The sequence below is a fragment of the Gymnogyps californianus genome, chromosome 2, assembly GCF_018139145.2.
Source record: "Gymnogyps californianus isolate 813 chromosome 2, ASM1813914v2, whole genome shotgun sequence".
NCBI lineage: Eukaryota > Metazoa > Chordata > Aves > Accipitriformes > Cathartidae > Gymnogyps > Gymnogyps californianus.
Window position 1 is genome coordinate 163,229,111 of NC_059472.1, and position 144,179 is coordinate 163,373,289.

The window sequence follows — 144,179 nt, forward strand, 5'->3', positions numbered from 1 at the left end:
GAGATACAGGTGATGGAGAATATATTGCACAACTTGCTTTTTTCTTTCTGCTGCTGCAAAGGCCAATGGAGGGAAGGGGAGTGCAGAGGGACAGGGATCCAGTGTAACACCATGAGCTGAGAAGGGAGGCAATTCATCTTGCATTTAAATGCCTTCTTACTCAGATTTTATCATGAGGTTGTTCTTCTTACTGGCTCATTATCAAACAGGATTTCTTTCCCTGATCTTAGATACAAAAACACTCTCAAGATAGGTGTCGTCTTCCTTTCCAGAGTAAAGAAAATGATGCCTGGTTTTATTGAAACCAACCCAGAGTAGTGTTTATTATTGAAAATATACAGTTTTTTTGAACATCACATAAAAAGCCTAGTAGATACATCTGCTCAAGTTCAAAATGCTCAACAGATAATCTTTGTGCAGCATGTAGGACTATCCTCATAATGCAAACATCTTCTTCTCATTATTTTTTTTACAGTGTTTCCCTTTTATATTTTTTAAACCTAGAAAACATGTTCTGTTGTCCTTCCCCACCCCAATCCTCTTAGCTGAAAAAACCCAAAGACTTTCCAAAGGCTACTTACATTGTGTCAGAAGTGTGGGGCTAAGAGGAATAAGGGTATTTTATAGAGCTATCTAGAGATATTGCTGTCCTTCTCAAAATTCTGTGTATGAACAGGGCATGGATCTTGCAAGGCGAAGTGCCCTGTGTTAAACAGTCCAGCGATGCCCTGGCCAACTCCCAGTCTATCAGAGGGAGGAATGGGGAAGGTAGATAAATTTGGATTTTTCACACCAACTTTCAGATGCTCTTTTTCTTGCTGCCACATGTTCTCAAATGACAGTTCTGCAGAGAAGAAATTTTTACAAAGAAACAAGAAAGAGATGGGCTATCTATACACCAAATTGTTGAAATCATTGGGAATCAATGTACAGGGTGAGACAGGCAGTACGTTAAAAATAGTCTTTGTTCACCACAATATGGAAGGGAGAAACAAAAAAAAGAAAGGAGATAAAAATTGATTGTTCCTGCCAGTGTGCTGTTTTAGATTTTGTATTGTGAACTTCCACAAGGTGCAGTCAGTGTTGAATTTCTTTCTTCTTTGAATCTGTTTCGCCACCACCTACTCCAAGAGGCTTTTGCCCGGTTGCCTTAAAGCAGCATCACAAGTATGGGAGATGAGAGTCCACAAAAATATGATGGGCACCTCATTGCGAAAGAGAGCAGTGCAGAATAAAGGAAGAAAGACTGAAGAAAGGGGCTTGGGGAGAGTGAAGAAAGAAGAACCCTGAAGGCCACCAAGTGGTGCGTGTATGTGCGGGCATATCACACGGCTGCGGTCTGTTTGATGCTATGGAAGCTGATTCGTGTTGGAGAGGTGGGGATAGACATGGCACGTGCCACACGCACTCGGAGGGAGTGATGGTCTTGCCAGCGGTGCCATCTTTTCCTGGCAGCAGAACGGACCTGGTGGAAAAAAAAGGAAAGAACATGAACACGTAGAATACTCAGGTGTCCTCTGTAAAGGGACACTAGACAGCACTGAGACAAATGATGATATGTTGTCAAGCCACTGAAACATGCAGGGCTTGATTCAGCTGCCTAAACATGGGCATCTAGTTCACTTGATATTCTCTTGGGTACTGCACTCTGGGAAAAGCATGGGTTTCACATATCTCATGTCTCGTATCTGATGTCTTAAATACCCCAGAGCATTTCAAATGACCATAAATGCCTAAGCTTATGTAACTGAATCAAGCCCTCAAGATGGATGCACCTGATGGAGGTCCTAGAGAGACCCATCACAGGGGCTATAGTTGCCCTGGCTTCCCTTGGATATGAAGAATCACAGATCATCTAAACACTGGTGTCTACAACACAGACACACCTGACCTAATCGCTGTGAGCATCTTGTATAGGCAGTGGAGAGCTACTCTATAGTCAACAGAAGGTCATCCTCAAGCAGATGCTTACAAATAGGCCAGATGAATCTTGAACTTTAAGTGCATGGTTTTTTTCATGGACCATAAAGAGCCCAGGAACTCTAGCTCAAATATGTATATAAGCAAGAGAAAGGTGATAGGAGTCCTAGCCTCAATGGGAGGGAAGGCTTGAGATACTGTTAACATAGACTGTAACCAGTTCCTGCCAACTGACTGGCAGAGAAGACTCAAAGTCAGAACCTGGAATGAAACATTTAGACCAATTTCTGGATATTCCTGTTGATCTCTGCTTACTGTGGAGACGAGAGCAATTCAGACCCCTAACCTAGGCAGCTAGGTAAGCGTACAAAATTAGGTGAGATGAATCTGGGCCCAGCTTCTTGGACAGTTAATGGGTAATTGTACTCATGACACTTGGAAAGGATGTTGACATTCTGCTGCGAACCTGAAATCCAGTCAACTTTGAAAAAAGAGCATTTTTACACACAACCTCTATATCAAGCCAGGGCCTCCTTTGCGAAAAACACATTTGTTTAGAAGGTGGGGTTATAAATAATATAGTGTAGACATTACACCTCAGCTACTGACCCACAGCTCTCTTCCTGACCAAGAGAGAACCAGTCAGTATGGTCAAAGGGTATGATTCATCTCCTCCTAAAGCAGATGTCCAAAGTAGGCCAGATACTGTGGTCAGATGAAAAATACCTATTTCCTTTCATTAGTTATAAAGTGAGTCTAGATAACTAGCTCTGGTTTAGATGTCTGGATTATTAATTTAGCTGAATTTAAACAATATTGATATCTTATCCTGAATGTTTTTCAGTCTTTAATGTACTTATCTTCACTGCATCCCTCGAAAGTAAAGGAGTGCTCTTATCCCCATTTTACCACCGGCAGGCTAAAGCTTGGGTATTAATAGCAGTGATGTTGTTGTAGAGTAGACCTCAACGTGGATCAGCTACCATGGCAACTGTACAAGGTCTGGGATGAGCTTGCACAGCCTGTGTGAAACCCATGCTGACACAGCTTCTCAGCTATCAGCACCTGAGTGAGGTGGATCAAAGCCATCCTGGGTGTATCTACAGTCACCACTGGGACTGCAGGAAAGACGGTGTTGAAGCAAATTATCCAAAGCTGCACAGCCACTGCTTTTCTCCATTTCTTTTAAAGCTCGGGGTTTGTCTTCAGGTGCAGTGTGAAGTCTACTCAAAACACGAGCAACACACACTCCCCAACCCCACTTCAGACCAGCTCCAACATGGGTGCTCAAATGAGTTGATAAGCTCTAGTAGCAGAGGTATTTCCCACCCAAATCACACGCTGTCAGTATTAGGTGTCCTAGATGAACAGGAATGATGGCCTGATGGTTAAAACATACAACAGTTCATAAGGAGGGCATGGGAAGGGGGGATCTGCACTCCTTCTCTCAAGATGGTTTCAATCCTCCCATTTCTTGGTGAGCCTTCAGGGAGTTAGACAGACCCACAGTCTGTAGCACTACTATTTAGAAACTCTGCAGTGCTGTGGTCTGGCACTAAACAATTCCCTCTCATCACCAGCTTTGTCCATGAAATACACTCCATTTCAGGTTTGTGAGTATCAACCTGGAAAACAGTTTTGCAACTGCCCTCTTTGGTGCCTTGTCAGGGGAATCCTGAACCTGGAAATGTGGCTTTTCTATCAGAGCCCTTCTAGAAGGCACAGATTGGGAAAATCAGACCTGAGGATCTCTTTCTTTGGTTATTTTCTCAGCTATGTGTGATCTGTGTTGCTTGATCCAACATTCAAGACAAGTAGATGCAGATGTTTATAGTAAGGTGAGGAGAGTGCCACACTGGGTTTCTCTCTTTTGATTTTGAATCAATGATTTGTTTCAACATAAAATAATGTTTTTTACACTTAACAGGGGTGGGAAAGACCCTAGAAAAATAAAGGCTATGAGGCAACAGGACTCCGTGCATGTAGAATGGGAAGAGTGAACATCCAATGAAAGAAGAATTAAAATTAAAAGACAGCACAGCCAGGAGGAGCCTGATCACCATGAATGAATTTGAGACGAGAATGAGAATAATGTGGTTAAACAACAGTGCAGGGGATTTCTGAAAGAGCCTCTCATTGTGAAGTAGTAGGTACAACACGCCTCCGCTAGTTTCAAGATGGGGTTTGGTCAGTTTACAAAATGAGTTAAATGAGATGATAGTTATATGAGATAGCCAGAGTCAGGATGGGCTGACTCAGTCACATACTACTACAGTAGAAGCCAGCCTGGACTGCTGACTTTCACTGTCTCATCAAACTGACCTCACTGGCTCACTGAACCCTCCTGTCGAAACACGAGACACAGTGGAAAGATGTGTCACGGTGGCGTACTTTCCTGGATGCCCATTATTTGCAAATCTATCATGGTTCTACCTGCAGTGGCAAAGGGATACTTATTTCTGATTCTGGATTTAAGGGAGGATATGATATACACCCAAAGGCAAATACATGTGCCAGAGTACATACAAGGGGGGATGCATCTCATCTGAAAGCTTGATACCTAGTCTTGGCCAATTATTTATGCTCTCAATATAGACAATGAAGAAAGAGAGATGATCCCCCTAAGGAGGTGACTTAGATATGTGGAATGAGTAAGTCCTTGCTCCACCTTACTCCTCTGATTACAAAACCAGCTTAGCTAAATGTTGAGCACCTAAGGCAAATGGTACAAGTAACATGTCAAGTGTCAGAGGGGTAACCATTGTCGTGAGAAATTATCCCATGAAGAACATGGGGCTTGATCTGCAGAGGGATGTTGCCTCTCGAATGCTCATTTCTGCCCAGATGTCACCAAATGCTGAGATATTGTTAGAAAAAGTTTTTCCCCTTTCTGCTGGAGTGAAATTCATCCTTGTACAGGGAGCCTGTGCTCCACTTCAGTCCTTCAAAGAGGTGAATTTCTTCATCTCTGGTTCAAAAGCAGAGAGTAAATCTCTGTGTACAGCACAGTGTTGCTAAAGACGTTAATAGCAGACTGGCAGTCGTGTGAGTTCATGTATCCCAGCTGCTCCTACAGCAGCATTTCACTGGGTCATGAAAAGGGGGAGTCACCTGGCGGGATATTTGTGTTTCTGAGCAACTTGTGTGAACAGATACTTACTCAGCCAGTGAAGCCAGATTAGATTTATCATTTGTGCTTCAAACCAATCAAGTCAAAAAGAGTCACCTGGAGATAAAGACGTGAGTCTGAACAAGCAGTTGTCCGAATGGCTTTTATGATATGGTTTGTTTACAAGTTTTGAGAAAGGATAAAAAGTAGTAACAAAAATGCTGTCTTCTTGTACAGCTGGAGCCATTCCTAATGGACTGGGCACATGGAAACAGACTCTGCACTTACAGGGGTGAGTGCAAAGCATTTCTTAATGACAGAATAATTCACTGCAATTAGGATGCGACCAGAGCGCAAGCAGGAAAGGTTAAGCTCAAATTTATCTCTTACAATTGAACTCAGAAACAAAATGCTTGCTTAATTTTAGGTCAGAAAAGAAAAAAGAAAACCGGCTGTGACTGCTATAATAACATGTTAAACAAGACACCAAAAAAACTATTACACAGCAGAAGAGTAATAGCAAAAGATAAAGCAAAACAGCTACTTCAAACCTGGTTGTTAATCTCCATGAGAGCAACTACCTGTATCCATTAAGCATTTGTAGAGTCAGTACCATGTCCTAGAGTCAGCATTAGCACATCTATGACCCGAAATTAGCAGCACTTGCCTGTAACAGCCCAAAGATGCGTACAGGCTATCATCAGTGGTTAAAGCTTAACAAAGAGTCTTGGCAAGACAAATTATCAGCTTCACCTCTATGCAACTTTAGTTGCTTGAGATGACAAAGTTTATCTGTGCTGCTGAGCAAAGAGCAGTTCTCTGTGTTGATCCTTGGTCTGTCTTTTTCTTGTGAACAGTTACTCTCTCAGAATTACCCTTTTCAGCTCTTTGCACTCTGCGTACTGTGAATAATCACAGTTTCTGAACATGTGGTCAAATCAGATTTACCAACATATTTGTGCCTACAGAGTGTGGGCACTGCTCTCAGCAGGATTGCTTTAGAACAGTCAAGAGAAAGAATTCAGGTGATGGGATGGAGAGAAGTCAGTGGGTGATAGTTTTTCTTTCCTTTGGTCACCTAACTGAGGAGTTCTCAAACTTTCAGATCACATCTGAAAACCACTGAAACCCACATCTGATCATAAAAATTGTTAAAAACCTCTCCTCCTTAGAAGAAGAGGAAGAAAAACAATGAAAGAGATGGAGAGAAAGATGAAAACACGCAGAGGTGGTTTGCTTTTGATAAAATAGACATCAACTTTGTATTGCTGTTACTTATGTTAGACACTGGCTGCTGGCTAATTTCTTGCAGCCATCAATTAGAAATAAGCTGAAGAGCGAGCCTTTAGCGACATTAAAAATCAGTTTTTGGAAGAAATGTCATGTCTTATTAGCAGAGAGGAAGAAAGCTTGATCCATTTACATAGTGCTTAGAACAAAGGGGGCCATTCACTTGGGGCTTCTTGACGCAATACTAAAATATAACAGTAGTAATGTAGTTAAAAAGGAAGGGTCTGATAAGAAGAGTAGGATTAAATGAGCTGTCATGGTAATGGAAGCTGGAAGGAAGACAATTGGGAGGCTGCCGTACTCTGTCCCCAGAGAACATCCCTCACATGAAAGTGTTAACAAGTGAGGGGCAGAGGGACAACAGGTATAGAATACCTACCTCCGACTATAGAATAATCATGGTGTTTAGTAGTCTGTGACTACATAACCCTAATTAAGTTCTTGCTTTGCTCATATGCAACTTTTTACTCCCAGAAAACCTGATCCAAAGGCAAATGAAATAAATGAAAGCGGTTTATCTAGATCTCAATGGCCTTGGAAACAGACTGATTTTTGCTCTATGAAAACAGGTTTCAGTGATGAACTCATCAAGTTCCACCTACACTTAAACACCTTTGTGCCATGTTTCGGATCCTTGTGCTGCAGTTGGAGGTAACTGGAGAATAACTTTGGACTTTAAACATCTTTGGTTATGAACGGCGGTGCAAATTGTGGAAAAGTTGATGAAGATTCATTCAATCTTATTGTAAGCTACAGATGAGCAAGAGGGGCTTTCAAGCAATGTCCAGATTAGCAAAAGGGAACTGACTATGCCGACTTTAAATTTCAAGACACTGGTCTCACTGTGTCTGACTCTGCAGTGTAATCCACTTCCATGAAGTTTCTGAAGCCCCAGCCTCTCTCTGTATCCAGGAGAGACATAGGAAAGGCCATAAGGTACTGGCAACAGTTCATCAAAAAGAGACAACTAAAATAGGTCAGTTGAAATCTACCCTCATTTGGGTGAATCATTGCCTATAAATGAAGTTGAGGGTGATCAGCTCAACTGCCTATGTATATATATTAGATGTCTAATGTTAGGGGGATAAATCCCATCCATTACATAATAGAACTTAAACTAACATAAGGTGATGCCTTACGTGATACCTTGAAAGATTTCCAAAGGGTTAGGGTGTCCCTCAAGGGACGAGGGACAGTAAATGCTGGATTTAATAGTAAATGCTGTGAAGAAGCCTATGGGTCAAGCCTCTCCAGATCCTTGGAAGGATTAAGTGCAGTCCTGAATGGAAGCAAAGAAACACAACGGCCTAAGCATACAGACCTCTGGACTGACAGGCCTGGGGATCTGCAGATGAGGAATGCTAACACTCTCAGAGAGACAGGAATGAGTCTTTATCTATTTTTTGTAAATAAAGTACATCACTGAGCAACTACACTTATGTCCTACAGCCACCTCTCAGCTTATTGGTATGGCTTTACAAGGCTCCCAGTAGAGCCAACCTCTCAGGCCAAGGAGGGTCCTGTTACCATTAGGCAAAAAAATTAACCAAACATCTCTATAAAGATGCCATTATCAGTGTTTAATCCTCCTAAGGTAGGGAAGGGTTGTAGTCAAAACAATCTGCAAGGCTCAAAGGAAACAAAAATGAAGCTCAGGTGGAACTTTTTTTTTTTCCCAAATAGCCTACATCACACCTCTATTTTATGTAACATTGTTAAGTTTCTTTTTCTCCCTAAAAAAATTAGCCTGCTTAACTGGTCTGCAATTCACTTTTTTGCCGGAGTCTTTGGCCACAATTCCATACAACCCAGTAACAGGTGGATAGTTTTGCAGCACCTGCCAGACTGGGATGTTGAAGTTTTATTTCTAAGATCACAACAGTGCAATTTTGTTATCATACATAACTGTTTGAGAAGCTAGAACAGTTCTGACTAGTTATAAAGATTTGCCACACATTTTGGGGTGGAAGCAAATACTGCTCCTTTCTTCTGGGCCACAAAGGACCAGAACTAACCACAGGAGAGGGAAGTCATGAATGCCATCAGCCCACCTCAAGCCTCTGTGATTTTGTTGTGGAGTGCTCTGGAGTCATGCTCACAACAGCAGTGGTGTAGTGAAAAGGAAGATGGGGTGGGGAAGGACCCTCAGACCAGTTCCTACCTTTCACCATGCCTGGACTTCTCATTTTTCTCTCTCTGGCAGGACCCCAGTCTAAAGAGACCTACTGGAGTCACAGCAATGAAGGTGACTTTCTACCAGAACACATCTGGGTGTGGGAGATGGGTACTGAGAGGAGACTGCAGTCCTGTAATGAACTGCTGCCTGGTGGTCCCAAAGGGAAGGTCTGATCCCTTCAGTTGACTCTATATTGACCAAGCATCCTCAGGGGCATTTAGGAGTAGTACTCATACTCACACTGTTGGGCACCTTTGCTCAGAAAGCAATCTTTGTGGGAGATGGAATTAAACTTTAGCCCTCTAGTCCACCCTCATATTCATATTTATTCAGTGATTTGAAGGAATGCTTAATGCATGTCGTTTGGGTTCAGAATGATTAATGTGAAGTCTGCTTAGATTGATGGGCAGGTGGATGACTAACCATTTAGGTGGTGATTCATAGCTGGCAATTATAATGAATAGCCTCCCAAGATGATCAGATCAAAGTAAGCCACTTTGAGCTTAACAGATTTTGAGAGACAGATGGTGCCTGGGTAAAGGGTCAAAACAAAAAAAATTAAACATATTTATCCTCGCCTTGCACCTTGTTGTGAGAATAATTTACAGTGCCGTCTAACGAAGTAACCTATTCTATTCCTCTCTGGTTATGGTTTCTCTCTAAGTCAGCTAATCGCTTTCCATTTTAAATGTTAATTCATAGCTGATTATTGATATTGACCAGATAATACTAGAATCTGAGGCCTGCTTGAGCTAAGAATTCATGCTTTGCAGGATGATTTCAGACACAGGCCTTGCTAGTTATGTATTCCTCCAGGGTATGGTTAGAAATTAAGGACAGCCACCTTATTATGGACATAGGATTAATGAATTATAGAATAATTAAGGTTGGAAGGGACCTCAGAAGGCCTCTGGTCCAATGCCACGACCAAAGCAAGTCCAGCATGGAAATTTTATCCAGTTTTGAAATTATGTCAGGGCCTTATCCAGTCATTTTGAGTACATCCAAGGACAGAGATCTCAAAACACCTCTGGATCTCTCTTCTAGTGCTTAAACATCCTCACTATGATTTTTTTTCCACCATGTTTAATCAGTATTTCCCTTGTTTCCTTCATTCAGTTTGATAGCGGAGACTGCTCTTCTCTGTCTAGCCCTTCATCAAGCACTATCACTTTATAAATTTGGGTCATTTTCACACACAATCACCTTCATTCACAAGCACCCTGTTATGGTACACCTGTGTTATTATCTCCCATTATGGCTGGTAAGGTTTCCAAGGATCACAAAACTCTCTGAGGGATCAGCACTGGTAGCTACTGGAAATGACATGAAGCACCTAATAACAAGGATAGGTGTCCTCTGGAGGCAGGGATCCTTCCTCCATTATCCTCTTGTTTCCATCACGTCTTTGTTGAGATAGCAGGAGTGGAGCCAGCACTATCAGTGAAGTTCTTTTTCCTCTGGAGGTTTACCAGTGGCTGGCTGGAAGTATTTTACTTCCTTTTCTGGGAGATGCTGCAGCGTCTGAGATCTGATCTCCTCCCCTCCAGATTCCAATAAGCAGCAGCCATAAGACCAAAGCTAACGCAACCATACAGGAAGATATATTTGGAATATGAAACACTGTAAGCGCAGTCTTTCCCTCTCTCTCTGAAATACTTTATTTTCTCTTAGGAGAAAACCATCACTAGCAAGGAGGTCTGGCTGAGAAGGTAGATACCACGCTAGAAAGGGAACTGGAGGGAAGACCCATCTTCCTTTAAAGATGCTTTATCTGGAATCTGTCAAAGAGAGAACAGAAATGCTGGGAGTGCTGTACCCATCTGCCTGTAAGCAGAAGGTGCATACTAAAGAACAGAAAGAAGACACTGGAGATAAAAGTATGAAGAACCCTTAAGTGAGCTGTGAGCCTAGAGATCAACAAAGAGTGATTATAGTGCTAGTGAGTGTCACTACTGCCTTCTGTTGTCTTCCCTTGATGCTCTCCTATGAAAGGCCAAAGGTGACAACTGTCTTCATTGGCCTAATAACACTGAGCCTCTTTCAGTACTGAAACTATAATAAATATTTTTCCTGGGTTTCACATCGTGCAAACAATTATAAGGCTACCCTACACATGCCTAAAGACTATAACCTTCACTGAGCCTTTTTTCAGTTTCAGGTCTGGCTGTGACCTGGATAGGATAGTGATGTTCTTATCCAACATTCAGTTCTCAAGATCATTGTCAGAAAAATCAGAGGTACCACGTGCGATGAATCCCACACCAGATCCCCTTTTGAAAGACAGGCTTTAATTAAACACATGCTATCAAGCTCAGTTACTGGATTGAATTCATCAGCTTGTACTACAGAGGCTGAAGAGACGATTTAGTAGCTTCTATGGATCTATACTCTCATCCAAACTTACATAAGGATGAGATACCATGAAAGCATATCCCTGATTATACATTATTATCTTGTTATAAGCAAACTGATCTAGGTAGAATAAATGTCATCAACTAAAAAAACCTAAAGATTTTTTAGTGAAATGCAATAAAAATTGTCCAACAGGAGTTTTGTGGAAATGCATTCTCTTCAGCACTGTTTCAAGCCATTGTATCTACCCTTGTTCCAAAAAACTCCTTTTTAAACTTTTTTTTTTTTTTTAATCCAGTGTTATGTGAAATTAAATTCAGTCTTGTGATCTGTGAGTTGACAGAAAAAAATCTGAGGAGCATCTTGATTTTTGCAGTCATTGAAAAAGTAGTTCAAAACCTTCATTCATTCTTTTTAAGTGGCATTTAACGTGAACGCATACATATTTTTCATTATGCCATTTTTATAACATCTTAAATTCTCAGATACTTCTCATCCTCAATTTTCTTGGAAGTCCAGAGATGTCCTTTACCACTCAGATTAAATGAAATTTGCCTATTTTTGCCCTCTAGTGCTAATAGATTTTCTATGTCCAAAAAATACACCTTTTTTTCCATAAAGTCTCTAGACAAATTAATATGAGTCAAGTGCCAACGGCCTCGCATGCCCATCCATGGCACACACAGTTTGTTCAAAACAGCTTCAGAACTTGTCAGAAGCAATAAAACATAAAAAACTGTCAACTTTGTAATTAAGCTGCTGCTTCTCCTTAGGTTCACTGGAATAACTTGTGTATAACGCGTTGGCTTGGAAAGACATTCATATTCAACAGCTGAAGGATTGTATCTCCCGTAGAGGGGCCCGAATGATACACACTGTCTCAAGACCTGGCCCATCGGCTTAATTCTCACTGCAGCGAACAAAGCTAGTCTAAGATCTGTGTGAAACATTGTGTGTTGTGGAAATGAGGGAAAGGGAGATGTTTGTATTTCCAGGTCAAATGCCCACTCCAAAGCATAAGGAAATAAAATTGTCCCATTTGAAATTCTTTGCATGGACTGCAATTTAATAGCTTCACTTTCCCCTTCAGTGATCCCACTGCTGAACTGTCAGGCCAAATCACTGCAAAATCAGGACCAAGACCTTTTATGGTGATATCTTGTACTACCAAGATGCCATCTTCAGTTAGAGTGCTGGAGGTGCTGCCTTCTCCACTAGAACGTCAGATCTTTTCAAGCAGCACAGCTGTGTAACTCCTCTGATCTGGGGTAAAAGAGCTCATAGGAAGAGAAACACTCTACGTCATAAGGACACGTTCGTTTAAATCAAGGAAGCTACAAGACGTTACAGAGAAAAAACTCTTTTCTGTTTCATTTGCCAAACTTCACAGATAGAACACTGACGAAGATACAGAAACTTGGATAACTTTCATCTGCGATCCATATTGTTTGAGCTCTACTACAGACAGTTATTGGAAGTTTGTAAGTACCTAGTGGCATCTGTAGCAAATATGAAACGGTAGAGATGCAGCTGAGATCAGAGCATTATTAAAGCTTCAAATTAATGGATTTTCCAGCCTTTTTGCTTGTGTCATCATTCAGAGCAGGCCTGGCACTGTGTGGGATGAATAACCTGTTAAAGACTATTAATTACATGCATTTAAAGAACCCAACTCTGTCATAACTGGAAAAGCTAAAGTATTTAAAACCTCCTGACATAGCAAGTCATCAGCCCATCTATCACAGAGACAGGAATATCGGACTTACTGAAGAGATAATAATTCAACAAGGCTTCAGTGATATTTATAAAGATTTCAGGCTACTGAAAGACTACTACTTACAGGCTATTTTCCTCTTTTAGAGCAAAATCTGCTGTGGGTCTCACTAAGAGTGCTGGTACCTCATGTGGATTGAGTGGCATTACCTTCATGACCACTTCTAGTAGGGATGCCTCTCTGAGAGCAACCGATGTCAGGAGAACGCAAATGATATTTCGGTACTTCTGTACTTCTGATGTGATGCTGTTCACATGCACTAAGAAATACAGGCTTTTTCATAGCAGATAATTGAGGAAAACAATGTACTGCAAATCTAACTGAGCAGTACATCAGTATGGCTTTCACTGCTTAGACATGGAAGTTTACAATAAGAAAACACACTTTTGCTATGCTAACAAGCAAGGCCTTCATATATGCCTCGGCTGGCGATGTAGCCTGTACAGGCCTCTCACTTCACAAGGAGGCAAAATACAGCATTATTGCAAGCTTTTGCAATGTGATGTGATGTGGCCTTCAGAATGTGATGCAGGAAACATAAGCTCTTTTTAGAATGCTTTATGAGTATATGGAGATCTAGGGAGGATATGTACTATCACAAGGGAGAGCTTTTATAATAGTATACTCTAAGATGCAATTGTTTTTCTGGACAATATGATTACAAACCCAGAAAGCTCTGAAAATTCACTGAATTTGCTACTTGTTTCTAAGCTGTGCAAAACTGAAGCTAGAACAAAGCAGGAAATTTCACCCTTTAAAACCTTTACAATACTTCAAAAATTCCCACAGTACATTAAGATGAGTCCAAAGTCCTTTCACAGTTTTGAAACAGACAATGCTGCAATATTTGGGGGGTTTAGACTTATGTTATACCTCAAAGAAATAGTTAGGGAGTTGCGATGGTTTAGCTAGTCAAGTGGAAGTTGCACATTAGATGTAAACATACAGCTACAGGGAAGCTTTCGCTCACCAATTCAGCTATTTGTAGGTGTCTACATGTGAGCAGAGTGTCTAGGCATGCGTAATAGTCAGTGGAGAGCTAGTCCATACCGTCAGTGAAGACTAGAGTTGTTCAGGTGAGCAAACAGAGGTGTCTATTGTAGGCTAAGCTGATGAGAAAAAGATTGCATCGACTGGCTTGAATTAGTGACTTAGAGAGCCATTTGAGAAGCCCCATTGTATCCCACTTGGCTTCGCACTTCCCAGTCAGAAGGTGTGAATCCTCTATAGATCCTATATCATATCTGGTAGACCGATGTGGATGCCTCAGATAATCTACAGCCTCTCAAGCGGCACTAGATATCTACGTTTAGGGAAATGAATCAAGATCACCTACATCACGCAAGTTGGGTGTCTTAACCTTGAACTGATTCCCACAGAAATGCCCATTCCAACTGTAACAGTAGTGTGATATAGCTGGGAAAATCAGTTATGGAAATCATTCCAGATCTGCTAGTAGATTGTTACCAAGGCATAGAAGTACATGGGGTGAATCATCCTGCCTTTCAACAAACTTGATGATTGATTATCTCTGAACTCATTTAAGTTACAGGAGACAGGAAGTTGGCTCATGGCCTTGGACAGAGAACTTCAGACTGCTGTAGTGAAGGGGATATTTCTCCCACTACAAGACAGCCGAAAGAATCCCAGAACAGCCAAAAGAGTGAAAGCCTGGTATGAACAGTCAACTGGTCCTAGCCCAAGTGCACAAAATGGAAGTGCACTAGGGTGATACAAAGTCCTGACTGACTATGAAATCATATGGCCTGGGTTCCAGCCCCTGATGTTCACTGTGAACCTGTGACAAAAAAAGAAGAAAAAAAAGACAGAAAAAAAGCCTGCTGTCTACATGCAAGATTCTCCTTCTGCATTAACAGTGTAGATCTGATGAATATGCCAAGTAGTACTGAAGGGACATGCTAGACTTCCGCTGCCTTTAACCTCATCAGATTGTGCAGCACAGCGGCTCACAAAAACAACGTACGGTCATGAGCAACTCAGATATATGGCAAGGTTTTAAGGTAACTGTAGTCCCACAGTTAAGGTGCCTGTACTTTTTGGGGAAGATTTCACCTCCCTATTTATTAAGAGGCAAACGGAGTGGTCAGAATTTATTGAAGGCAAGTTGGAAAGAGAACTGAGAACACTCTGCTGCCAGTATATAAAAGTGGCATGTGCCTAACCTGAGAAAGCAGTGTTGCTTCTTGTTAACATCACCTCAGAATTAATGAAGAAGAGGGGAAATGAAGAAAAAAAACAAAACAAAACTGGTGCTTCATTGACTGAAGTATAGAAAATGTTGCAGAGCAGCTGGGTGAGAAGACACACCCATTCTTTCTCATAGCCCACAATGAAATTAAGAAGCAGCACAAACAAAATATATACCAACACAGCAGGAACAATTAAGACATGGAATTAATTTCTGCAGAGACACAAATTTTAACTGGACAAAGATGACACACTTAAATGCAGGTAAATGAGCTACTGGCAGTGTAAGTAGGGGAAAAGATACAAATCTCTCACACTTTGGAGTGTAAGTTAAACACCGAGGGATATTAGTGAAACATTTCTTGCTTGAGTAGCAGTACCTAAATTTAATTCTGAGGAACACCACCAACCCTGTCCCCAACCCTCTTTTCTGAATGCAACAGGTATTGATCACTCAGAGATAGATATCCACACAGAAAAACTCACTCAACTTAGCATGGCAGTCCCATTATAAAAATGGGTCACCTGCAGCATAACCTTAGCAAGAGCCCAGCTCAGAAGTAATGCTCATGTATGCCCAGAAATCATAGTTGTAATTAATGAGAAACTTCAAAGAAGTCTTAAAATGAAGAACAAAAATTTTGTAACCTGAGAAGACTTCTTTTCCTGTGCCCTGACCTCCCAGGTAATAACCTGAATTTGATAAAGCTTTGTGAACAAAGGACACCTACAAAGAGGGCTGGGAAATTCAGATGCACATTAACAGAAACTTCTGCACGAGCAACAGACTGATGGGACTACGACCCCATGTAAAAACATCTCATGTCTCTATAATCAGACATTCAAGTAAATTCCACCTCCCGAGAATTAATTACACTGACAGCAGGGTACACTACTTACCTCACCATTCAAGAAGCAGTAAAATACTGACACAAAGAAACCCTGGAAAGAATAGAAAGCCGTCAATTATTAGGCAAGTATTTTAACACGCAGAATTGGGGACTGAGCTTTATCCTGGGATCATCCTGAGCAAAACCATAATCTTGTTGAGATCATCCACTTCTAGACAGATGAAATCTTTACCCTACAACTTCATGAGAAAATACTAAGTGTCTTGGAGCTCACAGGTGAGACATGAGAGCTAGAATCTAGACAGCCCTTCCACTGACAGAGGGGATTGCCACTTCAGCTGTGCTAAAGCATACCTGCAGCTTCCAGCTGCCTCCCCAAAATGGCACAGACCCCCTCACAGGCGCGATGTCATGCCTGCCAGCTCTATGCGGATGTCTCAGACACTTACAGGAGGGTGTCAAATGGCCTTAGATGGTCTTGTGTGGGCAAGTGTATCATCAGGTTGCTTACATTCATCTGAGCTGAATTGCTCTGTGGAATCTATTGACAGCAGTGACTAGACCCCTGTAATGACTGCAAAGATTGTAATGGCTATAATGGAAGCTCAGACGACAACATGATGACACTTTCATCTCTAAACCTGTGAGCGGAACCCTACCCATTTTGCTTTCAGCAATGGACTGTAATTATTGTCACCATAAAGGAGAGATTCCCTGTGCTTGCTTTCTTACATATGTCTTCATAACACTAACAATAAAATAAGCAGTGTAGCATTTTTTGAGATATTAAACATCAACAAATATACAATTAATTTTAGGGAATGAAAAATGTGGATTGGTTCACTGGTAAAGGCTAAAGTTCCTTTGTTCATAGATTAAAAGGGACATTTTTCATTTTGGATATTCGGTTGCATTTTCTGGTGGGATACTCTGTGTTTTAAAGCCAAACATGCAATTAGTAAAAACAGTAATCCAAAGCTCAGAATTTTTGTAATCCATAACCCTTGATTTGGCTTGAGAGCGTGTGTGCTGTATATTTGTATTGATATCCCGGTATCAGAGTGCTTGTTCCTGCAGATATCAGAGATAAAACATTAATGTCAAACATAGTTCCACCCTAGTTCAAGAAGGTCTTTAAGCAGAGGTAAAAGCTGTAGGACGCACCTAAGCAGAAACATGTGGCTAAACACCATTCAAGGTCTTCAGTCACTTTTGGTTTTGTGCCAAATCCAGAAAGCTGGGGCAATTACTCACGTTCCACTGCCTTTTACATCCTGGCAGAACTTCTATTAAATTCAGGGGAGGGAGGAGATAGGGTATGAGTTCTCAGTTGGTACAGTCTGATGGCTGAGTGCATGCACAATTGCAGGAGAGCTGGAGTGAGAGGCTGGGCAATATAGGTAATGTCTCAAGCAAGCAAGCCCAACAGGTAGGATTTGTTTCCCTTTGTTTTAGCAACATGTAGTCTAAGACTCAGCTCACTGTGTGCTCTGTGAAGAGAGAGGTACCTTGGGAGGGTGATTCATCATCCTCTCTCAGGCAGTTTAGGATAGAATGAAACATCTCTCTCTCCATTGACCTAAGATGAAGCCCAAGTGAGGAGCTGCAGCTATAGACTGAACATAGTGCTGATGTTAAGGGAGACGAATCCCTCCAGTACGCACCTGAGAGGAGATCTCCACTCCATATGACATGCTTATATATCTATTATGTAAGCATGAACAAAGCCGAGCTATTTTCAACTAATATTTCTATCATGGAAAAGCACTGAGGATCCTTTCAGCAGTAGCTGATACCAGCTGTAAACTTGCTCTCTTACCTGAAAAGACTGCAGGAAGGAATTGAAATAGATGAAGACGATCTGGGAAATGTCATCTTCACCAGGGTTGACGAAGAAAAGCATATAGGTGATGCCTAGCAGAGGCAGAAGAACTAATGTTGCCTTGACTGCCTTCCTGTGGGCAGGAAACAGAAAACACAAGTGAACACAAAAAAGAACAATGGTGTTATCTGAACCGCTGTAGACTGACCCAATCCAAACAAATCACTCCTTTAGTGGAGAGAGGGGATGAGTCTCAGAGCAATTCAGAGGGAAGTAAAGTACCTCCATCAGCTAGAGAGGGAACTTAAGTGCCTCCTTAAGACAGGTCAGCACCTGCACATGTCAAACAGGGTGAGAAGAAAACAAAAGGACGGCCTAAGACATGGCTGCTCAGGGCTGTCCAGCATGTACAGTCACTGGAGGGAAGAAGCATTTTAAGAGAACAATTCACATGTCAACTTCTGTCCAGTGTCTAACATGAGTGACTGGAGTTAGGGAACACAAGCACGCCCTGTGGGTACCTCCATCTCTCGAGGCATGCTGCTAGAGCATTTGCTCAGGATAGGGTCCTCAGGCAATGAAGAACACAAGTTTCTTAGGGCTCGGGAGAGGATATTTGAAAGGAAGCCCATGGGATCCCATGTCCGAAAGGCTGGATTGAGTTTAGCAGAGGAGCATGGAAAGAGTGACAGCCTCCACTTTGGGTTGTGAAGCCACAGGTGAGTTTGCTAGTTAACACTTCCCGACCAGTGCCTGACCACTTGGAGAAACGTGTTCTGGGAAAGCGTTTGCCTTTAAATCCTGCTGTTCATCCCCACACCCTGAACTCCAGGGGACAAATGGAAACCTTTTTTACGTCCCTCCCTTTCTCTCTCTTCTTTCTCCAGACAGTTTCTGTCCTATCAATGAGGCTTGCATTAGGCTGAAGCTTTGAGAATCTCTGCAGCCCCAGTGAGTGATTTCTTACACCTCAGGGTGATGTGATAAGTGCACAATTTAGCTGCTGACCAGGGCAGGAATGCTGTGCCCGTGAGACCTGCTCTACTCCCATCTTTTGATTCTGTCTGGAGTATAAATGCTCGCTCTCTCTCTGCAACACTTGCACACCAAACACAATTGCTTAGGGCTGTCTTATAAATAATAAACAAGCAGATGGTGCACAATGAAGCATAAGTGATTATTAACAGAATTATTAGGGGCTAATCTTTATTATTGGTGCTATAATAGCGTCTTGGAATGTCAGCTGCAGAACAACACTCATTGTGCTAGATGCTGTACAAACACAGAAGACTGCAATTTTGCTATGTCTGTATAAATCTCTGTATAATGCCGTAACAGGTAGATAAAGACAGGCAGGTAGGCAGGCAGGGGAGCACAAAAACATTGCCGGTGTCAGGATAGAGTGACAGTCTTAACAAAGTAGCTGCTACATCATTTAATACTTGCTTAGCAAATGTTTGGACTACTCAGCTTTAGAGAAGCAAGGCTTGCCCCAGGCTTTCCTGGAATTATAAGGGTTTCTATTTAGGCTGTGAAAAAGAAGATTCCCTTACAGAGCTTGTGGTGAGGATAAGATCACTGTCACCTGTTCAAGGACGAAGGCAGTTACTTTAGATTGCCTCAGAATCTAATATCTCTAATGCTCCCTGCAAACTGCGGCAGGGAGAAAAATGTACTGAGATTTGAATCAGTGTTTTTTCATTCTAGTTTTAGTTTCATAGCATGAGGTTTGAGCACGAAAAAGGGGTATTTTTGCCCTTCATTTCTCAGGAAATGTGCAGAGAAGAGTCTGAACAAGAAAATCAGACCACTGCATTAACTTCACATTTGTCCCCAAACCCCAGACAGGACTAAAAGGAAGGAATCAGGCAAAACACAACAAAACCCCATTACTGCAGCAAAACTGCCTCTAAAGTCAAGAGCAGGCTGATTTGAGGACATCAAGATTCAAGCCTCAGCTTGATACACTGACATTTTATCTAGAAATGATTTAGAGGATTGTGACCAATCTTACTCCACAAAACCTGTGCCATTTCCCAGTGTAAGGAGCTGTCTGTCCATAAATGCTCCAAACATCTTGCAAGATACTGCAAATGGTAAGAGAGGAAGGGCACTCAGCATCTCCTGATCTCTGAGAATTTGTTTTTAGACTGTTTAGGCTGATCTAAGTTCACACTGCTGCTAGAAGGGGCCAGGCCACCTTTCTTCTGCTGCCCTGGGCTAAACATTCCTATCTTCTCCTTTCTGCCATACTAGTGCTTGTGAGGTCGCACAGTCAGCCAGCTCGGGAAACTGATCTACCTGAGAAGTCACCCCATATAAAGGTAATGATTGTTAGTTGAGGATCAGTTCTGTGACGCAACCCACTGAGCGGTTACACTAATGCTGGTACCAGCTGAAGGGAAGGGGCACAATCGCCCTTCATTCCCATCCCCTAGACTTTAAAAAGAACATTAAACCCTACTGTAATTACCTGTATGCACACAGTAATCATCAGTAATGATACTGCTATTGAGTACAGATACGATACGAGTGTTTTGGCCCAGGCTCTGTTCTTCTTTTACTTCTGGTTCTGCTAGGATATTAGTATGAAAAAGGATCTTAATATGCATACGCACGTGATTTATTGGGAAGTCTTGATACTGTATTGTTCTGCATCTGCAAAGCTAGAGACTGGGACAGAGAAGCAACCTAGTAGGGACTGAACAGTTTTTCACTGATTCTCCAGATTAGCTGAATGAATGATCTAGTCATCAGTGAAAGCAGTTATGATATATTTACATAATATAATACATATGCTGTGTACACATAGAAATTGATAAAGTTCCTATCCTCACTTGAAATCGAATCCTTCAGATTTCATCGGAAGGGGGAAATTTCACGTGTGTTGGGGCATGTGCATGTCTGAAGGAAGTAAAGAGGCTGGTGGCTGCGGCAGTGCACGTGGCTCTGTGCCTGTAAGCCTAGGCTGTTTGCGTTGTTTGGACATTGAAAGGGAGTGGACAGAAAAACATGGGGGCACGCTTTTACGGATAGCCTGCAAAAATAAATACTGTGTACCTAACCGTATGAGCTCAAGGGGCAAGAAAGACACCCTCTGACATCAACAGTGGCATCTGGAAAGACAAAGATGGGACGAGGACAGGGCAGGCAAGGCAGTTCTTTGTTAACACCAGAAACAGCAAGAAGCACCAGCTGACTTACCTGTACTGTATTGTTTCTGAAGTGGTTGAAGCTCTCAGCTTTGTCATTAAAATCCTAACTATGTTAAATAGAAATACAAAATTTATCTGGAAAAGAAGGAAGAGAGAGGTAAAAATAAGACCAGTGAGTCAAATAATGGCTTAAAGGATGTGATACACCTTAAAAGGCACATTTTGCAGTTCCAATCTGATTGAAAACAGCCTCTTGGTTTTACCATTGATTGCAACAGACTCAGAAGTTCACTAGAAATATCAGATGATGCAGCACATATCCAACAGCTATTAATGTTTTCAAAACAGCAATGAAAATGGAGTACAAAATCAATGGTCCCAGCAAGGACCTTATTTTTACTCCCTTTTACTCCTTTCCTGGGTGCCACAAGGAACTAAGGGTGGGATTTGTTTGGTTATTTGCATCTGTCTCTGGCTGAGCTCATCCAAGGCTCCCTGCACAGAGTATTTGGCAGCACTGTGCTGTGTTGATATGGCAGGCATTTGAAACCATTCTCCCATTCCACAGCAGGCTGGAACGGTTAGGTAGGGCTCCCCAGACCCAAAGTACAAGGCTGCATTGCAGAGGTCTGAATGTGAGCTAGTCACACCGGACTCCATTTGTATTCAGTGGAGGCTATACATTGCACTCCACAAGAGATATTTAAAACAGAGCAGATGAATCATGCCTGAAAAATGCCTATTTTTTTGCACTGTCTTTAAAGGTGAGATGATGGATTTACCACTTCCCTTTTTAATCTGCTGAGCTAGGTAATTATTATTTCTGTTACAATCTCACCACTGAGAATTGAGATTTGCTCTAATTACTGTTGTTGAAGCATCTGCTAGCGAGTTTCTTACATAAGTTTCCTCTCAGTGTAAACAGGAAAGAAAAAAAAAAAACCTGAAAAGATTCTGATTTGTAGACTGTGATCAGCAGAAGGATTTGGCACCTAGGAGCAAGTATTGGGTTCCTTTCAACACGTAAAGTAGGGTAGCTTACAACATACCGATCTGTCTCAAAATTGTCAACGATGTACGCTGTCAGAACTGCAGAACTGTTACCTCAGGACTGCTGAGGTCACAACCTAAGCTTGTGAGAAGATATTTATCTCACACACATTTCCAGAGTCCCAGGGTTCCTGGCATTTTACAGTCTATGAATGGAACAATTCTGTGATTGACTTCCAACTATTTATGAATGCTGTAGCAGAGCTGCCAATTTAAAGGTGTTCTCAAAATATGCTCCTTTTTTCTCTGTGCAATGTGGTATTTTTCAATGATTACAGTATCTTGGCATCCATCATATCAGTCCCTGTGGTTACTGTAACATTCTTTATAACAAATGGTGCAATAAGCACCTGAATAGACACTGGGAGACCGGCAGCGTTGGGAATCATGTACATTACACACTTATTATGTGAGATACAAAAATGCTGCTCTAGGAGTTAACGTGTGACATTTTTTGAAATTATTTTCTTAGCAGAGCAGGGCCTTAGGGAGTATAAGAAATAAATAAAACAGTGCAGTTTGTGTATTTGTTCTTGCTAAATTGTCTTTGTCATATTTAAGAGCTTGAAGTCAACTGGTTCTCACTTTATTTATCATCAGAGACAAAACCAGCTTCATATCACTGATTTGACTTGAATCTTAAACTCCTCACATCATTGGTGACTGCACCATTGCTCAATAACAGAAAGAGAAACGTTCAGGCAGTCTCTGCTGAGGGGGAAGTGGATGGGGGTGTCCTTCACCCACAGAAAGAAAACTTCTGCCTCTGAAATTCTGCTACCAAATCTTGAGGTTCCTTGTCAGCGCAGAGCCAGGTTTGGGTTACTTCTATCAAGGATGCAAAAAAGGCACCAATCCAAACCTTGCCACTTTTGCAATCATAATGGAAGGTGCTAGATGGAATTATAGACTCTTAGGCAAGGGTAAGTTCCAAAATAAGTAGGACTAATCACATGGGATTAACATGATGAACTGGACTAGAGAAAGCATTTCAAGTTTCATGAGTCCTACTTCGATGTGACAGCAGGGAACTGGAAATTCAAATTGCCACAGGCTGCATCAGAAAAATTAGGGATTTTGATCTTCTCTGAAATTAAATTGCAGAAGTGTGATTCATCAGTCCAGAAGGAGAATTGCTAGCTGAAAAGTTTGGGAGTTACTTCACTAGAAATACTCTTATTCTATATAAATCAATTTTTCATTCTCCCACTCTTTCCCCTAAGCTCCCCCTATCCAAGGGCTGCAGAAAGAAAACAATGACAACATACAGAAAGCATGCATTAATACTTCTCACCTAGATTTTCATGTATGTTTGCACTGATCCCCAGTGATAGCTGGCTTGCTCATCTGGTTGGCAGCACTAATACTGACTGTCTCAGCTGAAGCTCACTGTGTGCTGGGTACCACCAACACCTGAGCATCCCAATGGAGGCCACATTCAGGGAGACAATTCAGCTACCCAAGCACAGACCACAGATTTGAGGTACTCTTGCATAGCTAAGGCCTAGGGGTGGCACTGGTACATGGGTACATGTCACACAGGGCTGGTAAGAGACCACAGCTGTCTACAGCAGCAGCAGGAAGGCAGATGCTTTGGTGCTTACTTTTAACTAGCTGCCCAGGTGTCAGAGGAAAGCCTGCTACGGACATTATTTCTATAATATTTTCTAGGAGAGAGGAACACTGAGGCCAGAACAGGGGCATCGGCCACTCACCCCGAGTCCTCTTCCTAGTTCTTGCATTGAATATGTTGCATATCCTTAGTCACTTGGGCAGTGTTCAAGCCTGTGGGTCTGAAGACAGACACTGAAATCCACCTGAGGACGTACTCAGAAACCTCAAGTCTGCATTTCAGAGTGACTGTCACCCTGCCTCTTCCATTGACGTTTGTAGTCATATACTTGTCAACAAGGTGGATGGTCTTGCAAACATCATGTTGTTATACTGTTTTCCTTCTATCTTTCTCCCCAAGTTCTCCTTTGCTGTGCAATCTTTCAAACGCTGGAGAGGATGCTTTAGGTCTCATGCCTGCAATAAAGCTGAATAGTCTTGTAGACAGCCCTAAGGTAGATATCTACCCCTGAGCTAGTTACCACCAGCTCCTTTAATAACTGATGGAGAAAAATAGCTGCTTTCACATCATAGTTCCTCCTGTCTATTTGAGATGTTTACTTCAGCATGAGATGACTCTCCCCACTTTGAAGCGCCTCTTTATGTGACTTGCACAGACAGACCTGTTGGGAGGGCATATATTATAGGGCTGTATTACAGGGTTGCATTTAGTTGCCTAAACACAGCCACTGAGAGCCATCTTTGGTGCCATGGGGTACCCTGCCTGACCTCAAACTACTACTTCAGAACGACATGGGCTTTCTAGAGGATCTGTATCCTCTCTGCCAGACCCATGTGGGGCTGACAGAGCATCTGAAAAGGTACTATGCACCTATGTTTAGGCCAAAAGATCTCTCCTCTGAGTTAGATTAAATAAATCCTATCCTGATAGTCTTAATGTTTCCCAATGGAACGGCTGTGAATACAGTGTCACACTGATTTTTGGAAAAGCACGAAGGAACAGAAGAAGACTTCTTTGGCTAACGGTTTGCTGCCTTAACCCATTTGGCACTTTGGTGCTACAGTAGTAACTGTCATGTACAGAAAATCTGTCCCACTGCTCACCCAAGGCTCCAGAAACACTGATCCCAAATTCTACCTCACCTAAATGCAGAAACAAACTCAGACCTGGGAATTTTATCTCATGTTCTGATCCTCATAAATGGCTGCTCTGTAAATAGTAAACCTGGATCCAAACTCCTCTGGATTCTTAGGGAGGGTCCGAAGTTTAAACTGGTCCGAACTGCAGACCTGACATTTACTCACACAACTACACTTTGCTAAACATTTAATTACTGAATTTAAAACTCCCGTCAGAACGCTGGTAGTCACCTAAGGACAAATGTCAGACCTGACACCCAGTCATCTGATCACCATGCATACTCTGATGTGTAAAGAAAGAGCGTCAGCACAAATACTCAATGATGCTGCCCAAGTACAGAGTCCTAGCTTTCAGCAACAGGTAACTCTGAGGATTTTTTGAGACAGGCATTAGAGACTCATCTCTGTGCCTCAGTGAGCTTTTCCTCCCTGAATGGGTCTAACCCATTAACTCAATTTGCTCTTGGTTTCATCTTTACAACACCCAGTGTCGGTGAGTACTACACTTTAGCAGTTCATGAGGAGGAGGGAGGAAAATTTGAAAAGAAAATAAATTTGCCTGAAAAGCAAAGAGAAACCTGTTCCAAGAGAAGGAGGGTGGAAAAAGGTAACATCAAAATTTGGCCTGTCTTTCCCTGCAAACCAGAGTCTTGTTTTTTTAAAAAGGCTGGTAAATGGGACAGGGGGAAGTAGAGCATCCTGGGCTGGCTGGAAGGTACTGGAAAAACGAGTCATATATATCAGCCCAAGAGATGATGGCTGGGACGCAAAGAGGATCATCAAGTCAGGAGAATCCTATGGTCTTTTTTATGCATAAAGTAAGGTTAGAAAAAACATTCACATCTTCTGGCTTCAGAATCTATGAATAATGTATGCAGCTCTTTCAAGGCTTGGTTTTCCACTTTCTCACAGGGCTACCTTCCACAGCTGTCGCTGCACCAGGACAGGACATGAGTGCAGCTTTTGGCTTGCTACGCACAAAGCTCCTGTTACTGGCTTCATCCCACAGGCTTCTTCAGGAAGAAGAATAACTAATTCTTCCCCATTCTAGATTAGCTACCTAAAAGAGAAAAGTGAAGTCACTTGGCCTTGCCTATAAAGCGATTCCATCAGACAGTGAGGATAAGAAGAGAAAAGCATAAGGAGCTGAGTTGGATTGGCATAATTTCATTTTAGATTACTTCTAGGCAGCTGGTTATCCCAGGCCCTATTTATATTCAGTGGAGAGAAACAGGCACTTTTCAACACTGGTTCATTTGACATATTTTAAATGAATGCTTTTGGATAGTGTTTGGACTTGAACCAGTTGCCCACACAAATCATCCAGTGATCTTCAGATTGTCCAGGGGTATCCCACCTGAGCTTCAACTGAATGAATGTGGCTGTATCTACCACGGATCTGTGACATCGTATTATATGAAAGCTTAAAAAATGTTTTGAGGCACCAACATCAAGGGTTCCTTTTTGTCTCTATTAAGGTTTCTCTGGGAGATCTTTAAGACTTGAATAGGATAACCTCTCAAAGGCTGAGCTTAGCAAGCAAAAAATTCCAAGGCAAATGACGCAAATTTGGTAACATCAAAATACTTGTTTCTGGTTTTGCCTACTGGAAACACATTTCAGTGTGTTCATTTTTAATGATTTCTTTTAAAAGAACACTCCTTCATTTCAGAAAGACATTTGGCTCAGTAGGACCTTTTAGTAGCACTCAAAGAGGTCTAATCTGAAGATCAATTTTCACCGCATAATCAGATGGAAATTTATTGTCCATTTGTCCACACTGGGCCTGATACCACAGCTCATAGGGATGATAGCTTGAGTTCGTTCAGGACAGAAGACAAAATCTGGGAATCAAACAGGGAACAGGCTGCTGCATTTTTATGCAATGTGGTAAAATCCACCCCAGGATTAAGTAACTCAAATTGGCATCAGAGCAGTCATTTTAGGTGGAGCATTATATACTGTCATCCTGACCTCAAATGAATAGTCTGCCAGTTTATTAATGCCTCGTTTTAATTGTTCTGTCATGCTGTCCTGACACGATTCTCAGACAGGGCCTTTTATCACAAAAGTTTCCCTTTCAAACATCACAGGCACCACAATGACTCCTTCTGGCATACAGCAAAGTGCTGGAAAATGCTATCTGGTCAGGAATAATGAGATGTGATTAAGAAGAGCAAGGCATAAATGTGGTGGATGGTCATGATCAGGGAGACCGTGGAAGAGACTCCCTAGAGCAGCAGTGAAAGACCACCTCTTCAGGCAAGCAGAGCAGGACTATACACATCCTGAAGACTGTACGGGATGGAGTCGTGTTTTGGTGGGGAAGGGAGAGAGTCGTAAATGAGCAGACACCTTGCTTACCTAATGCCTGCGTTACACATCAGCACACAGACCCTTGCCTTTGCCCACTCTGTCATAAACTCCAGTCCTAGTTGGGATCACACCGTTTCCTCACTAGAGCCCTGCATCATGCACGAGCATGTCCACAGCCTCTTTTCCAATCTTACAACCCCATCTGTGATCCTCCTACTACTGTGCTGGTCCTTCTGTCTCTCCTGAATCATCTTGTATTCAAAAAGCTTTGTTAAAGAAACACACTGCAGGTCACTCCTCAGTCAAGTCAACTACCATGGGGTCTCTAGTCACGTGTGACTCAACAGGGCTTCTCTCCAACTATTTCACCTGACAAGCCAGGAACACACTGAATGTTGCAACACCAGTAAACACATACCCTTGCAAAAATAACAATAGCACACATCAGAGTTCTTGCCTGGAGGGAATGATAGCCCCTCGACCACCAACTCATCACACCAGCACATTGAAAATGACCAAGATGACACGACAGCCTAAAACATGGGCATACTGCTGTGAATAGTCCACCTGGCAGTTCCCCAGGCTGGGCAGGTTCAAGTTGCCATGTGTTGACAGCAAGAACCACAAAAGAAGACTCAAGAGAGAGTCTTCCTCCAAAGAGGAACCATCCAGCAACTCGCTGATGAAATGTGATTTTCTATCTGGAAAGTATTCAGAGTAAGACTTGACAGGACGAATTTTGGAGAAAGTTTTCTGGGCAACTGCTGCTGGTCATACGAGTTTCTTATTGGCTGTGGAACATCTCACAAACAGAATTAGAAATTATAGAAAGAAAGAGACATTGTAGGAGCGCACATGGTATTGGACACCTTGTTTGACACTATTGACTCTGCAGCTACAAAATGTAAACAACAGGAAGACAGTAATAGCAATGATGGCAGAATTGGAGATAAATTCTGGATGGACTGTAATCAAATTAGCATATTATCTTTACCCTATGTGCAGCTATGACAGCATGCTTGCAAACCAGCGAAAATTATGATAAATGTCTTGTAAGAAAAACTCAGGGATGTCAACAGTTTGCAGCATGAACTACAACATTGGTAGCAGTGGAAGAACTGGGAATCTGTAGAGAGAAAGAAATTTTAAAAAATCAATAGGAAAACTAAATTAATCAGCAATCCAGTGGTTGAGAAAAAACATAAGCCAGTCAGATAGGAAGGAGAAGAGAAAATGAAAAAGATGTATCAATAATAATAAAAAGAATTTCTTAGATGCTGAACAGAACAAGGCAGAAGTGGAAGCGTAAGTGTGAAGAGAGTCAGCAGAAACTAAGAAAATATTCAGAGATGCAATTATATCAGCAAGGAAGATGCTTGCACAGAACTACGGAATGCTTTTCAGAAAAAACAAAAATGAAATGCATATAGATACATACATAGGTGCAATGCTTATATATATATAAAATGGCAAGTGAACTAACTTCTATGACTTTTTTAGAAGATCAAAAGAAAGGAACTTTAGCAATGTGGACTGCAACTTTTTGAGTGGAGCATTACAGTCAAGCAAAAGGAAGTGAAGATCAAGATTAAGATGCACTACAAATTTTATCTATTGGACGATATCAGAAAGGAATGGATTCTATAAATATTGGTTAAGTTGCTTAATAAACCTATTTCCCCTACCTGCAATACCTTTAAAGATGTATTGGAAAAAGGTGTGTGTAACAGGATGGCAGAAAGACAGCTCTGCTCTTCAGAAGTGTAAATGCCTATGTGGTGTTAGGATAATCATCCAAAAGCAGAGAGCAGCACGTTTCAATAAAAAAAATTAATGTGTGAACACTGTACAGTATCATTACACTGATAAACTATGACATGGGATGGGAAGAATTATTGAGTCAAGTCCTATAGCTATTGTAAACAGTTTTATTGCAACATCCCTTACACAAGTGGACAATATTAAATAAATTGTTACTATTCCTTTACTTCTATTGGAAGACAGCTAATGAAGCCTACTTCTATGAATACTAGAAGTCTTGTTAATTTAGCTTAAATATATTAATGGTCACTTATGACAATTTCCTTTTTGTCAAAAATATTAAGAAGCTAAGTACCTCCACTCTCCTCTGTGACATACTTATAAAAACCACAGTATCTTTCCACAGTCCTGGTTTCGAAAAACTAAAAAACCTCAGATACTTACTGAAACTTTCTCCGTGATATGGTCTTCCAGAACATCAGCCAGTGATTGCTATATATAACATATTGCTATAGGTCATAACCTGAAGCTGAGCTGAAGCTGGACAAATTCTTTGCAAGCACTGTAAAGAAGAGCATTTGCAGAAATAAGGTGTAAAAGGGAAGAATTATATCGTTTGTGAAGTCCTCTGAAAGCGTCAGCATGGGGACAAGGGACATCCAGTGGGTAGTCTACTCAGGTTTCTGAAAGGAATTCCAATTTGTTTCTCGAAAGGCTCCTATAGAAATCTGGCTGTTAGAGGTTTGGAGGGAAGAGCATCATGCATAGAAATACAAGAAAGAAAAGGTAGGAATAGATATATAGAGAGTCTGTTTTCTCAATGGAGAGAGGCTACCGGTAGATCTGTGCTGTTTTACATAGACCTTAGTGATCTAGAAAAGGGAATGAAGAGCAGGCTGACAGATTTTTAGTGACACTAAGCTACTCAGGATAGCAAAAATAAAGGCTGATTACAAAGAGCTGTATAGGGACTCACAATACTAAGTGACCAGGCAATAACATGGCACATGAAATCACATGATATAAAGGTAACACAATGGGGAAGTAAAGCAATCTTAACTTTACATGAAGAGTTACGAGCTCTGGGTATTTTCATTCACAAAAGAAACGCTGGAATTACACTAGCTAGCTCCCTCAAAACCTCATTTCAGTTCCCAGCGGTACTCAAGAAAGGAAACAAAAAATGTTTGGAATTACTGAGAAAGAAAAAGAAAATAAAAGAGAGAACAGGCTGCTACTATAAAAATCAATTTGTGTGGTCACACCTTGAGTACTGGGGCAAGCTTTTATCTTGCCACCACAAAAATGCTACGTTGTTAATGCTTAGCACATCATAAAGACCACTTCAGTACACGTGTCAGATGTCTCCTGCGCAAAATTCCACACTGCAATAAGGACGAGCTCGTCTTCTTAAGGACACTTAACTCTTCTACAGCACTTGTCATCCAGGGATCTCAAAGCATCTTACAAAGGAAGGTAAGTATCATTAAGCTTGCCGTATAGCTGGGGAAACTGAGACCTAGAGCAGCAATCTAACTTGTTCAAAAGTAAATAGCTGATGAAGGCAGAGACAGAAGTGAACTCCAGGTCTTCCTATCAGCTGACATACCCACTTACGCCAGCAGTTAATTGATTGCAGTGAATTATTTTCAATGAGACCCAAAAAGCAGAGGTTAGAAAACTGTTCAGTTCTCAAGCACAAGGGAAAAAATCTATTAAAGCTGAATGTAAGGTTTGAAAAAACCTAAATATTTGGTCTGCCTGTTTGAAAAACTGAAGATTTAATACAATTTTCGCTCTGAGAAATATTGCAGAGAGGTTCATATCTGGGGTCAGTTCACAACAGTAGTTACTGAGAAAAAAAGCAGCTCAGTTAACTGCCTCCGGTGCCTATTTTCTGAGGTTCGTCCTCTGATCTTGCTGTGTTTTCGTGGTTCACCAGTTCTTTGACAGGGATTGCATTTAAAATTGCACATAAGAAATGTATTTTTCTTAACAAAATCAGGCTGAAATTCAATTCCCTGGCATGTATTTCCAACCCTTTGCCCCTTCTTTACCTTCAGAGAGGGATGTATGATTAAAACTTGGTTATGTCACTCTGAGGAAAGATACCAGAATTAAAAAAAACCACTAATTTGAAGAGAAAATACCTAACAGAGTGTATTTTTTTAGTGCTATCAGAAATTGAATTTCAAAGCATCCAATGTACTGAATGGTTAGATCTCTCCTGGGATATGTTCAAGCCAAAATCCATTCAGGAATGAAACAAAGAAGAATGAATACCTACATTTTCTCCCTCACATCTCTTGTCAATAAAAATACAGGTTTCTCACCCAATATTCAGGATCAGCATTTATACCCAGTTTCCTTTGTCTCTGAAATTGTCTCTGAAATTGTTTCCCTGTTTTCAGCCCAAGTCAATGTTCAAGTTTCTTCTAAAGACAAGTAGGAAAGCAATCAAACAAATCTCTCTACTGCATTGTTCAAAGTTTTTGTACCCTGACATATAACAGAGAATAATATCATTTAAAGATGGACTTGAAGACTGCTACCGTGATGAAAGGGCTTTATTTTTGGCCAATCTTTATTTCCCAGTGAGGCTAGAACTCCTGCATAACCTGTTTCTTGGTGGTATGCTACCTTGTGCTACAGCAGTTCAATGCATAGAGGCAAGAAAATGAGAAATCAAAACCAGTGGAAATAATTTTTGACAGACAAAATCCTCCTATCTTTTAAAGAGGCTCGGCATCTTTAGAAGCAGGTTTTATCCCCCTGGAACGAAGAATATTTACCAACAAGAGCACTCTAATCATGTTGCCACTGGCTGGTATAATGATGCCTCTTGAAGACATAATGATGCTACCTTTGTCTAACAGGTAACCAAAACTCAGCTGAGCTGTACACTGGGCATTTGGCTCTTAACTAACTAAAGTGGGTGAAACCAATTTTAAGTGCCACAGGCTAAGTGCTCACATGTAGACAGGAACTGTAATTTGACGGAGTTTTTAGACTTTTAGCTTTTAGTGTGAGCCTTCTTTTGGAAATAACATTAATTTCTTCTAGTAACATTCACGTCTCTATCTTTCCAGCAGTACGCTGGGATAGCTCTCTCACAGAATTGTCCTGTATGTTCTTTCATAAAACACGAACTTCAGTTGAACATTTCAATTCTTCATTAGTTCAAATCCAACTCATTAGATGTGACTGAAAGAGGTCACAGAGTTGTGCTATTTTTGAAATCTTTGTGCCTTGCATTTCTGGTGACCATTGCTCACTGGAGGGAAGAGGAAAGAGGAAAGCAGCACTTTGTCCCCATCTGTGTTAAGGCAGAGGCATACTGACATACTTACAGTTTTGTAAGTATGTAAGACATACAAACAAGCTTGATGTTTGACTGTGTTGCCCTGAGTACATGGCAGATATCAAACTTCAGTGCTCTTAATCCAGCATTTCTCACGGCACCCTTGAAAGGGTCAGTAACTCCAATAATCGTAAGTGATGCTTGAGTCATTATATACAATTTGATTTTATTCGCGTGAGGATCAAAAAACGAGCCTGTCAAGTTCCTTTAACACGCTGTGGAGTTGTGTGTTTTAATTATAAACACAAGACTCAGCTGTCAGTTTAAAAAAAAAAAAAGGAGAGGAGGGGGGCACATTTCAGCAATCAGAAGCGTATTGTAACAGGAGTTTTCAGATTTGCCTTTTAGATTATATTTCCAGAGAGCTCTTTTCCTCACCCAGCAGTGCTTTCTGATGGGAGTAACCATAAGGAGAGGGAAGGAAGGGCTTGCCCTTATGTTACTTCTCTAAATTGTATCAGCTGCTTTCCACCCCACAGTGCAATTACTATTATTATCTCATTAGTGTTTTAATTAGAGCTCAAGTGCAGGCCAGTGTAGAAAGGTTCAATACCTAATGTCAGTTCAGGGCAGTATAGTTATTGGCTCAGTTTAGAGGGGTCTCAAGGCTGCTCTAAATTAGAGGCAGATATAGTCACCTGTATATAAAGAGGCAGCCTCTAACTGTACCTCCATTTTCTGTGCCTCTTTGGGGTCTTTAAATAGAAAGTGCTGTTCTGGGGAGAACAAAGCTATTTTCATGACTCTAAGCTACCCGTGGTATCTGCCAGAGATGCTATCCAAGGATTTTACAGATCTTGTTGACTAAAGGGGTTACGGTAAATTCACAGATTCAGAGACTTCTAAGCAATGATGTGCAAACTAAATGCTGAGTATTGCAAACCTGCTACCTTGTGTTGTCTAAATAGGATTTGTTTGTGAGTTAGTCTCTATATCAGTGAGTCAATTTACTGTGAGGCTGTGTTTTTGGGATGGCTCCCTTGGTGACACACAATTATATTGTGTGTATCACACCAATTGTATTTCTCTCCTTAGAACATAAAGAAAAGAATTTTTACATAAAAATAGACTCCTACCGCATTTTTTTCTCTTTTCAGCTACACACAATATGATCTGTTCGCTGCATCTTAACAATTAACACAAATTAACTCTCCTGATTTCAGGTTAGGAAACATTCAGATTAGTAGTTGGCTTCCTAGGCAACAGAGAAGCTTTTTTCATGCTGAATCACATGAAAGGCACAGCACTGACAAGCTGAGAGTGCAAGGCTTCTTAGCCTTGAAAAAGCTGGTAGTGGCTGCCTGTTCTGGAGCATTTGCACCTTCTCCATGGGTGCTGGAGTGGCAAAAGGGACAGCTATACCAAGTCTTGGTTCCCTAAGAGGGGGGACCCCACTGAGCCCTGTGAATTCTCTGTTGGGACATCTGCCTTCTTCCTAGGTGGCTTTTACCGCAAAGGAGTGGAAGAGTAGAATCGGGTTTTTTAGCATTGTCCTTTCTCATAGCATTCATCTTTTCTATCCACACCCAGTATTTTCTGGGAAAGTATCACTGCACTTTAGTTGAAGGTTCAAGATGGTTTATGAATGAGCTTCCTTCTTCCTCTCCCTACTGTTCGTTGGCACAGGAGACAGAGTGTTGGGTAAACAGATAAAGAGCCTGTTAACTGTAGGCGGCACTGAAAAGGAAACTTGGAAACAGGAAAGCTAACAAACAAATACACAGCAATGACGGGGATGTAGAAGATGTAGATGACTGTACAAGGAGATGCAATTCCTTACCATGATTACTACATTTTTCTAATCAATGTGCATGACGCAACTGCCCTAGTTCTCAAGAGCCTCAAGTGGATGAGCAGGTATTGTAACGTACCTTCTGGTTTTCAGCATTTTTCCTTCCTACATCTCAAAACGTTGTACAAAGGAAGGCAAACAGCATTACAGAGGGAGGAGGAAAGAATGGCTTAAGGTCAAGGAAACAGCCAAAACCAGATCAGTACAATTCTGACTTGCAATGTTAGCTACTGTGGCAACTTCAGAGAACAGCTGAAGATGTTTGAACTTGTTTGTGTCTTATTTTACATAAAAGCAGATGTGGAACATCACAGACGCCCATCAAATTATCCCTCAATGGGAGATGGCAGTGTCCTTCCACCCACATACATGCTTACCAGAAGAACAAGAATCACTGGCCCTTGATATATGTAGTCGATATATTTCCCCGGTTCTTTTCCAAACCAGCATCTGTAAGAAACAAAACAGATAAGAAAATCATTTATAAAGGGGAATGCACTTCTTTTAGATTGTAATAACAAGGACACCATAGAGAGATGTTCCCTTATTCCCTGAGTTGTTTAATCATATATGTAATCAGCAAGTGATTGAGTTTTCTGCTACAAAGCTACCTTTTGTTTGGACACAGATCTGAGCCCCATTTTCCCCTCTCATTAGACCATTCATGTTCCCACTATGTTTTTGGCTATTGCCCATGTAAATATTTCCAAGAAATGTGAGAACCTGCTGTAAGGAGGACGCAGAAGATGTGTCCTGCTGGGTCTGAAAAAGGGATGAAAGAAATATTCTGTGCAAGGAAAAAAAAATCTGTTATCTATTGCAGTGCCCAGAGTCACTTAAATCCCATAAAGTAAGGGCTGTTACTTACAGCAAATATGTCTCAAGTTGCATGGCAATGCTGTCTAAATAAGGTACTAGATGAATAAGGAGTTCATCCCATTGGCTTTGAACCAAGCTGGTGACCACCAAATCCAGCATACAGTACAGAGACATCATTCGAAGCTAGCAAATACCTGATCCAACATCACCAAAGGGAAGTCAACTCAGGTTAAGTGAAACCACAGGTAAAGTGAAGGGCCTCAAACTAGCAGAGAGCCTGGATGTGTCATGTGTGACTCAGTGCTGGCCTGAGCTTCACTTCCACTAATTACAAGTGTTTTTCTCCCTGCTGTGTTATACAACAGACTAAGCTTGTGATTTCACAGCAACCCATACTGACGTTCACTTCATTCTCTTAACTGAAAGTAATAAATCAGTTATATTTATGTCAGTAAATGAATCAGAAACCAGGCTCAGGTCTGGACTCAATCATTTACATCATTACATTTTCCTTGGTGCAGTTTTGGCCCCGGCCAAACAACAGCCAACTATTCCTGGGGAACAAATCTGGAGCTAGCATGAGCCAGAGGACATTCCCAATAGTCTACAAACTGCAGCTACCCTGATTTGGAGGCCAAGAGGGTTTAATAATATGGATGTGAACTACTGTATGCTATTTGGACTCTAGCCCCAGGAACGATTCCAGGCCCAGCTAATTTAATATTACAAATACAGCCACATGGTCTGGATCCTGGTTCCATCAAGCAGAGACAACTTTGCTATCATAACGCCTTAAGGTTTAGGTCATTGGAGCTTCATATCCCTTAGAAAGTAGATTTTGGAGTTCAAGAGTCTGAGAGTTTTCTTCCCTTTTGTGGATACCACATAATATGTCTACACAGCAAAAATTATGCCTTCCCTGTGTTCACCTTGTCACAAAAGATAAGCTTAGTGCCTCCGGAGACACAAAAACAAGGGTAATTCCTGAGCCAAGGAGACCATGGAGACAGGTGCAGATTTGCACTTTTACAAGCATGCAAGAAATAATACTTGTTGCCTCAAAGAGGTTGCAGTCTGTAAGACATCACCTCACAAGCTCAAGGCAAATAAACCGAGATAAAGAAAGCTATGGTTCAGATGGAATTCTTTTGAATCACGTAATGCCCCCAAAGCCTTTCTGCAAAATGTGTTCCTTGCTAAAAGAGGAGCAGCTGTTTGCCCACTGCAAAATGCTCTTACTGAACTGACTGTACAGACATTTTGAGATATGCAGCAGGTATCTAGGAACACAATTCAGTATCACACAATTGTTGGCCTTTTCTTGATTCAGTTTCTACATCTTTTAAGTTCCAAATGAATGAGAGAGCTTTGAATATTTTATAAATATAAAACATGTCTCTCATTCCCTAGTGCACTGACTGCAAATTAGTGTAATTTGATAATTTTGCAACTAATCTTCCAAAACTTGGTGATGAGAGCAAGACTTGGAATAAGGTACTTCCTCCAGCCAAGTTATCATCCAAGAAGAATCCCCAGGGCAGCCTTAAATGAATGAAAATGTTTTTTTTGTTACAGAGATGGAAAGATATGAAGAAAAATGAATTACAAGATATGCCAAGACAGGAAACGCAACTCTCCAGAACTTGCAAGACCTACATTTGAGAGAGGTTTTTGAAGGGCATTTTGGGTCAACTATTATATATTGCCTGAAACTCAGAGAACCAAGAGCTATTAGAAGAGGAGTTTCTGGGAAGCCGGCTGTTCTAGCAGAGGAATCTAGCAGAGGGACTAATAAGAAGCAGACTGAGGCATGTGGCAGAACTTAGTGGGCTAGAAAAGTCAGCGGAGAATTTGGAACAGAGCTGGTAGAGCACAAATGGGGTTCCAGGGCAAAGGCTGCTCATTGCTCTTTGGAATTTAAATATTGCTTAACTGTAAGGCCATACTGAAGAGCAAAATGCTGACATTTATTATCTAAAGCACAGTATTAGATCAAGGTTGCATTGAGTGAAGCATCATGTGTATATACACACTTTCACACAATTTGAGGAAACAAGGTTGTGGCCAAAGGTAGACTTCTACAAAACAGACATCTACAAGGGAGCTTGATGCTCCAGGTTCCTTTTGTAGTTGGTAGAGAAAAAAAAGCAGCTTTTCTAGGATGGTGTTCATCTCATTAGGCTGTAAAACAGATCTGTTACATTGTAATCTAAACATTTCTAATATACCCATTAAACCAGGTGAGTAAGGGTGAGAGGACAGATATTTGCCAGTGACATTACATATATCTGCATTTGATTAGCTATATTTCATATTTACAGTGTAACTGTTCCAACTGGGATCTTAGCTGAGATATTGCAAACTTTTCTGCCTGTCATCTTAAGTCTTTAAATCCAACATAAGCCATTATTTCTGCAATAAAATCAGCACTGCATATTTCTTTAAAACCAAAAAGAGAAACCTAAACCACTGAAAATTACTTGGTGCATCAGAATTTTAATTCCATCTGTGTGAAATAAAAGCCATTTTCCTGTTTTTTTTCTTTTTTTAATCTCTGAAAGAATAAACAAACACTCCCTGAGTATTGAAGAGGACAATTTAGGAAGACAGTTCTGATTAGCCTCAGATATGTAAACACACTTCTATTGAATAGCACTAATTAATATTCTTCATGGTTCTCTGATAGTTCTTTATATAACAAAAACCACCACTGGTTTTATCATTATTGTTAATTAGATCTTACTAGTGTTCTTCCCCTTACCAACTGTCCATCAATGAAACTACTACAATAATTCTTAATCGTTTGTGTGGTTTTTTTATTGAGACTTAACAGTACTTTTTTCAGAGTTGTCAGATTTTACTAAAGAACTGCTAAACCCCAGACAGGATATTTGCCACAGTACCAATTATATTTGCCTCACTATGCAGAACACAGTCTCTAGTAAGTACAAAAATGAAAAAATTAAGGAGCTGGTTGAAGCACTTTCTTAACACTCTTCCTGTGTGCTATTTTGAGCTTTTAAACTATTATGAGCTACATAACTTGAACCCCAGTTCAACCTCCAAACAACTTAAGTTACAGTTGAAATACATACTCAGATGAAGAAGAGGAGTTTCCCATTTTGTCCTGAATTTTGGGCTGTCCACTGGGATATAACAGTCTTGGAAGCTGAGGGGAACACGTTTTCTGCATGTGTCCAGTTTGCTAGGTCTGACCTCATGGGGGAATAACACATGATTTCCCCAGTGGTCAAGATAAATGGAGCGAGCATAACAGCTAGGCTGACTGGGGAGAGCAGCCTGTTTTCACAGAATAGCTGAGGTTGGCAGGGACCTCTGGAGATTGTCTAGTCCACCCCCTGCTCAAAGCAGAGTCAGCTGAAGCAGGTTGCTCCGAGCTGTGCCCAGTTGGCTTTTGAGTAGCTCCAAGGATAAAGACTCCACAACTTCCGTGGGCAACCTCTTCCAGCGTTCTACCACCCTCACAGTAAAAAGGTGTTTCCTGATGTTCAGATGGAATTTCATGTGTTTCAGTTTGTGCCACTGCCTCTTGTCCTGTCACTGGGCACCACTGAGAAGTGGCTGGCTCCACCTTCTTTGTACCCTCCTATAAGATATTTATAAACATTGATAAGATCCCCCTGAGCCTTCTCCTCTCCAGGCTAAACACTGCCAACCCTCTCAGCCTCTCCTCACATGAGAGATGCTCCAGTATCCTGACAACAATTATTTCTCAAAGCCAGGGCTTAGTTTTCTCTCATTTGTCTACATTTGCACACACTTACAGAATTCAAATTAAAGGCATGATTTCTATATCATCCCAGCACAGAGAAAGGATTTCATAAATGCCACAAAGTTCAGTCTAAACTGTCCCAATGGCTGATGGACTGGAAAGGAGAATAGACCACAAGTAAGTTAAATACACACACGTGCACATCTCACACACATGTACCAGAGGTGCGTTCCTACATGTGCTTCAGTTGGACTGTTCGGCAGAATCTGCTTGTTTCCTCAGGCCAGGAGGCAGTGAGCAGGGGCTATCTAAAGTATCACATGCTTTAATGCTTGAGAAGATGACTGAATATTTGTGACAACTGACAGGCCCTCAACAAGTTACTGATCTCTTGTTTTGCTTCGGTTCATTTACTTTACTGAGTATCCCCTGCATATGACATTACTACAAATGTGAAAAACAGATTTCATTTAATAACCTTTGTCGTACAGCTTAATGCCCTCATCAGCTCTTCATTTACAAGAGCTCTGCCCGTCTGCCTGGGTGCATGTGCTAGATCAAAGGAATGGCACTACTGAAGCATCCAGTCTTGATTGCTCAAGCAGAGTAAAGTACATGAATCTTGGCCCCACCGCTGACAATAAGTGAGTACAACACTGAGGCTCCAGGCCATTACACCTCACACTATGGTGGGCAGAAGCCAAAAGGACTTTCTCAATGCACAATACATTTGGAGCGGCTATGATATGCAGTGAGGATGTGCGTGAATGTTTCACTCCAAGGCAAACAACAGCATTAAAGACAGAAAGGTGAAAACATCCCAAGACATCAGGTTTAATTGTTTGGGTCTACCAAGAGTAACCTGGTGCCTCCCTTATCAGTAAGCATGTGAGGCAAATGATGTATATGAGTAAGAGTGTACAGGTTTGTCCATGACACGGATTTAAAAGCACAAGCTCCATTTGATAATCCACCCAAGGCAGAGAGCTTGAGCCTAGAAACTCAACAGGAACAGCCTGGGTATTCTGCATACCAAATAAGATCATTTTGCCTTTCTTGCCCTGCTGACTGTATTTTGTATTCCCCTTCCTTTTGTTGTGCAGGATCTGGGCCAGTTACACCTTCACTGCTGAAAGGTAGCACACATACCTATATCTTCATATCTATGATACATCAAGGTGAGATTCTTTCACGTTCACTTTGCAGGTATACAATGATGGTGAAAGAAGGCACTGGTACAGATGATGCAGTGGTTTCTCCATCTAGCCGTCTTGTGTGCAGTGTGATCACAGATGTTGTGGCATGTTTCTGTCAGGGGTCCTACTTTTCATTATTTCTTTTGGCAGTGATGAGCAGTCTTCCAAAATGAGGTGTTCAAACCTTGGTGTTGAACTCACTCACAACAGGAATGTTTAATGTGCACCACCGTTATTAAAGCATGTGGTGTTTTGCCTCTCCAGGTTTCAAGACACAAGTTTTGGTTATTTTGTTTTGTGCTGTTGAAGCTGACTAGTTCCTTCAGCTCTAATTCTAGAGCTGAAAGTCCTACTTCAGCACAATGAGACAGCTGCCATGCTGCCCTGGCTTGTGTAAGGTAAAAACTACAAGGAACTTGACCATGAAGCAGACCCAGAATGTTGTGATCCTTTACCCATCCAGAAACAAGAAGGTCTGTGAGCACAGAAATTAGGGAAATCTGGTGATCTGAGGTTATCTCCCAGGCTGGATTGACTTGGACACCCAAGAAACAGGTTCCAGCTGAAATTTTTGTGGCCATTTTGAGACTACAGTATGAATTCTCCTGTACCATTACTGTAGGCAGGGATGGAATCACACAAAACTTTTCCCTCAGTGAAGGAGTGTCTGTCTGATTGCCAATATGTGTAACTCCTGGGAATTAGATTATCACCTTCAAAGTCACCATTAAAGCTACAGAAGAGTGATTGGTCAAGGGTTCAAAAGTTTTGGGGAGCAGAGAAGGGGCACTTGGTAGTACATAACAGAATTGTCCCATGAACTACAGCATGGATGCCCAAAGCTCAGCCAGTCATCCTATCCATCTCCCTTACAGTCAGGAGAAATAGTGCACGTAGGTCTAACTCATCCAACCTACTTTGGACATCTCCTTCCAGATGAGATGAAATGCACCCCAGACTGCATCTACTGTTTTGACTGATCACCGCTGATCATAAGAGACCACAGATGAGTGCAGATGCAGACACCTACAAGGCAGACACTTACATTTAATCAGATGTGCTACAGACAGACAAACAGTGTGCTCATATGAAAAACAGATTCATGGAGAAAAGAATTTTTTTAAGGTTAGGGAAGGGAGCTGTAACAGACAACAGGCATTGATCCAAACACTAGTTGAATAGTACAAGCTGAGCTATATCTAACCAGTATTGATGTTTGGTGGAAAAATTCCCAAAACACAGATGCCTCTTTACCTCCCATATTTTTCAATTTCATGGACTAACTGCTTCCAATTGGTGTTGTGGTTTGACCCCAGCCAGCAACTCAGCACCACGCAGCCACTCACCCCTCACCCCTCCCAGTGGGATGGGGAGGAGGATCGGGGGAAAAAAAAAAGTAAAACTCATGGGTTGAGATAAGAACAGTTTAATAACTAAAGTAAAATAAAATAAAATACTAAATAATAATAATAAAATAATAATAATTTTAATGAAAAGGAATATAACAAAAGAAGAGAAATAAAATCCAAGAAAAGACAAGTGATGCACAATGCAATTGCTCACCACCCGCGGACCGATGCCCCAGCAGTGATCCGCCCCTCCTGGCCAACTCCCCCCTGTTGATATACTGGGCATGACGTTCCATGGTATGGAATATCCCCTTGGCTAGTTCAGGTCAGCTGCCCCGGCTCTGCTCCCTCCCAGCTTCTTGCACACCTGCTTGCTGGCAGAGCATGGGAAACTGAAAAGTCCTTAACTTAGGATAAGCGCTACTTAGCAACAACTAAAACATCAGCGTGTTATCAACATTATTCTCACACTAAATCCAAAACACAGCACTGTACCAGCTACTAGGAAGAAAATTAACTCTATCCCAGCCGAAACCAGGACAACTGGAAAAGCCAGAAACAGAAATGAAAAAATTCCAGCCATAAGATTATTCTTGGCAGACTGTCAACTGAATTCTGCACAACCAGAGGGCTAAATCCTTAAGCACTTAACTGTAGTTTTTACCAAGGTCTTACTCAAGCAAAACTCCCATTGAAGGAGATTACCCTGACTGTAAATCACGTATAAAGCTAGCAAGTGAGAGCTTCAGGGCTTCAACAAGGATATTTGGGAAAGGTATTTTCAGGAGTTGACTCAAGTAGCGGTCTGAAATTTGAGATGGTCTGGATTTGGATGGAGGTGATTTGACCTTTCCTCTTTCCTGTCAGTCAGCCTCATTTCTAAATTACCAGTTCAGCCTGTAGGCATTTCTTAATTTATTTAGAGCTCCACATCAACACAAATGTTAACATCACTTACTGTTCATTTTCATAATATAGCTTGCCAATGGCCCAGGCAATGATGATTGGGCAAGGAATACCTGCGGGAGCAAAAAATCAGGAGTTAATCACAACCCATGTTATGGATGGTACCAAAGTAGATTCAGATTTGTGTGAGGAGAGTCTTGGTTAATGAACTGGAAGACTCTAAAGACAAGTGGTCCTATCTTGGTATCCTTGAGACATCACAATTGCTAAGACCTCTTTATGTCTAAATAAAAAAGATCATCTCAAGAAGAGAAAACTCTAGTACCAGTAAGAAAAGTTAATAAAATTATTAACAAACACACATATATACCTATACTTCTATATAAGTGTTCAGAACAATTTTGGCTGACTTAAAGGCAATTTTGGTCCCTTTTCATTTTCTTGCAGTTGATATGGCAAAATCTTAAAGACAGTACTCGGAGGTAGGTGTTTAGGTTTTTATTTCCCAGGCTGCAAGAAGCTTGTAAACTTATTGGGATCTTTGGATGAGGCACATTTTCAAAATTTTCAACAATTTTTTGAGTTGAGTCTTCCCTGTGAAACAGGATTATGAGAAAGAATCTCTTGATATCTTGCAATATCAGAATTCATTCATTTTTTGCCCTTTCTAAAGGATCCGGCTACTCTTAACTTTATATATATCATTCTACTCCCGACGATGTGCAATGTGCTCTGTGTGCGCGTATGAGTTCTTATCAAGGCCACGCATTTGCTTTACAGGGCTTGCTTTCTCAGTTGTACCCAGAAGGTGCTACAGTAGTGCTCCATGGGCACGCAACCTCAGTGCAGTAGATGAGATGTATTTGTACACTTAATGTCCCAGCAGTGCCATATCCTCTGCTTTCCAATTCTATTGTTATACCAGTCTCATGTCCAGAGACTTGCCCTTGTGCTTGTTTTGTGTTAGGCCTTCAGAGTCCAGCTGGTTTGAAGGGGATTTGCTGGAGGAGGAAACTGGAAGTGAGGAAGAGTAAGTGGAGCTCGCCTTTTGACACAGACCTCCCGGGGAAAACAGGAACTTTTTCACCCAGGCATTCCCCTGGCAAAGACTGGATTGATGCCAAAATTGGAGGAGGAGAGTTTCCCCTCTCCATTTCCCCTTTACCTTTAACCTGTCACCTCAGGCAAAACCAAACAACAAGACAAGCCTCTCCAACTCCATCTCTCATTCCAACCTCCAGGTTCACGTCCCTCTGAAATCACTGCTATTCTAAGGTGAATGCATGGACAGAGGCCCAGATTCAGTGACCCTCACTAGTATCTGCTTCTTTCCCACTGGAAGCAACATGACTTAAACCCTCATGTAGGAGTCAGCACGGTCTTGTATCTAATGCTGCCTTTTAACCTCCCATTTGTTGCCTCTTCTGTGGGAAATGGAGACTTCAAAGAGATGAAGCAGTGTGGAAAGAGAGCCACAACACAGTAGGGAAGGAACTGAATTGCTAAGTGGTCATCTTTAACCTCAGCAAGAAATATAGTGCAGCTCTGATCTCCTGCTCCACCACCCCTGGTGGCTTTTGTGTCCTGTATTGTCTTCCATCTTGTTCACCATTGACTCACAGGGCCCGGTGCACTTGTTTTCCCCATGTTCTTGCTAGGCATGAACAGACAAAATGTAGCCATGTCCTTTCTCCTAGAGGAAAACATTTTACTTTTCCTTGTGAAGCAAAGAACAGGAATTTGAGAACGAGGATGGTAAAAGATTGTGTATGGGAAGGCAAAGCAGAGCCAGAAAGCACCCAAAAGGGCGAGAGGAAAGGTATATTCAGCTCACACCACTCCTACATTAGTAATCAGAGACCCAGAGGGCTCTGAGAGAGTTAGGAAGGGAAAATACTAGGGACCAAACCAATCAGGGGGTCTGTGAGAGCTGTGTGAGCAGCTGATTTTCCAGTTTGGTGAGAGAATTGAAAAATATTGAAAAAATATTGAATCAGTTCCCCACATAAACATTTTCTTTCTACTACAACTCCTCTTTCCTCCCATTTGATTTTGGATTGAAAGACATATTCTGTTTTAAAGGCTGTTTCTGCCTTCAGAACTGCAATTCAATTACTCTTGCACAATTCTGACAGGAAGAGGCATTTCTGAACAAAATGTCATTCTACTTCCAGAAAAGAAAATATTTGTGACTTTTTTCCACCTTTCTTCTCTCAACAGAAAAGAACTGCCAAATTCACTAGTTCTGTTTGACCTCAGATTTTGCATTCAAGTGAACAAGCTGCTCGCACGGGGCTTATCTTGCCAGACCTCTCCTGGCCAAGTTCAAAAGATGGATATGTTGGTTGGAAAGGACCTCTGAAGGTATCCACTTCAATCTCCTGCTCCAAAAAGAACTATAAACACTAGCGCACCCCAGCCAGGGCTTAACCTTGCTGAATTTTCAGTACCTCCAGGGTCAGAGATTCCATAGCTTCTAAGTCATCTGTTCCAGTGTTGCACTACCTTTTGGTAAATTTTCTGTTTTCTTAATATCCAGCTGGAACCTCCCAGTCTGCAATTTGTGGCCATTGTCCCTTCTTATAACATCTGCTATCACCAAGAAGAATTTGGCTCCATCACCTTTCTAATTACCTTTCAAATCATTCTTGGTACCTAACAAATCCCTGCTTAGCTTCCTCTTTGCCAGATTAAACAAGCTCAGCTCCTTCAGCCTCACTTCACAGGTCATGTCCTCTAGATCCCTGATCATACTGACAGACTCCTATTGGATAGTCTCCAGTTTTTCCAATTACTTTTTGACCTAAGAGACCCAAAACTGACCACAGTATTCCAAAGGCAGCCTTACCAAAGCTGAGTAGAAAGTATTAGTAACTTTTCTCAATCTTTTGGCCACACTCCTGGTGCAGCTCAGTATGTGTTTTATCTTATTCATGATGAGAAGGCACTGGTGGCTTATACTCAGCCTGCATCTGTTGCAAGCCCTACATCCTTTTCAGCAGGACTGCTACTCTCCCAGTCAGTTCCCAGCCTGTACCGATGGACCAGCTTACGTTGATGCAGCTAGGGAAAAGGAGCAGCATTCGTTCTGGCCCAGGCTGACACAGTAGAAGTGAGGTAACAGGGCATGCAATGAGCTATTTTTCTGTCTTTGAGTAGCCACAAGGAGAGTACAAAGATGACACGTGACTCTTTGTTAAAGGCTGTTTTCTAGGAACAAATCCCTCAGCAGTCCAAAAGACAGCTGTAAAGTTGGACTGGCAGATAATTAGGCTGCTCTTCTAGTCAGCTCCTCACTTACAAGTGTCTCTTGAGACTGAATGGTCTCAAAGGCATGGCCAGTGCCTTTTCTGTTTCACGCTGTGTTGAGCAGCAGTGTATAAGGGGTTGTGATCACTGCTTTGCTGATCAAAGTGAAAGGGATGTGGTATGAACTCCTGCATTTCTAAAATGCTGAGCCCGGGAGTTCTCTTTCTTGCCTTAACACCAGGTGCCTTAGGATCTAAATGAAGAAGATAAATCCAGCAATAACCTATTAGCTTTATGTCATCACCACAGTGAAGAACTGAACCTGATCTCATGTTGCTCTGACAAAGTTAGGTTTGAATGTCAGATTTCACCACAGTGGGGTTTTTAAAATTTATTCTTGCTGCTCTTGTCTTTATCACTTTAATGCCAGGTACCACGTAACACCATTTTAAACACACAAGTCACTTACACCATCCTATGAAGAGAAAAACCCATTTCCGCAGCTTATCTGTGGAATAAGTCATCACTATAGCGGTGTGTAAGTAGCAGCCTTCCACAAACATCCAGAAGAAGTTGGTCACCACAAAATAATTGTAGACAGTGGTAATACATCGACACCAGGGCTGGAAAGGAAACAGAACAGAGTATTTTAAAATCATGGTGAGAACATTTAAAAGATTCTATATGTTGTTATTCGCTTAAAAAACAATGGTAGAATTCAGTCATGGGATGCAGATTTATACCTGTGACTTGGAATCACACTATCTTAGGTGCTGTTGGGCACTGACAGCTATGTCTCTGACTTTCTGCTGAGGCTTGGCTTTGACCACAACATGCAGGATCTCCTGTACCTAAGCATGTCTGGAAAGTTAACATGCCATAAGGCACGTCCACACCAGCAGTCTGCCAGCAGTTTAAGAAGCAGCCGTGTGGAAAGAAGACAAGAGGAGGCAGGTCATTTGACTACAGATGATCTTTCAGAGAGGTACAGCCATAGCCTAGGGTTGTATCCAAAGATGACATAAGAGTCTAAGCATATCTTAGGCAGTATAACCCACCTGCTGAGCAATTCAAAGAAAATGTAAGACAGAAGTTAATGTCACAGTCTTGCTTCATTTCTACTGAAGGGAAGGAGCACCACTGACAGTTAGAAAAAAGATATTTTACTTTAAAGATACGCTTTTATGAGCTACTCCATCCCCTCTATTCCTGCCATTAGTGCTTCAGTCTGTAAGTCGCATCACTACACACATCACCTCTGAATTTTGCCATAACTTCAACAGGAATTTTTGGTCAGGCTCAAGGTATCGGTAAAGGCATCTTCTCCTAACGGCTGTGCAGTGAGAGCACAGCTGTGGAATACACAATTAGCTATAGAGAGGCAGATGGTAACATCACATCAATAAATCACAAGTAACTGCTGATGGTAATTTCCATAGTGCTGCACACAGAAGTCTGGGAAAATTTCTTTCTGACCAAGCAGGCATTCAGCGTATTCCCTGAAGCATGACATTAATTACCTATGTTAGCTGGTATCATTGATGTCATTTTGGTCTCGCCATTCTCCAGCCTTTTAATTAACTCTACTAACGTATTTGAAACTTTTGACCCTCAGTTAATTTTATTTCAGACTTCATATGCATGAGGTATCGATGATCTCTAGGCAGTCAACAGAGCAGCAGATGCACTATCAAAGCCAGCAAAATTCTGTGGACTAAGAATTTATTGGACAAGAAACACAGTTACAAAAGGATAGCCCATTCACAAGTTGTGATCACTTCTGTTTATTGAGCTGAAATAAACAGAAGAAATCTTTTGGATGTGTTAAAGTTTTCATTTCCACATTATTTCATTAAGATTTGAAATATAGTTTGGCTTAATCTTTAAAATAAGATTAAAAACCAAAACAACTCAGATGAAGATGAAACATTTTGTTTTCAAAGTTTTGTTTAAACCAAATTAATTTTTTTTTTCTCCTTTTGGCCTGAGGAAAGGAAAATAAAGCCACAAACAAAAAAACCCCACCCTACTTTTGGCTAACACCAAGCAAATATTTTGGCTCCATTCCTGATTGACCCCCAAACTAGTAAGACTAGGTTTTCAAAGACTCTAAGTCTCACATTCGATTTTTTGAAGGTATGAGCATGAATTAAATCTTTCTCTGTGGCCTCAGCCTCACGTAAATTCTCTGATATAACGTCTAGACTCTTGTTCCCCTCTCTCCCTCAGCTGCAAAACTTACACAGTTTTTGTCCTCTCCACAGCTGCCCATTTTCACAAGAACTGTAAAAAATAATTACATCTGAGCCTGTTGTTCCTGTGTCAGAACTGAGTGGAATTGGCCAGTGGATTGCGAAGACACTGGGACAGATACAGAGAAATACACATAATGGTGGTGAGATCTCCCTCTGCATCGTTTCCATAGGAAACCAGAATAAAATGAATTTTGAGCAATTCCTTTCGGAATTGTGGATTTATTATTATTGAATAATAAACCCAATTAGCAGAACTCATTAATTTATACCTTTTCATTTATTTGACCGAGGGTTCTTGATCCCCACATGTATCCACCATTAGGCTCCAGATATCTTCAGCAATTCCTTCTTGATTTATTAACATAAACTATTAACATAACTATAACTTCATACAAAGTGTTCCCACGTTGAGTCCTTGATGTTTCTGTAACTGCATTGTTTAATCTCCACTGATCAGCACAGAAGAGGTCACATCATTAGCCAGCACAATGATGTGGCTCCCATTGATTTTGGTGGTGTTATTTTGACTCTGACTTACACCACAATAAGAACGTAACAAAGTTATCACGAAGCTTGTATAAAGCACGTTCCCAAAAAGACTGCAGTGTTCTGCAGAGAAAAGATGAGTTAATGAAAACTGAGGCATGTGAGGATCTGTCCTTACATTTGCAGGTTTCTATTTTCCTTGGCACTTTGTGGTCACATTTTAAAAGGCATTTGAGTGCCTGACTCCAACTGAGTTTTCCTAAATAACTGTAAAAACCTGTATTAAAATTTGCAGTATAGTCATGAGAGTAAATCACACAGCATAAAACTGTCAACAATAAAGCTCATATACTACCATCTTCTGTAGTCTGAAAATGTCAGAAACACAGACAAAGCAAACAGTGAATTAATAGAAGCATCTGATTGAATAATAATACAGAGTTATGCACAGACTTCTTCTTTATCTAGGTACTAATGACTTTTCTATTTGTTTTCCCAAGTATGGGATTGAAGTTCAGATGTCAAATCTTACATTTGAAAAGTTAACCAAGGATGATGAGTGCCCAGCTGACATTAAAATGAATGGATATCCAGGCTCCTGAGTGGTTTTCAGTTTCTACAGGACCAGTTCCTACATGAGTGGAGCCACATTGACTGATACCAGCTATGGATCCAGCTCATAATCTATAGGCACTGTAATCCACCTGCTTTCCAAAGAGAGTATGAAGGGGGTGTGTGTGTATGTGTGTTTGTAGCACACTTTCTTCTTGATTATGGAGGTAAATATCAGGGGACAGCCCTAAAAGTAAAATACTCCACTCTAAGAATATTACAAGGGAAAGAGAACAGTAAAAAACCCTGCCAAGGGACTATCAAAAAGGACTACCTGCCAAGGAAATGTAGAATTATTCCCCAAGAAAATAAAGAAAAATGCTTTTTCTTTTGGAGTGGATGCTTTTAATCCACTCTGAAATCCTTGTATTATTGGGGCTGCTGGGTGACTAAACACGAGGAGGCACTACAGTACTTACATAGCGACTGATTCAATGTCCTTGCTCAGACAAGCATCTGCAGTTGGGAGTTACTTGAGTGAACAAGAAATAACATGGAGAGTAAGAGAAATGGGAGCACGGTGCCATGCTGTATTTCTCAAGAGGGCTGAATGCCATGCAAAGAAGATGCCCCACTTCTTGCCCCCTTCAGCCTTCCCATTTTTTGTTGTGTGGATCTGTCTGGTCCCTTGAACTGTCTCTGACTTTCAATCACCCATCAGAAAGCTGACTTACTTAGATAGCTATGCCAGCACAAAACTCCTCCTTGCTTTCTTGTTGTCTAGGTTAGTTCTCCACCAGTTTAGTGAGTTCAGTCTCCAAGGGTTCAGTCCTCTCCAAGGGATCAAGAAAAGGAACAGAGCTAGTGCAAAAGAAGCAGCAGGAGCTGGAGTGAAGCGTTTGGGTCCCTGGAGGAATGAGCCATCCCTTTCAATGACAGGGAGTTGCTGCTGGATGCAGCCCATATCACAGAACTTCATCCTCAAGGCCAGCACGGTGAACAAGGGATTAGCAGAAAAATGGAATTTTGTAAAAATCCCCACAAAGATATCAACAAGGACAAATTGTACTATTTCAGGCCCTATTTCTTATTTTCTTGGAAGTCCCACCGACTCTAGGCAGCAAGGTGCCCACTGTCATCAGGCAAAGTAGCTGACTCAGAGCCTCAACAGCCAAATCAATTATTTCTGTACCCTGTTCATGGAGATGTTGTCCTCTGGAATGAATGCTTTCCCTACACAGGTGCATATCACTGTAAGATGCCCTGACCAAAATGTTCAAGAACCACCAAATTTAGTGTCTTGCACAATACTGTGTCTCACAGTATATAAATTTGGAAAGTATCTATGGTCAATGAAGATAAGAGAGAAGATTTTGGGTGGGATTTTTACTTTAAAAAACCCCTTTGATATTCAGTAATGAGGAAATAAATGAAAATTTAGCAAATCTAAGCTCATTTTCTTAATCTTTTTGAAATTACAGGAAAGTCACTCTGAGCATGTGGACAGGTGTCCTTTGTAATATTTCTATCAGTTGAACAAATTCAGCATCCCTGCCTGCCCCTAAACTACAGGGCAGAGACATGCTACCTCCAAGCACTTACTTCATTGCTTTCATGTATGTTGTGATCTATCATTTGAAGCAGAAACCACATCACGTTCCTCAGGATGAATGTGGTGATCAAGTTCCAGTGGATAATATTCCGCAGGCATCTGATACTCCTAAACAGGGAAATACATTTAAATCATCATATATAGCGAATATATACACATACACATTAATGACTATATAAAATAAACAAGCTAATTCTGTTCACTTGCAAAATTCCTCATGGTTTATCCCCCTCCATTACCTCTCTTACACTATGAAACAGGAGGTTTGTCTGTCCAGTGGGTCAGCAGTAACAGTCTATGAGGCTGGCTGTAGCTTCTACCTTTACCAGTAAGCATATCTGGGTCTGGTCCCATTCTCTGGCTCTCAGGGTAAACTGCACAGCCAGTGCCAAAGCCAAAACTTTTTTGCAGTGTAGTCACAACACAAATAAATGACATAAATATAAAACAGCAACAGGAGGATGGCAACATCTGTGCTTCTTTTTCTTGCTATATACCTTTCTTCCAGAAACCACAGCATAACTTTCGCAAAGCCATGTACAACAATTTGTCTTGAGAACATGAGCTCCCTTGGACCAGAATCAATTCAAGCAGGTGAAACAGGATCTACTCGAAAGACTCATATATTCAAATGGTGATTTCATCCTCGGTTATCATTTTTGCTCCCCTCCACTCCATCCCATCAGCTCTATTATAATGTCAACTAGAATTGATAAGCCTCTAAACAACCAGGCTGCACTGGAGCCTGTTGCATTGTTCACAGAAGGAGATTTGGTGACAAATATCTGTGCTGGAGTAGCAAAACTGGAATAGTTTACATTCGGTTAGTCTCTTGAACAGGCTTGCCTGTGTGAAGTTCAAAGTTTTCAGACCCATTAATGAAATAGGAGAGCATGGACTGCCTGGTTTTCAGTCCTGGGCTCAGTTGGCTGTACCAAGCTTTCTTAAAGAAGGTAGAGCTGCATATTCTCCTTCACCAGAAAATATTTGTGTCTGTTTTCAGTCCTTCCCCAGCCCCCATTCAGATGCAATGTAAAATATAAGCACAATGTAAAATATGAGCTACAATAAGTTGGGACACAGTGCCATAAAACAGAAGGGGACATCTTAAATAGCGCTTGCTGCTGAAAATGGTTCCAGGAGGCAGCAAGTGCATGATGCTGATGCCAGCAACAAAAGTATCACTGAAGCTAGACAGAAAGTTACTCATTACAGATTCAGTCATCTAAGATAAGACCATTTGTCTTCTCATTCTTTGTGAAACGGTAAAGGAAGGCAAGTGCCAAGTTGCAGTTTTGCAGTTACAGAGTCTTCAATGAAACAATCTTTTCTCAGCTAAATGCAAAACACTCCAGTTATTAAAATCACTTCCACAGGGGTTCAAACAGCCAGTGCATTTCCCGGGATCATCAGGTTAGGATTCTGCATTTGCCGTATCAGTCCCCCTGCTTGCAAAGGAAGCTGTCAAACAACATGGGACAAACACAGAAAGTGGTGTTCTCAAACCTGCTCAACTGCAACTGACTGTAGCTCATCCCAGTGACAGCAAAAAGGCACAATCCAGTAACCAACTTTGCTGCTGCCTCAGGATTTTGCATGACAAACAAGGCAGCCTTCTTAATAACAAACACTACTTTGCTATCATAGAACACTTACTGTACTTTTCCTAGGACTCGATTAGTCAGTCTCAGGGCCAGAAACAATTCTATTACGTCCTTCAGCCTCACAAATCTCTCAAAGATTTCACAGCAATCCAGCAAAAAAACAAACAGAACATCTCCCACATATGATACTGCAACTTACAGAAAGATGCTCATAGGTATAACCCTACTAAGTGAATGTTAAAACAGCTTCTGAGTTTAACAACTCAGGCTCCGGGTATGAAACTGGTATTTGGTTTTGAGAGCCTCAGCAACTCATGACTGCACTCAATTTGGAAAACAGATCCCCAGCTGCTCAGATCCATTCACTTTTATTTAGCCTACAAACCCCAAAAGCGATGCTCTCAGTGTAACCTGTGCTACCAGGGAACATGTCTCACTTTGAAAATTTCACTTCTAACAAAAGGCAAAGGTTCATGGTTAGGCTTTCAAAGAAACTAGGCAGCCAACACCTACTGCCTTTCATGCTGAACCCCAGGAACCCATCTGGCTCTGGACAGACTTCGAAACATGCTATTAAGGTCTGTTCTCTCTTGATCATTCTGCATGTAAATGTCCTGCGGCTGCTGTTCATCTAGATGTTTTATTCACTCCCTTCAGGTTAAGGATTAGCAGATTAAGGAAGGAGTTTGAGACACTGCTTCTAGGGGGAGAGGGAGGCAGGGGACTAGAAACTGAGGAAATTCAGGTCAAATTGTAGAGTTACTGACATGAAATTAATTGCTTTTGAGAGCTCTAACAACAAAACAGATCCAGCACACTTGCCACCCAAATGTATTTCTTGACAAAGAGAAGATAAAGGAGTGGAAAAAAAATCCTTGCTGCATGCCTCCATTTAGATGTAGTTTAATCACCCCATATACTGGAACATCACTAAATCTGGTTGGAAGAAACCTTATTCCCACAAGACTTACAGCAGGACGTTGGACTGGCCGCAGAGGCAAACAGGATCAAACAAATAGTTGTAGACTTTTTGGTTCAGTTCATAAAAAAAGCTTTTCCCTTCAGTAGGATTCTAGTCATCAAACCCACATTGTCTTCTGTGTCTGAATATAAAGACAAACTCAGCATCTACTGGCTTCATGATCTTTGCCCTCCTTACTACTTCTTGGTTCATACTGTTTTGTCTTCTTTGCCCATCAGTCTGCATCTAGCCACTGGCTTTTGTTTGGATTGCAAGATGCTTGGGACAGAGGTAAACTTTTAGTGATGTCTGTTCAGGACCCAGAGCGAGAGGGTCTGATCTGTGTTGGGAACTCCCAGGCTCTACAGATAATTGTGATCAAAACTCTCCTTGTTTTCAAAAAGCCATATATGCTGAGGGAAGATGTGTTCCTGGTGTAAAATTAAGTAAAGTATAAATGTGGCCAGCAGTAGGAATTTACCAAAATGAAGCCTGAAGCCTTGTCAAATAATGCTTTGGACATGAAACAGGGACACTTGGCTCCCATGTCCCACTACCTTTAGCAAAAGCCATACTTTGGGTATCAGCAACCTTGTACCATGGCCTCATTCCCTTTCTGAGACACTCTGTGCATGGCACAGATGGTAAGCAGATGCCTTCACCTGCTAAAAAGCTTCAGGTCTTTGGGGCTAACAGAGCAATGAACAAGAGGCTGTAGAGCAAGCATTTTGCTTTTCCGGCTGCAGTCTCTCCCCAGTCACGTTCCCCACCACATTGCTGCCTTGGCAAAGCAGCACAAACAGGTGAGGGGCAGGATTTGCTTCTGTGATGTTGATACTCTGCTGGTGCTAATAGCAGTTAGGGTTTTAATGGAAACATCAGCATAGTCAGGCTGAGAAACACATGTCTGAAAGTGCCGCAGAGTTTCTCAATGGCTCAGGCAGTGATGTGACCCCAGGCACAGAATGGTTTTAACCTTTTCCCTTTTTTTTGTTTTTCCCTTTCCTTTTCTTTTAGTAAGTCTCAACTGAAGACTCAAAGTTTGTTTTTATTTGTAGAGAGCCCAGAGCACATGGTTTCTGTTTGTTTCTGTCTCCTAACTACTACTACTAGCACAGAAATCACAGTGGCAGTAATGCAATTCATAGCCAAGGGCAGGAAAAGCTTGAGAAATAACTGTGTCAGGTTCATACTGGGGAGCGAGAAACAGCAGGGTTAATATAGCGTGTGGAGGCTGCAGGGCACAGCAGTGGAGGACTGCAGCTAAGTCAATCGATGGAAGAAGGGAAAGACCTCTTGCCAGCCACCTGAGAAAGCTGCTCTCACTTACAGGCACTGCTGGTGAATGTTATTAATGCAATTTAGTATGGGTAAAGCATCTAGAGGGATACTGACTGGAGGTGAGGGTCCCCTCATTTCAGGCACTATTCACAAGAGACTGTTCCACTGTGCTCAGGAGCTTACCCTGTGCATAAAGTTTACCTGTGTAGCCAGATTGGAGTCTGAGGTGGACAGTGAATGAAGGACATGTCCCAAATTGGGCAACAAAGCTAGTAATAGGAGACCTGCGGCGCAGCTAATGTTTGGTGAAAGGACAAAGCTGACCTTGTCATACTTGCTCATCTCAAAGCCTGAGGAAGAAACTCATAATACTCATAGGGGTGATTTGTCCTCCACAGGTCTTTTCCTGGCTCTTGGTAGATGGAAGCTAGCTTGAATTTATAAGCCTTAATTTAAATTTAAATACTCCTGTTATTCATGAAATTGACCTGTCCCTTTTTGAAAACTTGCTAAACAGTCATAATAGTATTCTATGACAACGAGCTCCACAGTTTCTTTCTCCTTGACCAGTTATTGCCTTCACTCTGTGGAGTGAAAAAGTAAGCAAGCCTGTGCTCCAGAAACAGCAATAACTGCCCTCACAGGCAGCACTGAAAAGGAGTTCACATCACATCATTGTAACTGGCAGGAGGTGGAATTTGAAACACATTGAGCTGTATTATAAGTTAGCAAATTGAGCTTTCCTAGAGTCACAGTGATTGGCATGAAAGCATTCCCTCACAACTCAGAAGCTAAGAAATTTGGGATTATTCTTACCTCAGTAGGGAGATATCACAATTTGGAGAGTGGCAGTGACAACATCAGGAAAATGAGAGCAGAGACAGCAGAGAGCTACCTTTTCAAGAGGGCAAAGAGTCATGTGAGAGGGGAGAAATGGGAGATGAGGGGCCTGGGTGCTGAACGGCTGCTTCAGACACAATTACAGCATCGCTAGGAAGAAATTGTGAATTACAGAGCCATTTAAAGTCCTCTAGCCTCAAAGATCAGATGATAGAAGGTTTCATATTCATCTTCATGTCAGGTAACATTGTTTATGCCATCTCCACTTGTTTTACCACCCTTGATGTGGATTGAATGGTGCAAGTGTAGCCCAGCTTCCAAGAACAGCAGCACAAGTCACCATCCCAGAGAGCCTGAAGGCTGGCACATCACAAGACACCATGGACTGAGGCTACAGGCTTCCATTAAAGAGACTCTTCCTGTATTTGCTTCCTGCCCTGATCCTTTTCAGACAAAAAGTGTTGGTCAAGGCCTTGGCTGGACACTTCTACTAACTCTTCCCTGGTGCATGGGTCGAAGGACGGAAGGAATAAGAAAAGAGGTTGTAGCAATTCAGTCAGAACAGACTTAAAGACTGAGGCCACAACATAAAGACATAAGAACTTCCATATTCAGTCAGACCAATGAGCCATGTAGGCTGTGACTCAGTCCCCAATGGTGATCAGTAAAAGACAGTTTGGGAAACAGTATGGGCAACAGGGGAGGTAGACTGTTAGTTGTTCCTTGCTCTTACCTCCTTACTTCTGGTAGTCAGATGTTTTAAGATATTCCTGATTTAGAAACCACATTTAATCACATTAAATCACGCTGTTGGTGGCCCCAACTCCTCATAGGAGTCACTGAACTCCTTTTGTGGTTTATGTTCACTGGGGTCAGGCCATGGTTTATTCTACTAACGTGATGGAATGAAAAGCTCATAAGCTATTATTCATGGTAAAATACGTTTGTCTATGTTGGTTCCTCTTCTCTGCTTGCCTGTCCCCTCCCAAGGGCTGGATGAGGAGGCATTTCCTCACAACTACATTCCCTCCTGTCCTCTGGGAGTTGCAGGGAGGAGGGATAAAAAGAGCCTGGAACTGGACAGCAGGGAATTGCTAGTCCCATGGGCTGTGGGAGCAAGCTAGGAGGAGTGGTTGGAGTATCTCAACATGTGCTCCTGAAGTAGCACAGTTCGTGCAGCAATTTCACTTCTGGCTGTGCCTGACAGCAGATTTTGGGCCTGAAATATCCCCCTGAAATACAGCAAGTAGTGTCAGACAGACACAGGCAAGCAGTGTATGTGACACTGAGTGAAGGAGCAGGCAGAAGGAAAAGGATTTCCTTGAAAAGGAGAGAAAAGAAGGACTTACAGTTTCTGACTCAGAGGGAGAAAAGTTACTGCCACTGGAAGCATCTTGGTTCTGTAAGTGAAAGGGTTTATTGGCTCCTCGTGATTTCTTAAGAACCAGTGCTTTGCCTCCTATTGAGTGATCTCCGGACGACTGCTTCTGACAAGGCAAGAGTTTCCGCCGAGGGCCTGCCGCACAGGAGTCCTGCTGCTCTGCCACTCCTGCTGGTTTGGGCAGAGGTGTCCTCATGTCAGGCAGGCAGGACGTTTTGCCAGGAGTCATTGTTCTGAGTACGGCCACTTGCCTCAAGGCTAAGGATGTGAGGCTTTGGATAGAAGAGTGTAGCAAGTGACAGCATATTTTCACAGGAGACTGAGTTATGAAGTACCTTGCTTTATGTTTATATATTTATATATTATAGGACTTGGGGGTACTGGTGGATGAAAAGCTGGACATGAGCTGGCAATGTGCGTTCACAGCCCAGAAAGCTAACCACATCCTGGGCTACATCAAAAGAAGCGTGACCAGGAGGTCGAGGGAGGTGATTCTGCTCCTCTACTCCGCCCTGGTGAGACCCCACCTGGAGTACTGTGCCCAGCTCTGGAGTCCTCAGGAAAGACATAGACCTGTTGGAGCGAGTCCAGAGGAGGGCCACAAAAAAGATCAGAGGGATGGAACACCTCTCCTACAAGGAAAGACTGAGAGAGTTGGGGCTGTTCAGCCTGGAGAAGAGAAGGCTCCAGGGAGACCTTATTGCGGCCTTTCAATACTTAAAGGGGGCCCATAAGAAAGATGGAGACAGACTTTTTAGTAGGGCCTAAAGCGAAAGGACAAGGGGTAATGGTTTTAAACTAAAAGAACGTAAATTCAGACTAGATATAAGGAAGAAATTTTTTACAATGAGGGTGGTGAAACACTGGAACAGGTTGCCCAGGGAGGTGGCAGATGCCCCATCCCTGGAAACATTCAAGGTCAGGTTGGACAGGGCTCTGAGCAACTTGGTCTAGTTGAAGATGTCCCTGCTCATTGCAGGGGGGTTGGACTAGATGACCTTTAAAGGTCCATTCCAACCCAAACCATTCTATGATTCTATGATTCTATATTTACAGCAATCTGGGGACAATGGTACAGGAAAACGTTTGTGTTCCAGTGAGTTGAGAGTTCCAGAGTATGTCTCTGGTTGTGCTGGCCAAAACCAGATAAGATGATCTGGGAGCACATGCCTCCCATTCACTGCACACACAGAGAGACTCATAAAAGCGTTAGCTTCAGCTCTGCAGCAGGAGGTTAGACACAAAGAAGCAATTAAGGTGAAAGCAAACATATTTCTCTTTGGCCTTCCTAATTAGTAAATCAAAAGCCAGGTGTATGGTGGGAAATTACACATGATGACCTCTGTATTCAATTTGAGAACAGATCATGTTTCAAGCCCAAATGTCATTCCCTGACTCAGTATCATACGACCGGCATCCTGAACTGCTTGGTGAGCAGGGTGTCATAACCAGGCTTCCACATTAGGAACAATAGCAGCAAATGAAAAAAAAAGCAAAATTCTCCAGCAGTTGACTGCAGCCTGTGTCAGAGGTGGGCAGAAAGAGTTTCTGATTGTTGGTAGAGAAAGGACACTCTGCGCATTATTTCTGTCAAATGACCTTAATTGTATGGTTGGATACAGAAAGCAGAGAATTAGAAAATCCATTCTTTTGACTTGGGAAATGCTGAGATCTGAAAAGGCAGAAAATCTTATCAACTCTTTCTGTACAGGTGGCCTCACTGATTCAGAAATGGAGCACTATAAGAGGGTTTCTAAAATAGCACTGGTAAAACTCAGAGTAGTCCTTCTGTTGACTTATGTTTTTTCTTCTCGCTTTATCCATACAGTGGTATTTTTCTTCTGGGATGTGCAGAGCTACTATTTTCTGATTCAAAGCATGACACAAACAATTAACATTAGCAATCATAATAATGTGCCAGCATGGTTGAAAGCTAGCTGAATTAGTTGAATCATCTGCATGGAAATCATTGCAAATGATAACTTTAATAAAGAAGCTTGGAAACCTTCTATTAATTCATGTAATATTCCATTAATAATGATGTTCAATTAAGACTGCTGTCCCAAAGTCTGTCTGAAAACAGTTGGCAGGAGAAATCTGAGCACGCTTTGCTGGAATCCCTTCCATTCCATGACTGTTGAACAAGCAGGAAGGAGAATCATGGACAATACTTGAAAAAATATTTTTCCCTTTTAGTCTTTTCTAGGGCAGGCAAAGCCCATGGACAAGCCATAAATGGCATGGAGTGAGAAGAATACCTGACAGCAAGTTATTTCCCAGGCTCTGTGCCTGTCATGGCCTATTTGCTTTCATCCACATGGAGGCCTCCCCTGAGGTTTCCCCTGCGTGCTCATGTTCAAGCAGTGTATATATTCTGGTACTCCTAATGCTTACAGATGGGGAAAACAGCTGGAGAGGTTGGCAGGGAAAATGAGCTTCTTGGTGGCAGTTGCCTGGGGGAATATAAATATTCCCACAGGAAATGCCAGGGGCAGTTGCAAGGGAAGAACGAAAAGCCTGGAAGAGAATAACAGCTTTACTACGAGGACAAGGGTGAAATGCTCAGGTGAAGAGGAGAAGCAGCAGCTTCCATTAGTGTTTAGGATGTGCATAGACCCTAAAAACACACCCATTGTGGAACCATCTGTGCTCCACTAAGCCTTTTCTAAAGCTGCTTTTTGCTGCCTTCAAGCCAATTTTTAATCACAAGACACGGGGCATTCTGCTTGCTTTAGACACAAAGGCTTAAAGCACTGATGTTCCTAGGGTTGGAAGGATGCAGCCAACACAACACGGAACAGGACCACAGGCAGGACAGCCCCGGGGCAGGACCAGACTGCCTGTGTTCACTGTCAGTGCTTGTGCCCAGCACTGTCTGGCTGCGTAGCATGGTGAACAGGGTTTGCCCTCTGCAAACTACCCATGAGCATGCTAACAATGAACAGTATGGATAACTATAGGACACTACATCAGCCTGTGCTTTGTTCCTAGCCAGTGTACAAAGAGAAATGCTGCCCCTGAGAACTCTGTGGTTAAATATGGGCTAATTGAACCCAGGCACTGGATACTCCAGTCTAAGAATATGGCTCCAATCTTGACTGTGCAATCAGCTCTTCCACTGGAGAAAATTCCTCTGTTATTTTCACAGGAATGACAAAGTCAGATACAGATGACTTCATTTAGTACAGCATGTGTTTGTGGTTTAGCTGGTTGAAAAAAGATTTAGGAATCTGCTCTAATTTGCTTTGCTAAATGGAGATCAGATGTCAGTCATTATTGAACCAAAGAGGAAACGGGGCTGTAAAGTATCTTTTTAGCAGAAGCTACCTTACAGCTCAGGTTTTAGTACCCCATAACAAACCAGCTTTAGAGTAGCAGGGGCACAGTCCATGGCTACAGCCCTCTGGGGTTTATCTATGACATTGCCCTGTTGACACAGGTCCTGGTTATCAGTTCAGACTGTGGAAGGGTGAATGTTTTCTATGAAGAGTGACCATTGCAGCTGGATTGCACAAATTAGAGTTAGGACTTCAGAAGCCAGACACTGAGAGCTGATAGTGGTTGATCTGGCTTACAGCTACTGTTTGGGAAATATAAGAGTGCACAGCATGTCCTCATTCATAATCCCCTTGTGGGATTATAAAAAAAAAAAAAATCTGAAAGAAAATTAATTTAAATGACCAGCTAGGGAATTCAGGGGTTATGTTTTTTTTCTTTTAATACAATTATACAATTAGCAATGTTTATTACATTATCTACCTGTGCAGATACTGTGTGGATAAACCAAGGAGGAAAGTCTGCGGCACTGATGCTGCTCTTCACACTCTTCTTGGCCTCATTTCCACCAAAACATAGCGTGAAATATTTCATTATTTTTGAGTATTTGGCCAGAAATTCAGGAAGGACCATATAGGATCATTTCTAGCCTGCTCCTTCCAAATATTAATTCCTGTGCTTGGTCTAAATTTGTTAGCCTCACGGTGCTCACTGTGCGTGCGGAAATGTTTCCCGTGGTTCAACCTGGGCACCTCCCCAAGGAAGCTGCTGTTTCCATAACATGCAGAGGCAGTCCACATGCTAGCAGGAGCGTACACACCCCATTTAGGGGTGACACAAATCAGGGATTTTCCACCTCTTGTGTTTTACTTGACAGAGTAATGTGAAGCAGCAGTATTCATCTTTTAGATTAGACAGAAGAGAAGGTGGTTGGGTGCTGAACAACTACAGTGGAGTTAGTGAGGGATGTAGATATGCAATTCCTTGGATGAAACTGAAATTGAACCGTTTAATACTTGAACACCTGCAGGTGCATTTGTAGTGGGTAACTCTAAGCATCTAGGCTTGAAAACATCTTCTCTGATTCTCCTTCCCAGAGATGACTCAGGACATGTTCTTTTTTGAAGTAAATTATACTCCTGAGCATGACTCATATCTAAACTGTAAAGACCAAACTTTGCTTTCTTCCTTCCTCTGAAACCTTGGAACAGTTGCAAGGCTTACTCCACTGTTCCCAAAACCATTCCATCACCATCAAAAGGAGAACAGAGCACAGACAAGTTTTAGCTAGTCAGTCAACATAGATCTGATCTTGCACAGAGCAGTTCTATTACCAGAATTCAAACAAGTTAGCGTCCATCTCCAAAAACACTGCCTCATGGCTAAAATCTTGGCATCAACAGAAATATACCACTAGGAACATATTTCAAGCACAGGATAGGAAGTGGCCTCCTGATCCTCCAAACCTCAGGTCAAGAAAGTCATTGAGTCAAAGTCCTTTATAAATTCCTGAAACTCTAGTTTAACTCCAAGTTAAATTTTTCCTCCATTACATTGCTCCTAGACCCCTCTGCTCTCTGGGCTGGAAATCATCCTCTAATATCCACTCACAAGTCTATCTGTAGAGCACCTATACCCACTTCTTCTCGCACTGACATTGTCCTTGATTGTAAGTAGCTCTTCAGTTTCTAATGTTTATCCAACAGTGATGTATTTATAGGTAGCAATAATACTCCTTGCCAGCCTTCATATTGCTAGGCTACAATACCACTATTTCAGATGCAGCTTATGAAACCTTCCACATTTTAAGAATATAGCTCTCTGGGCACACTTTTAATTACTGGTATTATTCCAGGACTTCATGAGGGCTCTGCTCTCCTCTGTGGTTTTTGCGCTAGGTAGACTCTATACAAAGAGTCTAAAGAACAAGTCATATAGATATGAGATGAGAGGGAGGTGAGTAAAGGCAGTGGGAAGCAAAGACATTGGCCTAAGGTTAATCAATAGGAAATGTGTTTCTGTCCTTTATCTGAGTTCATGAGATGAGACACTTCACATGGTTTCAGGCAGTACAGGCACTTCAGATGTTTTGTATTCACAGAAGACCATCTCATTTCATATGTGCTTATTTACAGAGCTCCATCATTTTCATTCCTGCCTTGCTTGGAGAACTTTACTATGGACTATTACAGGGCGGGACAGAGCGCTGTCTCTAAACCTACAGCCATTGCATCCACCGAACACATGCGCTGCAATTACCGGTATTTATGATGAAGTTTAAAAAACGCCATGTGCCTGAATCATTATTTAAGGCTCTGCTATTCTAAGTGGCAGATGGAATAGACTTAACTAGGCTAGGTGGAAAGCCAGGAGATGAAGGGGAAAATGGAGCACTGACATGAACTCATGAATTCAGTTAGTTGATGCCCTGTCCTGGGACTTGCTCTTTTTCCCCTTGCTCTATGACAGAAATGTATGTATGGGAGGACTGTGCCTTAGATCTGGAGCCTGCTCCGCTCTAATCACATCAGATAGCACATGACTTTTAAGTGCAAATCAGTACTAATTCTGCAAATCACCTCCCCACTTGATATATCCTCAGTATCTAGGCTCTGATAGGTGTCAGATCACCTCGCTCTATGAAACCTGCTCTGTATGGATCCTCCACGTTTCTTCTGACAGGTTTCTACAAATCATTTAATCAAACTCTTCCATTCTTACTAACAGAGGGCTGCAGCAGCAGTCTCACCAACTGCATGCCAGACTGAAGATCAAGAGGCAGTTAAAAGGAGCTTGGAACAGGGGAGGATAAAAGAAAGTAGATCTTCCTCTCCTAAACCCTGGGAAATGGTTAGGGGGAAAAAAAGAAAAAAAGAAAAGAAAAATGACTATGTTGTTTCAAGAAAGAAATGTTTCAGTCTTTTGGGAGAAAAAAAATGTGAGATTTAGGAAATCTGGCTGTAATCACGAGAAAGAAAGGGGACACTGCCTCAGGCCTATGAGAAAAAAAAATCGGATGTTTTAAAGGGGAAATAGAAAGAGGTAAATTTAGGGGCAACAGGAAAGCAAAGTTTCCCTCCAAACCTCAATTTGCTTTCATTACCGCCATACTAGTGACAAAAGGTGTTATGACAATGTTTGTGGGTTTGGGTTTTTTTGGAGCTGCCTTTGTCAAGCAACCTGTGCAGCAGGATATGTCATTTTTAACCTTCAGCCTATCTTCCTTTCAGCACCATCCTTCTTTATTGGATTCAAAACTCAGCAGGGACTTAGATGTTTCCCAGAACAAATACCTGTCTTCCCGTACTACTTCTTCGGCCACTACTGCACAAATAAAACATCTGATTGAATCCAGTCAGGTCACTGCTGGCCATTACCAGCACGTTGTTTAATAATAAGTCAGGAGTTTTACAAAGGACTCTTATTCCACCTCAGAGGCTGGTATAACAGCACACTAACAAGGAAAAAGCCAGGACAAAGCAATTTGGGTTTCTGCATTATCAGCAACAGTTAAGAAAAAATACGATTCAAAACAACAAAAGAAGTGTTTTAAACCTTTTGCCTTTTTTTTTTTTCCTTCCCTTCAGCGTGATTGGTATTACTGATAGCAGGATTCCTCCTATGGAAAATCTCTGCTTTACTAGTGTGAGAATGTGATTATGTGGGACAATGAGAGCTGTGTCAGCAGGAACTGCCTGCGTGCACCTGAGGGATGGATCAAACCTTTACTATTAATGAGAACACACAGACTATGAGATTCACAGCAGTGCAGATACATTTAACAATGCTGTGTGAAGTGCCCTGAGCAAATCTCTCCAGATCCTGCGATGGACATCAATGCAGCTCTACAGCACATTTGGTTTATGCACAAATTCCTCATTTTTCCTTCCCAGCATATTTCTTTTTGTTTGTGTGATTGTTTTGCTTTGCATTGTAAAGACAGCATGGCTCTCACACTTTTCTGACCACCTACATTGAGACCTTGAGGAACTATCCTTGACTTAGATCTTTAGGAGCTATCTATCTCAATGACTCATTGCCATTCAGTCAGCGTGCCAACAAAAATCAAGCCCTCTCCCATAAGTTGGCCTTCACTTTTTATTATTTAGGTGCTAGATGAAATGTTTACTGGCTTATTTTTCATTGCACAGCCAAGAAGGAAGGATTGGTTCATATGTGACAGAACTGGAGAAAACAAGACTGGAATAGGTCTTCACAGTAAAAGGGAGTCCCTGGCTGAGTTCTCCTCTCTTCCCAGTTGTGTTGGGGTCTCCTGGCAACACAAACACAGGTGGCAGATGATTTCATTACTTGCTGCTACATCTGAGATTTCTGACCCTCAAAATATCTTTTGGTGTATGGTTCCTTAGAGTTTAGGACAGTAGAACATTTCTACTGGTGTGGAGGGTGGGTTGTGAATGGAGGACAGAGGGTTGCACAAGGAACTGAGGAAGACAGGAACTGAGGACAAGATGACATAGAATAGACTTGGAAGAATAGGGACTAGATCCAGTTCCTTCCCCTTCCCACTTCAGCACAACTGAGGACTAAGCTTCCCATCCATGCAGCAGCTACCTGGGCTGGGGCAGCAACAGTAATGGTGAAGCTCATCTCCAAAAGCAGAACACCCATCTCACTAGTTGATCACCAAAGCACTACTCTTTGCCATGCCAACCAGATATTTAACCTGCTCTTAAAACCTCCAGTGTGAGAGATTCCACAGCCTTCCTAGCAGTTATGGTCCAATATGGCAGGTGTGCTCCAGTCTCTTCCTTCAGACAGGACTGCCTTTGGGACTCCATCTGCACTAACAGAGCAAAGGAAAATCAAGCAGGCGATGGGTGAGAAGCATAAAAATATGGAGCAGTTGTAGAACTTGAGCCTTTCCGGAGGTCTCTTCTATCTCCACTCTCAGCAGGCACTCATGGAGTGAGGTAGATGGGTGGAGTGGGGCAGGAATAAGGAACTGATAGATTTCTACTTTGGGCCAAGATGTGGGACTATCAGATCTAGCCTTCAGGGTCTTCTATTGATTTTTAAGCCAGGAATTATGAAAATTCTCTCATTTCACCCAATTAGTAGATGCCTTCTTCCATACAAACTAAAACAGGGAAAAAAGCCCCAAATAATAGGACTCAATTATCAAAACTGATTTGTTCTTGGGACACTTTGAAGAGGTAAGTGTGATGAAGGTGCGCGTAACCTAGAATTTGTGTAGGGGAAATCTGTAATGCAACATGAATCTGGACTGCCTTCACTGGAGCATCTTTAGAACTTTCGAAAACAGGTGTAACTCTACAGACACTGAGGTAGCTCATGCTGGTTAACGCTGGCTGGACACTAGATATTTTTTGCATGATACAGTGGGAATTTGAAAAGATGGACTATCTTAATTCACAGCATGTACAGGGAAGTGCTTAATTGCTGCAGTCATTTTTAATGCTGAAGCTGACTGCAAAATTTAAATATTAAAGTCAAAGTTTAGATACCAGAAGAACAATTTAAAAGAGATCAGCTAGGCCACTTTGGTGTTAGAGGCAGGATATATTTATACCACATTATCTAATTGTTTTTGTGTTATTTACTCAAGCATTTATAAAAGATTCTGCATCAAAGCAGGGAATATAGTTACAATGAATAATTTGCATTCTTTATTCAGTGTAAATTAATTCAGGTCTCCAAGCACTATGGGAATTAGCATTATAGGCACAGTAAAAAGGTTGAAATGGAAGTTTAAACTGATGCACCATAAACGTTCCCATTGAATGTTTTAAGCTTTTTTTTCTTCCCATTAGCATAGATTATTCTGTTTATAGATGCTGGAGTGAAAGAAGATTCCTGTTGTTAATAGGAAAGACCCTCTTGTTAGGAATGCTCAAGAGCAAGACTTAGCATAGGACTTCGTAGCAATGCTCCACTCTAGGAAAGCAGTAATTCTTTCACTTAGGTCACTGTCTATCACCATGATGTAATCCTGTGGGGGGGTTCTCCACCTGTTTGTCCCCTGTATAAGATTTTTCTCAAGCATTGTCATTGCATAGCTCTTAGTGCAGTTGGTTCTATGTTCAGGTTGAACACTCCTGGACAAGACAGCACAAGTAGTACAGAAATACTAGTCAGGTAATCCAATAAATAATACAGAAATATCCAACCAGGCCATTCCTATTAAAATATATTCCTGTGACTCAGGCTGTATACATACAATACATATGATGACTGATGCACATCTACCTATTACTTTCCACTAAGTTTCCTTCCCTCCTGTCCTGCCTCTTCTCCCTGTAGCCCTAACTCTTCTTCACAGACTTTCTTTCACTGACATATCCATTTGACCTGACAAACTCCCTTCTGTACCACTGAACCAGGGACGGGAATTGTTTCTATGCAGTATCATTGATTTGCATTCATCATTTCATGAGCACTGGTGGGGATAAAGCTCCTCTAAAGATGCTACTCTTGTTATTTAAGAAAATTTCTAAGTTCTTTAATGGAAGAAAAATTGAAATTAACCCAAAGCAAAATGGAAAGATTTAATTCTGTCTCCTTCGGTCTAGATCTGGGCATTATCTGTGAAGGAATGCAAAATGCCTTATGTTATCATGCACTGCCTTATAAAAAAAGAAAACTTGCCCCCAAAACTTGCAACTTGACACACTCAAATCCCAGTTTCCCTTAATGAAGCACTCTGTGCTCACTGAATTTTTTGCTGCATCAATAAATCATGTACAGTTCTCTTCCTGAATACAAATAGGCTTTAGGTCCTACGCACAGAAGCCACCATTTCAGCTCATCGAATGCATCAGTCAATGAAACCACGTACATGCTTGGGAGCATAAAAGCCATGACCATTCTTCAAGATCATACACGACCTGGACAGTGTTATTAGAGGGCTTGAGTAACCCGGTAAGTGTCACACACCCAACCAAGTTAGAAGCATGCAAACAGATTACTCACCTCAAGCACAAGAAAAGCATAAAGGCAACTATAAGGGCCCCTACTGATATACAGTGCCCCAGGTAGTTTATGATGAGAGCAATCTTGTAATGGAGCGCATACTTCCTCTGGAGGTAAAGAGATAACATGATTAAATCAGCATGACTCTCTAAGCACTGACATTAAGGAACAGTTAATCAGTTTAGGAAACAGTAATTACTTTTCTTGACTGTAAAATGATATAATAGCCCCAGGGCTGATGCCTATGTATAAGCCAAACATGCTGCCCAGGCACAGAAGTACAGGCTTGGTTTCCAAATCTCAGCAAAAAAGTTATTTTTTCCCCCCTTTTTCCTGCATTTTCCTCAGGACTTCTTATTTTCATTATTACGCTATTTTAAAACTTTGTCGTTTTAGGATGACAAAGCTACCAAAGACACATCTTCTCACAGTTTCAAAAGTTATAAACCATTATTTTGTTAGGAAACTGCATGGTCTTAATGAGCGAGGTTATGCTACTTTCCTACTCAAATGGTTTGGTTTTCATACAAAAATGAATCGGTTGTCAGTAAGAATAAATAATAAGCTCTTTCCATACAGGCAGATTTTTCTCTGAGGTACATTCCTTGCAAGCTATGATCCTTATCTTTCAAATTGAGGGCAGAACCAATGCAGACTGAAAGAGCTGGAATCTGATGGTGTCCTTTCAGTTCTGAGAGAGCCTGACAAACCAGAGATCCTGTTGTTTTTAGCAGCGGCCCAAGTATGTGGTGAAATTTAATGTATTAGTGTCTATTTCCTAGGATGCTGGGGAGATTATTGGTAGGTTCTTGATCTTGTAAACAAAAAATGTAGTACAAAAGTGCTCCCACCTAAATCAGTGAATTTAGCGATGTGACCAAAATTTGACCTTGAAGTAACTGGAACATTCTTTATTGGTGGGCCGCTGCTAGCTTCAGGGAAAAGAGAAGCATCTCCTCTCCTTGCCTGATGGATAGGAGGAAGTAGAAAAACACTATTCAGACAAATACTGAAGCTGGTTAAAAATTGACAGAGGTTTGCTACTTAAAGAATAAATCCCCCTGAAAAAAGATATTTATTTATTTATTAGTTTTGGCATTTGTTTCTTTTCAGGTTAAGCAGATCTTTCCCTACTTTGGGTTGTTGTTCTCCTTCAGAAGAATGAGACAACTAACCACCTGAATTTCCTCCCTTGTGATAAAAATGTAAAAGTAAAATCCTGCAAATGGTATCAGTTTTCTAATTTTGGTTGAACTTCCTTTGCTTCATTTTTTCTAACAATTTCCCTTAACATTTTATTCCAGTCAAAGGAATTTGTCAGTGAATGAATGTTTGGATGAAACTACAACCAGCAGCTGTAGTTAATCTGTTCCATTGTTCTGTGAAGATAGCATCTTGCAGCACTTTGCCAGAGAGTGAGCAAGGCTCTCAGAATCATTTTCGTGATGAAACCTGCCTATATCTTCAGCACATGGAGTAATGTGCTGTTTCTGGACAGAACTCAACCATGTGAGGTATTTTTAAGTCTGTTATAAAATCCCCTAAAATAAACTTCCCCATACACAGGCCCATTTTCTGAATAGCCTTGAGGAGGAAAAAAAAAAAACCCAAACCTACAAGATCTGAATTCCACACGGAGTGTTATTTATCCTTAAGTCACAGGGGCACCTAAAGGGGAAGAAAACACACTTGACCTGATGTGCCTATGAAATGCATGACCTGAAATGCAATGTTGTACTGTTCAGCTAGTGCGCTGGCAAACTGCCTTGCTTATTTACTTTCCTGCTTAATTCACAGAATCATAGAATCATAGAATATCTCAAGTTGGAAGGGACCCATAAGGATCATTGAGTTCAACTCCCTGCTTCTCGCACGACTACCTAAAACTAAACCATATGACTAAAAGCATGGTCCAGAATTGCTCATGTAGTGCTAGAAATCTTCTGGAAGATGACAATGTTTCCTCTAGGCCAAGGATCCTGCTCTTTGAATCTGACCTTTCAGCTCCCTCCTTTGGCTCTTAACCACTATTTCAACTTCACTCAAGTTTTAAGAAGGTACAGTTCAAAACATGAGAAAATTAATTGGAAAAAAATATAATGAAGCTCCTCTTTGATGCACTGATGCTGAAGGAAAAACAGGCACGACTTTTATTTTTTCTATTGCTGACACTAACAAGGTTTCCTGAAGGCAAATTCAAATATCATAGAAACAAGAACTGCCTCAGTGCCTACGAAAAACTAAGCTGACAATGTGGCAAGATTGCTTTCCACCAGCCTACACGCAATCTGCATCTCTGTTAGAATTGGAGACAACACCTTCAGGGCTGAAAAACACGTGCCCAGAATCAGTCATGTGTTGGCCAAAGCTCAGTTCATGTAAAATACTTGCATAACTCTTTTCTGTCCCACCCTCTTAAAGACTGATATATTTAAAATGGTAACAACCTTCTACTGTTACCCAATATTCCTCTGCTTCCAGGAAGATGTTTCACTTCACTAAAATGTAGATTTAAATCCTATTCAGGCTTAGAAGAAGGGTCGTGACATTAGAAAGGAGATAGAAAAGGAGATGATCTGGACACTCTGTTAGCCTTGCTCTCTGGACCACAGCAGGTCACATCACTGGAGTCCTCTTCCATGCTGTACGTTATGCGTGACAATCATGTTACATCAGACAGTGCACAGTTATCTTCCAGCCAGCTTCTACCAGGTAAACTGAGGAAGCACAGCTTTACATCTTTACCTGCACCAGCTTTGCAAATCTAAGGCACACTGGGCTCCCTGCAGCCAGATTTCAGGCTAATGACGGAGTCATTCTGTCTAGAGGACTTTTTCCTTTGCTTTAGCTAGGACGTGACTGCTAACCTGTCCAAACCAAATCAGCCAATGATTTGAAATAATAACCACCTAATGACAGCACTCTTAGCTCTCCAGATGACAAGGATCTTTCTCCCTCTAACAGAACTTCCTGACAGGTCCTGCCAGTGTTTACAGCACACATCTTCCTGCGAGGCTCTGTACTCCATTCCCGGTTCAGTCACTTCAGATTTCTTCCTGCTGCTAGGATGATCTCATCACCAGTATAGTTCAATGACACCATATCTCCTCTCCAAAGACCTTCAGAAGCAACTGGGAAGTATCTCTGTCATCCAAGATGCCTCTCAGTTCATTGCTTGCCTGTTCTGAGCCAGCTGGAAGCTGGGTAGCTGTGGCTAATGTAACTGTGCTCCTAAGCACGATACATTAAGTTAAGCCCAGCATGGTGCTAACTCAGCTACACAGCTTGAAGCCACCTCAAAACATTAGCAGAACCAAATTCATATCATGCTGCCATAGGCCACATAGACAAGACTAAAGTTCCTAATTTATAGCTCTTTTTGGAGGCTAAGATGTATTTTTTGCTGCCTGAGGCTCTCATTTGTCTTCTAAGAGCACAGATTTGTGCCAAATGCAGCAAAGGTCCCTTTGACACAGGAGCTTGTAGGCTGAGTAGTAGCTTTCCATTTGTCACACATTATGCCATCAAACAGCCAGTGGGATGAAGATGATTTCTGTACCTGATTCCTGTGCCTGGCGAAGGAGCTAACTGATGATCCCAGAGGACGGGATTCAGTCTGATGTTAAGACACCTACATTTGGGTATCTACCCAACATCTCAAACAATATCTGAAGCAAGGGCTAGAAACAGTTACACACACAGAGGCATCTAGTGCCTCTTGAGGTGCACTCAGGAGACTGTGCTTCCTAGTTGGTCCTGGTGACTGACCTCCAATTGCTGCTGCTGAAGGACACAGGTATTCCAGAAGGCCTGTGTCACACCTGCCAGATGCATGGAGACGCACTGGGACACTTTAAACTACACCGTGTAACTACATGCAGGCAACTAGATTCCAGCCAATGTGGGAATCTAGGAGCAAAGCAGTCCCAGAGTTTTATCAGCTACTGCCACAGGTCTTGACCACAAGTAAAGCAATGATGTATTAATGTAATCCAGTGAATGTGCGTTACAGGAGCTTATGCCCCCTAAGACTGACCCATAGCTGAAAAAAACTAAAATTTCCCTTGCTACATTACCAATGCTCTGTCATAAAGCATGTAGCACAGGACATGGGGTTGATCTTTAAAAGTCCTGTTCCTGTCCCATGTATCAATCACTGCATTTGAAGTCAAACCATGTAATTCTTTAGCACTCTGGCTGTGAGTGGCCAAGCTTGAAAGCAGTGTTGTTTTCTGTACTAAAAATAAACACAAAACACAGGGTGTACCTCCTGGCTGATGCTTAGCATCTGCTAGGATCAGTCAATAAATAACAATAGACCCACATATGTGCTTGCATCTCACCTTTAATCAAAATGGAGGATTATGGAAATCCATGGGGATTTTTCCTTTTTTTTTTTTGAGATCGCAAAGCAACCCAAGTATTCATCTGTAACACTGAGCATTATGTAGAGATTTCAAAAATATTCACAGATATTAATATTTGCAAAGCTTGTCGCAAATCTTTGAAGATCTAATAAATGAGTTTTTAAGCTTTTGCAAACAAGGGTGGGGGAACATCTGCACTGTCATCTGTTTAAGGAACATGCTATTTAAGAAGTTTTAAGCTATCACCATAGCTGCAAAGTTTTTAAAAGCAAAAACAGAGTAAAGGAAATAATCCTGTCCTCTAGTCACAACACTTCTCCAGCCTCTTCAAATAAAAGTCCTCTGTATTTGCTTGTGCAGAGATAGCAACTGTTCGAGTCATGCAGACAAACACATAAAGAGTGTCATTAAAATACAGCAGCGTTTTCCTGAGCTGGTACAGCAGACTGCTACTATCAGCTCATGTTTCCCATACCAGCTAAACCACATCAAAGATTTGGAGTCTTCGCCCAGCTCTGTTCCCCATTCTCTAAATCAGTACTGGCTGCTACACACACCCCCCTTGCTCATTTTTAAGAGGGTGGTTTCACAGAAGTGCAAATCCGTTTCAGTCAGAGATGGTCTGCTACCACGGTCTGCTATCTCCCTCAACCCCAGCCACGCTTTCACTCCCCTTGGTCGTGCTGGCCCCAGCACTCCTGCAATAAACCAGTAAGATGGTTCAGAGAACTGATTAATCTGAAAAATGACCCAGCAAAAACTTAGTTTTTCATGTTAAGTGAGAAAGAAATGTAAGGAGGGGCTGCACTGGGGTGGTCCCAACTTAGATCAGCTTAAATTGCCATGGGAGCCTCTCCACTATGCTAGACCACCTTGACCGTGTATCAGTCCCTCTGGATGGCAGTCACGTACTGGTACGTTTTTTCTTACTTTCCAGAAGTCTCTAGCAAATGGAGGTGTGGGGGGGTGGGCTACCACCAAATTACCTAGCCAGTGGGTAAGAGTAGGCACTCCTCAGCAGCTGCTGTTTTCTGATTCACTTGTCAAAGCCCACATTCAGCAACAACATGGAGCTTACAGGATGGATGCTGGGCCACAGCCAAAGCACATCGTGACTGTTTTGGGTGCAGCACTAGTCCAGATAGTTCCCGCGTACTAAATCCGGATTAGCTCTGCAAGCAGCCCGCAGCAGGTGAGACCTTGTCTTCCTCCTCTCTGTTTGCAACTGGCATGGCACAACTCCAATGACAGACTGAGTGGAATGAACCCCAAAACATAAACAGGCCTGAGTTGCTGGGCTCCAGCCTGGTTCTTAGAGGGGAAAGTCACCCCTGGCAGAGAGACAGCACAAAGCCTATGTGCGCTTGTGTCCCACCATAGCACTCAAACAGGAGGAAGAGAAAGAGAATATGGCATGAAAGGCTTGAAGGTTTAAACTGTGTGAGGATGAATGTCTATGATGCCTCCAAGAAAAGCTGAGACCTTTGACAAGAAAAGGACTTTGCATAATTGCTTGCAGCCTTTCTGAAGGAGCTTAACCCTATATGCCAATTTCATTCTGTAAACTTCTATATAATGCAAGACTGGCTCAATCTTTTAAAGACGGCTGGGACCCGAGTCTGCTTTTTATGTATTTTTCTGTTGCTGCCCCTTTACATATTTGCTGAAAGAAAAACGACATTGAGATCTGGAAAGGCCAGTTGTTGATGAGACCTCAGAACTGATAGGTACAGGGTGGAATCAGCTGGTGAAAGCTTATTTTTCAGTGCCAAAGAAGCTTTTGGTCTTATTGTTATTATTACTAACATTTACTGTAGCAGCTGTAGGCTCTGAACAAAGCTAGGAAGGATCTGCATAAACATACATCATCAGGGACAGAGTGTAATAAAGCATCCTTTTTTAAAAACCATGTGAGTAGGGGATATGGAGAGAGGGTAAGTGATTTGCCTGAATTCACAGGGAGGATTTGTTGCAGAGACAGAAATGGAATCTGTCTCAGAAGTCCCAAATTAGTATGTTAATCTTAAGCTTAGCTTTGCATTCATGTATGCTGAGAAATGTCATTGAGAAGAATGAAGGGAAAAATACAGACCTTGTCGTCCAGAATAGGCTCGCACTGAGAGTAGTTTATCTTGGAAGCCCACGTCCCATTGCCCAGGCATTCTCTGTAGGCATTTCCTGGTACGGACCAAAATAAAAGAGAGATGAACACTCTGTGCTGGACTTTAAACAGCCTAGCAATTTCACCGATTTTAGAAAAGGTTAACAGAACAGATTATTCACGAGGCAAATCAACTTATCCCACTTCTGTGAGGACTAGAACAGCCTGCTGAGGAGAGAAGAGGAGAACTAAAGGACATAAACACATCTAGAGACAACAAGTATTTAAAGATAGTTATTGATAATGTTTTCTTACAGCATATGGGTTCAGAAGACAGCAAAGGTGTAAGAATGTTGCAAGAGAAAGCTTAATGTTAGTATAGTCTTTTAAAAACCAGTTAAATGATGTATTCAAAAATTGGCAGAAAGGTTTACATCTTTAGTGCTCCATGTAGGAGAATGGTATGTGTACGGTAAACTTATTGCTCTACTCCCCTCTCATTTATCCCACTGTAAACTAGAAGAAACATTCCTGGAGATACTGATTTTCTAGAGTCTTCCTATGCAACAACATTATTGGTAAAACTTCTGCAAAGAACCTGAAAAAGGAGCAAGATAACCACGTCTCCCAATGCTGGGGCAGGCAGGCTGGGGAGGCCACACAAGAATGTCTGTGAACACATTTCAGAAATGCGTACGCCTAGGTTAGGATGTGTTCACCCATCCTCTGTGAAAAAGAAACCACTTCTGATCTTTTTCCAAGGTGCCATTTCTCCCAGAATGTAACTGAAAATCACAAATTACTTTCTGAAGCAGAGAGATTTCATGTCCAATTGCAATGTCATTCTGAGGAGCTCTGGGAACTGTGTGTAGTAATATTGGGGGCGAGGAGGGGAGTTCAATTTCTGGCAAGCACTCCTCTTCATCCCAAGGAACTCAGAGAGAAAACTATGCAGTTTTGCTGTACAAACTACCTTCCTGCACCCATCAAAAGCACATACAATCCCAAGCAATAGGTTTTTTCCATGCTTATTTTGAACTGTGTCTTAGAAACAAGAGAATTAAAATAAAACAGGAAATTCAGAAAGATCCCCAAAGGACACATACAGACAACTTCCTAATGAACTCTTCATGATGTTCTTGCTGCCCTTTACCCAATTTCTTCTTGGACCTTTGCCATGGTCATTCAGTGCTAGTTCAGCACCCAGCCATCAAGAAAATAAGATGTCAAATAAAAGCATCAGATTGAACGTTTCTAAAAGTGCTGTTGACAACAGCCATTGAAAAAGGCAGAAAGACTTTTGAAAAGGTGCTTTTTCCTACAGAGAAGGGAAGTCCACATGGAAAGGAACAAGGAACAGTTCACCTAGATGCTCCAGATTACACCATATCCATACAGATCACTGAATTTCATATTGCTATTGTCTATTTGCACTTTTTCACTGTTTCTTCTTGGAGTGACAAGGCCAAAATAAAATAAAATAAAATAAAATGACTGGTAACATTTGGGTCAACTACAGAAACTTGTGCTAAAGGTTAAGGACCTCAGTTTCCATTTCTGTCACTAGTTTACAGATAAATTCACACACTTCTCTCTCTTTCTTACTGAAGAATCAGGTATAGACTGCCATTTTCTGTGCAATTTTTTTGTGCAATTTTCCCTGGAAGGCTAAACAGTTGATTAGACTTCCTTCTTCACTTCTCTGTTTATTATTATTCAATATCCCAAGCTAAATGTGTCTCGGGGCATCTTTTACCCCCTTCCTCTGAGACCAGGTCTGAATGGGATTCAGGTGGTTGGATCCGAGTTACATCCCTGAAAGCCCTTGTATTTGGCCCCTCCTTTTGGCCAGTGCTGAAACTCTCTGTGCAGAGCAGTTGCTGATTTTGAGTTTCTGCAGAAAATATCTGACTCTCCAGAGTGGGAAGCTTTGATGCTTAGTCGGATGTTGAATGCCACTTCCAAGATAGTGCTCATATGAAACCCTTGTTTTATTCATTCTGACTCTTCCTTTCCCTTGCCGTATCTTTCCAGCTCAGGTGTGGAGACCACAAACACAATCAACACTATGAGACACTTAGAACGTCCAACTGGGTCTACATAAGTACCTGAGAGGGAAAAGCGCATTTGAATCAAGGAGTTATTTATCCATGCAAAAGGAAAACCACTCTTCTTTTTCTGACTTCCCTCTAGATGAGAAACTGACAGAAAACAAAAATAACTTGAAGGTGGGTGAAAGAGAGGGGGAGTGTCAAAACTCAAGAAAGAAGACCCCTTTGACCCCAAGGCTCCCTTCAGAGATTTCTCTCAGTTGAAAAAGAAAGCAAATATTAGGAGTGCTCCCCCCATCCACGCTAACTTTTTCCTCTGCTCTTCTCATCGTTATTTCCATTTTACAGGTACAGAAACAGAAGCAAAACATGTGTACACGACTTCCTGAAAATGACCGGGCAGGACCGTGGCAGAGCTGTGAACCATCACAAACCGTGTATTCTACCTTATCAGGCCACGATGCCTCTGTCTCCTGCACTACATCTTGCCTGCTCATTAAAACCTTCTTTTCAGAAGGATAAATGTGTGTCTCATGTTTCTTGTCCAAAAGAATTATTAGAGAACAGATCATGATCAGCAAAGCAAGATCGAGTGTAACGAATGCCATCCATTTCCATGGATGCCACCACCATTTTGACGCGTAATCCCTCCATTTAGAATATTAGGAGCCATAAAATGCGTCTCTGAGCTCTCTTTCAGAGCAAATGCAGGAATCCTATACAACACCCACATCAAAGCAGTTCTTTGAGAAACTGTGATCTAGGTTTATGAACTGTCACACCGGACTCTTACACCGTGAATATCTGAACAAGAGGAGGATAAAATAAAACTCTGAATTTCTCTAGTCCAGAATCTCCTCCAGTATCAGCCACTTCTCGGAAACAAAAGCAGCAAGTAGATCTGACTTCTGGGAAAGTCTCATTCCAAACTCTAGTAGTCATTAGTAATTTATACTCCAAAGCAAAGGTCTTTCTTTCTTCCAAACGCCTTACCGCATTAGTTCTAATAGCCACATGGAAACAAGTTTCCGATCATACTGAATGTATTTTCATATATCTATTTTAATAACATAATACTGATCTTTTACCCAGTGCTTTAAAGGAGAAATATCTAATTTAGTGACTGAGGTAATATTAGAGAGTAAGAGCCTCACTGCAGGCATCTGGAAGAAGCAGCTCTTGTTCATGCACAGATGAATCCCATGGCATACAGTGAGTCTAGCATTTCCTGGGGACATTGGACCAACCGCATACGCACTCGACAGAGGCTCACTGCGTTCACAGACAGTCAGTCACATTTGGCGTGTGCTGAACTGCCTGTGTGCACTTGTATATCCCTGCACAGAAGACCCTGGATAAAATAACGGCAACTTCAAATAACCATCTTAGTCTTTTTCACAGCAGCAAACAGCTGCTTCATAGCATCCCTACTTACTGTCAAAAACAGCAGAGAGAAGATGAAGAAATAACAGACACTGGACTCAATGACAGGCTGAGTCACTGGGACATGCAGAGTTGTAGCAGTGATCAAAGCAGCAAAGAGATGCCAAAAAGATGACAGATACATTGGTTCTATGAAAGACAGCAATGGAAGATATGTGTCCTCCAGCTTTAGAGTATGTAAAGGAAGAGAAAAGGGAAACCAACAGTCAGTGATCTTACCCAGAGACTTCTATGATCTCTTTGGTGATTGAACATGCTGAAGAATATTCCTTCTCACCTCGTTTTCCAACGAGAACTGGGATTAATGTGCTTTGTGCTAGAAGCATTCTTGCCCTTTGCTTTAAAGCTTTGCGTAAAGAAAGAGACTGGATTAAGTTCAGTTTTTCTTAACAATTGTTATGAAAAATAAGAAGAAAATGGAAGAGTCATGATGGAGAACTCCATTGTAGAAACAAACAATGAACATCCAGGAAGAACAGAACAGTTACATGATCTTTCTAGGGCAACAATAGCTAATAAGAGCTATTAGCACTCTTTCTTTTTTTCCTAATTAAAAAAAAAAATTGTGCCAATTTTTATTTTCTTAGACAAATGGCATACTGAAGAACTCAGTATACTTTGTCTTCTTATAATTTCTCCTTCCTTACTGACTTTATTCTAAAGAACAGATAAACAAAATAAAGAGATTTTTTGGTGGTTATAACTTGTGGCTATTTGTGCTCTGTGTGCACTTGCACTCATATAATACAACTGCACAAGCAGATTTAATCTTCATGCTAATGAATAATGAGCAGTAGATGACTCATGATGACACAGGCAACGCACAGCCATTATACACATAACTTTTGACACATCATCCAATATTCGTTTCTATGCTTCGGTCTATGGCCTCTTCTTTGACTTTGAAAATGTTGATTTCCTTTTGTTGTAGATTGTTAGCAACATTTGTGGCACTTGATTGCTTCTGCTTAACCATCAGTGCAGGGGACAGGCAAGGACGAAAAAGGGGAATAGAAAGAAACATCCAGTGGGGCTCAGACTGTCACTCAGGTTGCTAGCTTCTGTAAAATGTATTTCATCCCCTCCAGGCCAGCCAGCAAAACACATACACTTTCGTATTTCCTCTAAGGGCTGATTCAGTCATGCTGATCATAGTCATATTCTATCAATAAAGCTGATGACAGCAATGGCGGTATTCCCAGAGTCAAACGCAGCAATCAGAGCCCCTCAGACAGCGTACTGCAGCACCTTCCACTACTGTTCCTGCTCTGTAGTGGTGGCTGCTGTTTTGACAGCCCAATGCCAGACCTTGATTCTACACACCAGCCAACATTTCAGGTCCATACACAATATAGATGCACAGACACAGAGACAGTAGAAGTACCAACATTTGCAGTTCTTATGGGCTCTAAGGTGATGTAAAAGGGATCTCCATTTCTGAAAAACTTTATATCACATCATAAAAAGGTAGGTAAAAGATCTGACCATGACTATAACAAAACATTGGCAGGAACAGAACTGGGAAACCCTATTCCTTACAACCAGCCACCCACAGCAGGACCAGGGACTCTCTGATGTACGAAGCTATTGTAAAAGCAATGCTTGCTGACAAGTCCTAGCGAACAAAACTGTTCCGACCCACTTCACAGAGTCTTTGTTAGCAATGTGTCACTGTTCACTCTTAGCTTAAACAGTCCGTAAGAGTCCCTTCAGCGAGCAGAGAACTTTTATCACTGCAGATTTCACAGGGTCTTCAGAAATTACCTCCTGTTGGTAAGCATTCAGGAATGAGCAGTGAGGTGAGGATACTGTAGGTAGCAGTATGGTGCCAAATCTCCCTGACTCCAGCTTTTGGGAAAGGCATGCCCAGCTCAGTCTATTTTTTTATCGTTCTTCTCTGAATAAAGTTAGAGACGCAAATAACTACAGGAAAGTCTCACTCATATGTTTGCATATACATACCCATATACACACACATACTACTATATAGAACTTGAACTCTTCTTAGTGGAGTTTAATCATTTAAGAGCAAGTGAGAAATTCCAAGGTGGAGATCAAAAGCTCCTTGAATGGAGAAGAAAAATACAGTGTTGCATTTGTCCAACAACTGAGCATGATAATCACAACTCTGTCTGGTTTTGGGGCAAACAAGATTTTTAAGAAACCCCAGCATATCTGTTGTTTAAATAAAGAGAAGCTGATCAACCCAGATTTGAGCAACGTATCCCCAAACAGCCCATACACCAATAATAATGGATAATGATTTTGATCTGACATGGAAGGACGTGAGAGAAACTGGCAGACTTTATTTGTTCATTTTGAAGGACTCCTCACACTCAAGATAGCTGGTGCTTGATAAGGGGGGGAGACATCCAAACTCTGTTTAAAGCTTTGCTGGGACCTTTATCCCAGAACAGTAGTGTGACTTTCAGCCATCTAAACTCATCCTAAATGAATTCCTCCCCATCGTGTTACACGTTACTAACAACACTGCTAGAGACTCATCTAAAAAGACCTCAGTGTTGTGTCTAACCAGCAAATGGAGCAGCAACAGTCAATGTCTGTCCTCCCAGCTGTGATTTTCTGCTACTTAGAAACCACTGAATCTGGACGACTGTGATAGGTCTTAGTATTCAGTATAACTGACTGCTTCAAAACTGCAAGTGCTTACATGAAGATTATATTTAAAATACTGATAACCAATAACACCGGACAACAAAAGTACACACACACAGAGAGTAGCTGCAAAAGCTATACCAATATGTGGATTGAAAACTAGCTGAATGGCCAGGCCCAGATGGTGGTGATCAGTGGCACAGTCTAGTTGGAGGCCAGTGACCAGCAGTGTACCCCAGAGATCAATACTGGGTCCAGTCCTGTTTAACATCTTCATTAATGATTTGGATGATAGGGAAGAGTGTACCCTCAGCAAGTCTGCAGATGACACCAAATTGGGAGGAGTGGCTGATAACGCCAGAGGGTGATGCTGCCATCCAGAAGGACCTTGACAGGCTGGAGAAATGGGCTGACAGGAACCTCATGAAGTTCAACAAGGGGAAGTGCAAAGTCCCGCACCTGGGGAAGAACAACGCCACGCACCAGTATACGCTGGGGGCCACCCAGCTGAAAAGAAGGCAAATGGTACCCTGGCCTGCATTAGGTAAAGCATTGTGATCAGGTCAAGGGATGTGATCCTTCCACTCAGCACTGATGAGGCCACCTCTGGAGTACTGTGTCCAGTTCTGGGCTCCTCAGTACAAGAGACACGTGGACATACTGGAGAAAGCTCAACGGAGGGTCACGTGATGATTAAGGGACTGAAGCACCTCATGTATGAGGAAAGGCTGAGAGAGCTGGGACAGTTCAGCCTGGAAAAGAGAAGGCTCGGGGGAGATCTTATGAATGTATATAAATACCTGAAGGGAGAGTGCAAAGAGGACGGAGCCAGGCTCTTGTCAGTGGTGCCCAGTGACAGGACCAGAGGCTGTGGGCACAAACCGAAACACTGGCGGTTCCATCTGAACATCAGGAAACACTTTTCTGCTGTGAGGGTGACTGAACACTGGAATAGGTTGCCCAGGGAGGTTGTGGAGTCTCCCTCTTTGGAGATATTTAAAAGCTATCTGGACACGGTCCTGAGCAACTGGCTCTAGGTGGCCCTGCTTGAGCAGGGGGGTTGGACCAGATCACCTCCAGTGGTCCCTTCCAACCTCAACCATCCTGTGAGTCTGTGATTAACAGGACCCTATTATCCTCTGGAACAACTTTAAAACACAGCTTAGGTTCAATGTTTTACATCAGTTTGAGAGGTAAAACCTTGACCTTAATTTCATTTCTAACAGCAGATGATGTTGCATTTCTGACTGGAATATGCAACGAGGAGTATTTGACGAGTGGCATTTTTTTTAATTTATTTTTTTTTATTGACCCTGTTGAAGAACATAAAGCCTTTTAGGTAGCGGTAACTCAATCTGTATAGATTGGCCTGGTGGCAGGCTGGTATTTAGTCAGTAAAAGTCCATTAAAAGCATGAAACAAACAAGAGACAGGAGCACAGGGTAAAGGGAAGTGGATGTAATTCTCAGCAGGAAGTTAACCACATCCTTCCAGTCATTAGTGGGTGAAAGACAATTCCAGACACTGCATGCAAGCACTACTGTAATGGATCTTGTGCTCGACAACTGGAACTAAGCTGGTTTTGAAAAAGATTTTAGTCATCTTGCTGTGTCTCATGTAGATGACTTTCTGACAAGGTTTACATTTCCAGTCATCATTAAAATGGAAATCTGCCTTCTCTAACTATTTACGCCTTTCGTCCTGGATCCCATGCACATAGAGTGGCCCTATAATCTTGAGACAAGTTCTTCTGCTAATGGAGTGAAGGGAATAAATAGGCAAATGAATAAATAAATAAAACACAGCCTGTTAAGTTCTGAACTGTGCACAGCTAAGGTTATCTGACTGCTTTGATGGCTTGCTGATCCATGTTAGCTGTCAGCCAAGCTGAAATGAAGGGTCCATCAACCAGAAAACCAGAACCCCCACTGAATAAACTCCCTAGAAAGTACAAAGTTTTGGAAAGTGGAGTTAGCAGTGACTATGGCAATCTCAGAGAATCACAGATGCAGCAAACAACTGAAAGAGCACAGTGGGTCATGTCGTCCATCTCCCTACAAACAGGATTTGTTCAGTCCAGATTAAAAAGTGTAAGCCCCAAGAATTTCTAGTAATTGCTCTGTAAAACTATTTCAGACAGTCTGTTAAATCTCTCCACTGGGAGTTTTTTTGCTGATATCCTAAATAACTTTTCCCCCCCCTCCTTTTTAAGACGACTATTAAACTCTTTTTGCCTCTGTATTGCCCTCTGACCAAGCTGAATAACTTGCCTTCCTTTTTGGGGTAGGTTAAACCTGCACATTTACCACAGGCAGAGTTCAACCTTGTAATTTTAGAATACTTGCAACTAGCCTTGTTCAGCACATCTTACCAGTCCCTTCCTACACTGGCTTCAGGGCACAGCAAAGCAGGCTGTAGAGCAGCCAGTCAACGGTGCCCCCAACACGGAGGTATTTATGCAAAGTTCGCCAATGGAAAGCAAGCACAAGTAAGTGTGGTTTTTCCTTAGGTTTGCAACATTAAAAGAGGTTCTGTGAAATGCTGGCCTTTAAAATCAGAAGGGACAGTGGAGAAAACCTGTCTTGTCTCAGTGCCAGGCTTAAAGCTGGATGACATTTTCTGAGCTGAATAAATGATTTTTGAAATAACACAGTTTGGGGGCAACAAGAATCACTTTTTAAGTCTGGTAAACTGGACACAGGTTTTACCCCTCAAAAAGAAAAAATTTAGAAAATTTCAAAGAACACAGGAATAAAACAAAACAAAACAAAACATTCCAGTGTTGAACATTGTAGCCCATAAATTGCTCACAACACAGAGTACTTTGACTCTGGTCCTTCTACTGTTGGTCTTCAAGAGGAACTTGAACCCAGTTCAATGGATTCCTTCCTTTCAGAGTGTCCTAATCACTGGGATATTGTGAGATTCTCCCAGTGTCTCCTCCAAATAATTTTTATTCATTTAACTTTCAAAATAAGACATTTTGCTTGGTATTAAGCAAAAAAATTTCTCTCGGGTTCTTATCCGCCATGATCCCCAGTAAATCCAACAGGAACTGCATGATATAAATTCCTTAGATTGGCTGCTCAGATTTCATAGGATTCAGATCAAACAAGACAGAAAAAACCTGTGTTGCATAAAGGATACATCATTTCATGTGTATACTATTCTTAGCCCTTTTTCAAAGTCTCATAAAAACAGCAAGCCTCTAAAAATAAGGGCTGAATCATGGGGCTATAAATTATTTATTCATGTGCCATCCTTCCTCTTTGGTGGGTTTCTTCTGGTTGTTGCAGCGACAAGCTAGAGCCAGGTAGGATTCACAATACACCAGTACGCTGCTTGCTATTTCTAGAAACCATAAGTGACAGTGGTATAATTGTAACAGCAGTCAGACGTCCATGAGATTGAAAAGAAAAATCTCTCTCCACATACTTTATTTGTGAATGAGGGATATTCAGACAAAAATAAGGAGAGGAAATAACAGTTATCCAACCAATGCTTATTATTTTGTACATCAGCCAACATCATCCTGAAAGGCAAGCTTTGTGCAAAGAGAGGTTTTCTTAGATGTCATGGTTGGGGTTTTTTTGACATTCATGTAGAATGTACTTATAGGACGGTCTTGGAAGGCAGATAAATAATACTTTAGGCAAGAAATGTTCCCCTAGAAAAATATTTCTGACCTCAGCTCTGTCTAGCTCACCAGCCTGATGTTTCTTCAGGCTTTCAAACATGTAAGAAACTTTGCTCAGCTTTCTATTGTTTTCCTTTGCCAAGAAGTCTTAAAATGCTTTATGAGAAGCTCAAGCAGCCTAATTATGCTCACTTTCTCTATCGATTTCCTATCTGCTAAAAAGCTCAAGTGATTCACCCAGGTCATATAACATGCCAAAAACAAAGGCAAGAACAGAACCTTTTAGAAGTTTAGAAGTCCTCCAGACTTCTTCAGTTTAGAAAAACATTTCTCTGGATTTCTAGCCCAAGGCATACTCCATTAGCCATACTGATAAAGATTATAGTCCTGCCCACACCTTTGTGTCCTCTCTTACACAGACCCTCTCACTTATGTATACAGTACTTCCGAACGCAACTTTTCTTAGACAAGCTGAGCAGGTTTAACGCTTGACCACAGGAGTATAAAAGGGCACCTGAGGTATACAGTTCTGTTTGTCTGTACCTCTTTCTCCATCTCCTATTTTTCACCTAAGTGCTGAGGTCCGAGAATCAACCTTTATTAAATCTTCTCCAGGCAACCCCTGGCTGCCTCCTAGACAGACTGGCTAGGAATCTACTTGGTGTGTTGCTCTGCTCACTGCAAACCCTACTGAGACCTGGATGCCACGTGCATCTCCTTCCTGGGCCAGCCAGCTGTTCCCTTGCTTCTCATTTCTGAGATGCGCCTCACTGCTGAGCTGTGGCTAGATCTTGGGCTACGCTTTCACCTTCTTAACAACAGCTGATTCCAGGACCCACAGCCTGGCATCTGTGCCCCTACCTCTTTTCTCCACACTCCCACAACTGACCTAAGTAGGTCCCAATCCAGAGTTTCTGATTCTGATGTACCTCCACTGTGCTCAGCAGGTCACTCTTGTCCTAGGCTGGGGCTGCCTGGCAGCAAGCATTGCCATTTTAGCACCTTAAGAAAGATCCCATTGACTGAATTGTGCAAAGCTGTCAGAAAAGTGGCTCTTTTTAACTTTGTTCAATGAAATACCTGTTAATATAAAACTATACACAAAAGAAAGTACACATTCTTTCTGACTTTCCAATCCCTTGCAAGTCAACCCCACACAGTTCACCTCAGGAAATACAAACACAACTTCTTGCAATATTTTTCACTCTTTTCATTCCTCCAGGGTTAACAAAAACTGTTCCATAAAATACAACTCTCTGATAGTGCATATTCTGTTTCTTTACAGCTTCATTTTGAACTGTTTCAGGATTGAGGTGTGGACAGTGGCAGGCAATCCCCAAATGGTTGCCCATTCCCAAAACAATCACTCCTCAGAAGGACGATTGGGGAATTATCCTGGAAGCTGCTTTCTTTGTCACATCTCCTTACAGCTCCTGTTATAACTCTTCTATTAATCATTCAACAAAATAGAATTATTATTCATTCATATAATTATTATCCCTATATACTATCAATTTCCTTAGGAAATTATTTCATGGCTTGTGATTAAGAAAACTCTTGTTCTGAAATGCCAGCACCATGCTGTTACAGAAACAACTGAGGGAACACCAAGAACACGTGGAGAGAGAGACAAGCGAACACTAGCATTTGATAAATGCTCAGTTAATCCTGCTTTCATAAACGTGCACGTGCACAGTTTTTTCCTCATACTGATTGACATGACAAAGGTTGGGCCACATGTGTCAAAAGCACTAAGGAAGGGTAAAAAGGAAAATAATCCCTCCTTTTCAGTGTCTGTCAAAAAGTGCTGCAGCACCTGAAATTAAAAGTATACCCTGTAATAGCTTGCAAAGTTCATCGTTCTGAAACAGAAGGAGGTTACTTTCTTCTGTCTTGTATTACTGTGCTGAACTTGAGATGAAGATGCTGGGCAAGTCTGCAACCTCCCAAGGCTATTTGCACTTTGCAGCTAATTCCCTGAGGCAGCACATACACAAATGTGAATGCCCATAGAACCCAATGGTTTTCAACTCAGGCCTGCACGAATTTTTAAGCAGAAAGATAAAAGATGGAGATTATGAAGCAATCTCTATTGAACCATTGACCACTCAGGTCATCACCTTTTCCCTTCAACTGGTTGTCAGCACATGGAAAAAAAAAAAGGGGGCAAAAATAAAAAGCAAAAAAAAATACCAAATCTCTTCATTCTAGCTGAACAGAAACAAGAATTTATTTGACTCCCAAAAACCTGTTGTAAAATAGAAATCTGAAACTCATGCTGGGCTTAACTTTTCCACACACACCTATTCAAATTAATCTTTGCTGAAAGGCCAGGTATCATGCACAAGAAAGATCAAACATTTGTCACTCATTTAACATGCACAGACATCACTTCTGGTTCAGCAAGTCACAGAAACTTGGATCGCTGGAAACTAAAACAGCACCCAAGAGCAGTCTTTCTTCATGCTTGCCCTGTTCTTATACCCCTCTCTACAGATGAAACTGAGATTAAGACATAAATTCTGATGTCATGATGCAGATGCTCATATGTAAGTGAAGGTTATAATGCACATGCTGCTAGACAGACATCTAGTACTACTTGAGATGGCCTGTAGTGTCCATGGCATCTACTCAGTCCAGGCCATCCAAATAGTGCTAGATTCTCAAGTTTAAGCAAGTGAATTGACCCCTAGTTATTGCAGCCAGCACAGTCAAGACAGATTCAGCTGATCAGTGGCCATTTACTTTATGGAGTCGAATTGTTCTTCCACTGACTACATCTCTGTTGACAATAGGGGGAACTTAATCACCTAGAGCACATATAAGCACCTTCATACAGGTAACTACATTTAGGTGTCTGGGCTAAACAAATATCGGCCTGGATGGGCCTGTAATTTGATGTGGAACAATCACTCCTATGTCTGTTTTAAAGACTTCCCTCACTTGAGTCTGGATGATGTCATTGTTTTAAGAAACATAGGCTATCATCCAACTAGTGTTCGTATGGATCATGCACAAATTACTAGGAAAAATTCTGTAGCCCAGAACACGTGGGAACTTCCACCTACGTAGATACCTAAAAAACACATGAGTGAGAAAGGTGTAGTCTAAGAAAAGGTTCTCCCTGCTGGTTAGTCCAACAGGTCATTAATTCTCCCTCGTTCTGTAGTGGTAGTGAGTTTCTGCGAAGCACTAAGACTGGAGGAGGAAAGTCATTACCCAGGGCTGAAGCGTAATTTGTTTCTCAGCCTGATAGACTAGGAGAGCACAGGGCTATGAAACTCCTTGCCTAACCCCCTTTTGGAAGGCTGTCAGGGCACAGGCTGATAATGATGTTTGATCTTTATAGTAATTGCTTCTTAGTTGAAATTCAGAATTCAATTAGTCACTTGCCATAATTACTGAACGCACAGAGAGATAGCAATGACAATGAGAAGTCTAACTGTACTTTATTACCCGTAGTAAAACACTTTGGAATTGAGAAGCACTATGATCTGATTAACACAATAGTGGGAGAGAGGGGAAAGGAGCTCAAGGCTGGAGTTCTCCTAGGACATATGACTCGAGAAGACAATTTGTACAGCCTGTTGAGGTAAATGAGTCCCAGTGTGCAGCCTCCCTCTAGTTTAATTTCTGCTGAGGTAAGTAGGAATGCGAGGAGCAATGTTCTTCTCACAGAGCCTTCACTGCCTGGAATTTATTCAGGAATTTGGTGACCTTACGAAATCTGAGTTGCAATTGCGTAAACAAAGCACAACAGAGGTATGAATGGTTCATGATGGAGCACAGACTCAATGTTCACCAGGAATCCTGACCTGGTCCCAGAGCTCTGCAAAAATAATGAGAAAAGTGGTTGAGAAAAGAAGGAGGTGGTGGCTAGGGATGGGACTGGCTTCCAGAATGCACCCATTCATGTGGTATTTGCTGGGTAAAGTTCAAATATCTTTTGACATGGAATTCAGATGAAACCTCCAGTCCAACAACAGAGGCTGCAAGAGGAAAGCAGCACACAGGAGAGACAAGGGCCCTCAGAAAATAAGAACAACCATGGAACACAAGGAAAGATATCACACATGACACAGGGAATTAATGAGTCTTGCTAAAAGGTCAAGAGGATCTACAAAACCTGACTATCACAGAGTCAGCATTGGGGTTTTGTCTATACCACAGTAACATCCATCAGGAATCAGAACAGTTGTTCGGATTTACAGGGATTTTTTTCTGTTGGTTGTTTTTTTCATATCGAACTCTTGTCCAGATCATAGATCCAGCATTTTATAAGAATCATTGCCTTTTAGAAAATTACAGTCTTACGGGATGATTCAGACAGATCCTGTCACACTTGCATGTCTTACGATGTCTGGACAAAACCACAACATACGCTACTGTCAGCTTATGCTGTGTTTGGTTGCCAGAAAGCACCGTGTCTTCCTTAAGCCTAAATAACCAGCAGGGGAGTGCAGGGAAGAAACAGACTGTCTACAAGACAAAAAAAAAAAAAGACTGCAAGCACGAGATGGATGACCATTTGCCAAAGTCACGCCTGCCAGCTTTCATAACTAAACCTGATAGAAGAGCACAAAAATTCCAGATGCTTCTTGGCAGATATGAGCCCATTTGGCCGAGTCACAATTCTCCTTCTAAAAATGTAACTCCAAAAAGGGGATAAGAATGGGCAAGTTCTCCCAGCTGCTGTGAAGTCAACTTGATTCTTCTTAATACCAAAAATCCCCCATAATCATACTATTTTACAGGATGAGCAAAATATTCAGCAACACCAAGAGCCCGAATTTTGATTGTGGAGATGACTGCTGATGTGACAGGTTATAAATAGCTTCTTTAGGCCATCACAGTAGGTTTGTTTGAGATGACAAAGTAAAGTCCCTGCAGGTACAGGGAAATACAACAGTAATTCTAAGTCTTAAAGTCCTATTACAGCTAATAATAGCGCTACACTTTCTGTTGATTGTCTCTCCCTACAAATACCCTCCTTCTCCCACGGGGGAGTAGAATAAGGTTTAAAAACAACTGCATGAAAACACTTGCCAGGAGAAAAGCAACTCCCAGCTCAGATCTTTCTTACATGGTCACAGTGAGGAACAGGAAACTTTCATTAAAGAAATTACCTTAAAAAGCACTGAGCCTGAGCTCCAGTTCTGCCTCCCTGTCTATCAGTTTTTCTCTTCCCATCCTTGAAACTAGTGCTTAAAGATTTATTGAATAAATAACATAAACCAAGCAGAGCACTGCTATGGAGAACACTGTGTCCAAAGATGTTTTATCTGGTAAGAAGGGTGGCAGGCATTAGCTGACTTTGCAGATATGCTATGTGCTACATTGATAATGTGCCTACTCGTTACAGCCTGAATTTGAAAGTCCACCAACTGCTGAAACCACCCCGGGCTCCCCTTCGTACGCTTTATATTAATGCTTCCATTGCTGTAAACACTGCTGCATTTGCATGCTTTCCCAAAATGCAGCATGAAACATGAATCATGTGCCAATCCTTTCCTCTAGGACAGCATGTGTCAAAACTTCAAGTGAGGTCAGAAACCTGAGAGAAATAATATTTCATCTAATGTATGCTAGTACTGGACAGATACCAGAAAATTTGGTTTGCAAGTGATATCAAAAAGGAAGTGAAAAAGTACGAGATTAATTTTGAGAGGGAACTGTGAAGGACCATATTGTTGTGTAAAGGTTGTTTTCATGCACACACCACCTTATGAATCAGAAAAGGCAGATCAAAGACACGCATTTGGCACTCTGAGTGCAAGATGGGACTGTCTGCAGCGCTCCTTGGTCTCTCTTTCAGTCCAGCTTCCCAAGACATCTCCTAGCCCTCATACAAGTGATCTTACTCCTCACAAGAAACCCCCCTGTGCACAAGGAGTTGAGTGATCACACATTGGCCAGGAAGACCATGAATAATCTGCAAAAGCTCAGGCAGGTGAAAAAGAGGAAAAGAGGCTGTTCCCCTGACATAACCTTATTAATACAATGCATCGCTCATTTGGAAAACCTGCTGTTATGTGGGAAGGTGCTTTCTTATCACCCAATAATTATTATCTCTTTGGGGGTTTGAAATGGCATGGGAGGGAGAAAGGGGATTTTGAAATCTCTTCTGATTTTATAGCGTATAATAGGTGCTGTCAGCACATGCTGTGACAGTCTAAGAAAAGCATTTCACCAGCTTCATTTCTTGGCTAAGCTCTCTGATGAATCTTAAGAGCCTGAGCTCATTTCAACTAGGAATGATCAGTAGGCCACCTCTGAACCATTCCACATGGTTTCGGGTTCACCTTAGCCTGGCAAACATGGTGTGGCAGCTTCAACGTCATCATATGCATCTTTTTAAGACCCAAATAACATGTGATCTCGTTGCTGTCTGTAACACTCCTCATAAAGCCCTACCATGAAAAGGATCAGGATTTCAAACCAGGCCAAGAGCCATCCTTATAACGGTTTAGTGCATTCAATCCCCTGAACGCAAACTACCTTCTGGTGGAAGCCTGCCTCAGGGAAAGACCATGGCTACTCTGTAGACAAGATGTCCTTGTATTTCTCTCCCAGCACCAGAGTCAAGGTAATACAGAAGCATCTGGGCAGCCTTTTAGTGCCAAAAGGCAACAGAGACTCCACGGCAATGGAAGTTTTGGGAACTGTTGCAGTAAACATGGGTATGGATTTTTGTACAGCCAGAACGGAAATTGTACTCCCAAACCTGTGGTGGAAGAGAAGATGCTCTCTAAACAGGCGCTGCTGCGGGTCCTTGATCACCATTGGAATCAGCTCAATCGCCCAGCAGAAGAGAACTATGTAACAGGTACCACTATGCAAACTTCCCAGAGTCAGTTATGTGTCACCTGCAGGTACTGAAGTGTCTGAAAAGTGAAGGTTGGTGATACTCTGTGTCCAAAATTGGTACTACCAAAGTTGGCAAAGAACACTATTCCCTTTGATTAATTTGCCACACAGTTTCATGACCACAAGGAAGGGGATGGAAAGACTAAGTCATTTCATGCTGGCACAAACCAACGCACACCTTGCAAATGCTGCAGACCCACTTCTCAACAGTTACATGCACGGCTTTACATACAGGACATTAATCTTATGCTGGTGATATAAATCTCCTTCCAGTACAAAAAAGGACAGAACAGCCCCCATAATATTCTAGACACTTCTCAGAGCACTAAAAATGACACTTCTCACTGTTTCAACTTAGCTCAGTTTTTTCCTCAACATTCATTCATTTCCAAGGAAGTTCCTCTCACTCTGTACCATTCTGGAACAACTTTTAGTTTGCTTTAAAGTCATACTGTTGATACCTTTAATTCTTCACTTTCAGACCATCTTTGTAAATTTTATTTCTGGTTATAATTATTATTCTTTAATTTCTCCAGTCCTGCAAGAGACTGGAGGATGTATACTATAAGTGAATATTATAGCTCGGGCGTGTCTGTGCTGGTTTCCAAGCCATCAGTCCCTTGCCCCAGAAAGCTAAAACTCCCCTTCCACTTCTGTGATCGCTGAGAAGGAGCTTGTTCTAACCAAGAAAGGAAGGTAACTGTGTTAATGATAAAGAAAGCCTTCTTTCCCTATATTTCAATTTTTTTCTTTTTCTGAAGCTGACTATGAAGGTCCTCTTCTAGAATTGAGGCTTTCAGAACCTGAATTTGTTGGTTTCATCAGCCACAGGTTTATGTACCACCTTCCTGGGGAAAAAGCTGGCTCCAGGGATTCTGAAGAAGCACCATAAATAGGATCCAGACTGAAAATATCCAATAAAAATGGGGCACGTGTAAGCCCTGGCGTTTTTTGCTGTGTTTGTTTGGTTTTGTTTTTTTAATCCAGATCAGTCTGCAGAGCCTAGTATGGTTCCCAAAGGACAGTATCAGCCTGAATGAGGCACTGGGGAAACAAAAGATGGAAAGAAAGAGGTGAGAGGAAAGCAAAGCAGTCTTCTTACCCCAGCACCATCCCTAAACAAATGATGCATCCAGCAAGGACATCAGCGAAGAACTCGAGGTGGAGGAAAATGTTCTAGGTGTTTCAAAGGGGATAAAAGAGTTGGTGATGCTTCATTACACATCAGATTTACAGTTTAATACAGATAACTGCACAAAGTACCATAAGGCAGGATGCCGTAGAAAGCTCCCATCATTAAGTAGCTGAATTGCTTGCTCTTTAAATAGTTGCAGATTTCCTGTCATGCTGACATGGAAGATGGGCACTAAGACTGGTTGTTTACAGTGAGAATGCAAGAAGACGATTTTTAGAAAATAGAAGGAAAAAAGGTGTCTTCAAAAGGATTTACCATTTCCTTTCAACAAAGAGAGAAATAAGATCAGGTAAAATAGGTTTGAAAGTGCTCATTCACCTAGGAGAAGTGTTTAGTGCTCATTGTTCACTTCCATTTAGATGAAACTCTCCCATTTAGGTACTTACTACCTTCTTTGGTAATAGATTTTTTCTTATGAAAAGAAAAACATTATTGAGAACTCATACATTACATTTCTTACACTGAGGCAGATTTATCCACAGTGCCATTTCCATTTCAACCACAAAATTAACCCCCTGAGAGCAAATTCGGTGTGCACTATTTAACCATTGAGTATTCAAGTGAGGACGGCTTAATTCATATTCTGCTTGGTACCAAACCATAAAATCTTAAATCCCAATTTTGCCATGAACAACTGTGTTGTAGAAGAGAGGGGGGGCAGGGTGGGGGAGCATGAATGGGCAAACAAACTGCATTGGACTTCAGGGAATCCAAAGTGCATGAAAAGATGTCTTAAATTTATAACACTTTTCAAAGCAACACAGCTTTGACTTCATCTGCCAAATAACAATGAGCTACTGACTTATATATCAAATGTGGAAAAGGTGATATTAGGCTTGTTTTCTTTGATAGATGAATAGAAGGTAACCTATATATTTTTTTTTTAAGTTAGGGTGAAACTTTGATTGCCTTTACAGAACAGTGAATTACATTTTATGGCACTACAACCTTCATGTGCACTTTATGACTGGGGTACAGAAAAGCTACATAATATTGTTGAAAAGTATGTTAGCTTGACAGTTTGGACCTACTTTTAATTGAATGTGAACACAAAAAAATCTGCAGTGCAACATAAAACCTGTGCACAAATGAGCATCCAAATCCTGAAGCCTCATCTGTAAGAAAAATAAGCAGTCACTTACAGTTTCCACTGGAAATGTTCATTTTGGCCCAGTGCCTCAAGAGACTAAGTAAGTGCTGTTCTATTAAGCTCTAACACTGGTTTTTTTCATTTTTACTCTATGAATTTTATTTTAAAATACTGCAATAGGGAGACCCAGTCTATCTCCAACTGCTCTATCATCTCCCTTTCACAGAGTAACGCAAAATGGCAAAGACCTTCTGGAAGACCTGCAGTTTTTCCATCAGTAATGCATTTGCCACCCCTGAAGGCATATAATTCCATATGTGGGTCAGACCTTATCTCTAGACAAGATAGGAGGAGAGGAATAAAGAAAAGGAACAAAGTTTTTTTAAAAGTAACAAAACGCGGTACAAAGATCCATAGTGCTTAGTTCTAATTAGCTGTTCCCGCATCTCACCAGTCTGGCAAGGCTGTCTAATTAGCTATCACAAACTACATCTAAAGAATTCTACGAGGTCCCTCTTTTGCTTGCATTGCAATGATGGCTCTCAAAGCCGATTCAAGCAGCCTATCCAATTTCAGGCCAAGGTAAAACAGGCTTTCCTCACGTACTTGCTTTTAATCATAGAAGCAGTACAGATGTGGAACCTTCTTGGGTTATTACTAAAGATGGCCATGTCCAGAGGGTGATTCGGTCTATGCATCTTTCTCTGTTGACCAGAAATGGAACGGAGACGACAGGCTTACATTAGTCATCATTCAGAGATGGCTAAACTTCAGAGAGATAAATCCCACCTTATGTATACAGTCCAAACAAGAACTTATTTTAGATCTTGAGGTTCAGCAAGTACAATGCTACAGTTTTCTAGCATTGAGCCTAGAAGAATTCTAGAGTAATAAAATCTAAATGGAATTGTACATTCTTTCAGGAAAGGCGTGATGTGGCAGGATCACCCAGGGTACATACAGACCATGCAGCAAGCCATAGCTACAGAAGAGAAGTTAATAATTCCTGAATCTGGACTTTGATCCCTCTATGGTTTTAGCAGGAGTAGTGATGGATTAATACCCACAAAAGAATATTTTGAGTCTTCCGAATTAGATTCTTTCTTCTGAAGTGGCATCTAGAGGTTCTGTACAGCAGTGCCTTCAGTTACAGTAGCAGAAGCCTCAGTCAGAGACCCAGGCCCTCATTGTGCTGTAAGATGTACTCACATGAAATTGAAAATAGCGCCTTTCCTAAGTTTCTATGAGCTGAGGTTATGAAGAAACAGTATAAGAAGAAACTGGAGGTAGGGTGCACGATCCAAGCCAGCCAGTGAGAAGACTGCAAATAGCAAAACGAAAAAACCAGTCGCAGATCACAGCTAATCACGAACGCAGTTGTTCCAGGACAGAGTTGCCATTAGCCTCCGTCAAACCCACACAGCATGGAGCAAACCTGCATTCCCAAAGAAGCGATGATCACAGCGAGCACACCAAGGGAAGGATAGCTTTTACATAAGTGCTCCTGACACTCATATAAAAGCCAGGCTCAACCCATCCATAACAAAAATGTAGATTAGGGAGTTCACAGATGAACCTTCGTTTCACCTGCTGTAACTTACAGAGAGAGATTTGCTGCATAACACCTCCCAAATGAAACGTTAGTGAGTAAAAGACAACATTACTGTCACTTACACAATTACAACGTCCTGGAGTAGTTCCCATTAAAGATTTTTTAAAGGAAATCATTACCAAGAATTTTTTTCTTCTCAGCTATCTGATCTTAATCATATCATGTAAAATGAGATCATTCGATGCACTACCCTTTAACTCTTCTCCTCTTAAAATAGAATCTAAATCTTTATATAGATAGAAGATTCTTTTTGTAATTACACGTGTTTAGGATAAAATGTCTTTTCCTTTCCTGTGCACAAGAATTTATCTTTGGATCAATCAATAGAAGGTGGTTAGCAGACTTTCTAATGAGAGTACAATGTTAACTAAAATTTGTTCTCATTATTTTTGAAAAATGAAGGAGACGCAATATACATCATGTAACAGTTTCTTCTGGTCACCATCTGTGAAATTCAGTTCATCACTATAATTAGCTGTTACCTGACTGTACACCCAGAATATGATAGGAGGAGACATTTAGCTTCAGAGAACTACTCAGGATTTAGTTCAGTCTAAGAGAAGAATATAGATGATTATCTCTGTTCAAATATATTTATAATGCAGTGCACATATACCAATTAATTCAAGTGTCTCTGTTACCTTAGTATTGAACATAATTTATGAAAACTATTCACAGGATGCTTCAGACTGCAGAGAATGCTATTTGACTATATGTGACCGCAGCCAGTTTACAAATCCTCCTTTAAATCCTTCTACCTACTCTCTTTTTACCACTTACTTTCCAGTTACACGTTTTTCCCATCCTGAAATACTGTTGTTCATGATCAAAGTAACCGATCTCAGAACTTAAACACTGAGTTACACATAATACATTTGTAGAAGGATTTTGTGAGCCGTATAGTAGCAGTAACACATCCGTAACTGTTGCAGCTTTCAAAACATGTCTTTATTCTGTAACCAGATGAAACATCTGGATCAACAGAAGTAAGCAGTTCATGCAGTTATATGTCAGTGCTAGTCTCTTTAGCGACATTCAGAGTGCCTTCAGGAGAGTCCTACTTGGTTAAAGGGAAAAAATATCCTGAACAGCAAGAGCTTGACTACCTGCCCTTTCCAATATCCTGTGAAACAGCAGTGTAGAAAGACAATTTCCCTTGTGATAACTGAGAGGGAAACGGATTCACAAATGTTGCTGAAACAGTGGAAACTGAAGTTCCTCAAGATCTGTTGAAAGGAGAGCAGTTAGTTAGTGAAGGAAAGCCTGGAGGCATCATGGTACAGTTCCTTGACAACCAGCTGATGGCACCAGACTGACTGAAAACTAAGAGCCTCATCTTTGGAGCTAAGTTAGAGAAGGTAGAAACATACAATCAGCTTCCACAGCCCTGTGGAATTTTAAGGACCATGTTAAATAGGACAGGATATCAGAAACTCTAGGAAAGTTTAAAAATATTTGTAGGGAATGAAGATGATAATTACTACAGATCAGTGAGTTTGTTTCAATGAAAGATCAATTTTGAAATCCTTTGAAGTAAGAAAGACAACCAACCTTGCATTTCAGGTAAAAATAACAAGTCAATTCAGTCCAGTGTCTCTATTTTGGGAAAGGATATGTGCTGCAGGCAGAGAGAATTTCTCTATATGACTTCACTAAGCTATTAAGAGATAGAAATGTCTTTGAGTCAGCACACTGAATCCTGTTTTCTGAGACTGAAAACCAGTTAGTCTATTTAGCTATAGACCATGTGTTGAATTTAAAACATTTACACTTGGCTTAAAATACAGCCAGAGATCACTACTGAAACAGCTATATGAGAATCATGACTGTAGGGAGTATTTAGAGAGAAGTGATGGGAACATAACCAAGCCAAACTGGGCAGTGAGACTGCAGTAGCATACCCAAGCATTGCCATCTCTGCCTTTCAGTCCTAGCTGGGCTAGAGCATCAGAAACTGGTGGTTGTGCTGTTACGGCTTTGAGGTTATTAGTACTAACTCAAGCTACACTAGGTGCATCTGTAACAGTCAACAACTTAAATCACAACTCTGACTGCAGAGTAGACCTATCCCTTTGCACGGTTCTTCGGAGAGGTAACTGATCTCCTTCCATATTCAAGGTAGGATATGACACTAAAAATTAAGTCAACTTGGGTAGACTGCATAGAAATTTCAATCTGCAAATTCCATTCAAATGCCCCAGTTTATCTTTCTGGAAGCCTTTCCCTAGGACAACAGCCTGTGCTCTGTAGCATTCAGTCCCCATAACCATATTTCCAAGCTTTAAGAATTTTGAAAAAATATGTCAGAATGAATTTAGCTGTATTTATTTCATATCCTCCTGCAGTGGGTTGACCCTGGCTGGCTGCCAGGTGCCCACCAGACCTCTCGCTCTCTGCTTCTTCTCATCAGGACAGGGGAATAAAAGAAGATTAAAAACTCGTGGGTCGAGATAAAGACAGTTTAAAAAAGAGCTGAAACTGGCTCTGTCCAACATGGGGGCAGCCCCTGGTCTCTTCACACAGAAGCCACTCCTGCAGCCCCCCTGCTATCAAAACCTTGCCATGTAAACCCAATACACCTCCTCTCTTTCCTCTCTCACACTTTCTGGCCTTCTAGAGCCTCCTAGTAGTTGCCTGGGGCAGCACATATTTTCCAGAGTTTGTTTAGAGCCTACCAAAAAAAGATCTGGTCCCTAGGCACCACAACAATGCAAGCAAAATGAAGGTAATTTTTCCTATCAATAATCATCAATAATCTGGTCCACAGAGGAAGAAGCAAACAAGAAAATACTGCAAAAAACAAACACCACCACGACAACAAACCACAATATCACAACACAGAAAAAAACCCTCTTGCCCGATCTTGCAAAAAAATGAAATCAATTCTTCTAAAACTGCAAAGCATCATTTACATTTGCATGCATTCATGAGATTCATCTAAGCATTCAGGACATTGCTAATACTGGAGCTGAAACCTACTTATTAAAAAACATTTTTGTGGATATATTAGCACTTCCAAAACAACATGCAAAAGTCTTGAGATCTTTTTCCCTATCAATGATCTGACTCTTATTTAACTCTTTTATGTAAAGTTTCTCTTGCAAAGCTTCCTGCCAGATCCTTGTAGTCAAAGGCAGGTTTATGTGAACTGTTACTACATAGCACTACTCCTTCATTACAAAATTATATGTATTATGTACAGCGAAATTGCATAATCTGTGTAATTAGCTCATCTCAGTCATTGCTGGCAATGGAAATAGCTGTGAAGGTTGAACAGAGGGGAAATTTAATGACATCCATTCACGAATAAGGATTGCAACTGTAAAACTGACTGGCTCTAGCTGTCTGTCTTGTCCCAGGGCACAGAAAGCTGAGATGACCATTAACTCGAGGCACTCAAAAGACACTGATTCATAGCAAATACCCGCTGTAAACTGCAGCAAACCAGAAGGTGACTCGTGAACAGATTAGTGTCTGTGAGCTGGAGCATGGGATGAACAGTTAGAGACAGTATCCTCAGCTTCCGTATTAGGCTGTGTCAGACCCACTGATGCATCAAAGCCCCACAATGCACGGTAAAAAATTAATCCTTCCCCATTCCTAGTTTCCTTTACTTTTCTTTTCCCCCTTGTCCTGACAACAGCGTTGTTTCTCCTTCTACTACTTACTCACTTAAGTATAAGCCCTGATTCTGCACTTTCTTTAACCTAGAATTAAGCTACTGGTTTCACTACCACTTCATTTCTTATGCTCGTGGGCTGCCCAGACCCTAGTGACACTCTGTCACACACCTGCACTGCTCACAGACAGAGAAGTTGCAGCTGCATTCATGGGGCTGATATCAAACAGGCAATAAGCCTTCAGAGAATCAATATACCGTTACTTTGGTTTTAGCACGAAAAGGCAATGCAGAGCCTGAGCAAAGTCTGTTTTCTTCTAACATACTGTGTTTCTCACATCATTGCCTGAGAGTTTGAATTCCTCTTCTTCATTTGTGCTACAATGTTGCATGATGTATTTGAAGTGTATTTTCAGAAAAAAATATTTGAAAAACTAAACTCAGCTTACGGAGAATGAAGACAATCTCCACTGATAAAGCAGGACAGTTCAGTAATTTATCTTCACTGGATCAAGGAATGAGGCAAAATCCACTGGATGGGATATCTGACAACAGAATATGTATTATACTAGCAAATGTAGCCTAGGAAACAACTCTGCATTGCAGAGAAGAGCACTGAATAGCTGAATAAATGTGATTTTGATAACTAAGCATTTCCTTTGGCATACAGAAAAATTGCAGGTGCTACAGACCAGCAGATCTGCACCAAGACAATAAGGCATGAAAATAAAGAGATACAGATGAGCTGTGAAAACATATGGTTAAACACAGAAATATACTGGTAACTGTAGCAATCACTTACACAGATTAAATATCCAAGCTCATGGATATTTCTGCAACTCTGGAGATGTTAATTACAGTAACTTCAGTTTTTCCAGACCACACAAAGGGATGTTTTCCATTCAGTTCACGTTTTCGTGTTGAGAATAGAAGATTTTTATTGCTGAAAGAGAGTCCTTGAGACAACGATATTAAGATATTGAAGTCCAACTGCCTGCTTAGCACTTTGTACGTCTGAAAGTCTTTGTATGAAAACTCTTATAAAGGATTGCAAAACACAGATTCTGTCCTCGAAACGGTACTGCTCAGCCCCAAAGAAATTAATGGCACTGAGGAATAGAGGTGACATATTACCAGGGAACTTCTTGCACTCTAAACCAAAAAAGCAGGAGAGAAGTCTTTATAGAGTTGGAAGGCTTCAGAGTTCCTGATTTATTGGCGTTACTTTACAAAGGGCAAGACCGAAGGACGGGAGACTGAAGCAGCTTGCCTGAGGTCAGTTGCAGGGTATGAAATAGGTCTCATTTACTGTCTGTTCTGACAGTTACAAGCTGCATTTGGCATGAAACTACCCTAGTTCTATCCCTTTCAAACTGGCACAACCACAAACACTGTCTCTTGACTGCAGAAGGGTTCCAGAACAACCCCACACGCTAGTGATGTCCCAGATGGATCCATGCAAGCCATGGTCAGGCAAGTCTTTGCATTCACACTGAAAGCTGCTCATTCAAGGCAACATAGTCAGAACCAAAGTGGTTCTAATGTGAGGTTGCAGTCCCGTCACATGCCTGCCCACCAACTCAGGGGACAAGAAAGCCGGAGGAGAGATAGCAAGAAACGATCATGAAGGAAACTAGTCTATGAGCATCTCTTCCCATAGGAGCATGGAACAAGAGAAAGTCCTTAGGCCAAACATGCTAAAAATCAAGCCGCACATCAGCTTTTCACTTACAAGACAGATATGTTGGCTCTAACATTTTCTTCTGTTGACTTTTAATTTGCTCAGAGACTCTGGTGGCACTGCTGTCGGTAATTGCGTCTGTTATTCTATGCTGCCTGCCTTGGATGCAGTACAGCACGTATCACACTTTTTCTCTATATCTGGTATTTAACCAACAATTCCCTTCTCTCACCCGCTGTTCTTTGGGATGGCAACTCAGATTTTTGCTTGTTGTCTCACAGCTGGCAGCCAGCTTGCATGGCGCTCCAGTTCTTCCCCACAAATGCTTTCTGCACGTCTCCTAATGTTTGCCCCATCCCTCTGTCAAGGTTCATGCACTGCATTCTTTGACAGCACTAACGTCTGAGCCATTCCTCACCTATGTTCTCGTATGCCAGCTTTCCATCTAACCTTATAACACTTTGCCCTTAATTGTCTAGGAGCTGGTGGCTGCTTCTCACCTCTGCACAACCTGCCGTGCTACGCTGCCAGCTCTTACTCCTGCACAATGGCATTTCTACATTTTAAGTCACTTAACCCATCTTAACTTCACTAAAGTCTTCTGCAGGAACTCCACCCTCGCCCATTCCCACAGCAACTCTTAACTCACGTTCTTCTCCAGGCACAAGGTCTCTGTCTCTCTGCTCACTTTCACCTCAATCAGTAACCTCCCTTTCCATTCCCAGTCTGCTTGGTTGATGCTCTGCTCTTCTTCTGTCCTTTTTTCCTCATACTTCCACTCTTCCTGCAACCTTTCGTAATTGCAGAAGAGAAATAAATTAGCAGTGGAAGCCAGTCAGTCCCAGTAGAGATGAAAAATCTTTTAATTCTGAGAACTGTTCTACATATTTCCCAGACGGTCTCAGAAAGCAGCATCTTTCAGGTGTGGCAGGGCTCCTGCATCAGACATTTAGCTCACTGCTTGGATGCAAGCTCCAGGCTTGTCAGAGGGACATCTGAACCAAGTCACCAGTGCTCTCTTCTGAGAGCTGAACAGAAGGTTTATTCCTCTTACCCCGAGGTAGAAGAGGATGTGGATACCAAAGTCAGAGTTCAAGTTTGCAGCAAGCAGTATGCAACACTCAGGACCTAGACATTTGAAACTTTCAGCACTTAAACTGCTTAACTTCATCTCAAGGAAGCTATTTTTATCTGGTCCTTCTACCTTGAGCAGATAGCTTTTCTGAATGAGCCATCAATGAGTCATTGACATTTCAGGATTAAATCAAAGCAATTAGCCTTGTCTTTTCCAGCTGATTTTCATTAAGGTAACATGGCAACTAGACAAAGGTCAGTGCCCTGTGAGTCTCACTTGATTCCCCTAAAAGCAAGCAAAGGATGAACTAAAACAAGTAAAACGGTGCAGAAAAATTACACTTTACACATCAATAGGTATATGGAATCAAAACAAGAAACTGAGACTACTCTCACTCCGTTGCACACCATGTAATACAAATTCTTCATATTCTGCTCATAGCTCAAGTGTCCTAGAAACTAAAAAGCACCACCACTAAGTGCCATGTCATAGGTGTCCATGAAGAACAAAAGATTGATGATAGAGACCACTGAAGGATCCATTTGAAATCTGTAGGGTTATCACAAAACCACAGAAATGCTGGTTAGAAGGAGCAGTAAAGTTCATCTAGTCCAACTTGCAATACGTCATGCTGCCATACCATGTTTATTTTCACCAAGCAAGGCGAGGACTTCTTCAGCTCAGTGCTCAAAATCACTAGAAACGCTTTGTTTCCAGAAGGTACTGGTAAAATCAGAGTACGTTTTCAAAGCTACTCATGAACCTAAGGACTTGGACACGTAACTGCTTTACACAGTGAAATCAATTTCTTTCCCTAAGACTTCAGAAGGGGAATTTTAGCTCAGGTTTACCAGAAGCTGAGTGCACGCACAGTCGATTTCCCTATGGTCCCAGAGCACCAATGACTGATTCACGTGTCTACCCCATTCACGGTACTTCCTGTGCCTCATCAGGTTACTGTGGGGAATGGGGAACTGGAACTGGGGTTTTGACAGAGAGCCTAGAAGAGGTAATGCGCTGAAGGCAGACAGGAGGCATGCAGTTACCTAACCAGCTGAAAAAGTGATGAAAAAATAACAACACAAATTCTCTCAAGGGTCTGTAATTGGAACGAGCTTGGTCAGGTGTTCCACCTCTGCTCGTCCGTGTGCCGATGTAATCACAGTAACTCAGTCATGGATCTGCAGCTGAGATCTAACAGAGGATCAGTAAAATAGGAATCTCTACAAAATACTTCACATCCATTTGCTGAAAAATCCAACTATTATTTATCATATTTCTAGTTACAGGAGAGCATTTTACATACTCCCATGACATTATAAACTGAAACACACTACTATGAAGCCTGTGCTGTTCTGACACACTTGCCTCTCCAGTTCAGCTCACAGACTCTTCTATTCCCCTCAGCATCCACTGAAGGAGTAAAACAAAGTGCTTGTGTGAGAATAAAAGTGCTATTATTATTGTCGCCACAATGTATTTTACAGGAGAAATGTGCAGTGAATACAGGAGAGATGAAGGGGTTAAGAACAGATTAGGATGAAAAAGACAAGGCCAGGCTGAGGATGGGTTTGTAGGTGGATAGGGATGACTTTTAACTACAAGATAGGACCTTGGTGGTGATCTTTTAGCTCTCCCCCAAGAAAGAATAAGAACACCAGCAAAACTCAGCATTCATACTGCTACAGCCTCTCTCCCTTGGACTGGGCAATGCAATGCACCACCACAGCTGCATTTGGATCCATCCCTGTCCTTTTTGAGACTTAGGCTTTGAAACAGAAGGCAGATCCAAACAGATAACAAAACAAACAAAAAACCTTCTTATTTTAGTGCTGCAAAGAAGGCTCCCTTAGTCACAGTCAGCTTTGGCGCAGTGCTGCCAGCTGACAGGTGGAAATGTTCATTTTTAGAGAGGCCTAATGAGAGGGAGACATTTGTTAAATATTGGCACAGTAATGGGGCAAGTGGGTGAGTTTATACATGAGGTTTATCTGAAGTGGGAAACTCAGAAGATCAGATTAGATGGCCAAAATGAACCAAATGTGGATCTGTAGGGACCTGGCTTTCTTTAATACAAAGCATTGACAAGGAAGAATGAAAGGAGTTCACTCTGCAGAGGTCTTGTGATCTGGTGGCAGTGTTACCTGGCTCCCACACAGTCCCACACCGCCCGAAGGACAGGCGCGTGACTGTGCAAATCCCTGCAGCTTCCAACCCAGGATGTCACCATCCACATCCTCAGGCAAGGAGCTCTCAGAACAGGAACATAAGCCCTTGAAGAAAAGGGCTTCCCAAGGCAGGGGTCTGTCTCTCTTCCCCCCATAACTCCTGGGATAGAAGAAACTCCTACCAGGCAGCAACCTGCTAGGCGCTTTCTCTATGGAAGCCTAATACTGGGAGGTCTCTCTGAGGTGCCCCTGCTTCTCATCACCCCCATCATCCCCTGCCTTTTACTGTATTGTCTTGGAAAGGAGCAGGATGTCCCCAGTTTATGATACCTTCTCCTGGTTTTGGCTGGGACAGAGTTAACTTTCTTTTTAGAAATCCATTTCCAGCAACTAAACACCTGCTGTCCCCACTGATTTCCCAGCAAAGCTCAGAGCATTCAGTTGGTCAAGTGTATTAAGATCAGCACAGAAACTAGGATCCTTGAATATACCCTCTGCTTCCAAACTCTGCATTAGCTGCTCTAGTTGAAAAGCAGCGATCAATGTGGCAAGCCTGGAGATTCTGCAAGAAGTAATGACTGCTCATCATGTACTTTGAAATACACAAATGCTGATGCTTCAGTTATTACTGGCATAATTCAGCAATAATTAAGTTAAATTAAAATTCTTAGCAGTGAGAAAAGAATCACTAGGACTTCACATCTACGTTTACTTAAAATGGTGATGATGCACTAGCAAAGTAATTTCCTATTTTCTTTGTTTGTCTCATTTCCATAACACATTTTCTGTTTTCCAAATCTCTGTTTGCTCCCTGGGTGACTCGGGAGGATAAGAAACTGAAATTAATTCTTGTGTCACTGTATGGTCAGTGCTTTCCAACCACCAGGGGTTTTGGACAATGTCATCCGCATTGGGAACGGTTCTTTCTTCTTCCGTTTTCCCAGGGAAAACTCTTCATGAGATCTGGAGTTTTTTTCTCGTTTTTTTTAAACACTGAATTTCTGTTCCTATCATTTGCTTCAATATATTGCTTCTCACCGCACAAGTCTCATATGCAGCAGCATCTGGCCCTCTGTTATTCCCAGCACTGCAGAGAAAGAAGTCAGCATAAAGCAATCCAAGTTTTATTGATTTTATGAATTTGTCCCAAGAGCTACCAATTACAAACTCCATGAATAACATCTGAGGGGAATGAAACTGCACTGAAAAAGGAAAACATGTACTAAAAATCCATTCCCCTCCAACTGCCACGGGAAACTGTTTCTCATCGCCCTCTCAAGCTACTAAGAATGGCTATTCTAATCTGGATGTCAAGTCACAAGCAATGTTGGGGTCCAAAACTTCTCAAGCTACTAAGAACAGCTATTTTAATCTGGATGTCAAGTCACAAGCAATGTTGGGGTCCAAAACCGAGTAAGAGTTTCCCTTTCACAGGACAGCAGACCGTGAGCAGTCTCGCATGATTTTCGGAGTCTGAGAACTTTACTTGGACCAGGACATAGCTTACAGTACTGTTCTTCCAAGCCACAGAAGTCACAAAGACTCACCATTACATGAACAGCAAAGATACTTCCATGTCACTGAAGAACACAGAGGAAAATACAAAGACTCTAAATCCAGTCAGTGGACTTACTGATCTGCAGAACACCCTTCCCATGAGCAACAGGCAAGTTCAGCAGTCACAGCTGACGAAGGTATTGTCCCACTGTTAATATACCTATATGTTATTCTTGTTAAGTGGGAGCACCAAGAGCATCTGTCAAGTACCTGAGGGTCCACAGTGAGAATCTAACAGTCCCTGCCAGGGGACAGCACTCAGGCAGGAGAGATCAGGTTGATGCAATAGGAAGCAGTACAACAATGAGCATGGTGTGTACAGCAAGGAGAAATCCCTGTATCATCCAAATGCAGGTTCTTGTTGACTGCTTAAGCTTCTTTGATAGAATTGCTTCACTCCTGAATGGCTACATTATGCTTTCCATAGCTTCCACTTCTTCTAATATAACACACACCTGCTTGGGAACAAAGCCTAGCACTTCCCTTCCTTTAGGCTTGCAGAGCAGCCCTGGTGAAATCGCCACCAACCACCTACCTTCAGCCAGTGACCTGCTCTCAAGCAAGCACTCCACAAAGGCAGAGACAGCAGGGTTCCTTCCAGAACATCCTCCACCTTCTCCTCCCCTGTGTCCTTGTCCCCATTTCACTTCAGTGAGTCTCTTTTACCACCCAGCAGGATGGGGAAGCTGCAGAGGCAGCACTGTCGGTAATTAGAGCAGGACAAAGTCCAGGACCACTATTCACACCACTTTTCTTTTACCCCATCCATCATTTCCACCCCCAAGTGACTCAGTGCAGATGCCTGTGGACACTTACTTTCCCTGCACTTTAAGTGACACCCTGTGGCTGAGAGGAGGAATTACAGGTGACCATTCCTTCAGTGACACTCTCCCTAGGGTTTTGTGACAATAAACACAGAGGCTGAAACCCAGTGAGTCGCAGACAGTCTCAGGTGTTCAGCGACTGGAGAGAACAGCCTGATTCCACCTTCCCCAGCAGGATTTCACACCTCATCCTCCCACAGCTTGGCTGGACAGAAAACGGGTCATAAGGCAGAATAAAACAAGAAATCCCACATCCACAAGAGAGTCTCCACACTAGATGTAGCTGAGTAGGACTTTTTCCTCTCATTTTGACATTGAGAGATGAGGATTTCCTGCTTTGTCTCCGTTTGTAATGTATTTAATTCTTTCCCTTCCCCATATGTTCCTGAGCCATTCCCTCTTCCACTCCTCCCCTGGCCCCAGAAGCACACGATTTTACAAGTATCATCTAATTCCTAACTTGTGGGAAGAAAGTGAACCTCAGTCCATCTGTTTGCCAGCTGGTAGTTGCTGTCAGCTTAGACAACAGCTCGCAATCTCATGCAAGTGACAGAGAGGTGGATGGGGCAGCTTCCTTAGAGAGAGGGTCACGGAAGCCTCCAAAAATAATGTGGGCAACCCTGCGTTCGCTGACCCTCCTGAAGGCCACAAGGTTCAGAGCCCTCTCAGAGACCCGTCATCGCTCTCTCGCTGAGACAAGCCATTTTCCTCAGCAACCCTGGGTGATGATCCCTCTGCCACGAGTTCAGGGTTGCCACCCTGAAGGGCAAAGCAAGGGACTGGGCCTCCCGCTACTGCCGTCAGGTCTGATTGACTTCGGCAGAGGATCAGATGGGCTTGGTGCAGAACGGCAGCAGCAATTCCTGGCTCTGGGAAATGTGTGAAGTCTGCCTCAAAAGTCAAGCCCAAACTTAAGAGAATCCCAATCAGACACAATAGGATCATACCAAAGCCACCTCATAACTTACTAGTGAAGAACACAAATACTAATTAGTGTTTAATTAGCTGGAGACAATGTCTCTGAACATGATTGAAGTAACATTAACAATCTTATTTTACTACATGCAATTAACTTCTATTCTGTGCTCAATGAAGAAATCACATTTCACAGGATGATAGTAGTGGGAGAAAGAAAGATGGGTTATTTTCATTCCTCCTTTTAAATATTGTTTTCAACACTCTTCTTCCAAACTGCAAAATCAGAGCAATCTCTTACCACAAATTATGCTTCACAATGGAAAGAAAAAAAAAGAAAAACTTGAGGAAAAAAACAGTAAAGCTTCTCCCATCTGTGCATGCACTGAAATCAAGAACCTCCCACTGCTGTGTCTGTGGAAGAATTCAACCTAAACTAGCAAGAGAAAATGAACAAAGATGGTTGAAATCCTAATCTGGATACAACTCCATTGGAGTCAAGCTGACCTAATCATCTGCAGATTTGGTCTTCTCTGAGAAGCTTCACAAGCTTAGAAGTTATGTTTTATTCCCTCCCCCAGAATTCCAATTCCAGCCTCCTTTTTCCTCTGCCATACTTGTTTGGTTTCTCATCTGTCTCCTTCCTTTAACGTTCACTTACTCTTGACTCCCCAGCTGACAAATATTGTGTTGGTCACCCCAGGATGGCTAAAACACGGCTTCTGCAAGACTGCAGACTCTTTTTTTTTCCTACAGCCTTTTTGTAGTGAGTCCATAATTAAAATTGGCTACAAAATATCTCTTCTTACCCCAAATCTCCTTCTGTCATTAAACAGTCCAGTGGAATAAAAGCCTTCTGGACACCTAACAAGGTTACAGAAGAAGGACGAGGCGGGAGTAGTTTTAGGGCTTCGGAGTACTTTTCTGAGCCTGAAAGCACAAACGCATTGCCTAGCAAAAAGAGAAAGTTGTGTATTTGATCTTTGAAACTCTTCTTCCAGAAATGTGTTTTAAATATATAAAAAGCCCTTCAATCCAAATGGCAGTGCACCAGAACTGCTTAGCATCTGCTGCCTCTCAGGCTGAGATGCTTCCTCTCACCTTGTCCTTTTCCCCAGCCTACACCTCAGCTGCATCTCCTCACCGCATCCAGCTGTACCTCTAGGAACCACCACTCATGCTGACAAGGCTGTGTTGATGGGCATTTTATTTCTGTCTCTCCAATAAAGATGAAAGGCCACCAGAGCATAAAGGGTCTCTGTCTTTTGCAAAGGGACTTAGCTTTCAAAAATGCACCCTTTAGAAATCCAACCAGAATTACCTCTGAGGAAAAAGTCAGTCATGTGAATGGGATCAACAGAAGTGCTCAAGACACTAAAATACACAAGACAAAACACAAGTGAAAATGTTAATTGAGCCTCTAGGCTAGCCACTTACAAACGTGTGCATTTCTGTAATTATCGGGACAGGTCTCACTCGTATAGTATGAACAAGACTCTGTGACCAATGATTTCCAAGCAAGGCTCATGTTTTATATGCAAGCTGAAGCCACCACTCCAGAAGTACTTCGAACAATAATTAATCAGAAAGAAAAGCAGCAGAGGTTAGATCTTGATAAAAGAATAGCTGTTTAACCTATGAAAATTAGCTTTTTTGCTCTTTTAAAAATTAAATCATCTCTTTAACCCCTTTCAAAAGAGGGGGGATGCAAAATAGAAGAGCTATTAATTCACTTCTTCACCCTCCCCTCAGCACACAAAAGATTATTTGCCTCTGTTCAAGATGAGACAACAAAGAACTGCAGGAATTTTTCTTTCGGTGTGGAGTAAACCGTATCAATAGGTACAACTGTGATACTTGTGCCAATGGCTCTTTCTCCCACGTCCATCCATGTGAACAACAGCCCAGTTGCTAAGTCACCAACCCTCTCCAAATCATTCTCAACAAGGCCGCTGGTTACAGGGCCACCAAGGAAAAGGCAGCGTACACACCCTCAGAACAAGGAGTAGGCAAGGCGGGATGAAATCCCCATCAGTGCAAGGTTAGCGGTGCTTATGTGCCTGTTTTCAGTAGCATAGTCCCTGGAGAAGATGAGGATGCTTTCTGCAATACCCAAAACACTCATCTGAAGTGGCTACCTCAGTCAAAGAGCTTTCCTATACGGGGGGGGGGTGGGATTTGCAGAGAGGGAGTTTAGAGAGCTATAGAGACCTTTTGTTCCTGTTGATCACAAAAGCAGTCTGACCTCAGTCCCCAGGTATGGGTTTAGTTCAGCTCAACAGACACCCAGGAATGAATTCAGCTGCTTAAACACAGGCATCGTATCATTTGTCTTAGAGTATCTGCACCACCTGTGTGGCCTGGAAGATTAAAACACAAACCTACACAAGGCCTGGGCCCTCTGAAACAGGAACTAAATACCAGGCAAAATACCCCTGGACATATCAAATGGCACTAACACTTCTGCATGGGCTACTGAACAGATCTGTACATTTAGGTTGAGCTGAGTAACTCTCTAGGCTTCATCCTCTCTATCAGTTAGAGCTCCACTAACTTGTATTACAGCTTAGATACTTAAATTAGCTGCTGATACCTACACAGAAATACCTAGCAGCCCCCGACAGACAGGTCTCACCATAGAATACCCCTCCGCTGCACCGGCTGTTGCAGACAAACTCAAATCAGACAGCTAAGGCTACAAGAGTCAACACTTATTGTCCATCAGATAAATATCTAATTCTGGATTTCCCCATTGCACAGGGCAATTTCTAGGGAACGGAAAGAGCTAAAGTAGATATACTTTAGCCTGTAACATGCTATTAGTACTTAAATGTACATTCATGTTTTTGCAAGCAGCAAAAAGAGTCTCATTACTGCCCATTTGCTGAATTAATCAAGCTTCAGAATATCCTAATAAGTGAATTAATGTTTCCTAAAACAAGAATAAAAGCTTCATACTGTCAAAGCATAAACACATCTAGAGGGCTGCAATGATGTTGTCATCTTTAGCTAAATATAGATCCTGAGCAGAGACAAGTGCACAGCCACACACTGCACCAACACATACATTCCCCCCCCCCTTTTTTTTTTCCTTTGAGAATAATAAATAAGCTTTGCTGCAAAATTGCAAAGTTGTAAGTGGATGGCATCATTTTCAGATCCTTGGTCAAAGAACATTTTGCCTATATTCACAAATCACACTACAGGGTAACCAGATCTTGATTTGTCAGCACAACTTTATTTCCCAAATAAAGAGGGAGAAAAAAAATCACCAAAATAACAAAGTGTTGGAGATGAAAAATACTCACAGACTGACAGACTTTGTTTTACGAATCCCACTGAAACTTATCTGAGTCACTCAGCAGTTCCCAAGAGACACACAGAAACACAGACACATGCACAAAATCACCACAGGAATTTTTTGCAGTTAGAATGGAAATATTTTATGCAAACAGTTTATTCTATAGTGGCAAACAGGAGAGGATTTTCTATGCACCAGTTCCTGTTCTTAAGTTTTTTGACTCAAATACTCTTTCATTAAATTTTGCTGGCATATTGCAGGGTTTGATAGCATTCCCCATCCAAGCACTCAGGGGTTCTGAGTTAGAGCGACAATCAAAGCATGACAGTTGACAAGATGGATACCAAGCCAGGGCAGGTCCATCCAAAGCCTTTGATGAGCCGATCTGTGGTGATGCGAACTACTTGTCACATTTGGTCTCGAACTCCACATACTATGTGCACAGAGACTACAACAAGGCACAGAAATAGCCCCATGAGTACGACAACTTGGGCAGCCTGGTTTGCCATGGATCAGCGTCTTGTGCTTGACTGAGTCTGGTATAAGTTTTTCATACAGTTTGGGCACTTCCAAGTCTGGATTTTCTAGTGTCTACAATGCAAAAGCTTTCATTTACGGGGAATGCTACTGGGTTCATTCCCTCCAGCTGATGAGCTACTTTTAAGAAAACTGGTAGGAACTTGGCATCTTTTGAGAGCTTCATTTCTAAAAACAAAAAAAAAATCACTGAAATTGATCCAAAAGTTTTATACACATTAGAATGAGAAATACACTCACAGCCATACAAAACCAAACTAAAGGTACGCTATAGCTCCTAAAAGGTGGCAGCTCGCAAACACGGGATGCATGACAGTATAATAAATAGCTGAGTTATGACCTAGAACTGGATAAGCCCCTAGTAGAAGAAAGGCATTGCACAGTGCTTTTTCTAAACTTGTCTGATTTTGCTCTCAAAACCAATTCAGCACAATATTACACGCCATCATTTCTCCCTTTGTCTCACCAAAATGTAAAACAAAACAGGACAAAACTACGCTACATGTCCTAGGCAGAAATCTTATGTTCATCCAAGCCATCTCCTGATCAAACCTTCACTTCGCAGCTGGATTATTCACCTCTGAAATCTGCAAGATCCATTTCCCATTTTTTATCAGTTGTCTGTGCTTATTTTATTATCTGCGCGAGGTGCACAGCCTAGGTTTTAAGCACATTGAGTGTCATTACAAATAGCCCTCTAGTCAGCCCACAAACTAACTTGGTGAAATCATGCAAGTAAAAGTAGTCAGATCGTGTCAGTATTTGGCCTTCCCAAACTTTGGACATGTTCTGCATGGACTAATTGCCACATCTATCAAATCACAAAAGAGATTGCACCTCTGTATTCGAATCTTAACCTGCCGTCCTACTGCTTTCCCAAGCCTTAATCACCAACTACTATCGCCTAAGAAGCTACTGATTTTACAAGTCGACTCAAATCTCAGTATAGTCCTTCGCTTCGCTTTCTGTGCCACAACTTGGAGGAGCTACACACATGGAAGAGCATAAGATCAACTGAAAGGTACCTGCACTGGCTTCAGTGTACTTTAGTTCTCTATTGCAAACTACATACGCTACTACATCTAGGCACCAGTATGCTCTACCAATCAGTCCTGCAGACATACATTTTCTCAATCTGACTACTCACATTTTATGTTGAGAGGAGGAAAGTGTCCATTTCCCCAGATTATGACAAAATAATGCTTCAGCATTTCAATAATATATTTTCAACAGTCTTTAATTTAATTAACATGCCATTGTTTTACGAGCAACGAATTTAAGAAAATTTATTAGCACTGTAATACAAGCATTAGCCACCATTGAGAAGGAGAGGAGCAGGGAAGAACTTTAAATCAGGTCACTGATGAACTACTGAAAGCATTAACAGAGTTTATAAAAATAAAATGGGGTATTCAAGATTTTTTTCTTCCACGCACAGGAAAAGCATTTAAATTCTCTCCACTGTGTTATGATATAAATAAGGAATCATCCATAATGCATTTCTTTTTTTTTTTTCTTCCCTTCTCTCTTTCCTTTTGGAGAAACAAAAATAAAGCAGTGGAAATACTGACATCCTTCACCAAAAAAAGAAAATGGAAAAAAAAAAAAAAGCCATACTTCTTTGAGGTACCTTTTCTATGGCTGTTCTTTTAGGGTCCATTCTGATACGCTTGCTTTTGTCTGAGCTGTCCTTAATTCTCAGAAATTTTCTTCTGATCTCAACTGAGACTGTAAAGGTAGTGGACTACCTGCTATAATCAAGGACAGCATAACCCAGCCCTTTGCATGTTCCCACCTATTTTACTGCAAAGAGCACAGGTCAGAGAATATAGGGTTTGAGGATGACCTTGCAGTTCTCTGAGGTAACCTCCTTACTCTGCTCAAAGTCGTGGATCACAGAAGCTGGTCCCTAAGAACAAATCTGGAAGAGTGCTTTTTGTTTTGCATAGCAAATACACAGAACTTTTGTCTAGTTATCTGACCCTTGACACCTAGACCTGGGGAAAGAATAAATTCACTTTCAACAAGTTAAAAAACAAGGTCTAAGATGACAGGGTCATTCTTTTACGGGACTTACTGAGAATGCTAGCTCCACAAAATTAACACTACCTGAAAACTAGACTACTAACATCCGAGCAACAGTTCAGAGCGAAACATGGACTACAATGTCCCCACAGTCAAAAGCACACTGAGTAGTCTGAAAAAATGAGTGACAAACAAGTGGGTACACATATTTGGAACTAATATGTTAAAAACTCTTAATGAAAGGTCCAAACAGTATTGACAGATAAGGAAAAGGAAATGAGTGCCTGGGTCTGACAGCCTGAATAATAAGTTTTTAGTGAGTCATCATGATTGTTTACCTCTAAGACTAAAGCATCAGTTCCAAGAGATTTCTAAGGAGCCCCCATACTCGCTTGCTTTGAATATTATTTGCCTCATAATATCCTCTGCTGTTTTCCTTGCAGTAATGATGCAGCCACCCCAGCTTCATAAGCCAACCGCTGATGAAGTTACTAAACAGATTCCAGAACTCAGCCTTCTGTTTGTTAGATACAACTTCCAAGCCAGTTTGTCCCCCTGTTCACACAGACAGCCTCTCAAAGGGAGAGTCCTTTCAAAATACAGTTCTTAGGCATTAAGACTAAGTACTTCACAAGCCAAAGGATCTTTAATTATCCAAATGGCTGAAGCACTGCTACAAATACATTCAGCTATACATATCTACACCTGAACAAACACACAAAGCACGGTCTACCCTCCTTAGATTGCAGAGGATATTTTTGCCCAGATCTACCTAAATACACTTAAGTAAAGAGGAATCGGTGTCCAAAAGTCTGTGCTTTTGAGAAATCTGCATCATTCCAGGCAGGAATTTTGAATATACAGGCTGGAATGTGGAGGAAATATTGATTCCCAGGCAAACATTTTTTTTTCTTTTTTCTTTTTTTTTTTTTTTTAATGGAAAATATATTTTGGGTCTCCCCAAGCGCCTTCTCAACACGAGATCCGTGAGAGAAGGAAAGGAGTTTGTACTTACTCGTGGTGTTGTATTTGATCCCATTGAAGAACTCCGGGCAGGGTCTCTCTACTAGTTCCCCCGCAGAGGTTCTGGGCCAGCAGGTCCCGATCTGATCAGTGGTGGCATTGCAGTACGGACCTTTTGCGTTAAAAAAGGAGACAGAAAGGGAAAAAGAAGCAGCTGAGAAAGTACAAAAGCAACACACTTTGCATCACAAAGCAAACCGAATCTTAGCACTTATAAAGCTTTTCCGAGCCCTGCGCTAGGTAATGTTTCCTACCATCAAAGCCCAGGAAAGGGACAGAGGAACTCTCTAAAAAAGTCTCTTGTAAACGATCCAGGAGGCTGCAGTTGACATCAAATTCTTCTAAGATGAATTGAGATATGGTCACATCCATTATTCCCCCCGGGACTGCTGGACAGGATCAGGCTCCTTCCCCCTTTTCTGTTGGTTTTTTTTTTTTTGTTCCCTCTCCTTTCTTCCTTTCTGGAAACAAATGAACATCAAGCTGCAGACACCCTGCAATCTCGTGTGTGAGCCTCTCCTTCTCCCAGCGTGCTGACAACTTGGCTGAGAGTCTGCGTCTGGCTGTGCAGTTCAATCCTCCAAGCTCTTCTTTGCTTTAAAACAGCAGCTCAGGAACCAATGGGATCACGCTGAGCCCAGAGTAAGGGGCTTGCGTCTCTTAGCCAGCTTCCCTGGTCTAGCAGCTCTCCAATGCCGCCTCACATTGCCAGACTGTTGTATTGCTTTCTCTCCCTCCCTCTTCTCACTCTCTCTCACACACACGCACGCGCGCGCACACACACACAGAGAGACAGTTTTATTGTTAGCTTCGGGGATGAGCACTTTTGCAAAAATACTCGCTGCAAATTAGAGCCAGGGAGAAAAGGAAAAGCCATTAGATGAATGTAACTCCTCTGGCTTTTTGCGAAGCAAAGCAATTCCTGCTTTTACTGTGTGGAACTGAGGATGAGCAGAGATGCTTGGTCAGGGAGGGGGAAGAAGGGACCCAGTCCACTAGCTGCAGCACTGGATCCTGAGCAGGCCTTGAGAAAGAAGAGAAATAATAAAAGCTGGGATGAGGGAGATAGTCTGATAGAAGGGAGGCATCAGAACAAAGGAATCTGGAGTAATGACCCACAGGAGGCTGAGTGGGGAGAGTGAGAGAAGAGTTGGGAAGCCAGCCTGGGAGAAGCAAGGCACAGGGGCAACACATCTTTCAGCCACTCATGCAGATGGGGTGAGGTGGACAGTAGAGTAGGGCAAGGCACAGAGAGCAGAGGAGAGCTTTGGAGCGAAGGATGGATCATTCAGGGGACAAGGAAGAAAACAAAGGCTACTCTCTCATTTTCCAGTGATAGGAGGGAGCAAGAATTTCAGAAAGGATGAGCATCCAGACTGATCCGGGAAGCAAGAGGAAGGGCGTCTAAGCAAGGAAACCACAATGTGGGGAGAGAGGGAAGAGCAAAGGGCTTGACAAGCTGAGGTCATTATGGAACAGGATGAGAAGGATCTGGGGAAGGGGAAAGATGAGAAGAAGTCTGGAGGGAGCTGCCCAGATGGTTGGTCATCTTTTGGGAAATCAAAGCTCAGTACAATGGGTACTGGGTGAAGTTCTGCACTCTGGGACATGCTGGAGAGCAGCTTAGACCTAACCAGCCTTTCTGACTTGCTACATCAGGATATGAGGAAATCTTTACAAAAAAGTGTCAAAAACTTGCTAAGGAGGATCATCTAGGATCACGGATTCAGAAGGATCTTAGGAAGCAAACAGAAAACTAAGGGAGAAAAGCAAGGAAAGTCGAAGGGAGAAAAGCAAGATACATGTATACGCTAGTGGCAGAGATGAATGCAGAAACAGAAGGCAAGGACAATAACAAAGCTTTGACAGAAAGAAGAGATCCAGAAATGAACTCCTGTTTACAGTCTGTGTTCACAGCTTTAGATTGGACATGGTGCTTACACACTAAGTCCAAAGCAGTGGTACAGGACTTCCTATAACATCTATCTCCAACCCTGCAATGGCCTGGACTTCCCCTTTACTCGTATTTAAGATCGAAGGGCTTTTTTCTTTACTCTTCAAGGAGCAAAAGAATTGTGTTATCCAAAGAAAGGAAAAAGAAAAAAATCACTGGGTTAGAACAGCAAATAAATTAACAACATGCACTGATGAGAGAACTAGCCAGGACGCTATTTTGCCATCTGGGAATCTGGAGATTTTTTAACATTTTCAGATTGCAACGGGGGGAGAGGGGAGGAGTGCCATCGTGGTTTTGGGATGAGTATTTTTGTTTTAAATATGTAAAACCCCACAAAAATAGCAAGTGTCCTAACCCTCCAGGCAGCATGATATTCTGAGGCAAGTAACTGCATCTCTTTGTTTCTCTGTCTGGAGCCATGATCTCCTTCCCAAGCGAATGTTCCCAAAATTGCAACCCTTCTTGAGAAATCTGCATTTCAACAAACTGACCCTTGACAACACCACCACATCTCTGTCCCATGCATCTCTAATCCCAAGAAGCAGGAAAGAAAATTTCTTCAGCATCATTCACATAACATGACCACCACCACCATACTGGTTGTCTTTAAACAGGGCTTTGAGGAGAAAACTCTATTTCTTCAACTTTCAAGTGAGGGGGATAAAGGGTGCTCTAAACCTCTAACCTATTCACACACATCTATCCCTCAAAGTATCTTCAACTCTACACTTTAAGTTTCTTTGCTTCTTCCTGACAGTGCAGCTGAGTTCAGAAAATTTATTTTTGTTCCTCAAGCAGAGCCTCTCAGTGATGACTATGAGATCTTCTCAGAAGACAGCATTTGTAAGCGCCCAATGGCATCACTGACACCAGTGGCCATTTCAATTGAGGCAGAACTGAGCAGTGCGTAGGGCACTTGTCCAGGATGCTGTAAGATTTTTTTTTTCTGCTTCTGCTGCCTCTCTGCAGGGGAAAAAAATCACAGTCTGGTGAAAAGTCTTCATTTCTCACCTACTGTCTGCGTTGTCTATTTTCTCACACTATTTGTGCAGCACCTACCACAATGGAATCAAAAACTTGGCTGGAGGCTTTGCGCACTAGAGTTTCTTGAATTTTTGGAGGAGTGCATCACTTAATAAATTACAAAAAGAAAGACAGTTTCAAAAAATTAACTACTTTTAAATTTGGTAAAGGTTTCACATTCCTAAATGCTGCCCTGTGTTTTCCAGCATAAACACTTGAAGATTTTTCAAATGGTTCAAATATTACAGAGTCAAACACTAAGCTGGATTTCATTTCAAAACTGTTCTTTATAGTGGTTAACACCCGAAACAACAGCCCTGAATTAAACTAAATATTTTTTCAGGATTAAGAGAATGATTTCTTCATTTAAGTGAGAAGAGCTAGAAAATCTTCAATCTAAACTGATTCTTCCATCTTTTCAGTTCAGCTAACTTTAGAAAATCAGAAGCAGTACATACTGCACAGATAACACTATTGCATTCCATATTTTTAATAACCAAAGAAGCCCACCCCAAAAATAAATATAGAGGTGACGAACAAATTGTCTAGGAGTAAGTCCGAATGAAGAAAATAACTTATTGTTCCTCAGTCAACAAATTAGCACCATTCTTTAATAATCCCTTCCCAGTTCTACTGTAGCCTCTTGATGAAAAGCTACTTTTGCAACTTGCCTGGGTACAATTAACTACTTAGTGAAAGTTTCTCTCTGGATGGATCTAGTCAAATCCTGACCATGTCAATTTGACTCATTTGATGTGAAAATGCTGCTCTTTATAAAAGCAGCAAATGCAATTAAATGAAAGATTGACAGAAATATTGTAGCTGCTGACGCAGTACCCCTCCATAATGCATTTGACACAAACAACTACTAGATCTTGCCAGGCGGTAGGTAGCAGAGATCTGCCTTAAAAATTACTCAGCAACCCAAGAACACTAGTAGTTGCACTTGGCAGGCAGAAAAACCTTTGTCAACTTAAAAGTGGGCTTGTTCCTATGCGGTGGTATTCATTGGTTTGTTTGGGTGCATATGCAAGACATATGCACAACCAGTCTGTTTAAGAACATCTGAATATGCAAGGTTATGGAAGTGAACAAGACAGACAAATAAACACGTAAACACATACACAGCTCAGTAAGCCTCTTTTACAGCAGAGATATTGCAAAGTGACCTACAGCTCTTCTAGTAAAGGAATGAACTCTGCTCATAAATGGGATACAATATTCCCTGGTAATGGAAATCTTTGTATGCCAGCCCTTGCACCACTGTTACACAGCTGGTTTCTCAATCTCCAACCCAACCCACAGTTGGTAGAATTAGCCAGAGGATGGCTTTTAGTTTGCCCCACTAACAGTGACTAACAAGGATGACATTGTACTGTTTAACCAGCAACACCAAAACTCAGCTCTATGCAGACTCAGGCAGACAACATACATGTTTGTGTGGGGTGGCAGTACCTCCAGAACCAGCTGACTGCTCCTTGGTTGTGTCTGCTAGAGGCACCTCTTCTCCTCAGACACTCAACCTCCACAAAATCAAGAGACCACTATATATTTCAATATCCAAGATTGGGGGAAAAAAAAAGGAAAAAGGAAAAAATAAAAAAAAGTACCAGTTCTCTCCTCATTTCCGTTCCTCAGAGAAAGAAAAGCCCACTGTACCTCATCCAGCCTTCTTTTCCCGCTACAGTGACTGTTTTATCACTCAGGTTCCCTATCCATTGATGTGATGAGCCCATGCTTTCCAGGCACAATAGGCACCCATTTCTTCTGCTATGCAACACAAAGCTTAGGACAAGAAACGCACATCATTTGTCAAACAACCTGGTTATACCAATACTCTTCTTACTTCAGTTCCATTGGCTTTTAGGAATTTACCTCACCAATATGGAAGTATCACATGGAGTCATGGTCCGAGTTTTGGCTCTTTAGGTCTCTTTCTTTTAATCCAAGTAAATCCACATCCATACTCATCATCTAACATTATAAATTGGTCTGTTAACACAGTCATGGATCTGTGTTTGAAGCGTGAGATAAGCAAGACAGCTACATACCCAAATAATTGATTCAAAAGGGCACTGTGGTCTGCAGGCCAAGTACAATGCCTTCTGGTTGAACCTCACTTCTGTTCGGCCCTTATGGAGTTAATGCAGGTTCATGTGAAATGCCATGAACACTTTGTGATGTTTATCACATCCTCAGTGAGGGAAAGACTCAGGTAAATCTGAAAGAAAGTATTCCCTACCCTGGTTTTGATGGAAAAATGGCAGACAGAGAGAAAGATGAAGGAGAAGGAAGAAGAGGAGAAAGAAACATCTCTCTTATTTGTAGAAATTAAGTCTTTAAATCCCTAGAGGACACTCAAGAGGCAGAACTAAGCTCGATGGCAGAAATACAGGGTCATCAACTAATTGCTCATACAGCCCAGCTGCTCTAGCTTGGAGTTCAGCGTCTACCTCTGCATTTGTCTACCTCTACATTTTTGTTATCTTTAAATATGAGGCAAGAGGGTTTCAAACGGCAGAGTAAGTTTTTTCTCATCTCTCCTTTTTCTGTTTGAAAAATGTCCCCCAGTAATCCTTAATTATTGCAATATGTCCTTTCAGCATCTGACTGTAAAGTTAGTGGGGCTATTCAGCTAGGTAAGGAATGCAAGACCATACACTTTAAGGAAGGTACTAATTTACCAGAGTGGCTTCTGAACCATAAACCTGAAGGCCGTCCTTCTCAACATGCACTGCAAAACTGATCTGACTGCACTTGCAAATGCAGTGACAACGTGACTGTTACCTGGTAAAATATTTATCTTTCTTTCTCATTCCGGGTATGCCGGCAATGAATGTAAACTCAATTTTCAGAGTGGGAACAGAACAGCCTCATACCATATGGAGCAAGACAATTCAAGCAGCAAGAGCCGACAACAGCTTAAAGATCTTCACAGACAGTACACCTCTAGAACTACCATAGGAATGTCACATATGGCTATCTTCTCTGCCACACCGCACTACAGCTTCTCACAATGAATTATACTCTGCTACATGAGTAGACTGTAAAAGAAAACCACTTCTCAAATTGAGTATTACACTTCTAATCAAAATCTGGTCCTTACTGCACGTACTTGAGATTTACACAGAATGTGCAGAGTTGCAAACTGTTGTATGTGCAGAGGAATATCAGACATAGATAAATACAGATCTTTGTTTCAGTTGATCGACTCATTTGTTAGAAACAGGAGACATCCTTTATTGCTAGAAATGAAGTATGACTGTAGTGAGCAAAGATAAAATTCAAAAATGCAGGTCTGTGGTGATGAATCTTTGCAGCTTCATTGACGTTAGAAAATATTTACTGTGGGTGTAAAAAGATTCAACAGCATAAATAATAAATGGCTTGTAGCTACACATTAATATATTTCTTTCAGCACATTAATGCACTTGTCATTCTCTACAGCTATAAAACCTGTACAAGTGAATCATGTTACATGAGACAAATGATGAGATATTGCAGGGAGATTATAAGAACACACAAAAGAACCAACCTTGACACGCTCATAAACTGCCAATGTTACTTTTTTTAAAGAAGTGAGGTGTTTTGGATGAATGTGCAGAACACCATCTACCATATGAGAGCACAGAATCATTCATTCCAGAATAACTGTGATTTTATACACGGTCAAATTCAGGGTCAGTGCTTCACAGACATACACGAACACAAAGGACCCGTTTCATATATTTATTTATGCCTGGCAATGGCCTGGTCCTCTGTTTACAGCATAAGCAAACAAAATAAAAAAAGAAATGGGGGTTAGGTCACATCTGAACAAATGATGACCAGGACGATGTGTCTCATTAGTCCCACTTTCTTCCTGTTATGTACAATGGGACCATTGCCAAATAAGATGTATAGAATCAGAGGTGTTGCCCTGCTCTCCTCCTTACCACACATTAGGCAACAAGATTTCTTGTGGCTTAATTCAGGACATGCCAGTCAAGCTTTTGCTCTCCCTGCCTCCCACTCTGCTTCGTTGTGCTGACTTTCAGTGCATGCTGGGAAGATCTGAGTAGTCATCCCATATGGTTTTAAGCTGGGAGGAAGCATAGAAAGAAAAGTTGGAGGGTAATAAAATGTTCAGAAGTCAATCCCCTGTTTCCTCTGAAAACACACAGACACTCTGCATGATAACTGACTTTGAAACATCATATAGCTCAGAAAGCGGAGAAGATAGAAATAACATATGATCATGTTGCCCAGTATCCCATCTCTGACAATGACCAAAACCAGATGCTTCAGAAAAAGATGTAGCCCACCAACAAATCCAGCCTGCTCCAAATTGCCACGATCTAATTACTAGGGCATCCTAAGCAACCTTAACATATGCAGTAAGAGAATTAATTCTTTGGGTTATGGGTCTTGTCTTCATTGCCCAGCATACAGCATTGTAGCTACAGTATTGTAACTCATAGTTTTAAACCATCCAACTCGTATTTGCTTGGTTTTTTAAGAAGCATCAGCAGTCTGGCTTTGAGACCCTGGGCTAGTGGCTTATGTACTCCTTTGGGCATCTCTGCCCAACCCAGGTGGAAAATAGGGGACTCGTAACAGAGACTCGTAACACTGCACATTTGCCAGCTCTCGGATTCAGATTGCTTTGACTCTCTGCTTTTCATGAGGTATCTAAGCTGCCATTATAGCCAAGGAGGACCTATATTTGATTCAACTGCCCAAAAATACATGTCCAGCACCATCTGAGATACTCTAGCATATTTGAGATAGCCACATGAGGCTGGCAGATAAACACAGGATCTAGGGAAGACCCACCCCTTCTGAAGCAGCAGCTGGAGGCCAGGCATTTTGTCCTCAAGCATCTCAAATGTTCTGGGACACCCATATCTAAGCAACCAAATAGTCTCAGATATCTATAGATTATAAGGGCTGATCAGATCTCACTTGAAGATATGTATGCATGCACACATAATCTTGAAGACGTAATCTGAATTCCAGCTAGCAAGACAATATCAGCGCACACTGCTCCTCCAAATCCCCACAAGTGCCTCACCATTGTCAAACTTGACAAGGAGCAACATTAGCAAATTTTCTTATAAGCACTTCATCTTCTAGTATGTATCTCCACTCAGGCTACTGGATATTAGACTGAGCAAAAACTGGACCTTCCACAGAAGGGAAGAAGCCCACCATCAGCATGTCACTAGGGAGAGTCTGTTGCTATTATTACTTAGGCTTTACCCTATGTAACAGATTTTTATTCCTTGGGTTGCCTAACTTGAATCCTTCATAAATGTGGGAAACCTCCTAAAACACAAACAAACAAAGAGTAGCACAAGTAGTAGCCTTGTAGAGCAAATGAAGCTTTCCTGACAATTTTCTTCTCCTGGTTGAACCGCTATGCTTGTAACATACTCTCAGAGAGGAAACAAATTCTGGACATGTCACACCTCCTACGGTATCTCCAATGCAGATGTCTCCAGAGGTGCCAATCAACCTAGGTTTCCTTTGCAGCCAATGGAAAGAAATAGGAACTTTTGTAATGCAATTAACCTGATCTATTGTAATCAGCTATGTTAGGATGAGATTTGATTTTGCCCTCAGCTCCATCCAATACCCTGAGTAGATCTCTGCTGTCTGTAAGAGGAACACATAACAACTTGGACTGATGTAAGTGTCTGCATTTAGTCAAGTGAATCCCATTTCAGATGCCTAGTACAAAGATCAAATTGTTTGCTGAGCTCTTCCCCACTGGCCCATAGCACCTTGTCTCCCTAGAGCATTTGGCAACTGTAATCCCATGAGTTTGGGCCTATCATTTCATGGGAGATCAAACAAAAATATTTCAAATTAAACACATCAAGAATAAATATGAGAATAAAAATGTCTTGTTATGATAGGAATATCACAATGCTAGCAACATATCATTATGTTTAGAGATTCCATGTCTTAAATTTAACATAATTATTTGCAAGAGGAAACCAATACAATACAAACACTATAATAGATTTGCATCTCTCTGCTAGCCAGATGATTATTATAAGGACTCCAGGACAGTCAGCAACCACCAGAGAAAATGCCTGGAAATTAAGTGGAAGAAATCATGAGCAGTCACGCCAACTTCAAGAAGTGAGACAGTAGTTCTCAAAGGCATCATTCTGTAACAGATAGCGAGGTAAAGTCCAGTCACACTAGACAGAAGCTGGAATGATTAGGCATGAAAATGGATTATCATAATATTATTAGGGCCATGATAACTGAGGAAAAAGAACCTAATGACCCCCTGATTTACGATTTGCAAAGCGCTTTCAAACTGCTACCATATGAGATTGCAGCCCCAGAAGAACAGAACGGATGGAAGGACATTATCTCTGTAGCGTTAGTTTGTGCCTGTGTCTGGAATCAGTGACCCTTGCTATTTACGTAATTTTGGATACCTCCTGGGATAACAAATCCATCTATCTCCCTTCAGATCTCTTCCCTAGCTTGACTCACTACCCTTTGACCTTTTTATCAGCAGGGTAAATATTTCTGATTCTGTACCACAGGGTAACTCAGGTCTTGTATAAGTATAGGCTGGATATTTGAGAGGTCCATAGTACCAGAAGGATTCATCTCACCTAATTTCAGCCAAAAATTTGGGTGTCTAGACTAAGCCAAGTATCTAGGTTCTCTAACAGTCTCCAGGGAAATGGCTACTTTCAGAGAATGATGATTCATTGAATCATAGAATTATTTAGGTTGGAAAAGACCCTTAAGATGATAGAGTCCAACCGTTAACCTAGCACTGCCAAGTCCACCACTAACCTGTCCCTAAGTGCCATATCTATACGTCTTTTAAATACCTCCAGGGATGGTGACTCAGCCACTTCCCTGGGCAGCCTGTTCCAATGCTTGACAACCCTTTCAGTGAAGAAATTTTTCCTAATATTCAATCTAAACCTCCCCTGGAGCAACCTGAGGCCATTTCCTCTTGCCCTATCACTTGCTATGTGGGAGAAGAGACCGACACCCACCTTGCTACAACCTCCTTTCAGGTAGTCGTAGAGAGCGATATGGTCTCCCCTGAGCCTCCTTTTCTCCAGACTAAACAAACCCAGTTCCCTCAACCACTCCTCATAGGGCTTGTTCTGTAGACCCTTCACCAGCTTCGTTGCTCTTCTCTGGACATGCTCCAGCACCTCAATGTCTTTCTTGTAGTGAAAGGCCCAAAACTGAACACAATATTCGAGGTGTGGCCTCACCAGTGCCGAGTACAGGGGGATGATCACTTCCCTAGTCCTGCTGGCCACACTATTTCTGATACAAGCCAGGATGCTATTGGCCTTCTTGGCCACCTGGGCACACTGCCGACTCATATTCAGCCAGCTGTTGACCAACACCCCCAGGTCCTTTTCCGCCAGGCAGCTTTCTAGCCACTCTTCCTCAAGCCCGTAGCGTTGCATGGGGTTGTTGTGACCCAAGTGCAGGACCCGGCACTTGGCCTTGTTGAACCTTATACAGTTGGTTCATTTAATTTGGAGACAAATACCTTCTTCAAATTCATAACTCTTAGATATTCTTAGTAGGATGTAATTCAGCCCAAGAGGTGGTTAGATACCTTTGTATTTTAGATAGAGCTCTCTCCTGCCAACACATCACATATCTGAGATGGATATTGGAGCTGTAGATATATGTTAGGCATAAATTGAAGAGGACAAATCATGCAGTGCAGCACAGTTTCAAAGCAGAAACAAAAATGCCTACATTAAGCTATCTTTACAAGATAAATTATATTAACTACTGTTCATAGAGATGATTTGACGGGGAAGAATTCCACTGAAGGCAGAGAAACACCTCCATTTCATTGAGCCTTGTGTACTATGAATCCTGTTGGGGAACTCTACTGTACACACACACGCTCATGCTCACATAGAGCAGCTTCTGAAAAAAGTAGTCGGTGTGATCATACTCACTTGTTGTACACTATGTAACAGAAAAATGCTTTAAGACCATTCAGGTCACACAGATTAAAATTTTGTGTAATAAAAAATACCCTGCTAACATTATAGTGACGCACTGTAAAATACTGAAAAATATGCATTAGGCTTATCATTAGCTTTGTTGGGTTTTTTCCTAAGCATGTCCATCATTGGGGGACAGGCTCTTTGGTAAAGGCTGTTTCCTTGTTCAAAGTCAGTTTCATTGATGGGCTCTTTGGTGCTCAAACATTGCTTAACTTCAAACCCGCACTTAACTTTCACTGACTTCAGGAATTGAGGAGGTGTTTAAGTGACTTGGTAAATAGAGGTAGTTTGTTGAACTAGGACTTAAATGCAGCTTTGGTTAAATGCACACATATTTGTTCAAATATTATGTTTTCCCTTGAATTTTACTGGTCTTGTATAAAGCTTATAGAATCTTGTTCTTCTGAAACATGCATTTTGAGTCACCTGTAAACTGACTGCATCCATTTTATGGGTGAGAACTTACACAGTAAGAATAAACCTTGGAAAACAGTTTAAAGCCTCAAAACCAATGTTTTTCTGTTCTTATCAAGTGTTTAGACAGGGAGAGCTCAATCTGTAACTGGTTACATCAGCATTGGTTACAGTGGATTTTTACAAAAGCCAAGGATCAGTCTCCAAGAATTCAATGTAAAACAGTTGAAGACTGAAATAAGCACCAACATTAAAATAGATTTATTTCAGCATAGACGTAAAATACATGTAACTGTCATCAAGCAAAATAAAATAGCTGATATTGTGATAGATATTTTAATAACAGGTGCAGCAAAAAATTAATCCTGGGAAGTGTGGCATTTCCAATCTACTTGACAGCACAGCTGGGTTTCTTTTCCCATGATGTGTTAATCTGTTTTGTGTTTGGTAAACTGCACATCTCACCCCAATGAATATTAAAGAAAGAGTTTTGGGAAAACATGTAACATTCTGATTAAACATTTTGTCATTCATATGCTCTCGCACTCAATTGCAAAGAGAAGATAACTTATCATCTTATTGCTAAGCAAATGCTGCTTCTCTTATGGACTCATCAAATCTCCTCAGTAACCTTTCAAAATCTCCTACCTCCAATCAGAGTAGCCATTCACGATGTTGCTAACTGGCAGTTATCCTAAGTAGATGTCAAACTCCGCAGACTGATGCCTGGAAAAGATATTCTTTTTCAGCACTTATTCCCTTCCCCAGCTAATAAAATCATCAGAATCATCATTTAAAGCAATATTGCATGCAACAAGCACCTGGTCATCACAATTTGCCTTTGGGGGCTATTTAATGAAGAAATAATTACTTTTTGTGAAGAGATTTTTCTGCAGTTATTGCAGTCTGAATACTAAGAATTACTTCAGTGAGGACCAAGTTCTCTTCATTTTCATTTCCTGTAAAGTTATCAAATATAAAACCTATTAGTTTATCCCTAACGTGTATTCCACTTCATGCAAATAGCCCTTCCTAGACAGAAATGGCAAATGAATAAATACATACTTTTTCATTCAGGGACAGACAGAGAGTTTGTCAAGTGCTGTGGAATTGTTCTGGATCAACGGACCAATGTAAGCAGGATATAAGTCATCCCTAACAGGACTGGAAGTTACTATTGAAATATGTAGCACGTATTTCTCCCCCTAGTTTCTAGACTTGTTTGGCTCACTGCCAGAGCAATGGTGATTTCTTTTGCTTGGCCACTGGAGGGCTCTCCTAATTCTCCATTACTGCAAAAGAAACATTTGATTGAGCTTAAAAACATTACAAAAGAAAACCTGTTTATAGTTACCTGAATACAAAACCAATGTCCTGGTTTTGGCTGGGATAGAGTTAATTCTCTTATTCGTAGCTGGTACAGTGCTGTGTTTTGGATCTTGTGTGAGAATAATGTTGATAACACGCTGATGTTTTAGTTGTTGCTAAGTAGCGCTTATCTTAAGGATTTTTTCAGTTTCCCATGCTCTGCCAGCAAGCAGGTGTGCAAGAAGCTGGGAGGGAGCAGAGCCGGGGCAGCTGACCTGAACTAGCCAAAGGGATATTCCATACCATGGAACGTCATGCCCAGTATATAAACTGGGGGGAGTTGGCCAGGAGGGGCGGATCACTGCTGGGGCATCGGTCAGCAGGTGGTGAGCAATTGCATTGTGCATCACAGGGTTTCCCCCCCCTTCTTTTTTTTGTTATATTCCTTTTCATTACTATTATTATATTTCATTATTATTATTGTTAGTGTTACATTTTTCTTTAGTTATTAAACCGTTCTTATCTCAACCCACGAGTTTTACCTTCTTTCCTGATTCTCCTCCCCATCCTACTGGGAGCAGGGGGTGGAGTGAGGGAGCGGCTGTGTGGTGCTTGGCTGCTGGCTGGGGTTAAACCACGACAACCAACAACAACCAGAACAGGAGAGTTCACTACTTCATACAAAGATCTACATGTGGACCAAGTGCATTTTACTGCCCCTTCTTCTTTAACAGCAAAAATGTCGCTACAGTAAGAGATGAATTTCACTGAACAGAAAATTTCCTTTTACACACAAGATTACCAACTGTACAAGAGATTATGGGTTTGAGATGGACAGCCATTCCTCCTCATACCACATTGTTTCACTCTGAAATCACTGCACACCTCAATACATTTTTCAAGTAAGTGTGCTTTCAGACCTCTGTCATCTGATTTCCAACTTATTTCCCCACCTCAAGACCAATTTCCCTGGCTGGTTCAATTTGCTCCTGATGGAAACACTGATGGATCAATCATCTTATCCTTTTCACATTAATGCTGCTCCTGTGGAAAGAGGAGATCATGCAAGGCTTTCCATTCCCCTGTAGGGAGAGGCATGCTATGTCCACACTGCCGTGAGTACTTACAGACTATTGCCAATTGAGAATTTCTGGCAAAGTGTTTCTTTTTTTCCTGGTTTGTTTTTTTTTTTTTTTTAATCAAAAGGACTGAGTTACTTAAAGCTAAATTGTCTTGTGGAAACAAAACAGTTTGTTAAATCTTTTCTTAGGGCAGTATTTCCAATGCCAAAATAAGAGACAAGTAGCTTTGACCATCCCAGAATAATAATTTGGGATAGACTTTCCCTTGACATGAGGTAAAACCAGCTGTAGGGCACTGTTTCACTCAGTTTTGCCCCATGCGTTTGTCACTCGCCGCTCAACCAAACTCTTAGGTATATCCTGAATCAAAATCTCTTTTCTCTTTTCCCTGACTCTACTGAAGTGAACTTTATTTAAATGCAGAGAGCACAGCAGCTTTCACAGGCCTCACAGGAAGATGTCCACCTCCAGAAGGACACCAGCTTGAATCAACAGTCCTGACTGCGACCATTTTATCCCAGATCCTTTGAGATACTCTAACACACACAGAAAAACTACCTACAATAACGGACAAATGGATTTTCTTGGCCTCTGTGGCTCTGCTTCTGTCTTTGAATATAAGATTAGCTAGTTGGGCTGGAACACCCTAGGGTCATTTAAAGTACACTTTAATAATTTGGTCTGAATTCCATGGGATTTTTAGTTTGCCAGGTGACAGAAAATGTTCACAGTAGGAGAACAAAGGTGTAAAATCTGGAGCAGGAGTTTACATCAGTTTCCTAGACTTTTTTGAAATCCGCAGTTTCCTGAATGAAATAAATAGTTGGGATCTTTAAATTTTAGATGTTGATTAGCTTATTCTAAAGGCCTTTATGATATCATTGGTGTATTACAGTTAATAATAATATTTCTGTGCTTGGACCTGCAGCAGGTCATCTGCAAACACAGACTGGAAGCTCCGGGCAAGAACACTCTGACCGTGTGGATGTGCAGTAGTCTCTGCCCGCCAGCTAACTACCTGGACTCCCTTCACAGCCAATGAAAGAACCAGGCACACCTCATTATAAGTGTACATTTAAATCAGATGAACGTATAAATGCTACAACACTAGCAATTGCTTATAAGAGGAGCCTGAGGTGTCTGACTTAATTGCAGCTGTCTACACTATCCATATCTAAAGTCAGGTGAGCCGAATTCTTTTTCCACCTATGATTATGAGCAAAGGTAATTCCTCCAATACAGTCCTGTGAGTTTAATGTTAAAATTCCAGTCCTCGTGGAACTAAATAGCTGAGTGTTCCTCCACACCAAGAAAGCCATGGTTTCATTTGAAATAACTGATTAACTTATGGAGATGAAAGAACAGCCCACTTTACCCTCTTCAGATAAAAACTAATGACCTCCTTATAAGAAACTTCTGAGAATCAGAAGCAATTTGTATTCTTTAGAAGAAAACACCACTCCTCTTCAGAAGAATTGTACTAGTTTTTATGGATGATGTTCCCTAAAAGTCTTTGCTGGGGGCAAAATCTGTAGAAAATACAAACCAAGTACTCCATAAAAGAATTGATAGATGGGCATTGCTCAGGCCAGTTCTCCTCTGAGTTGCAGATGATGTGGATGGGATCGTTTGTCTCAGTTTAATAGTCTACAGAGTAGCTGTCACTGGCAGAGAAATCTCTAGGCTCCCTTAAGAGTCAAGAGGGATCTAGTCAGCGCAGTTAGTGGACTCTACGGGATGATTTCTGTCATCATAAAGAAGATAATTTATCTATCATCTGACCCAATTTAAGTATCTTCTAAAAGTCTCTCTTTCTTACCATTAACTATAAAGGCAACCTGGGCTGACCTGCTCACTGGGACATGTCTGTACTATAAATGTCTAAACTTAGGGACAGAAATCCAATCTGTAGGGAAAATAAAAGAAAAATCAAGCCTAGAAAATCTTTCTTGTAAAAATAGCCTCAATTTGTGGAGAGCTGAACACTTCCACTGGGGCTTTGCTTTTGCTTTCATTTTTGTACAATTTTCCATGATGATCTTTATTGTGGCTACATAGGAATCCTGTTCCTACTCACAGTGTCTTTATTTAATGAATGATTGGTTTTCACCAACCAACAGCACCAACTAAGAGAAAAGGGAACAATGAATTAGAAATAACTTCCACAGTTTTACTTACATATAATTCAAACAGCATGACTTTGGCTTTTTAATCTCTAAAATTAGCCATCATTAAATTTGGGGCCTCCTGATGGATAGGCCTTTACAAACCAGACAACAGAATGAGCATTGCTCCAAGAGATGAAGTGCAGTTTTTCATTTCATTGGTGTGTGTAGCTGTGTCCTGCTCCCCAAAATAGCTACCAGGGTCTTTGAAGTAGGAAGTACTCATGCAGATAATTATCTATATTGCAGAAGAATTAGTGTTCTTCATAGGAATTTGCAGAGACCAAACTAAAATGATTTAACCCAGCTGACAACTGTTCACGTCCAACTCGGCACGGGCAGAATGAAAAGGTGTCTTAAATGCACCTTTAACGTGTTCAGTACCTGTAGCACTGAGTTAGAGCAGGTTGTACACACTTCATGTGAGACTGATCTTTCTGTAATTTGCTTTAAGCCTAAGATTAATTGAAGTTGGAAACAAAGCTGTCCCATGCTACAACCCAGCCCAGTAAAACACACTGTGGGAAATAGCTGTCAAGAAATCAAGAAGCAATAGCTGTTTTCTTGATACACAGGGCTAAACCTGAAGCAGCTGGACCTATACTGCATGTTTCTGCGCTGTGAGCTAAATGGCCATAACTGCACTTGCTGACTTCACAAATTCATGGTCTGTGATCAAGCATGCGGGAGGCTGTAACAAGCTAACCAGCTAAACAAGAGCCCATTTTGCCCCATTTTCTGGACCCAGTAGGAGTCGAACTGCTCAGGACTAAGAACTTGGCATTGCTGGAGAAAATGTCAGGTTCATACAATGCACTCAAAAAATATCCAGCTACTGCAAAGTGCTGAGTTTGGGGATTTTCTGCTGAATAGATTCCATTTGCATAGAAAACAGATTTTTATTTTTCAGAGTTTACACTTCTACTGTTAATACAGCCCATGAGTTTAGGACTGATGTAATTTTAAGAGCATTGGTTAAGAGTCGAAAATCTCATAGAAGCCTATGCTTTCCAGAATAAATACAAAGGGAAAGAAGGAGGCAAACAAGCAACTATAAACTCTTACTGTTTAAAGGATAAAAAACTCTTCCTTTCTGAGCATGTTGAGATCTGCACAGTGTTTATCCCAAGAGACATGCTGATCTGATTTAGCTTCTAGATACTATCATAATAAGAAAATGAATAATAACAGTAACAATATGATTTATAACCACAAGACAGACTTTGAGTTTTCATTTCTGATATTAGAAGTGCCCCAGAAAATGAGAACTCATTGGTCTCCTAAAAGCTTTCATTAAAAGCTTTTCATTAAAATCAGTAAAAATAAAGGAAAAACTATTATTCTAGAAAGCAGCTGGGAATCTACGTACACAGAGTGTACATCAATTTGCAGAGAACAAGGTATAGAAAATTAAGGTTTCCAAGACAGAGCTGGTAACCTTCCATTTATGTCCAGCAAAGGAATACAAATGCCTCCATAGATCAATTCATTTCATCCTGTGATTTGCTCTAACAGCAACTATCCCTCTGGAGGTGCCTGTTTCTGTATACTGACTGTAGCACTAGTCTGTAAAGACTAGTGACCAGTTCAGAGGCAGACAGACTCTTGGGTGAACTGTACCTCTCCAGGAAGGCAAAGTGTTTTGAGCAAGGCCCCAACAGGCCAGACAGATCCTGCATCTTTCCTGTCCTTGTTCAATTACCTACAGGCCATTCTCTCGCCTTCAGATATCACGTCCTCCTCTCCCAGCTGCAGCAACGTAACCATAATCCTTGTGTTTATAATGTGACTCAAATTGTCCTTTCCTCTACTGATAAAAGAGGGATTTTGTAATCTTTTCAAAGAAGCCTATCTGCACTTTAACAACCATTTCAATTCTCAGAAGCCAAAAGTATGAATAGCCCCTACCTTCCTGACCCCAAGAGGAAGTAGATGTTTCTGAACTACATAATCTACACCAGTGTGCTGATGATAAAAAAATGCTATCTTTTCAGCATTAGATTCCTTCATTATGAATCACTGAAAATGATCTTCAGTGGTACACAAATTGTGGAAGCAGGACAGAAGCCCATAGCAATGGAAAAGAAACGTTACATACCAAGTAGCAAGTGACAGGACGAGAGGAAATGGCCTCAAGTTGCACCAGGGGAGGTTTAGATTGGATATTAGGAAAAATTTCTTCACTGAAAGCATTATCAGGCATTGGAACAGGCTGCCCAGGGAAGTGGTTGAGTGACCATCCCTGGAGGTATTTAGAAGACGTGTAGATATGGCACTTAGGGACATGGTTTAGTGGTGGCCTTGGCAGAGTTAGGTTTACAGTTGGACTCGGTGATCTTCAAGGTCTTTTCCAACCCAAATGATTCTATGATCATTCTTAGAAATGCATTTGCTGCTTTCACCAGTTGAACCCCGTAGTTGTTCAGAACAGCATTTTCCTTGGATAATTACTATTCAGTTTATGAGAGAAACACAAAAAATGCAGGCCAAAGGCTACAAAAAGAAAGTGTTTATGATACCTTAAATAACACTGAAATCAATGTAAGCAGAGAAAAGGCCTATTTGTACAAACAAGTGGGGTAGAATTAATCTCACCTAGTTTCAGGCATCCACAGTGGATGGTGAGTTTTACCCCACTTATTTTAAAGTGTGGCAATGTCTGAATTTACTCAGACAAGCCTCTCCCTTCATTTTCTAATTAGACATAACTTAAATAAATTGATTTGAAGGAGATTTGTTTCATTTATGGATTTAGTGTGATTTTTTTACTACACGGATTTTCCAAATGTCAACATTTTTATTTTGTCAAAAGAAAACATTTACATTTATGTAAATCCAATTTTTTTTTTTCCTCTGGCAGTAATTGTTGAAAATTAAACACATTCCTAAAGTCAAAATCTGTATCATTTGGAGTTAAAAGGGATATTGAAGGAAAACATTCACCCTGTTCTAAATGGTATCAGGAGTCAGCAGGTTTCTCCTCTGGGATGTGTCTAGAACAGAACTGGTGAGCTCCAGAGGGAGTTCCACCACCCACCAATGCCCGATGGATGCCTGGAAATGAAAAGCCCATCAGATTATTATTGATCCCCCCTGAGGGTTATTTGGTCTTCGCTCCATGTATTTTATTCTCTCACTGGACTTGGGTGTCAACAGATGAGCCAACTACTAAAAAAAATATATGTGGCCAGTCATGGTTAGATTAGCACAGACTGAGAAGTTTCCATCTCTTCTGAGACCTAACAAAGGACCATCAGCTAGAACGAAACGCAAACTGTCTTTGCCTGTATCAGTTTCAGCATCTAAGAAAGCAGGAGAGGGAAGAAATGCCTTCTTGAAAATGGGCTGTGATAACAAGTACTAGATAAGACTGTACTCTAAGTAAAACATCCTGCTGCTTTTCTTTCAGGCTAATGTTTTGGTTTGTTTTTTTTTTTTAATAAAAAAGATTAGCCAGTTAGGTGAGGACTGTTTTATCTTTTCTGAAGGTTTTAATACACTTGAAAGTAGTTTCCAAATATTTTCAAAATCTTATAAAGTAAAAATCTTCCTAAAGGTAAAATTTGTTTTATTCTCACTTAGACATCTACTAGGAATAAGAAGTATTAAGATTTTAAGTGGATTTTTTTTTTTAAGTTTGCTTTTGCCTATGGGAAATTTTATATTATCATTGCCTTAAGAATTTGTGTTGGAAATTCCCAAACAGACAGGAACAGCAAACACTGTGACTGTAATTATATTCAGTGTTTGGGAACCCCTCAGTACATTAGGGGAACTGGAAGAAAAGGCACTGAATCTAGGTGCATACTCACACTACTAGCATTATATTGTTTTTCTGCTACTATGTGTTGTTATTTTTAACCTACATCATATTTAGAAATTAATTTACTAACAAGATCATGTTTAAGTGCTTCCTGACACTTTTTAAGAGTGTCTGTCATTAAATACTCTGCCATGCTAACAATTACTGAAAATACTGCTTTTCTAGATGTACCAGAAGATTTCAGATTTAAACTGTGACCTTGACGTAGCATCCAATAAACAAAAATGTAAGTTTTAAAAGCACTTTTTTTTTTTAAATCTTGGTTGGAATATCCCATGACAACTGCTTCTCCATTAAGTCTTAAACTAATTCATGTCCATTGCCTCCGTCTTTCTAACAGCTTGGCAGGCTCAGGAAGATGAATAAGGACTGGTGGGGACTTCTAGACACCTGCAACAAGGAAGATGTAGAGGAGGATCTGTGGGTCCAAAGAGGAGGATGAGGTGAGAGACAGGATGTCCTCTATCTCAGGAGTCTGTGAAGGAGCAGGAAGAAAGAGGAGAGAGAGCAGAGGAAGAGCCTGGACAAGAGGGGAAAGATACATAGTCCGTCTGTCCCCCAGCTTCTCAGCCCCTTCCTATGCAGTGAAATTTCCAAATTAGCACAGACTCTTTACCCTCTCTGCTCTCTATCAGGAGCCAGCTCAGCCAAATCTCTTCAGTTGCAAGGAGCAGCAAATCTATTTCACCACAGGCAATCATCACAATCACACAATCTAGAGTAATAAAGTACAGCTATGCAATACATACAGTAGCTGCAGAGTTGTGAGGGACAAGGACTCCTATCTGCAAGCAGACACAGTCTCACAACTACTCCTGATTTCAAAAAATAAATAAAGTGGAAAGCACTGGGAAGAAGGAAGTGAAACAACACTGACTTGAAATTACCCAACATGATAATACAGCCTGGGAAAGAAAAACATTGCTTCCCCACACAAAGTCTTTGGTAGCACTCAGCTAATGGGGCCACATATCCTCCAGCCCCTGGTAACTCAGCTGGAGAGGGCAAAGGGTAGTAATTACAAAGCAAACTGTTATTTCAAGGTGTAATGCAATCACAGGCCAAAGGTCAAATAAAAAAAATAACAATTGAAAACAAGAAGTGTTTTAAATTTGGCCTTGAAAATAATAAAGCATAGGAGAAAAAAAGAATGCGAAGAGGTATTCCACTACCTGAAGCCAGAGGTGATGGCACTCCAAGATGGAGTCTGCTGGCAGCCACAGAGGTACAAGAAGCACTAACGAGAAGAGAGTGTTTGGCCCACACTGTTGCTTATGAGGGAGCAGAATTGAGCCCCTATGTTTGCACAGAGCACTTGGCCCAACAACAAATGAGCTATCAAGAACAGAGTGTAGAAGGTGAAGGAAACCACTGATTCAGACTGCATTGACATGAAGAGAAATAAAACAGATCTTAAGAATACAGCACTTCTGATGCTTATTAACAGACACTCTGAGATTCCAGGAAGAAAAGTGCTGTATATACCGAAGGCTGTCATGGTAACAAGGCTAGCAGCATTTTTGTCTCATATTATACTCTATAATTACATGTACTGAGGTGTTTGGCCACGTATCTCTCTGAGGTAAATCCCACAGTTGACTGCCTCTAAGGTTTTGTGCCAGAATATCCTGTTCTGGGGTCCTTCAGGACCAGAGTGACTCAACAGCTTGCTTTCTTTAACTCAGGTCACTTGGCCTGTGTTTCAGTTTTTTCCCCATCAGGAGTTTTTCACCTGTTTGAGAATTTCCAGCTACTGTTCAAAGCCAACTTTATAGATCAGATGAAGGCTGGACATGATCAGTTAAGACTTCTGTAGCTGTTTGCTTGCCTACATCATTATTCTCTTCCATGACAGTCTTGTCTACATTGACCATTATTTAGTTAAGCTAATATATTTATCCAACACACCAACAACCATGACAATTCAGAGCAACCATCGGTAGCATTTACATATCAATCAAGAGCTGTATACATGGAACAGATAAAGAGGACAGGCATTTTCATTATGCTGATCACCTTACCCTTGCTACATACAAACGCAAACCTTTGAAATATCATCAGGTCTTTTGCAGGCTAGTATGGCATAAAGGTGTTTCTACAGCATGTAACATGCCAGCCACTGTCAGTGTCATGCTAACATATATATACCCTGTTTTCTCTACATCAAAATATGCAAGCACCACATTTCTTGAAGAAAGAGAGTAGTTATTAGAGCATGGGGCAGAGAAACAGGAATGTCAAATCTACTTCTAGCTAACGCTGTGATCTCGGGCAAGTTATCTCCCTTGCCCTGACTTGCGTTTCTAATAGGCACTGAATAATTATTCATTGTGAACACCTCAGCACTCCCTTCCCTAACATCGTTACTTCTATTCCCTGGAACTTCACACCACCCACCGAAATCCAAATTTAATCCCTTATTTTTCCATGGAGTTATAACTGTGAGTTTCACCTTTGGCCCTCCAAGATTTCTGAAGAAGATCACATGAAAATATCAACACATGAGAGCTCCACCTAAAAGCAAGAGCAGTTACATCAATCAATTAGAAAGTTCTCATGTTGCATGCAGGCTTGCAAGGCTACCATGGAATATTTAAAACTTTTGCAATGCAAAAATGTCAGCTGCTTCCTTTTAGTTGCTATGTTTTTAGTACCAACCAAGTACCACAGGCAGGCTACAGAGCAACAATGTCTCAAGTTCTAATATTCCTCCAGTGATTAGCTTTGAATTCTTGGCAAATAATTTAACTTTTCAACATATATAAAACAGAGATAAAAGTATCCACTCCTCAATTTCCATGGATTCTGTAAGAATGTTTTCGCTATTAATTTTTTAAATTTTAAACTATGGAAAGCTAACCAGAACAAAATATTCCTTTTTGTTGTAACACTGGAAACAAGAAGTAACTGAAAATGGTGGACTTAAAGTAACATAATCCATAACAGTGAAGCCTCCTGAAATGAGATGAAGACTTAAAAACTGCTCCAAAATCAGCAATGCGGATCAAAAATCAAGTATTCTTTGCTTGTTTCATCTGTGGACTATGGGACTGCAGAAAACAAAGTAACAGATACTGTGTAATGCTGCATACATTTTTCCTCAACCGTGTGTTTTCTCAAATAAAACGGACACATTTATTTCATCTTCTTGTGGATGTTGATGAAATTCTAATGATTATAATACCAAAATAGAAGGCATAATCGTTTCTGCTGTGCGTTTCCACTGATGCCTCTGAGCTCTCTGTCTCCCTGTTGAAAATAGTCATATAATCTTATCCTCCAGGTTAGGGAAATAGTAGCCAAAAGTTTAATAACATACACAGCTATATTAATTTTGATTGTCATCTTATAAAAAAATCATTGCTTTTTTTAAAAGTACATATACTGGGTGAAATTCTGTATCACTTATCTCAGAGATTTGTATCCTAACTAGCATAACAAGCTATTTTATAGCAACCCAGAAAACTATATCTTTTCTGCTAAGAAGAATTTTACATTTGGATCTGAGAAGGCTTCATCATAAGAAATTAAGTAAAAGAACAGTAATCAGTCAAAACAACATGAGAGAACACCAGCCTTGTCTGAGTGAATTGGGCAGTCTCTCCCAAGCAGAAATGACAAGCACTTTAGGTGGCAACTGTGGCATTTAAAACAGTTTCGGGGGGGGGGGGGGGGGGAAATGCTAAAGACTTTAAAAACCTCTAGAAGAAACAGGGGCGGGGGGGGGGGGGGGCAGGGAATTGGTGAGCATCCTGCATAAATCATTGAGTTTATTTATCCATGAAGAAAATGGAGATTTGTGCAAAGTTTTAAATTAACTCAACCAAGAGAACAGGATATATTTTTCTGGAGAGATGACAGCAAAATACACCCATCATACTCCAAAATCCTAGAACTCAAAGGTTTCAAAGTACACCCAGTGGCTACTGGAAGAAGGACAATTTCAGCATGACACTTTTCATTCTTAAAATAACCAGATATTATATATATTTATACATATATATGTATATATTTTTATACATATACATATATGTGTCTTAAAAAACCACACCGAATTGCTCAGATAAGAAGCCACCCACCTTGGCCAGAAATCTTGGGTTTAGCTCAGTCATACAAATTTCAAAGACCCAATGCCCACTGAAGTGTGGCTACACATTGAGGATCCATCTAAAGATTTCATACCCACTTTCACAGTGATGAACTAACAAGCAGTCTCCTTGAGCAGATTAATAATGAAATTGCAACCACATCTCCCTTCTGATATTAACTCTTTCCCCTTTATTTACACAGAAGGCAGAAAGTAATAGCCTTCCACATGCTGTTAAATTACCTCAGGGATACTTTCAAAGAAAGAGAAGGTTCTTAGGAGTATGATTAATTTCCTGTAACTCTGGATACTGCAAAGTAGACACCTGCAGCTGAGTGGGCCTTAGGCTGCCTCTATACCAATAAAAAAATAGGCTTGTTTAAAAATACCAGAACAGCCCTATTGGTTCTGACTAAAGGTCCACCTACTACATCTTACCTACTACATCTTCCTGTCTCCAACAGTAGCCATAAGTGGATGCTTAGGGATGAACACAGGAGACATATACGCGCTCTCCCAGCCTCCATATTAATCTCAGAGGATTTCCTGAACAAGATGAGGTTTCTCTGGTATGGTAAACCTCCGTGCATTTAACAGTGTTAGCAGTCAGGAGATCAGCTTCTAAATGCTTGGCCTCATGTACCAGGGACATCTGCACAAGATGGAGTTTCAAGAGGATGAAGACAGAGCCTTGCAGTGGTACAGTTCCCTATGGTATTCTTTAGAAGGTTTTAGGGAGGACAAACAAATCCACAGATAAGCTAGCAGGTTTTTTTACAGCAGTGCTATTTAGAGTCATGAAATCCAATTCCTGTAGCACCTTAATGGAGTTGAGATACCTCACAGCATTTACACCTTTACGAATCTGTTTCTCATTTATCTCTTTCTCTTAGCTATGGGTATGTGCACTTGAAATATTTGCATCCCTAAGCAATCTTTTTATCTAACATGTTTACGCACACGAGTAACATTACTCAGTGCAGTGTATCACTGTAGTGAATGAGTCTTCTCACACAAGTAAAGATATACACAGGATGAAGTGGTTGAACAGTTCAGGTCCTAATGGCTTACATAAACTGTGTTAACATTTTCCATTATCTTTTTCTTATACAGCCAGTTTCCACACTTTGACATTTTAATGAGTAAGATGAATGCCTGGAGGAAAAAAAAAACAAAAAAATCACGTAGTTCTTATTTTGTAATGGAATAGGAAAGCTGAACAATACAAAGCTGGAGCTTTACAGGTCAGCTTTGCATTTTGACTAGCTTTAGTGCTTAACTATTTTTTCATACATGGGACTATACAATAATATGTCCCCATCTCAGGGTTGGAGGCCAAGGCAAATCAATTCCATGCATAACAGAGTTTATTCAGAAAAGGTCAACCAGGTGATGCAGTTGAGAGCTAAACAAGGAGGGATGAGCTGCCAGCTGCAACTTTACAATAGGTGATTTATGCAAGCTGAACCTCTAATCCATTGTCTATGTTCACATTCTAGTCCACAGTAGGCCATGACAGCATCTGTAAGTTTGAAGCATCCTACTACTTTTTCTTCCTCAGACCATCCACTGGATTCTCAAACAGCTCTGAGCACATCTTGCAACACACTAATAACAGATGGCAGAAGGTCACCCTCTTGTTTTGCTTTCAGTAGACGCTAGTGAAGTAAGGCAGTGCTGGCAGGTATGATTTTATAGACAGGGGCCTAAGCCACACAGAGTTTACTATTATACCTTCACAAAGAAACGGATGGAGCCCAGTCTCACCTTGGTCTGTCTATATGGTGACTCTGGCTCTGAGTGTGGCCCAGGGACACTCCAAAAGAAGTATGGAAACATCTATTTTGTCCAAAGCAGGGAGACAAAGGCAAGATGACTACTGCATGTCAACAAAAGCACATCTAGAGGCTTACTCCTAAACTGGAGAGCCAACTCAGTCATGGGGTCATAAGGGCTTGAGCATTTTAGTGAAATTAGGAACAACAACAACAACTTCCCATTCTAGCCCACCTCTCCCGTTTCCTAATAATAGTTATCCTCCAGCGCTATATATTTTAGACATCCTCTTGAACCACCCATCCTTCCAAACAGTGCAGTTCGTAGTATCACTACTGTTATGTGGGTTTACTCTCTAGATTGGCCACAGCGTTATTTCACTGCTTGAAGGGCTCATCAACCCACAAACCTAGAAAGAAATGTTGATTTAAAGGACAGGAGGTGTTTTCATTTAAGACCAGATTCACTGACGTGATTCCATGTGAACAGAAAAGGCACTCCATCTGTTTAGTAGAACTTGACAAAATGAGGCGTTCTACGGACTACATTTTTATCTGCTAAGCGTACAAAAAATGATATCTAATGTAGAATCCACATTCAGCAAATGGTATTTATTGTACCAACTGTATCAATTCAAAGATTTAAGTGTATTTGATGAAGTGTGGCATTGTAACAGTCATTACCAATAGTCTGCTGAGAACATACCATGCAGAAGTGACAGATCCAGAACTGAGGTGTGCCACTCTTCTGAAATACGAGACAAAACTCAATGGCATGTTCCCACTGTAACATGTTTTTGTTTATGAGCTATGCCTGTCTTATTTGCATTCCTCTAAAATTTTACACTGTTCACTTTTCCCGTTCCTTACTCTTCACAGCATCCCAGGCTGGCAGCATGGAACCACCATGGCAGTGCCATCAGGTTGATCACTGTAAATGCTTCTAGTATCTAACAGGATCATGGGATCTGCCCGGACTTCATACCATCAGTAACCCTGTTCTCCAGTCCTCCATCAGACCCACATATCCAACATCTTAGTGACTCCAGACAGATGTGCTACAGATTTTCAGTCAGTTCAGAGCTGCTGCCATTGAGAGACTGTTTTGATGAAGGTGTTCAGAGGGTTGTTACTTTCCTGTGTAACGTAAAGCCTGAGGAAAGTGATTACTAATATCAGAGGAGTTGATATTTCATCTTAAATCACCAGCACCACTTCTGGTGTAGTTGGGCCCTCTTCTAAGCCAAGATTACTTCATTTGGTAGTCTCCTGAGGTTCTGCAAAAGCACCCATTCATGGGATCAAGGCACTGGAGCAACTTCTTACTGAAACATGTTTCACATGCAGAATCACAAACACCTGGCCAGACCAGAAACAACAGCTACTCATGTGAAAAAAAAAACACCACCCCCCAAAAACCCCAAAACTCTCTGTGTGGCTCCCATTGCTATAATAGCTGAGCACTTTACAGCCTCATTTACACAGCTTAGAGATTTTTTGCTGTAAATTTTGGAAGAAATTGCCAGCCTCTGGACACGCAGGGTAAAATGGGAAACTTTAGATATGTTTATGTATCTCATCCATAAACCATTTACAAAAAAAAACTCCTAAAAAACCAAAAAAACCCCTCCAAAACCATCATAAATATTTTCTTTGTACAGCAAATGTACAAAGTAGACATGGTGCTTAGGGACATGGTTTAGTGGTGGACTTCGTAGTGTTAGGTTAATGGTTGGACTCGATCTTAAGGGTCTTTTCCAACCTAAATGATTCTATCATTCTAAATTATCCTCTCTAGTGGACGACAGAACTTGGACTGTCTATGCCATTTCTTAATATGTTAAGAGTTTTTCCATATCCTCAGCTTGGAACTGCACCAGACTTAAGAAACACAACTTTTTAAATTATAAGGACCAGTGGCAGTAATACAAATTGCGCGACAACATACAACACAGTTGGCTTTATTTTGGGAAGTACAAGCAAGCAGTGCTAGACTGCCTGGTATGTCATTTGAGGCAGTGGAAAAGTAAACCAACATCATCACCTCTATTTAAATAGTGTTATTGCAACATCTGAAAATAGGAAGCGCGAGGAAGATTGCTTGTGTCTAGCTTGAGCTTTGATCATGCAAACACTGATGCTCAAGGTTAACTTTATGCCTGTGAGCAGCAACTGGGTTGTGTGGATGTGATGAAAGCAGATTCTTAAGTGACCCACAGGCAGCTGCGTACGTAGCTTCAGCCAGCAGGCTGATGCCAAGAGAGTGCAAAGCATACGTTAAAATGAATAGCTCATCCAACTATCATTATAAATGGAAGTGCTCATTGATGTGACCTGCTAGGAAAATCAGAAGGGAAACAGTGAGAATTGCTGCCATGCCATTACTGTGGAGGGATATTTAGAGATGTAATGAGGCCAAATCTTCTGTTTCCAAGAAACAGAATAGTGCAATGTACAGAAATAAATAACCCCTGGAGCAGTGAGTGCCTCACCTTTCAGTTCTGGATAGAAAGCAAGTTATCAAATATGCCTGTCTGTCATGAAACTTTCATCTACTAAAAGCATGTTTGATTGAAATTGACTACTAAAAATTAACAACAGTCAGCCAAGCAAAATCTACAGCCTGTGTGCAGCCAGCAGCAGGAGCAGCAAGGCAAAACACTCGTGACTTTTTTTGGTGGCCAAAGCATCTGTGATTAAATCACCTTGTCAGAGATTTCCTATACGCATTTGAGCTATAAATGTGGATTTAACTCCCATCTTGCAGACTGCATGCTCTATGGCATTCAATTTGCAGATTTCTATGAAACTCCTGTGTGGAAGTGCCTATATAGGGATGTCTAGATTGAGTTGAACATCTAGTTCCACTCATCTAGTTCATCTAGTGCAGTCATTGGAGATCTAAGGAAGGATTCAGATGGCCACACACAGGGCTAGTGCCACTAGTGCCCTGAGATATCCTTCCAGCCAGCATCAGCTCTTCTAGAGTGCACAAGTAGATTCTGTGTCGTATCTGTCAGCCCTGCAGGTCTTGGTTACCCTAAAGCACCTTAAAGGGCACTGGGCACTGATGTGAGGGCAACTAAATCCCATTCCACTGACAATAATGGGAGATCAGGCTTACATGTAAACACAAATATTCAGATATGTAATCTGTGAGATGAGTCCTACCCTATAAATCCATGAGACCTCCAGTAACAGTGCAGTGGCTCCTAAGCACTACTAATTTCAGCTATTAGCTTTTGCTCTGAAACTCCACATTCAGTCCCACCTGTCTGGTTCACAGAGGTGACCTCCATACACGCATTAAGCAGAAATGACCCAATCAAGCCTGTATTAACAGCAAATCAGGACGGTGGTATTATGACCAGCGCACAAAGCCATACTGAAACATCTGCAAGCCCAAGATGGTCACACCTGTCTGATCTGCAGAGATTCATGATCAGTAGAAGTCCCAATCAGATATAAAGAGAGAACCAAGGGAAAAATCCAACCAGGTAATCAAGTTAACTCCCGTTTACCAAGTTTGGAACTGAACAACTTAACACTGAATATCTTTCCCACAGACAAACAGGCCATACACAGGATAACTACCCTTACAATAGGCATGGAGATTGCCTTTCAAATTAAAGTTAAGATAAATGTAATCTATAAAATAGTGATAAAAGTAAGTTATGTATTTACTTGGTTCTCCAAAGAAATTTTTCAAATTATCATTTCAACAAGAAATCCACATTTTAGGATGCTAGTTTTCCCCAATTTATGTGATTTTTGTCACCACTATACAAAAACAAAAACACATCCATGTACTCCCCCCAAGACACACACACATGTATTTACTTTCTACATATGTACTTTTCATAGCTGGAAACAGAACCAGATCCATAATATTGAAGCAGTATTCAAAGGTCTGAAATAACCCTTATGTACATGTATTTTTTTTTGTCAAGGAGGGGGCACTTTTGCATCTTAATCTTATTAATTTAGGCTTAAATGACAGATAATGCAGCAAACACACAGCTATCTGCTACCGTCTTTCAATATACACTTAAAAACTAACCTGCAATGACATGTGAGTACCCATGCTCTCTCTCACTCTGCTACATTGCTTTTACTGTTGTCTAGCATATTTGTGAAGAGTTTCCTCTGAAAAGTGACAATAACTTATTCCACAGCAGTTGAGCATAAGGCTGTCTGTAGTTTGTTTACATGAGACCTCTAGGCAAGAAGTCATCTTTGGTAGCTCAACACTGATAGCCATATTAAGATCTGAAGTGTGACAGTGACCAGAAAGGAAGTTTGATTCATGCTTCAGAATGGCATGAGATTTCATAAATCCTTCTCTCGAATGAACCTTCCTTCGGCCAGTTGTGACTGATCAGTAAACCCCTACAATGGAAGAAAGCTCAGAGGAGATAGGCAGGGATGATGTGCCCGTGAAGCTCAGGGAATAATGGAGGGTGTGACTGACCACAGCTGTTGCAAAGAAGGTGACTATTTCAACACAAAGGGAAAGGAAGGTAGCCTTTGTTTTAGATAAACACCTATCAACAGTTGAGTGGATCAACTGGTGGTGTAAATATTTCTCCTTGAGTTCTTTAAAAGTGTGCCTCCCTGAGTTAGCCAGACCAGCATGGGGGCGTGTATACATGGCTCCGCCCAACAGAGAGCATAAAACCTAAACAACTAACCAAAAATTTTTGAAGAGTGCAATGGGCTTGAGCTGGTTTCAAGCTACATATTCCTCCCCAGTGACCGGGGATACCCAGTGTCATGATGATGGTGAGCATTTTATAGAGACCAGTAATGAGGATCTGTCGTGGTTTAAGCCCAGCCGGCAACAAAGCACCACACAGCCGCTCGCTCACTCCTCCCCGCTGGCAGGATGGGGAGGAGAAAATACAGCAGAAGAGCTCGTGGGTCGAGACAAGGACAGGGAGGGATCACTCACCACTTATGGTCACAGGCAAAACAGACTCGATTTTGGGGAAAAATAAACCAATTTAATTTGATAACAACCAAATAACAGTAGAATGATGAGAAACAGAACTGTATCTTAAAAACACACCTTTCCCCCACCCCTCCTTTTCTTCCCGGGCTCAGCTTTGCTCCCGATACCTCTACCTCCTCCCGCCCAGCGGCGCAGAGGGGCGGGAATGGGGGTTGGGGTCAGTTCATCCCACATTGTCTCTGCCGCTCCTTCCTCCTCAGGGGGAGGGCTCCTCACACTCTGCCCCTGCTCCAGCGTGGGGTCCCTCTCATGGGGGTCAGCCCCCATGATTTTCTCCAACTCAAGTCCTTTCCACGCACAGCAGTCCTCCGCAAACTGCTCCAGCGTGGGCTTTACCGCAGAGTCGCGGCCTCTTCTGGGCCCAGCCACCTGCTCCGGCCTGGGGTCCATCAGGGGCTGCAGGGGATTCTCTGCTGCGCCGTTAACCCCCATGGGCTGCAGGGGGACAGCCTGCCCTCTCACCACGGGCTGCAGGGGAATCTCTGCTCCGCCGTTAACCTCCATGGGCTGCAGGGGGACAGCCTGCCCTCTCACCACGGGCTGCAGGGGAATCTCTGCTCCGCCGTTAACCTCCATGGGCTGCAGGGGGACAGCCTGCCCTCTCACCACGGGCTGCAGGGGAATCTCTGCTCCGCCGTTAACCTCCATGGGCTGCAGGGGCACAGCCTGCCCTCTCACCACGGGCTGCAGGGGAATCTCTGCTCCGGAGCACCCCCTCCCTCCCCTCCATTTTCACTGACCTCAGTGTCTGCATGGTTGTTTCTCTCACATCCTACTCCTCTCCTCACTGGAGCTCCTCTTCTTCTGCCATCTTCTTCTTTCTTTCTTTACTGTAGCTGCTGCTCCTCCTCTTCTTCTTCTCCACCCTCCATCTTACTCTCACACCACCTCCGGAGTTTTGAGGGTTTTTCCCCCTTCTTAAATACGCTATCCCAGAGGCGCAACCACGGTTGCTGATGGGCTCGGCCTTGGCCTGAGGCGGGTCCGGGTTGGAGCCAGGGAAGTTTCTAGTAGCTTCTGACAGGAGCCAGCCGTGTAGACCTTCCCTCACTACACGAACCCAGCACAGGTTCACATTGGTATTGTGATTGAACTGTGTATTGCAATTGTTATATTTTCCTACGTGTAACTTACATTTGTAGTGTCTTTTCAGTATATTTTGTGTCACTGTTCTAAATCAGAACATGAAGTATCTTCACATAAGTAAATTTGTCATTAAACATCATTCCATCCACCTATGGAATATCTAAAAGAACCTGGTCAGAAGATACTGGACTCTGACACCAATCAATGCCTGTCCAGGAGAAATAGTGCAAACTTATGTCAGGTGTGTTGGATAAGATTCGGTGTGGGGCCTATAAGAGTGTACTGGTTTGGGCTGAGTTAGAGTTCATTTTCTTCACAGTAGCTTGTATGGGGCTATGTTTTGGATTTGTGATGAAAACTGTTGATAACACAGGGGTGTTTTTGTTATTGCTGAGCAGTGCTGACACAGAGTCAAGGCCTTTTCTGCTCTTCACACTGCCCTGCCAGTGAGTAGCCTTGGGGTGCACAAGAAGTTGGGAGGGGACACAGCCGGGACAGCTGACCCCAACTGACCAAAGGGATATTCCACACCATATGAAGTCACACTGAGCAATAAAAGCTGGGGAAGAAGGACAACAGAGGGGATGTTCGGAGTTACAACGTTTGTCTTCCCAAGTAACCGTTACGCATGA

At 41.6% G+C, this 144,179-nt stretch overlaps 1 protein-coding gene across 1 annotated transcript; it reads right to left on the minus strand.

Annotated features, from left to right (window-relative positions):
* Positions 1–323: 323 nt before the first annotated feature.
* Positions 324–112,182, minus strand: CRHR2 (corticotropin releasing hormone receptor 2). Its single transcript, XM_050891590.1, has 12 exons — positions 112,065–112,182; positions 111,803–111,922; positions 72,566–72,651; positions 66,107–66,213; positions 49,800–49,917; positions 45,374–45,527; positions 41,708–41,768; positions 34,030–34,102; positions 20,710–20,795; positions 17,503–17,638; positions 15,733–15,774; positions 324–1,465 (listed from the first exon to the last, which is right to left on the minus strand). Exons 1-12 carry the CDS (start codon positions 112,180–112,182, stop codon positions 1,325–1,327), a joined length of 1,242 nt encoding a protein of 413 aa, XP_050747547.1. The 3' UTR covers positions 324–1,324.
* Between the last annotated feature and the right edge of the window lie 31,997 nt (positions 112,183–144,179).

Excerpts from the sequence above, each read along its gene's own strand:
- CRHR2 (XM_050891590.1), bottom strand. The coding sequence starts at position 112,182 with ATGGATGTGACCATATCTCAATTCATCTTAGAAGAATTTGATGTCAAC. Across the intron at positions 111,923-112,064 it reads CCCTTTCCTGGGCTTTGATG|GTCCGTACTGCAATGCCACC; the intron begins GTAGGAAACATT and ends TTAACGCAAAAG. Across the intron at positions 41,769-45,373 it reads TTTTCTCTTCATAGGATGGT|GTATTCCTTGCCCAATCATC; the intron begins GTAAGTGACTTG and ends TTGCTCCCGCAG.